The following is a 136,464-nucleotide window of genomic DNA, read 5'->3' on the forward strand; positions in this document are numbered from 1 at the left end:
TAATTTCCAGCACCCAATCATATCGCAGCGGGGCGTGTCCTGTATGACTTCCGCCGGATGTCTACTGTACGCGGTTTTACGATCGGTAACAAAACACGCTCCGCTAAATCATTCTTGTAGCTGTAGCCTCCACACAGGACGTCCATAACTACTTTAAAGGACTACGACCTATCATTTATCAAGTCTTTGTGTCCGGATGAACTCGTCTCGACTTGCGTTGATGCTTCTCCGTCTTTTTATCTTATTTTAGCTTAGCTTATCTTAGCTTAGTTTAGCTCGCTAACAAAGAGAAGCACACGACTCATCGTCAAACAGCGATCAAGAAGTGCGCATTTATTGCGATTGTCGTGTGGAGATGTCTGCAATAACGTCAGCAAAGTACGAGGAGGAACTTTGTGGAACAAAAGAAGAGAATGAGCATCATCTTCAACTGCTGGGCGAAATTTGCAAGCAGCCTCGTGTTGTGCTAGACGTAGCAGGTTTGTAAACTTCTTACTCTCATTTGCTTGTAAAGAACGACTTTGTATCGTTAAAAATATGCACGTCACATGTGTCTGTATTTCAATGTTATTACTAGTGTATGGTAATGATGGTCAGGAGAAGTTGTTTGGGGAAAATGCGTTCAAGGTTTTTGCTTCTTTAGTTTTATCCATTGCCTTCTAGGTCTGTGTATCCATTTGTTCAAGCCAAATGAAATCAGCCCAGAAAATGTGTGCCAAAGATGAACCATTCGGGGGGAATGGTAAATAGGCTATCAATTGTATAGCGCTTCTCTACTCACACTCTCATTTACCTACTGATGACACAGCAACTGGGGGTTCAGTATCAAAACCCCATATCCCCCTCCCCAATATAAAACCAAACAGAATATTTAACATATGCCATTTTCTGGGCTTTATATCTTGTTCAATTCATTCCAGTGATGAAACGGGACTGTTTAGAAAAGCACTTTATTGGACCACACAAGTGCAGGAGCAGATTCACCTCCACTGACGAGAAGTACCCTCTGCCTTGTTAACATTGACAGAGGATGAGAAAAAAATAGTTGGAAGCTGTACCGTTAACACTGTGATCACAAGGACCATCAGATGTAGGTCTCATAAAGGGAGCATTGCTAGTTCAAATTAGGCCCAAAACTGAATACAGGCCCTGTGTATGTCAATAAAATAAATACCCATTAAAACCAGATGCACTCGAGATTATAGAGTGTGGTAATTCTTTGTGCAATTTTCCTTGTGAAAAAAGCTCCCCCATCCACTGGTTGGAGGTTGATTCAGGACTTGCAGGCTGTCAATGCAGCAGTCCTCCAAAGTGCGCCATGTGTGCCTGATCCACATACACTATCAAATAATTTGAGGCCAGATGATGCTATTTTTACTCTGGTGGGCATTAGTAATGCATTCCTCTCTGTCCCGGTGGCAGAGGACAGTCAATTTTGGTTTGTATTAACTTTTGGAGGGAAAAAGTATACTTTTACTTTATTACCGCAGAGATATTGTGAAAGTCCAACCATTTACTCCCAAGTAATGACAGCTAGCATGGCTAAATTTAACCCTCCTGGGGGAAGTCAAATTATAGACTATGTGGATGATGTACTGGTGGCATCAACTGATTTGGACACTTGCAAAAAAGATACTGTTGCGTTGCTGCAACATTTGGTCAACGAGGATCATAAAGTAAGCAAAAATAAATTGCAATTGTCTAAACGGCAAGTAAAGTACTTAGGACATAATTTGAGTATGGGCGGCAGAACTATTTTGGGAGATAGAAAAGTAAAACTGTGCTGAAAGCACCAAAACCTCAAACAAAAAAAAAACAAGTGATGTTGTTTTTGGGACTTATTGCAGAGAATGGATTCCAAATCATGCTGAAATGATTGCTCCTCTATCAAAGATGATGTATGAAAAAGATTTGAAAATGTCATCATTAATTGCTATCCGGGATAATTTAAAGGGCAAATCAACCCAAACATATATATTTTTCAAGAATATGTTCCCAGCAGGCCCACTAGTTGAAACATGGTGTACTGAAGGGTCTGCAATATATGTGGGTGTTTATTATAATTTCCCATATTTCATATTCTGTTCTAGTTTGATTATATTCTGCCTGTAATACGCCTATTTGTATACTAGGTTCTAGTTTGTTCTGCAGAGGTTTGTTTGATTGTGTTTACGTACGTCATGCGACTCTTAGCAGTGTGCAGTATTGGTACGCGCTGAATCAGCAAAAGGATAATTCCGAACTATATAATTGAAACATCGTTTCCAAGCTCTCTGGTTTTGGGGCGGGAAGACGAAAAAAATAATTTCAGAAATTTACTGCAACATGTTTTCTCAAGTTAGATGTTAGGGAGCTTGAACGCTGAAATCTCCGTTTGTTTGGGCAAACAAAGAAGACACTGCATACTGTAGCTGGTGTTTTGCACAGAGAGAGCGAGTCAGAGAGAGAGAGTCAAAGAGAGAGAGAGAAAGAGTCAAAGAGAGAGAGAGTCAAAGAGAGAAAGAGAGTCAAAGAGAGACAGAGACTTCTGTTTACTTTTAATGGTGAGACTTTTATCTGAGCAGTGTATGAATATAACATTATTATCATCGAAATCATGTGTGACTTCATCCCATCCGGGTCCATTTCTGTACATGTTTTGCACCAAGGGCAGTAATAATTTTTTTTTTTTTTTAAATAGTCCAAGTAATACTCCAAAAATGTCCACATAATATGAAAAGTACCAATCGCAAAAGGTTAAACTGGGCCAGCGACCGTTGCCTGGACTTTATGCGCTGCAAAAAAACTAAAGACAAAAACCAATAAAATGAAGACGATATCAATATCGCTTAATTTAGGCAAAATTATATGCCACCATAATTGGGCACTCTGAATTGCCCCAAGGTGTGATTTTGAGTGCAGATACTTGTTTGTCTTTGTGGGTCCTGCGATTGGCTGGCAACCAATTCAGGGTGTCCCCCGCCTACTGCCCGAAGGCGGCTGGGACAGGCTCGTGCGCGCCTGCGACCCTTGTGAGGAGAAGCGGTACAGAAAATGGGTGGACGGATACATGCCACCAGAAAAGTACATTTCTCACAATTTTTTTTTTTTCATCAAGACATACTCCAATGTACGCTTGCAGATTTAATTGTAGTGTTACTGTGTGGACACATGTGAGTTGTGCGCCAAATATCTTGTGAAATATGGTGGAAAAAGGGATTTGTACTTGTGTGGTGAGGGGCGGGCGCTCAAGATTTTTCAATGACTTTTAATTCTTAGCATGAGTTGACCAACCCGCAGGCGATTCTATGCAGCGCCCTGGCCGAAATGATAGTGTGTGCCAAGAGTGGGCCTATCAGAAGTCTTAATAGTTTCATTTTATTCTGCCACTTGTTGAACTTTCAGTCACTCGCTTTGCTGCTGCACCAGTTCATGAAGAAGTCTGCTCTAGGCAGCCTAGCTTAATGCCGAAGGGCCTATCGGAAGGCAATTCCACATTGTTCTGCTATTTGTTCATTTATCAGTCAATCATTGCGGCATCCACATACAAATCACACACCTGTATGTTAGACTGTGACAATTTTCAACCAATTCCGACGTCGAGAAAGTTCCCGTTGGAGAGCTCCGGACGTCACCTCACTCATCCCTGCGTGTGTTTGTTTACGCAGTCATGCTAGCAGGATGGGCGAAGGATTTACAAAGGGGAGCAGTGATAAAATTAGTATTTATCAGTCAACGTTCTGTCCAAGTGAATTCACATCTCGCTTTGATGTTCATTTCTCGACTTTATTACGTTTTAAATACTATTTTGCAGCGCTGGGCATATGTGATGGCCGGACTATTCCGCCTATCTGGATTTTTAATAATATGTGGACCTGAGTGTGCAAAAGCAATATAAGGTATGATACAACTTGAACGAAGCGGTGCCTGGGAACTCAAAGTTGTCATTTATTTTAGGGAAATGGACAATGCACATTATGTTTAAGAAGGACTTTATTTAGTCTTCATATTGACCAGTTTATTTGACTTTTTTCATAGTTATGTTGACTTCTTGAAGTCTTAATATGAAGTATTAGATGTTAAAATAAAATTACCTAAATTCAATGTTTTTCCCCCGGGTTCAATAGTTAAAAAGAAAAGGACAGTGTTCCGTTTTCCCCACGAAAAGGGCTTGACCACGGGGTATTTGGAAATGACTCAGCTCACACTTTTCCACTTTAATTTGCTCTTTATTTCCCTCTTGATGTTCAAAATTAACAGATGGAATGATCCAGTGGAATTGTCAGTTGTGGCTAGTTGTGGGTAATAACCTAAACAATGTTAAATGTGCAGTTTCAGTTTCAAATAACAGCTGCATATGTAATCAAGACAGTAACTTACATATAAATATAGCAAATTAAACATAAATTGTAGCTAAATAACATATCAAACTATATATACATTTTATTTAGATAATATATTAAACTATACATTTTATTTAATTATATATAGGCATTGAGTCGATCATGAAATCCAATAAATTAATACTCTCTCATACAATCTATGCCATGCCAACTACAAATCCCATAATGCTCGTGGTACCAAACGTCACCCGCCATCTGATTTAAACCCACTTTTATAACTTGACCAAACAAACCAACTAACACTGTGTAAAACTAGCACAGCTTCAACTAGTATGTGGATTTAGCGCTTCCATGACGTGGTAAACAATCGCTACGACTTTTGGATGACAGACTCGCAATCAGTAGCGTTACTGATAAACTACGACATGAAATGGACATCGGATATCGCAAACATGGCAGTTAAATCAAACCCCTAAAACTAAAACAAAGGGATATAGAAACGTTTTACCTGTTGGCTGTACACCGGGTGAATGCTTGCGACTTTGCGTTTGGCATTCGCGGCATTAACCGTTTGAATATACGTGGCATGACATTCACGTGACAAGCAGGAGACGTGACATTCTCGTGACCCTCCGGAACATTTAAAGGGGCCGAGCGCTTAGACGTACCATACCTTCATTTTTTTTTTCTAGAAACCACAACAGACAGAAAAGAACCAACAACAATTCAATATATATCAATATCGACCAATATGAAATACTTATATCGTGATTAGTGTTGCCACAGGATACAGTACCATACCCGGATTTTTCAAAGTAAAAAACATCTCAATAGCATTTATTCATTTATTTTTTTTAAATACCGGTATTTAAAAAAAATAAAAAGCACACGTAGCTCACCAACTCTGTCTAAAAGCCAAGTATACATACGCGCATAGCCGTCAGTCTACCGAGGTGTGTGAAATGCCTTAAAGTGGCACGCCTCCTGCATGTGAAGATGGCCTCAAAGCATTGAAGCGCTGGCTGCACCTGCGCTCCTCGTTGAAAAGTATGACACATGAAGCGGAACTTTTTTGCTTACATGGCCGACAGCCAAAACCCGTCTATAAGGCTTGTTTTAAATACCGTGGCTCGAGGTGGGATCTCGTCGAATCTGGCCGAGCACTTCGCTGACTGGCATCCAGAGAGTTATAGCACAGTGACAGATTGCGATCCATTTCCAACACCTCAAAAATAAGTAGAGTGAGAATTATTTTGTTCACAATTTCACGAGGGATTCGACTCGCTGGGAGCCGATTAGAGAAGAGTAGACACGCACACAGACGAGCAACATTATGTTGAGCCATTATCAATTAAATGAACATATTTGCTCGACCGTAACGGTACAAATGTATTGTCAATATCAACAATGGATGACATGAAATGCAGTCAAATAGGTCAAGAATGTGGCATGTAATGTAAAAACATCGTGAATTATTATGTACATACATTGACATGTATACATGATGCTTATGTGAACATATAAATGCAGCCATTGATCTCATTATTTCAAAAGCATTGTTCTTAAAATCAGATTAGGCCAATTCTGTGTGCAAAAAGTATCGAGGTTATCCAACTGCATATCTGGCCATGAAAATGATCATAACCTGATGAATACTGCATTACAGGAGATGTCACACGAATGGCTCTATACACTTCTGTGCACATTTTCTACTAGTGACGTTTAAATCAATAAATGGTCTTTTAACTGGTCTTAAAGTTTGATTTACATGTCTATAAAATATAAATAATGAAGTATAGAAAGAAACTGTAAAATATTTACGATATCTCCCTCTCCCTCGAGTGCAAATATTCAAAAATGTTTAACAATGTTTCTTTGTTATTTTCTTAACAAGCATATCCTGGTATTTGGAATTAATAACAAATTGTAAAAAAAATTGAAGTTCTTTTGTCAGTTATAATATTGCTGTTTTTTTGCAAGTTTTAGGTATTTATCGAGGTACCGTATCGGTATTGCATGCAGGTATAGTATCGAAGTCCAAATTTTGGTACCGTGACAACACTAATCGTGATCTACTCTTCAGCCTTATCGCCCAGCCGTAGCAGAAGGGAACCTCAGCTGGCTGTAGGTGGAAGGCAATAAACGGACCGTTAATTTTTCACAAAATGCCATTTTGACCCGAGCAAGTAGGTGCAAGTGTGCACTACTCATTTGGTTAAGTGTAGTTGTTTGTTGTATCAGTGCCACATACGAGGCCAGTACTGCTTTTGACAGGGTCACCACTCAAAAAGGTGCAATGTCAGTCCGTGTTTAAGTCTTTCCTCAAATAACCAAGGATAGGCTCCCCCCAAAAATGCATCAGTAAGTAATTTAGTAATAAGTAATTTGCCGGTGCCAAACAGTAAGTAGTAATTTTCACTGATCCGAATAAATTTCATTATAAATATGAAGTATAATGCCATGTGCGGTTGTCTTTTGGTGTCTTGCAGACATCAGTAAATATGGTCATCTTCACATTAAAGAAGAAGAGGAGGACGAAGAGATCCCCCAATTTAAAGAGGAAGAGAAGCAGCAGTCCCCTTATGTTAAACAGGAGGATGAGCAAGAGCGCCCCTGCATAAAAGAGGAGGGAGAAGAGCCCCCTTTCATCAAAGACGAGGAGGAACAGGATATCTGCAAGTTACCATCGACTCCTGTATCTTTGAAGAGTAAAGATGAAGGTCAAAGTGAGGTGAGCAGAGGGGCGGAGCCTCCAAGCAGCAGCTCATGTCAACACGTGACAGCAGATGATGATGGGGACCACTGGGGAGGATCACAAGGAGACGGCCTCCGACATCCACTAACAGAAAGTGATGAGTCGTCATCAACTGGTGATGATGATGAAGAATGTGATGGTGGTATGACATGTAACAATGACAACAAATGCTGGAAGTGCTCTAAGTGTGGGAAAACTTACGCATTCAAGAGACGTTTAGCACACATGAGAATACACTCTGAGGAGAAACCTTTTCCCTGCTCAGTTTGTGGAAAAATATTCTCTCAGAAGGGACACTTAATAAGTCACACCAGAACACACACTGGTGAGAAACCTTTTGCTTGTTCACTTTGTGGCCAAAGATTCTCGCTGAAGGGAAGCTTAATAAGTCACACCAGGACCCACACTGGTGAGAAACCTTTTGCCTGTTCAGTTTGTGGCCAAAGATTCTCTCAGAAGGGAAGCTTAATAAGTCACACCAGAACACACACTGGTGAGAAACCTTTTGCATGTTCATATTGTGGACAAAGATTCTCTCGTAAGTCATTATTAAAACTACACGTAAGAACCCACACTGGGGAGAAACCTTTTGTATGCTCAGTTTGTGGCCAAACATTTTCTCAGAAGGGAAGCTTAATAAGTCACACCAGAACACACACTGGTGACAAGCCTTTTGCCTGTTCAGTTTGTGGTCAAAGATTCTCTCAGAAGGGAAGCTTAATAAGTCACACCAGAACCCACATTGGTGAGAAACCTTTTGCATGCTCAGTTTGTAGCCAACGATTCTCTCGGAAGGAACACTTAATAGGTCACACCAGAACCCACACTGGTGAGAAACCTTTTGCCTGTTCAGTTTGTGGCCAAAGATTCTCTCAGAAGGGAAACTTAACTTATCACAGAAGAACTCACACTGGTGAGAAACCTTTTGCCTGTTCAGTTTGTGAACAAAGATTCTCTCTGAAGGGAAGCTTAATAAGTCACACCAGAACACACACTAATGAGAAACCTTTTGCCTGCTCAGTTTGTGACCAAAGGTTCTCTCAGAAGTCAACCTTAAAACAACACTTAAGAACACACAGTGGTGAGAAACCTTTTTCCTGCTCAGTTTGTGGCCAAAGATTCTCTCAGAAGGGACACTTAACTTATCACAGAAGAACCCACAGTAGTGAGAAACCTTTTGCATGTTCAGTTTGTGGCCAACGCTTCTCATGGAAGGTTTCTGTCAAGAGACACAAGTGTGCTGGTGACAACCGCAATAATCAAGAAGTCTTAAATGAAAATGTTAATGTTTAACAGATAAAGCAGGGGTGCTCAATTTGTCGATCGCGATCTACCAGTCGATCGCAAAGGTAGTATTGGTAGATCGCATGACATTTGTAATGGCAGCCATCTGTATTTTGAAATACGATGCCTTTATTTCGAAAATGTCATACTGGAAGTTGCGTCATACAGAATCTCCATCCGCTTTGCGCAGAGACTTAGCGGCATTCACCATGCGTGTTGCTTTACTTCTTCCTCGTTGTTTTGCCAAAGCTGAGTCAATATACTCAATGAATATAACAAGTTTGTTGAAGCATCACATTTTTGACAATAATGATTATCTCTGGGAGAAGACTGTTGTTGGTTGAAAGCAGGCCAAAGTGGTCAGTACTATTTTGCATTGTCTATGGTGATTAGCTTTGACGCTAAGCAAAGCTATCTTTATCATAAATGTAATATGTTGTATGTCTAAACCTTTAGTTCTACAGTGCGTGGGCGTTTTGCTGACGAATAAACATATCTAAAAGGAACTGGAGTCTCGCATCCTATCAATGGGCAGCATACTGTAACATTAAAAAAAAAAAACCTAACTAATAATAAAAAAGTAACTTCTTGATTGATTACATGGACTGCGAAGAAACTTGGACTTTTAATAGGAAGGTGGGAAAGTGTACATATAATTCTGCATTCAATACAAATAATCAAAGTGTGAGTCTTTTTTTTAATCAATGAAATAGTTTGTTGACTTTGGAGGTTTGTTGAAGCTCTTCAGTATAACCTGTGTTCCTTTTATATTGTTTCTATTTTCATATATTTTTGTTCTTCTAAATTGTTTGCGTTCTATAATGATCATTTTTTAGTTTACATGCATTAATTCTTTTTGTCTTTTTTATCTTCTGATTTTTTACGTGATCATTTCTCACTGGACAGTGATTGTGAAATCAGGGTTTGTCCAGTCATCCTGGATTCTAGTTTGCATTATATTAAATGAAATATTCAATGATTAAACCAAACAATCAAATGTCGTCCATTGTTTTATTCCACTTCAAAGGAAATATGAGCATGAACTTTCAAATACATTTTTAACGATGACTCGTATCCTACGTCACATCATTCAATGATTTTTGACCGCGAACGATTTGAGAGGTCCACATTTACACGTCCACCGCCCCACCCTCCTGCTGCTGGGGCAAACCATAACCGGGGGGTGTCAATGGACTATATGCACGGAGCGGTGTGACCTATTTCTGGTCAAAAGGCATCGCCCTTTACGGTCATACCCAACGCCATTGTTTTGAAGCCATTTTACTTGAGAGAATTTCTTTCAATTGTCAACGTTTTGAGGTAGTTTGCAGGATTATTTTTATGTGTATGGTTGCGTGTATTGATGAAGAAGATGTGAGAGGACGGCACATCGAGCTGTCCCTGCTGTGTGCCTACCCAGATAATAGGTTGTACACGGTGTTACTGCGCCTTGTTGAGCAGCGCTATGGAGGTAAATTTGGTGCAAAAGTAACTTGTACTTGTACCAAGGAAATTTGTACTTGTAACAAGGAAATGGTAAAACAATTCTATTCGTAGAGAAAACAATTTGAAGGCGTGCGAAATAATTTTGTATCTGTAAAAAAAAAAAAAAAAATTGTACTTGTAACAAAAGGAAAATTTGTACCTGTAGAAACGACAACTTGTATGTGTGAAAAATAAAATTCTCCTTGGTAAGAAAAACGACTTGTAGTTGTGGAAAAAAAAGTGTACTTGAAGCAAAATTTAATTTGTACTTGTGGGGAAATACTGATTTGTACCTGTATGGATGGCAATTTGTAGTTGAAGAAGTCGCCACTTGGGGTCACGAGTGTTTTTTCTGCTGCTGGACGCACACGTGACTTTTGAACCCAATTTACCACTACCATGTGGAGCAAAACAGATTTGTACTTGTAAGATTCACGATTTGTACTTGTGCACGAGGCACGTGGGTGCTGGGGGGCGGGGCTAGGTGAAATGCGCCATCTCGACCAATCAAGTGCGACGGATTTGAGCGGCTGAAGCTCAACATCATTGGTTAACCTTGGTCGCCCAGCGGGAGCGCGCACGCTGGAGCACCCTAACCACCACTTGGCGACCTTCTGTTTGATGCTTCCGGGTACGTACGTTGTGTCTCTTACCGGTTATTTTGGTTCCATGCAGGGATAGAATTGCATCTACCGCTGTGAAATACCGCGGTTATAGAACAACAATAGTCAACACGTGTACGCAGGTCCTCTGTGTTGGTTAAAACATTTCTTAGCTGACCAACAAACGGCTAACATACGTTCACAGGTGCACTCAGTACACCGTAATTATACGGTGTGTGTGCATTGACTTCATAATAGGCTTGTCACGATACTAGAATTTCAACTTCAATACCGATACCCAGTTCAGTATCGATACTCGATACCATTTCGATACCACACGGAACAAATTAAAGCAAAGGCTTTTTTTTTTTTCTTTTTTTTTTACTGCAAAACTTTTTTATCGCCAAAAACTTTAATTATCATTAATACAATAGTTTTTTTTTAAGAGGTAGTGCAAAAAAATAGTACAACTTCAGTATTTAACTTTGACAACCCTCTGTACGGTTAATGCCTGGAACCAATGACACATTTTAAGTTGTCTGAGCCTGGGGTAGTGCAAAACAGAGGAAGAAGTACTGCAAAGAACAAAACAAACAAAAAAAACAATTATTAATCTGTAAATTGTCTGAACTAGTGCAAAGAACTAACCATACTGTGCAACACCAATGGCACATCATTTTCAAGTTGTTTGAGGTAGTGAAAAAGAATAACACCCACCACTTACAGTCACATAAATTGATAACAAAATCTGTAAGTTATCTGAGTATCTAGACGCACATGTTTATCTATTAAGGCAAACCAACAAGTCACAGATAATAATAATAGTAATAATAAAAAAATAAAATAAATTAAAATACTTTCAGTTATTGGCTATCCAGAACAGTAGCAGGTAGGGTTGGGCATCGTTTGAATTTGGACAAGTCCGGTTCCGATGTTTTGATTTGATTCTGGTTCCTAACGATTCACAATTCCGATTCTTAACCAAGAAAAATAGAAGGATTTATTTTTGGACAAATCACATGAACTTCTCTGTTCTTCAATTTTATGAACTTTTTACTATTTGTTAACTTTACCATGGATTACTCAAGGGGCTGTTTTTAACCAGTATTTATTTTAATACATTTTTTTGCATTAATATCTGGTATTATTTTTTACAAGAGCTTTATTTTTAAGAAGTTCAAGACAATACAAGAATGCAGCTGTTACTGAAAACATGCTACTGAACACTTGGCTAACCTTGTCTTGCTTTAGAAAGAAAATATATATGACAAACACAGCGCTGCATTTTATGGGCAAGCAAGGAAGTCTCTCTAATCTCAGCAGTCTATGTAAACATTTGATGCATATGTATGTACAGTGTTTCTGTATATGCAGCAGCTGCGTATGCTATAAACTAAATATTAGCTGGATATGTGCATTTGAGTTTTGAACTTGTTGGTTCAATGTTGCCATTAAACATACTTAGCCGATACTGACTTTGGGTCATGAGCCGCAACGCGTCATTCTATGGCTCGGCGTCGGCCGAATGAGCCAGCCGGGCCGGCCCGGCCAGAGCAGGATCAGCGACCCCGCGATGGGCGACCGCGGCGACTGCTGGGGAGATCCATGGGAATGGCCAGGCGCACGCTCAGAGAAGCCGACGCCATGGGCCACGCTTGCCAGCCGGTACGAAGTGAGCGGAGGGGCTGACTGAAAGGACCACGGCAGCTCGAGTGGGGGCGAGCTTCCGTGCTATTGCGACACAGCTTCGGCTGCAGGAGCCCGAGGCGCACACTTTTTTTTTTTTTTTTTCAATCGGTTGTACTTTGTTTGTAGCTCATGCGTGCGGATAACTAGGGAGTCGACGAGCAGTCTGCACGCGGCAGAGCAGGGAGGGAGGGGCAGGCTTCAGCAGTGTGTGCAGGAGCAGCCGACCATTAGGAGCAGACGTTGGCAAAGCGCTGTTGGTGTCGAAGTCAGTGGTTTGGTATCGGTAATATCGATGTCACAGCAAGCTAGTATTGTATCCGTTCAAAATGTTTAGTATCGAGTAAGTACCGAAGTATAGATTTTTTTGACAAGTCTACTTTATAGTCTTTATTTGAGTTATGCAGAAGGCTAAACGTGACGCATATAACATATATACTGAAGTAAGATGTAAATTTCCATTGGAATTGTTTAGTAGCGGAAGAATGAAGTAGGGCAAGGGTGTCAAAGTCAAATGGACGGAGGGCCAAATAAGAAATTTTGCGACAAGCCGAGGGCCGGACTGATAGAATGTTCATTGAAATGTTTTAAAATGTCCAGATTGGATCGAGTCCTTCGCACCTGCTGATGATGTCATGCTTTATATATCTGTAATATATTTCTTTGCGTCTATGTTTGTCACCCCCCTGGCTGTTGTTTTTTTATCTTTGGAGTTACTAAATGAAAAATAAAATAAAGAACATTACTGCTACTGTCCACTGATAGTGTAGTGGTACACACGCCTGAGTTGTGTGCGGGCAGCGTGGGATCGATTCCCGCTCAGTGACGGTGTCTATGTGTGCCCTGCGACTGGCTGGCGACCAGTTCGGGGTGTAGTCTGCCTTCGCCCATTGACGGCTGGGATAGACTCCAGCAATTCCCCGCGACCCTGTATAGGATAAGCGGTTTGGAAGATGACATGACATGACATTACTGCTACTTTTGCGAGGCACCTCGTACGTCACTTCTGTTTGCGTTTCTCCTGCCAAACTGGAAACGATTTTCTGGTTGACTCGGGCTGCATGATTGTACTGTACATATATGCTATAACTGTACATAATGTGAAGTAAAACGGAGAGCATCATATGATTGGTATGAATGTCTCCAGCTGACCCTATTTTAGAGTGGCAAGTTATGAATGTGAGTGATCCTGTCAGAAAACACAGGTTCGTATTCCACTTGACATGTCTATTTACTGTGGTCTGCAACAACACAGACAAAGAATAACCTAGCAACATCATCCAATGCATATCCATTTGTTAACAATATGCCTAACCATTACAATTCACTGTATTAAGAAATTAAGCAGCCAAACAATACATACAATACACATTCACACGTTTCATCACTAGAATAGTTAGCATATGAGCCAAAATAACTAACTAGTGTTCATCAACGTGACATCACTCACGAGAACATATCTAGGCTATGTACAGCAGTTACCTGACATGAACTTAAATTATTAAACTCACCTTTTAACATTTACACACAACAACAAACGTGGTGAAACACGGGCAATCTGCAACTGCTGAGTTTGCTGGCATGAACAAACTATGAGCTGTGTCGAAGGAGGAAAGAGAGAAAAAAAAATCACTGTCACTCACTATCAACACTTAGCGCTCGAATAGCATTCAATGCCTGCTCACAGTGTGGGACATCTCAGAACTACGTCGAAACTCAATGAATTTATCAAATGCCAACAATTACTAATAATAAAACAACGTGAGATTTCTAACATGAAGTATTTCTAATAAAGTGTGTTTTACTCCAAATAACTTTTTGCCACAATCCGACTCTGAAAGCCATGAAAAGTTACGTGAAGTCTTCAGTCAGAATGTAGAACAGCCATGGGGTGGCAAACATTGATGCAAAGAAATATGTTACAGAAATAGTGGAACAAATTGGGTTATCTGCGTTGTGGTCGAATTTGTGTCATGCCAAGTTGTTTTGTTTCCGAGGTTAATGAATGCATCGTGTGGCTCGCTGGATGGGAGGGCATGCGAGCGAGATTAGCAGAGGACGAACAGGAAAGCTGTTGTTCTTTTTTGACTGAACGGTTGTCGTACTGTATTGGCGTCGGCTGCGGCGCTTATTAGCCGGTTGGACGAATAAAAACATGATCATTAAACTACGTTTGACGGCGTGTTCTTTGAAGTCGCTACAATATATTTTAAAGCGCGACGTCTTCGGCAGGCGCGAAGGACCCGATCAGATCTGCTACCCACACCGGCTTATTGCAGGCTGCGGGCCGGATCTAATAATAAAGCAATATCCTCCCAGGGGGCGTAGAAAACCTTCTAGCGGGCCGGATGTGGCCCACGGGCCTTGACTTTGACATTTGTGAAGTAGTGAAAAGTGTGCACATCAGAGGTACTTAGACGCATTGCATTTTCATGGAATTGCGTTACAATAACTATGACATTCAAACCTCTTACGTGTATTTCTTTGTAGTTAAACTAGTGACTTTTTTAATGTATCAGCTGCATTTATCTTTTACTGTTGATAATTAAATACAAAAAATGTAAATAGAACAATTTAGAGCAACAATTTACCAAAGGCCGGCAGTCATTCAAACGCAGCAAAGGACAGCAATTTTTATCTTCTTTCAAAACATAATTGCTGTAGGGCTGCAACTGATACTTATTTTAATAATCAATTGTATTTAGTTATCTTATCAATCAAAACAAACATTTTATTTCTATCCTTTCATTCTAAAACACGGCTTTCAAATTTTCTGTGCAGAAAATGCACAACTTCTTAAATTTCAGCGATTCGATTTGTCTTTGGCACATCAAAGCATATTGAAAAATGTTGATCATTCTTATTTAAGTAAAAGCAAATGTTTGCAAATGTCTTATTTTTGAAGAAGCAAAAAAAATAGGTGCTTTCATCAAAGGCTACATAGACCTGAGAATATTTACTGTTGAGGGGGTGAAAATTGAGCTATTTGGAACATTTTAACCCAAGTATGAAAATAATCAATTATCATAAAAGCTTAATTTGATAGCCGATTAGTAGATTCATCTTTGAACCTATACTCGATTTATTTTTTCTTTTATGACTCACGTGGTTTGCAATGATATCTACCTTTCTTCTTTCTAGACAAGGGTATTTTAAAAGCTGAACTAATTAAATTTGGACTTGACGGAATTGAACTTCTCTGACGAGATGTCTAGGCAGTAATCACCTGGCTCCACTACATGCCGTGCTGCATCAACTGGAGGAAGATGATCTGAACCTGTCCAGCAGCGTCCACCTTTTCTGCTGTCAATGTCTTTGTTCCCTGCTTACAAGCTTTCAAATTTTTACAAGTTTTCAAAGACGGCTGGGACGATCATCCAATGAGCACTAAGTGAAATGGTAACGCTAACCAATTGTGGCACATAGGACTGCAGCACAATTTACAGGAGTCTAATGATTGCGTAAGTCCTTTTGAACTTTGGTAAACAAAACATGCAGTTTTTCAGGCAACATAATGAATTATTACGCATCACCTACAGGGTTTTCACATCCCCATTATTAACTGGGAAAGTAGTGGCCTTGTATCCAGTGATTCCGGCTTTTGTGTCCATGTCCCGGAGATTGACTGCCCTTTGAGACCCAAAGAACTGGCTGGACTTCATGCTGCTGTGGACCCAACAATTTACTATTCGAACCCGCTGTGGGCACGCTTCAAATGCGCCAGTGGTACTTACCCAACTGCGTGTGCTTACTTGCATTGCGAGCCCCGGGGTTGGATTTGTCGTATTGTATAATTATTTGGGTCCAATAATTATAGAGAAGAGTCGTAGAAGAAGAAGTCGCAGAAGTCGTTGTCAAGTTACTTATTTGCAGCAATGTGTGCTCAAGCATGTTTGTATTTCCTCATTGTCACATCACGTAACCCGCGTCTCCCACCTGCAACTGGGGCATACCATTACAAGAGGGGGCGGAGGGGCAATACCATAATCCCTATAATAGCAGTTGTCGCTCGAGCAAACGCGGGAGTAGAAAGATGCCTAAAAAGAAGCCTTTCACCAAGTAGGCTGAGATGATTTTTGGCCGCCTCGCGAGCACATCACACGCATGAGGGCCGATTAGTGCGCCGGACTAAAATCAACTTCTGGCCATGCTTAGTCCAGCCATTTTTTTGTCACCCCCCACCCCTCCAAGGACGGATTGTCCAGCTCTGATAATTTCACTTTCCTGGGGTATTAGTTTAGGGGCATACCTGATTCACACTCCTTACCAGTAGGTGGCGGTAATGCACCTGTAAGTTTCTTGCCAACCGCCCAAAAAAAAACATTAGAATAATAATAAGAAGAACAGCGAGCTACCGCATATTGCGCTTGGTCTTACTGGGCACAATGTGTGTTCGAACGGACCACAGCCTCCACACAGGACGTCCATCACTACTTTATCACCTCTGGGTTGCATTTGTCGTATTGTATAATTATTTGGGTCCAATAATGATAGAGAAGAGTCATAGAAGAAGAAGTCGCAGAAGTCGTAGTCAAGTTACTTATTAATTTTCACACACTTACCCTGCTTCCCTTTAAAATAAAAGCATACCAGCAAACCACTATACACTGCAGGTTTGCTATGGCGTATTTCCGGAAGTAGTTAACACCAGAAAAAGTGCATGACCTCCACCTTGATGTGCTAGCGTCTGAATGTACTCGTGGACACAAATTGTTTCGAAACAAGTCGGGGGCGGCACTTCAAAAAGACAGCGACAACAATGCATATCGTGCCTGCTACAACCATAAAGGGATGACTAGACGATGCATTTAATTTTATTGCGAAAACGATCTGGAAGGTGGCGGCTAAGGGGGAACGTGGGTGAGAAGCTTATTTACTTTGAGTGATGGGACTTTGCAGCAGCAGCAGCAACGAGCTGCGTGGCTCATCCGTCTCTGTGTGGGAAACTGTATGTCATCGCAACGTGTGAGACAGAAACGTGCGCTCAAGCGTGTTTGTATTTCCTCATTGTCACATCACGTAACCCGTGCCTCCCACCTACAACTGCATAGCATTAATAGAGGGGGTGGAGGAGCAATACCATAATCCCTATAACAGCAGCTGTCGCTCGCGCAGATGTGGGAGTCGAAAGAAGCCTAAAAAGAAGCCATTTCACCGAGTAGGCTGAGATGATTTTTTGCCGCCTCGCGACCACATCACATGCATGAGGGCCGATTAGTGGGCTGGACTAAAATCAACCTCCGGCCATGATTAGTCCAGCCATTTTTTAAAATTTGTCCAAAATAGCTCTGAAAATGATCAACAATTTAAAACCACAAATCAGCAAATTTACTGGTTGCAAATGAAGGTATATATTATACTTAATTCTGACTTAAATTTCAAGGAAAAAAATGCCACCATCAAATGAGGATTGCGGGCCAAATGAGGATTGCGATGACTGAAAATTATGCAAAACTTGTGTAAACATGTAACCACCTCCAATACTACCTTGATTGTCCATGTGACAGAATATTACATATTACCAACATTCAGTCAAATTTTCAGTCTCCATGCAAAATTGTGGCCTGAAAGTTATTATAATACAATGTATTGTATTAAGTTTATATTCTTTTAGTCATTGCTATACCTGTATTTATTTCAATTCCAGTAAAGAGAAAAAACTGCACAAGAAATGTCAAGCAAAGTCTTTATTTGCTTGTGTGACAAAGTGACAATTGGGTCATTACTTGTGTGGCCAAACAAAAAACTAGCTTACTAAATGTATTCAAACTGTACAAATGTTGAATAAACTGTAACTGAACTATCGATCACAAAATCAGTACTACTTGGTTAAAACTTGCAAAATTAAAACCTCAGTCTATAACAATCCAAAGCCACTATCAGTTGTGGCATTGCAGTTCTTTTTAAGTGGAAAGTCAACCCAAATATATTTTTTTCAATAATATGTTATATGCAAGCCCAACAGTTGAAACAAGGCATTCTGATATATATTGCGTTTGTGGAATAAGAGTTAATCCACTTGTTGACTGAAAATGACATCGAAGTTGCTCAGGGCTCAGGACCAATCTCGGCTGACCTGTTTTCTGAAGCTGAGCCGTGATTGGTCGTTACCTGAGCCCTGAACAGTTGTGATGTCATTTTCAGTCGACAAGAAGTGACAAAATGGCCGCCTCCACAGATGGCTAAAAATGAGTGGCTTTTGCCGCTTAACTCATTTTCCACAAACGTAATATTAATTAGACATGGCATGGTTCAACTAGTGGGCCTGCAGAGAATAGATTTTTGGGAAAAAAAACGTTTGTGTTGACTTCCCCTTTAAATGATCCTAAAATTCTGGATAATTTCTGTAATCTTAAATTCCAGAAGCACGTTGCTGAAGTGGGATGTTCCACTCTCACCACCGTCCACTTTCATATCGGGCATGGGTTATCTCCCATCCCACCCAAAACTTAAGATAAGATAAGATAAGAATGCCTTTATTGATCCCACAGTGGGGAAATTTTCGTTGTTACAGTAGCAAAGATATAGGTCACACAGGGGCGGCGGCATAATGTGGCCATTAATGTATAACATTGACGGCAAACATTTAGAATCAAACCTATGTAGATATACGCAGTAACATGTGTGTATACACATGTGTATACACACCAACCTACATCTACATAAAAAATATGAGGAACACTCATTTCGGCCTGTACATAGTACAGAGGAAAAAATACTCTAAGTGACAGTGCTGCAGTGCTGTAGTGAAATGTAAGGAACAGCATTGGATAAAAATAAAACTAGACTAACAGTAGTGGGGAATGTTGAGTATTGCACGGTATTACAGTAGTGGGGAATATTGGGTATTGCACAATACGAGCTCAGGTGCAGGACTGCACAATTGCACTAATGACCGCCAGTTTGTAGAGACTACACAATGTTCTTGTTAAAGAGTCTGACAGCAGCAGGCAAGAAGGAACGGCGGAATCTCTCCTTTGCACAGCGAGGGTGTAACAGTCTGTCACTGAAGGTGCTATGGAGTGCTGTTAGGGTGCCCTGGAGGGGGTGGTCCGGGTTGCCCAGCATTGATGACAGCTTGGCCAACATCCTCCTGTCCCCCACCGAGTCCACAGAGTCCAGGGAGCAGCCCAGGACAGAGCCGGCCCTCTTGACCAGTTTGTCCAGCCGCTTCTTGTCCCGGGCCGAGACGCCGCCTGCCCAGGTGACCACTCCCTGGAAGATGACCGATGCAACCACCGAGTCATAAAAGTTCCTGAGGAGTGTCCCCTGAACCCCAAAAGACCTCAGTCTCCTGAGTAGGAAGAGTCTGCTCTGACTCTTCCTATAGAGGGCGTCTGTGTTGTCGCACCAGTCCAGTTTATTGTTCAGATGAACACCCAGGTACTTGTAAGTTGAGACTCTCTCAACATCTGTTCCCCGGATATTCACTGGTGCAGGTGAAGAGTGCTGGCGCCTACCGAAATCCACCACCATTTCTTTGGATTTCCCCGCATTGATCAGGAGGCGGTTCTGCTGGCACCAATCCACAAAACCCTGAGTAAGTTCTCTGTACTCCCGATCATCTCCGCCTGTGATGAGGCCGACAATCGCAGAGTCGTCAGAGAACTTCTGCAGGTGACAGGTAGGGGTGTTGTAGTTGAAGTCCGAGGTGTAGAGGGTGAACAGGAAGGGAGCCAAGACAGTTCCCTGTGGGGCCCCCGTGCTGCAGAGGAGCACGTCAGACACACAGTCCTGTGTTCTCACATACTGTGGCCGGTTTGTGAGGTAGTCCTGGATCCATGTGGTGAGGTGGTGCGCCACCCCCGCCCGCTCCAGCTTGTCTCCCAGTAGGGTGGGCTGGATGGTGTTGAAAGCACTGGAGAAATCAAAGAACATGATCCTCACAGTGCTCCCCGCCTTCTCCAGGTGGGAGAGTGAAGTGTGGAGGAGGTAGATGATGGCATCATCCACACTGATGCCAGGCTGGTATGCGAACTGGAGTGGGTCCATTGAGGAGCTCACCAGGGGGCGCAGGTGGACAAGGACCAGTCTCTCCAGGGTCTTCATCAGGTGAGACGTCAGCGCCACCGGTCTGAAGCTGTTGAGCTCCTTCGGGTGGGGGGTCTTTGGCACCGGGACCAGGCAGGATGTTTTCCATAGCTGGGGGACCCTGCCCAGCTTCAGGCTCAGGTTGAACATGTGCTGGACAATTCCACACAGCTGGTCTGCGCAGGATTTGAGGAGCTGGGGGCTGATGCCATCTGGACCCGCTGCCTTGAGGAGTTGTTTAAGATGCTCTTGGGAGACTAAAAGTAAGGGGGAAAAAAAAAAGATGAAAAAAAAGTGCATGCAACACAGTGAGAAGTACTGTAGCCATTTACACTACTCATATTTCCTATAATACACGACAGTACATCTTTATTTATATAGTGCACAATGAACTGTTTGTACTGACAAAATAAAATTGAGGAAACGCAAGACCATTTCTTCAGCGTAGTGGTTATACTGTACTGTAAATTTTCCACTATGCAACTCATAATAATAATAGCAACTGCTCTTATGTAGTTCTTGTACGAATGTCTGCCAATACGGCAGGACTACAGCACTACATTCTCTGTTGGCATTCCCCCCTTAAGATTTTAGAAAGTGACTTTTTTTTCTTTTCAATTTTAGGATAAGTGGTTTGGATAATGAATGGATGGAAGTCTGTTTGCGGCATGGGCCCTAGAATTTTAAACTTGCTCCCCTGAAAATCCAGGTGATGGGCCACTGTGCTCCTATAGTTAAAAAAAAAAGGTTAGGCTGAAGGAAAGAATGGTGTTGACCACTTTGGTTTTCTTTTTACCAAGCTAAATTCAATTTCAATTCCAAACGTTAATTTCACGTAGAGTGCTACATGGCACCTGCGCTATACGACAATTTAGAGCAAGTACTTTGCAGTGCTGCGATTACATCGGGATTACAAATTTGTGCACGTTTAGCCTTCTGCATAACTCAAATAAAGAATATGAAGTCAATGCACACACACACACCGTAATTACTACCGAGTGCAACTGTGAACATTAGCGTTAGCCGTTTGTTGGTCAGCTAAGAAATGTTTTAACCATCACAGGTAGGGTTACCAACTCACGGGAAAATAAATAAGGGACCCCTCATCGGCAGGGACGGCAGTACACGTGGCTTTGTTTGCAGCTTTGTATAAAAAATTAAAAGTCATTTCCGGTATCAATATCAGATAGGTATCGTGATATTTGGTTCAGACTTCTGTATCGGATCGAATCCAAAATCACTGGTATCGCCCATACCTACCTTCAACCTTCATGGCGTGATTTTTTTTCAGCTCTTTTTTGTGGGTGAAACAATTTTTAACTATTCAAACCCGAGTTGAATAAGATGCGTATTTTTGAATGATATGAACACATTAGAAAGTTATTATCCAGAAATTTACTTGAATACAAAGTAACAAAATTAATTTATCAAAATAAATATCTGGCGGCACGGTGGTCGACTGGTTAGCACGTCTGCCTCACAGTTCAGAGGTCGTGGGTTCGATCCCGGCTCCGGCCTCCCTGTGTGGAGTTTGCATGTTCTCCCCGTGCCTGCATGGGTTTTCTCCGGGTACTCTGGTTTCCTCCCGCATTCCAAAAACATGCATGGTAAGTTGATTGGACTCTCTAAATTGCCCTTAGGTGTGATTGTCTTTGTGTGCCCTGCGATTGGCTGGCAACCAATTCAGGTGCGATTGGCTGGGTCTACTACCCGTAGACAGCTGGGATAGGCTCCAGCACGCCCCGCGACCCTTGTGAGGAGAAGCGGTATCGATAATGGATGGATGGAAAATAAATATCTCTCAAACAGAAACCTTTCCTGCTCAACTTAATGCCACATTATGTGGAGCCTATTTTTCCATTTATATTTCCTCTGAGATCCTGCTGCAGTGAGCAGCGGTTTGTAGAGTAAAACGCTGAGCAGGACTATAGTCATAGTTTCGCACATTTATCCACTTCATCTTCATAAAAGAGAAAAAAACATTTAATTGTTTCTACTATATTTGTAATTAAAGTGTATATCGACTTCCTGTACAGTGAAAATTATGCATATCTGAACTTGTAATTCATGTAAGGCTGTGTGTGTGTATTCTTTAGCTATTATTCATCAATGTCAATCAATCAATCAATCAATCAATCAATTCCTGTCTGTTTAATGTCCTAGTTTATTCCACCCCAAAAGTATTGTTTGTTTACACAATGCTGACATTCATTGCACATTCCCATATTAACCTTGATCAGAGGGTTTAAAAAAATTCTTTTACATACCGTATCTAGCTCTGGCGCTACCTGGTGGACAACATATTTTTCTAGGGATCCCCTAGTTTTGTCTCCACCACTGAACGCATGTTTGTTTGAGGTCAGTCAGTCCACCATGGACTATCAAAAAAGTGCGCCGGTGATTTTCTCTCACTTTTTCGACCCATGTATTTTCTGCTTTCGAGTCCTTTGTATTTTTGCAATCATTTCTGCGGAGGAGAAGTGCTTCTGCCGGTCGCATTGCTACTCAAAGGTGTGTCACCGTGTCATTCACGCTGCTTTGTTTGTCTTCCGCTATGAGTTTGGCGACATTACCTCGACCAAGAAGAGAAGGACCATTACCGTAAATTGTCGTATAAAGGCAACTGTTGTTCATTAATTTCATTGACATTTTACGGACTATTTTTGACTCTCGCGATAGTACGGGACAAAGTGCGTCCCTTTACAACTCAATACGGGAGGCATACTTATATTTCTAAATACGGGACGATTCCTTTTTCAAGGGACGGTTGGCAACTCTAACACAGGGGACCAGCGTACACGTGTTGACTATTGTTGTACTATAACCGCAGTATTTCACAGCGGTAGATGCAATTCTATCCCCGCATGGCACCAAAATAACCGGTAAGAGACACTACGCACGTACCCGGAAGCATCAAACAGAAGGTCGCCAAGTGGTGGCTCGGGTGCTCCAGCGTGCGCACTCCCGCTGGGCGACCAAGGTTAACCAATGAAGTTGTTCTTCAGCCGTCCAAATCTGTCGCACTTGATTGGTCGAGATGGCGCATTTCACCTAGCCCGCCCCCCAGCACCCACGTGCCTCGTGTACAAGTACAAATCCTGAATCTTACAAGTACAAATCTGTTTTGCTCCACATTGTAGTGGTAAATTGGGTGCAAAAGTCATGTGTGCATCCAGCAGCAGAAAAAACACTCGTGACCTCAAGTGGTGACTTCTTCAACTACAAATTGCCATCCATACAGGTACAAATCAGTACCACAACCACACGAGGGAGCTGTTTAACTACAGTAGAACTCCCACAGCCTTAGTTTGACAGTGTGCAAGCTTTTAGTGTGTTGTTTTGTATTTTTGTTGTGTTATTGGCCAAGATTATTTCTTTATCACTGCTGTTAATCAGTACAAAAACACATTTGTTTCACGTGTTTTCTTTTTGGATTCATTTGTTTTCAGTATTTTTCCCCATTTTTTCATACTGTAATATCTGTTCTTTGTTTTGTGCATGGGCAACTTCCCTCCCAACCTGGCTCGTCCCCACTCTATGAAGTCACTCACTACTCATAGGCCCAGCCAGCACATGCACAAAACATCCATCCATCCATCCATTATCGATACCGCTTATCCTCACAAGGGTCGCGGGGCATGCTGGAGCCTATCCAGCTGTCTTCAGGCAGTAGGCGGAGGACACCCTGAATTGGTTGCCAGCCAATCGCAGGGCACACAGAGACAAACATCCACACTCACAATCACACCTAGTGGCAATTTAGAGTCCAATCAACTTACCATGCATGTTTTTGGAATGCGGGGGGAAACCGGAGTACCCAGGGAAAACCCACGCAGGGATCGAACCCACGACCTCTGAACTGTGAGGCAGATGTGCTAATCAGTCGAGCACCGTGCCGCCACAATAAATGATATTCCTGTAAAATCAACGGTTAAATATTTAGGCATGCACATTACTAAGGATAGTGGCACTCTGAATAATCTCAATGTTTGGGACAATTTAGACAAAAGTAAATCGCTTTTAAATCTGTGGTCTCAAAGGGACATCTCTATCATTGGTCAATTTTTTATTACAAAAATGGAATGCCTATCCAGTTTCATTTACCCAGCCTATTCTCTGTCACTTTCAAAAAAAGCAATTAAATCAATAAATCAGGCTAACTTTAATTACATTTTGAAGAGAAAAACACATTACATTAGAAAAGGTACATTGTAGTATGAAGAAAGAGTTCTAAAAGCCATTGATATAGATTGTATTAACGGTACTATTAAAGATAATTGGTTAAGATCTTTTTTGAAGAATGAAAACAGCTTGTGGTTTCATGTCCCAAATTATATTTTTGACCAATTAGAAGGTATTAACTTCCTCCTGAGATGTGACTTTGACATAAATAAACTCCCTATCAAATTGACCACCTTCCATCAACAGGTTCTACTTTACTGGAGAATGATTTATAAACACAAATTTAGTACCGACAACAACCCATTATGGAATTGTAGATACATTTTGTTTAGAAAGAAATCATTGTTCTACCAGAACTGGTTAGAGAGAGGAATTTGGTCAGTGATGCACCTCTTGGATAACACTGGAAACATTATACCCTTTGAGTTTTTCCTGTAATAAGTATAACCTGAATGACAAAAGGCAATATAATAATATTATCAAAGCAATTCCTCAATCTGTTGTTGTGATGTCTTATAATTTGTTTCAAAGTAAGGTGAACCCCTCACTACCTTTGCTTTTGGTGGATGGACACAATATCACGGATCCTAATATACCTAATGTCATAATCCGACAATTCATTCTTAAAGCGGAAGTCAACCCAAACATATTTTTTTCAAGAATATGTTCCCAGCAGGCCCACTAGTTGAAACACGTCATTTTGATTAATTTTGCGTTTGTGGAAAAAGTGTTAATCCACTCCTTTTTGGCCAAATGACATCACAACTTCTCACAACGTTGTGAGCAGTTGTGATGTCATTTTCAGTCGACAGAAGACAAAATGGTCGCCCCAGAGATGGCTAAAACCGAGTGCATTTTTCTGCTTAGTTTATATTCCACAAACGCAAAATTAATCAGAATGCAGTGTTTCAACTAGTGGGCCTGATGAGAACATATTCTTGAAAAAAATATGTTTGGGTTGACTTCCGCTTTAAAGAATTGTATCCATTCTTATCAAACCGAATTTCAATTTTTCCATTTTGTTGCAAAAAAGAAATTCAAAGTTTGATATCTAATTTTTTTAAATTCATCATTTCCCCCAAAGAAAAGGAAATTCATTATAAAATTCTCAATAGGGTATACCCATCGTCTGAATTTTTAAGGAATCCCAATTTGGACCACAACGACTGTGTATTCTTTGATGAAGACATCGAAACAACTGAACATCTATTTTATGACTGTAAATTTGTTAATGCCTTCTGGGAAGATTTGTATGACTGGTTGTTCCCTAAACTGCCCAATTTGTCTACTCTGTCAAAAGAAATGTTTTGTATGGTATTTCTGTCAAAGAGTCAACCCATGACCTAATAATTAACACACTTATAATTCTCAGAAAATATTTTATACATAAAAATAGATATATCAAATATCAACCTAAATTTTTTGTTTTTCATAAAGAACTGTGTCATTACTTTTCATCATTGAAATGTATGATAAAGAAAAATGGACCGGAAGTGACCCAAATGACCCGGAAATGCACCGGAAGTGACCCGGAAATGGACCAGAAGTGACCCAAATTGACCCGGAAATGGACCAGAATTGACCCAAATGACCCGGAAATAAACCAGAAGTGGTCCAAATGACCCGGAAATGGTCCGGAAGTGACCCAAATGACCCGGAAATTAACTTATTTTTTTTTATGTCCTCATCATTCCCGGCTATTCTCTATAATTTGAGGTCATTCAACTTCATTCAACTACATTCAGTATCATTTCAACGCATTCCACAGTTTTTCATAGAGGTCATTCAACTTCATTCAGTATCATTCAACATCATTCAGTATCATTCAACTTCATTCCACTTAATTCTACTTCATTTCAATTCATTACTTTTCATTCAATTTCATTCTACTTAATTCTGGATCATTCAACTTAATTCAGTATCATTCAACTTGATTCAGTATCATTCAACTACATTCAACTTCATTCAAATCATTCAACTTAATTCAGTAGAATACAACTTCATTCAACTACATTCAGTATCATTTCAACGCATTCCACAGTTTTTCATAGAGGTCATTCAACTTCATTCAGTATCATTCAACTTCATTCCACTTAATTCTACTTCATTTCAATTCATTACTTTTCATTCAAATTCATTCTACTTAATTCTGTATCATTCAACTTAATTCAGTATCATTCAACTTAATTCAGTATCATTCAACTTCATTCAACTACATTCAACTTCATTCAAATCATTCAACTTAATTCAGTAGCATACAACTACATTCAACTTCATTCCAACGCATTCCGCAGTTTTCATTCAGCTTCCTTCGCCTTCACACGCAATTTCTCCAGAAATTGCATTCTCTAGTTGTGTGAAGGCGAAGGCCTTCACACACATGTTATTCTAAACCCTTTCAACTTTATTATTGTGTGAAGGCAAAGGCCTTCACACATATGTTATTCTACACTATTCAACTTTATTCTTCTTCTTCTATTTTATTCCTTGCACTTTTTTGGCATTCATCTACTTCCACATTTTTCAACCGATTCTCGCCATTCCAACCTCAATATATTCCAAAAATTCACGCCAGCATTGATTCCTTTTTTTCGCCGAGAGAATTTACGGTTTCCCCCAATTTCCCCGTTTTCACCCCAAAAATCCCATTCATTTCCAATGGCACATTCAACATTTCCCATTTCCACCATTCCAATTTCAAATTCACAAGATTCAACTCATTCAATTCACATTGGTAAAGCTTTTCAACACACCCACAATTCCTACTTCCCAAAAATTCAACTTATTCCCCCTTAAAAAAAAACACAAAATTCCACCATTCTTTCCCATTGCCATATTCAACAATTCACATTTACATCATTCCTATTTGAAATTCACAACATTCATCTCATTCAACTCATATTGGTCAAGCTTTTCAACACACCCCGAATTCCTATCTCCCACACATTCAAGTAATTCACCCTTGAAGTAAAAAACCCAGAAAAATCTCATTCAACTCACATTGGTAAAGCTATTCCACACACCCCCAATTCCTATTTCCCCCAAATTCAACTTATTCACTTGTAAAAAAAACACAAAATTCCACCATTCATTACCATTGCCATATTCAACAATTCACATCTACATCATTCCAATTTGAAATTCACAACATTCATCGCATTCAACTCATATTGGTCAAGCTTTTCAACATACCCAAAAATCCTATTTCCCACACATTCAATTCATTCACCCTTAAAAAACCCACACAAATTCAACTATTCACCATTCATTTCCATTGGCAAATTCAAGTTTTCACATTTACACCATTCCAATTTCCACAAATTCAAGTCATTCAACTCATTCAGCCATCTTGGACATTAGCTAGACTGGGGATACTCACCCTGAGTTCTCCCTAGTGCGGCGGCCATCTTGGGAAGGAACATTAGCTAGACTGGGGATACTCACCCCGAGGTCTCCACAGTGCGGCGGCCATCTTGGACAGGGACATGAGCTGGACTGGGGATACTCACCCCGAGGTCTCCACAGTGCGGCGGCCATCTTGGACAGGGACATGAGCTGGACTGGGGATACTCACCCCGAGGTCTTCCCAATGCCATATTCAGAAAATCACATTTTCATCATTCCTATTTGAAATTCACAACATTCATCTCATTCAACTCATATTGGTCAAGCTTTTCAACACACCCCGAATTCCTACTTCCCAAAAATTCAACTTATTTACCTGTAAAAAACACACAAAAATTCAACTATTCCCCATTAATTTCCATTGGCACATTCAACTTTTCACATTTACACCATTTCAATTTCCACAAATTCAAGTCATTCAACGCATTCAGCTCGCATTCAATTTTTCAACACCCCCAAAATTCCTACTTCCCACACTTTCAACTCATTCACCGTTAAAAAACCCACAAAAATTCCACTATTAACCATTCATTTCCCCCCCATGAGCCGTCACCTTATCGTTGTGGAGGGGTTTGCGCGCCCCAATGATCCTGGGAACTAAGTTGTCTGGGGCTTTATGCCCCTGGTAGGGTCACCCATGGCAAACAGGTCCTAGGTGAGGGACCAGACTAAGCACGGCTCAAAATGACCCCTTATGAAGAAAAAAAATGAATGGATCACGTTTTCCCTCGCCCGGACGTGGGTCACCGGAGCCCCCTTCTGGAGCCAGGCCTGGAGGTGGGGCTCGATGGTGAGCATCTGGTGGCCGGGCCTGCACCCATGGCGCCCGGCCGGGCTCAAAAAGGAAAATGACACGTGGGTTCCCCTCCCCATGGGCTCACCACTGGTGGGATGGGCCAAAGGGGTCGGGTGCCGTGTGAGCTGGGCGGCGGCAGAAGACAGGGACCTTGGCGGTCCGATCCCCGGCAAGAAAAACTAGCTCTTGGGACATGGAATGTCACGTCTCTGGCAGGGAAGGAGCCCAAGCTGGTCTGTGAGGCTGAGAGGTTCCAACTAGATATATTCGGGCTCACCTCCACACACAGCTTGGGTTCTGGTACCAGTCCTGAGAGGGGTTGGACACTCTTCCACTCTGGAGTTGCCCAGGGTGAGAGGCGCCGAGCAGGTGTGGGCATACTTATTGCCCCCCGGCTTGACGCCTGTACATCGGGGTTTACCCCGGTGGACGAGAGGGTAGGCTCCCTCCGCCTGAGGGTGGGGGGACGGGTCCTGACTGTTGTTTGTGCTTATGCACCAAACAGCAGTGCAGAGTACCCACCCTTTTTGGAGTCCTTGGAGGGTGTGCTGGAGGGCGCTCCACCTGGGGACTCCATCGTTCTGCTGGGGGACTTCAATGCTCACGTGGGCAATGACAGTGAAAGCTGGACAGGTGTGATTGGGAGGAACGGCCCCCCCGATCTGAACCCGAGTGGTGTTCGGTTACTGGACTTCTGTGCTCATCACGGATTGTCCATAACGAACATCATGTTCAAACATAAGGGTCCATATGTGCACTTGGCACCAGGATACCCTAGGCCGCAGTTCGATGATCGACTTTGTAGTCGTATCGTCTGATTTGCGGCCACATATTTTGGACACTCGGGTGAGGAGAGGGGCGGAGCTGTCAACTGATCACCATCTGGTGGTGAGTTGGCTCCGATGGTGGGGGAAGATACTGGTCCGACCTGGCAGACCCAAATGTATTGTGAGGGTTTGCTGGGAACGTCTGGCAGAATCCCCTGCCAGAAGGAGTTTCAACTCCCACCTCCGGCAGAACGTTTCCCACATCCTGGGGGAGACGGGGGACATCGAGTCCGAGTGGACAATGTTTCCTGCCTCCATTGTTGAGGCGGCCGATCGGAGCTGTGGCCGCAAGGTGGTCGATACCTGTCGTGGCGGCAATCCCTGAAACCGCTGGTGGACACCAGCAGTAAGGGATGCTGTCCAGCTGAAGAAGGAGTCCTATCGGGCCTTTTTGACCTGCGGGACTCCGGAGGCAGCTGACAGGTACCGGCTGGCCAAGCGGGATGCAGCTCTGGCGGTTGCTGAGGCAAAAACACAGGTGTGGGAGGAGTTCGGGGAGGCCATGGAAAATGACTTCCGGAGGCTTCGAGGAAATTCTGGTCCACCATCCGACGTGTCAGGAGACGGAAGCAGTGCACCATTAACACTGTTTATAGTGGAGATGGGGTGCTGCTGACCTCAACTCGGAACGATGTGGGTCGGTGGCGAGAATACTTCGAAGATCTCCTCAATTCTACCGACACGCCTTCCACTGAGGAAGCAGAGCCTGGAGACTCTGAGGTAGGCACTCCTATCTCTGGGGTTGAAGTAACCGAGGTAGTCAAAAAGCTCCTCGGTGGCAAAGCCACGGGGGTGGATGAGATCCGCCCGGAGTTCATAAAGGCTCTGGATGTTGATGGGCTGTCATGGTTGACACGTCTCTACAACAACGCGTGGACATCGGGGACAGTGCCTCTGGATTGGCAGACCGGGGTGGTGGTCCACCTTTTTAAGAAGGGGGACCAGAGGGTCTGCTCCACTTACAGAGGGATCACACTCCTCAGCCTCCCCGGCAAGGTCTATTCAGGGGTGCTGGAGAGGAGGGTCTGTCGGAAGGTCGAATCTTGGATTCAGGAGGAGCAATGTGGTTTTCGTCCCGGCCGTGGAACAGTGGACCAGCTCTACACCCTCAGCAGGGTCCTCGAGGGTGCATGGGAGTTCGCCCAACCAGTCTACATGTGTTTTGTGGACTTGGAGAAGGCGTTCGACCGTGTCCCTCGGGGGTAGTTCTGTGGGGGGTGCTTCGGGAGTACGGGGTACCGAGCCCCCTGATAAGGGCTGTCCGGTCCCTGTACCACCGATGTCAGAGTTTGGTCCGGCAGTAAGTCGGATTCATTTCCAGTGAGGGTTGGACTCCGCCAAGGCTGCCCTTTGTCACCGATTCTGTTCATAACTTTTATGGACAGAATTTCTAGGCGCAGCCGAGGTGTCGAGGGAGTCCGGTTTGGTGGCCTCAGTATTGCATTTCTGCTTTTTGCAGATGATGTGGTGCTGTTGGCTTCTTCAAGCCGCGATCTCCAACTCTCGCTGGAGAGGTTCGCAGCCAAGTGTGAAGCGGTCGGAATGAAAATCAGCACCTCCAAATCTGAGACCATGGTCCTCAGTCAGAAAAGGGTGGCGTGCGCTCTCCAGGTCGGGGATGGGATTCTGCCCCAAGTGTAGGAGTTCAAGTACCTTGGGGTCTTGTTCACGAGTGAGGGTAAGATGGAACGGGAGATCGACAGGCGGATCGGTGCAGCATCTGCTGTTTTGCGGACCCTGTATCAGTCTGTCGTGGTGAAGAAGGAGCTCAGACGAAAGGCGAAGCTCTCAATTTACCGGTCGATCTACGTTCCTACTCTCATCTATGATCATGAGCTGTGGGTCATGACCGAAAGAACAAGATCTCGGATACAAACGGCCGAAATGGGTTTCCTTCGCAGGGTGTCCGGGCTCTCCCTTCGAGATAGGATGAGAAGTTCAGCCATCCGGGAGGGACTCAGAGTCGAGAGACGCTGCTCCAATGCGTTGAGAGGAGTGAGTTGATGTGGCTCGGGCATCTGATTAGGATGCCTCCAGGACGCCTCCCTGCCCAGGTGTTCCGGGCATGTCCCACCGGCAGGAGACCCCGAGGACGACCCAGAACACGCTGGAGAGACTATGTCTCCCGGCTTGCCTGGGAATGCCTTGGGATCCCTCCAGAAGAGCTGGAAGATGTTGTTGGGGAGAGGGAAGTCTGGGCATCCCTGCTGAAGCTGCTGCCTCCGCGACCCGACTTCGGATAAGCGGGAGATAATGGATGGATGGATGGACCATTCATTTCCATTGGAACATTCAACTTTTCACATTTAAACCTTCACAATTTCCAAACATTCAAGTCATTGAACTAATATTCACCTTTTCAACACCCGCAAGATTCCTACTTCCCACACATTCAACTCATTTACACTTAAAAACCCCACAAAAATTCAAATATTCACCATTTATTTTCATTGGAACATTTCACATTTACACCATTCCAATTTCCAAAAATTCAAGTCATTTAACTCATTCAACTCAACACTAGACTGGGGATACTAACCCCGAGGGTGCCGCGGTCATCTTGGGAAGGGACATTAGCTAGACTGGGGATACTCACCCCGAGGTCTCCCCAATGCGGTGGCCATCTTGGGCAGGGACATTAGCTTGACGGGGGATACTCACCCCGAGGTCTCCCCAATGCGGTGGCCATCTTGGGCAGGGACATTAGCTCGACTGGGGATACTCACCCCGAGGTCTTCCCAATGCGGTGGCCATCTTGGGCAGGGACAATAGCTCGACTGGGGATACTCACCCCGAGGTCTCCCCAATGCGGTGGCCATCTTGGGCAGGGACAAGAGCAAGACTGGGGATATTCACCCCGAGGTCTCCCCAGTGTGGCAGCCATCTTGGACAGGGACATTAACAAGACTGGGGATATTCACCCCGAGGTCTCCCCGGTGCGGCGGCCATCTTGGGCAGGGACATTAGCTTGACGGGGGATACTCACCCCGAGGTCTCCCCAATGCGGTGGCCATCTTGGGCAGGGACATTAGCTAGACTGGGGATACTCACCCCGAGGTCTCCACAGTGCGGCGGCCATCTTGGACAGGGACATTAGCTGGACTGGGCATACTCACCCCGAGGTCTCCCCAATGGGGTGGCCATCTTGGGCAGGGACCATAGCAAGACGGGGGATATTCACCCCGAGGTCTCCCCGGTGCGGCGGCCATCTTGGGCAGGGACATTAGCTCGACTGGGGATACTCACCCTGAGGTCTCCCCAATGCGGTGGCCGTCTTGGGCAGGGACATTAGCTAGACTGGGGATACTCACCCAGAGGTCTCCCCAGTCCGTTGGCCATCTTGGTTAGGGACAATGGCTGGACTGGGGATACTCACCCCGAAGTCTGCCCGGTGCGGCGGCCGTCTTGCACAGGGACATTAGCTAGACTGGGGATACTCACCCCAAGGTCTCCCCAGTGCGGCTGCCATCTTGAGCAATGACATTAGCTAGACTGGGGATAGTCACCCTGAGGTTTGCCCGGTGCGGCGGCCATCTTGGGAAGGGACATTAGCTAGACTGGGGATACTCACCCAGAGGTCTCCCCAGTGCGGCGGCCATCTTGGGAAGGGACATTAGCTAGACTGGGGAACCTCACCCCGAAGTCTGCCCGGTAAGGCGGCCGTCTTGGACAGGGACATTAGCTAGACTGGGGATACTCACCCCAAGATCTCCCCAGTGCGGCGGCCATCTTGAGCAATGACATTAGCTAGACTGGGGATAGTCACCCTGAGGTCTGCCCGGTGCGGCGGCCATCTTGGGAAGGGACATTAGCTAGACTGGGTATACTCACCACGAGGTCTCCCCAGTGCGGCGGCCATCTTGGGAAGGGACATTAGCTAGACTGGGGAACCTCACCCCGAGGTCTCCCCAGTGCGGCGGCAATCTTGAGCAATGACATTAGCGAGACTGGGGATACTCACCTCGAGGTCTACACAGTGCGGCGGCACTCTTGGACAGGACATTAGCGAGAATGGGAATACTCACCCTGAGGTCTCACCAGTGCTGCATGCATCTTGGACAGAGACATTAGCTAGAATGGGGATACTCACCCCGAGGTCTACACAATGCGGCGGCCATCTTGGACAGGACATTAGCAAGAATGGGGATACCCACCCAGAGGTCTCACCAGTGCGGCATGCATCTTGGACAGGGACATTAGCTAGAATGGGGATACTCACCCCGAGGTCTCCCAAGTGCGGCGGCCATCTTGGGAACGGACATTAGCTAGACTGGGTATACCCACCCGGAGTTCTCCCCAGTGCGGTGGCCATCTTGGGCAGGGACATTAGCTAGACTGGGGAACCTCAACCCGAGGTCTCCCCAGTGCGGCGGCCATCTTGAGCAATGACATTAGCTAGACTGGGGATACTCACCTCGAGGTCTACACAGTGAGGCGGCCATCTTGGACAGGACATTAGCGAGAATGGGAATACTCACCCTGAGGTCTCACCAGTGCTGCATGCATCTTGGACAGAGACATTAGCTAGAATGGGGATACTCACCCCGAGGTCTCCCCAGTGCGGCGGCCATCTTGGGCAGGGACAATAGCTAGACGGGATACTCACCCCAAGGTCTCCCCAGTGCGACGGCCATCTTGGACGGGAGCATTAGCTAGACTGGTGATACTCACCCCGAGGTCTCCCGAGTGCGGTGGCCATCTTGGTCAGGGACATTAGCTAGACTGGGTATACCCACCCGGAGGTCTGCCCAGTGCGGCGGCCATCTTGGGCAGGGACATTAGCTAGACTGGGGATACTCACCCCGAGGTCTCCCCAGTGCGGTGGCCATCTTGGTTAGGGACGGTAGCTTACTGGGGATAATCACCCCGAGGTCTCCCCAGTGCGGCGGCCATCTTGGGAACGGACATTAGCTAGACTGGGTATACCCACCCGGAGGTCTGCCCAGTGCGGCGGCCATCTTGGGCAGGGACATTAGCTAGACTGGGGATACTCACCACGAGGTCTCCCCAGTGCGTTGGCCATCTTGGGCAGGGACAATAGCTAGACGGGGGATACTCACCCCGAGGTCTCCCCAGTGCGACGGCCATCTTGGACGGTAGCATTAGCTGGACTGGTGATACTCACCCCGAGGTCTCCCGAATGCGGCAGCCATCTTGGTCAGGGACATTAGCTAGACTGGGTATGCCCACCCGGAGGTCTGCCCAGTGCAGCGGCCATCTTGGGCAGGGACATTAGCTAGACTGGGGATACTCACCCCGAGGTCTCCCCAGTGCGGCGGCCATCTTGGGCAGGGACAATAGCTAGACGGGGATACTCACCCCGAGGTCTCCCCAGTGCGACGGCCATCTTGGACGGTAGCATTAGCTGAACTGGTGATACTCACCCCGAGGTCTCCCGAATGCGGCAGCCATCTTCGGCAGGGACATTAGCTATAGTGGGAATACTCATCCCAAGGTCTCCCCAGTGCGGTGGCCATCTCAGTCAGGGATGGTAGCTTACTGGGGATAATCACCCCGAGGTCTCCCCAGTGCGGCGGCCATCTTGGACACGGACATTAGCTAGGGTCGCCCGAGTGCGGCCTCCATCTTGGGCAGGGACATTAGCAAGACTGGGGATACTCACCCCAAGGTCTCCCCAGTGTGGCGACCATCTTGGACAGGGACATTAGCAAGACTGGGGATATTCACCCCGAGGTCTCCCCAGTGTGGCGGCCATCTTGGACAGGGACATTAACAAGACTGGGGATGCTCACCCAGAGGTCTCCCCTGTGTGGCGGCCATCTTGGGCAGGGACATTAGCTAGACTGGGGATACTCACCCCGAAGTCTCCCAGGTGCGGCGGCCATTTTGGACAGGGACATTAGCTAGACTGGGGATACTCACCCAGAGGTCTCCCCCGTGCGGCGGCCATCTTGGGGCGGACCCAAAATCAACAGGAAGTGACCCAAATGACCCTGAAATGAACCGGAAGTGAGCCAAATGACCCAGAAATGGACCAGAAGTGAACCAAATGACAAAACAATGTCAAACATATGTTTGAATAACATATGTTATTCTAGTATCTGATTGTAGTCTTCTGTATTCTTCTGTATTGAAGTACTTTATTGTTCTAGTTTCTTATTAAGTGAAGGCGAAGCCAATTTCTTTTCAGCTTCCTTCACCTTCACAAGCAATTTCTCCAGGAGTTGCGTTCTCTGGTTATATATTCTATTTTATTCCTGGAACTTTTTTGGCGTGCTTTTACTTCCACAGTTTTCACCAGATTCTCGACATTCCAATTTTAATGGATTCCAAAAACTCACGGCCTCTGGGGATCCGTTTGTTTTTCCCCCTAACTTTTATGGTTCCCCCAAAATTCCCCATTTTTCACCCCAAAAACCCCCATTCATTTCCAATGGCAAATTCAACTGGCAAAATCATTCAACTTCATTCAGTATCATTCAACTTCATTCATTACACATCATACACAATTCTTACTTGACCAAAATTCAAATTATTCAACCAGAAAAAAATCAATGACAAAATTCACCATTCATTACCAATGACACATTCAACACTTGACATTTAAACCATCCATCCATTATCTCCCGCTTATCCGAAGTCGGGTCGCGAAGGCAGCAGCTTCAGCAGGGAAGCCCAGACTTCCCTCTCCCCAACAACATCTTCCAGCTCTTCCGGAAGGATCCCAAGAAGCTGGGAGACATAGTCTCTCCAGCGTGTTCTGGGTCGTCTTCGGGCTCTCCTGCCAGTGGGACATGCCCGGAACACCTCACCAGGGAGGCGTCCAGGGGGCATCCTTATCAGATGCCCGAGCCACCTCAACTGGCTCCTCTCAACGCGGAGGAGCAGCGGCTCGACTCTGAGTCCCTTCCGGATGGCCGAACTTCTCACCCTATCTCCAAGGGAGAGCCCGGACACCCTGCGAAGGAAACCCATTTCGGCCGCTTGTATCCGAGATCTTGTTCTTTCGGTCATGACACACAGCTCATGACCATAGGTGAGAGTAGGAACGTAGATCGACTGGTATATTGAGAGCTTCGCTTTTCGGCTGAGCTCCTTCTTCACCATGACAGACCGATACAGGGTCCGCATCACAGCAGACGCTGCACCGATCCGCCTGTCGATCTCCCGTTCCATCTTACCCTCACTCGTGAACAAGACCCCAAGATACTTGAACTCCTCCACTTGGGGCAGAATCCCATCCCCAACCCGGGGAGGGCACGCCACCCTTTTCTGACTGAGGACCATGGTCTCAGATTTGGAGGTGCTGATTTTCATTCCGACCGCTTCACACTCGGCTGCGAACCGCTCCAGCGAGAGTTGGAGACCGCGGCTTGAAAAAGCCAGCAGTACCACATCATCTGCAAAAAGCAGGGATGCAATACTGAGGCCACCAAACCGGAACCCCTCGACACCTCGGCTGCGCCTAGAAATTCTGTCCATAAAAGTTATGAACAGAATCGGTGACTAAGGGCAGCCTTGGCGGAGTCCAACCCTCACTGGAAATGAATCCGACTTACTGCCGGCAATGCGGATCAAACTCTGACATCGGTGGTACAGGGACCGGACAGCCCTTATCAGGGGGCTCGGTACCCCGTACTCCCGAAGCACCCCCCACAGAACTTTGCCGGGGAGACTGAGGAGTGTGATCCCTCTGTAATTGGAGCAGACCCTCTGGTCCCCCTTCTTAAAAAGGTGGACCACCACCCCGGTCTGACAATCCAGAGGCACTGTCCCCGATGTCCACTTGATGTTGTAGAGACGTGTCAACCATGACAGCCCCTCAACATTCAGAGCCTTTATGAACTCCGGGCGGATCTCATCCACCCCCGGGGCTTTTCCACCAAGGAGCTTTTTGACTACTTCGGTTACTTCAATCCCAGAGATAGGAGAGCCCACCTCAGAGTCTCCAGGCTCTGCTTCCTCAGTGGAAGGCGTGTCGGTAGAATTGAGGAGATCTTCGAAGTATTCTCGCCACCGACCCACAACGTCCCGAGTTGAGGTCAGCAGCACCCCATCTCCACTATAAACAGTGTTAATGGTGCACTGCTTCCCTCTCCTGAGACGTCGGATGGTGGACCACAATTTCCTCGAAGCCGTCCGGAAGTCAATTTCCATGGCCTCCGCGAACTCCTCCCACACCTGAGTTTTTGCCTCAGCAACCGCCAGAGCTGCATTCCGCTTGGCCAGCCGATATCTGTCAGCTGCCTCCGGGGTCCCGCAGGCCAAAAAGGCCCGATAGGACTTCTTCAGCTGGACAGCATCCCTTACCGCTGGTGTCCACCAGCGGGTTCAGGGATTGCCGCCACGACAGGCACCGACCACCTTGCGGCCATAGCTCCGATCGGCCGCCTCAACAATGGAGGCACGAAACATTGTCCACTCGGACTCGATGTCCCCCGCCTCCCCCGGGACGTGGGAAAAGTACTGCCGGAGGTGGGAGTTGAAACTCCTTCTGACAGGGGATTCTGCCAGACTTTCCCTGCAAACCCTCACAATACATTTGGGTCTGCCAGGTCGGACCGGCATCTTCCCCCACCATCGGGGGGAATTTGGTGCCAAGTGCACATATGGACACCCTTATGTTTGAACATGGTGTTCGTTATGGACAATCCGTGATAGGCACAGAAGTCCAGTAACCGAACACACTCGGGTTCAGATCGGGGGGGGCGTTCCTCCCAATCACACCTCTCCAGGTCTCACTGTCATTGCCCACGTGAGCATTGAAGTCCCCCAGCAGAACGATGGAGTCCCCAGGTGGAGCGCCCTCCAGCACACCCTCCAAGGACTCCAAAAAATGTGGGTACTCTGCACTGCTGTTTGGTGCATAAGCACAAACAACAGTCAGGACCCATCCCCCCACCCTCAGGCGGAGGGAGGCTACCCTCTCGTCCACCGGGGTAAACCCCAATGTACAGGTGCCAAGCCGGGGGGCAATTAGTATGCCCACACCTGCTCGGCGCCTCTCACCCTGGGCAACTCCAGAGTGGAAGAGTGTCCAACCCCTCTCAAGAGGACTGGTACCAGAACCCAAGCTGTGTGTGGAGGTGAGCCCGACTATATCTAGTCGGAACCTCTCAGCCTCACACACCAGCTCGGGCTCCTTCCCTGCCAGAGAGGTGACATTCCATGTCCCAAGAGCTAGTTTTTGTTGCCGGGGTCCCTGTCTTTTGCCGCCGCCCAGCTCACACGGCACCCGACCCCTTTGGCCCCTCCCACCAGTGGTGAGCCCATGGGAAGCATTTAAACCATTCCAATTTAAAATTCACAACATTCAGCTCATTCAACTCACATTCCACACGACCCACAATTCCTACTTCCAAAAAATTCAAATTATTCTACCTTTAAACAACATTGGTGACTGCATGGCTCAGTGGTAGATTGGTCGTTTCCCAATCAAGGGGTTGTGGGTTCAATCCCCGGCATTCCACCCTTGTTTAATTTTTTTTTCCTGACTTCCTTCTTCCCAATTATTCAAATTATTTAACCTTTAACATTACAAACATTAAAAAATTCACCACTCATTCCCAAGGGCTCATTCAACACTTCATATTTAAACCATTCAGTTTTCAAATTCTCAAAATTCAGCTAATTCAACTCACATTGGTTAAGCCTTTCAACACACCTGCAATTCCTACTTCCCCAAAATAGAAATTATTCATCCTTAAAAGCAGCATTAAATTCGCCACCTGCAATTCCTACTTCATTCCACTTTATTCAACTTAATTCCACTTTATTCAGTATCATTCAACTTTATTCAAGTCTCATTCCCCGTTATTCAGGATCATTCCGCTTTATTCAACCTCATTCAGTGTCATTCAACTTTCAACATTTAACAAGCCACAACAACTCACCACACCTGAATCCTCAGGTGGCCCTAATTCAGCACCATTCCCAAAGACATTGGGATTACATTTCATTGTTAACTGACATTCGACATCACCCACAATTCCATCCATCCATCCATTATCGATACCGCTTATCCTCACAAGGGTCGCGGGGCGTGCTGGAGCCTATCCCAGCTGTCTTCGGGCAGTAGGCGGGGGACACCCTGAATTGGTTGCCAGCCAATCGCAGGGCACACAAAGACAAACATCCGCACTCACAATCACACCTAGGGGCAATTTAGAGAGTCCAATCAACTTACCATGCATGTTTTTGGAATGTGGGAGGAAACCGGAGTACCCGGAGAAAACCCACGCAGGCACTGGGAGAACATGCAAACTCCACACAGGGAGGCCGGAGCCGGGATCGAACCCACGACCTCTGAACTGTGAGGCGGATGTGCTAACCAGTCGCCCACCGTGCCACCCACATTCAAATTATTCAACCTTAAAAAAAACATTTAAAAATTCACCATTCAGTCCCACGGCGGCCGACTGGTTTGCACGTCTGCCTCACAGTTCAGAGGTCGTGGGTTAGATCCCAGCTCCGGCCTCCCCGTGTGGAGTTTGCATGTTCTCCCCGTGCCTGCGTGGGTTTTCTCCGGGTACTCCGGTTTCCTCCCACATTCCAAAAACATGCATGGTAAGTTGATTGGACATGCTAAATTGCCCCTAGGTGTGATTGTGAGTGCGGATGTTTGTCTCCGTGTGCCCTGCAATTGGCTGGCAACCGATTCAGGGTGTCCCCCGCCCACTGCCCGAAGACTGCTGGGAGTTTTGTTGTTATTGACCAAAATTATTTCTTTATTACTGCTGTATCACGAGTTTGCTTTTTGGATTAATTTTGTTTTCAGTATTTTTTCCCCCCATTTTTCCATGCTATGGTCAGATTTGAGTTATTTCTGTGACCATGTGGGCTTTCCTTACAATAATAGAGGGTGTAAATGTATATGTAATTCTGCATCAAGTTATTTGATTTATTTTATTCATCATTATATTCTTATCATAGTTTATTAAGTGACACATTGTTAGATTTGTTTTGCATTTATTCTTGTGTGCATATTCACACATTGTTTTGGAGCGCTTGCTTTCTTTCTTTTTTCTTTTTTTCCAGAAAGTTTACATACAAACCAATAAGGCACATATTGATCTATAGATTCAAACAGTAGAAACGGCATACAAGAAAATAAAGTAATTCTGAAAATAAATAAATAAAAATAAAACAAAACAAAAAATAAATAAATTGTGAGGGTCTCAATCAAGAAGAGCAAAAAAAGGTCCATCAAGGAAAAAAGGCTCTGGCATTTTTGTTTGAGATGTCATAGAAGAATTTTTTGGAAAAGCACAAGATCATTCTTCCAACTGTTGATGTGAGGCTTTGCTTTGAGAAATTTACACCTACTGTATGTATGAAATGTTTCGCAAGAGAAAGCAAATTGCTCACCAAAAAGTCCAAGTCTTTCTCCTTTAACTGAACTCCCATTTTAATGGACATCCAGTTTGAAGGGAGCAACACAATTTGTTTGGATGCTAACCAGTTCTGAAAGGCTAACAAAAATTCTGACACAAGTTTGCTTTCAAAGAAAATATGATCCACCATTTCCACGTCATTTTCCCAAAATCCGCACACGTCAATGTCCCAATTAAATCTTGTACGTCAGAAATGCTTAGATGGGTAAATGTCATTTTCTAATTATTTTAGCTTCAACAGGACTGAAATCACGTTGAACATATTTTCTTGTTAACAAGAAAGGAACGTATCTTTCGGTTAAAACACTCCTAATAAACTTATTACAGAAATTGTTACTGTCTAAGTTGAATCCTTCCACACAGAGTGAACCATTTTCTGGAACATTGGAATACACCACCCATTGTTGAGTCATTTTTTTGCAGGGGTCTGGAATGGCTTTGATTCTTTTATTGAATTATCTAAGTGAGCACTGAAAGTTATATTTAGCACAGAATTGAATTCTCTAAGTGAGCACTGAAAGTTATATTTAGCACAGAAGTCTTTGGTACTTCAAAAATTACCCTGATCATTCATTAAATGTGAAACCCACCAAATTCCTTTGTCCATCCAGCTCCCTAAACACAATGACTTACGATTGGTCAAAATATATCTGTTGTTCCATAGGGGTGTATTGTGTGGAATAAAATTGTTTGTATCACAAGTTCCAGAAAAGGAGAACTTGCTGGCGATAGACTGAAAGTTTCACAGGCAATTTACATACATCATAATCACAGCGCAACAGAAAGTTAATTCCACCTATTTTCTGAAAAATTGCATTGGCAATGGTAAACCGCAAATCAATGCATTGATCCATTTCAATTTTATAGCACACCATTCATGACTGAGGAATCAATAGTATTTAGACCACCCTCTTCAACAATCTTAACCACCATCAGCCATCAGCTCTGATATACTGACATTTGTTTTTCCAGATAAATTTGAAGTTTATGCTATTTATGAGTTTAGTCATTCTGTCTGAAATTTCAAGTGAAAAAGCAGGATAGATAGTTCTTGAGAGACTTTCCATTTTAGAGAGTAGCACCCTACCAAATATAGAAATAATCCTCTGTAGCCTAGAGTTCAGAATAATGGAATTACATGTATCTACATTTTTGAAAAAGTTTTCTTTTTCCCCTAATTCTTTATCTTTGGCAATAACAAATAAATACCTACGGTTTCAAGAATTTTTGGGACTTAAGAAGATGGCCTGTATGCAAATATGTCCGACCACAACTACACTTCTGCTGGCAACAAGGATTGTGGAAACAGTGACATTGAAAACATTGAGGTAGATCGTAACACTTCCAAAAGGAGCAAAATAAATCGGAGTCACACACCCATTAAAAGTCCCAACGCTGAAAAAGCGAGGAAGAAACGGATGACATTAAAACAAAGGAGAAGGATAGCTGCAAAGGGGAGGAGAATATGAGTGTTACCATTCTCAATGCTATTCACGCTCTGACGGTAAAAGTGGATGGGCAGACTGAACTTTTGAAAAGCTTGGATAAACGTATTGAAGCAAACGCAACGGCTGCAAGAGAAAACAAGCAAGAAATTACCATGCTACAGAAGAAAGTTGAGGAGCTTCAAAAACAAAACAGCGATTTGAAAAGTGCATGTGAAGAGCAAGCTCGATACAAGAGGAGATGGAATTTGAGTCTGACTAGTTTACCTGAAAAGGACGGAGAAAATATTTGTGAAGTTGTCATCGGAATACTTACCCGAGTTCTACTAATAAACGTGGATCGACTGCGTGATACTATGGATATCGTCCATCGTCTGGGAAAGAAAAACGCCCCGGCTTTATCGAACACATCACGAGCAATCGTCATTCAGTTTGGGATACCTACATCCGCGATGAAGTCTGGAGAGCATCTAGGGAGGCGAGGTGTGCAGGGAGATGCACATTCGTTTCAAAGAGGATTTTTCCAAGGAGGACCGGGAAGTTTGCATTAAGCTGTGGCCACAGGTTCAAGAAGCCATGAAGCAGTAGAAACAAGCCTTTTTGAAAGAAGGCTATGCTCTGATCGACAATCAACGATTGTCCATCCTTTTAAGGTTTGCTTTCATCCAGTCTTGGTATTATGACTTTTGTTCTTTTTGTCAAGTTCAGAAAATTGAGGGTCGTTGCTGAGAAAAACACACAAAAAAAGAAAGATGTTGAGGACATATGTGACACTCATTCTTGCACATCATTTTCTTTGTGCATACTCAGAATCTGGTGAATGTTATCTTTTATTTTGTTAAATGCTAGGGGATTAAAAGACAATGTGAAACGAAAGGCAATTTTCCTTTTTTGTAAGGAGCAAAAGAGCAATTTTATTTTTTTACAAGAAACTCATTCTGTGGACACTGACATTGATTTCTGGAAACAACAGTGGGGGGACACTATATTCTTCAGTCATGGCACGTCACATGGCTGGAGTTATGATCCTATTCAACAGATTTTGTGGGAATGCAATTAACAATAAAGGCATTCTTATCTTATTCTTATCTTAATGGTGGTGATTGATGTTGATAGTGTTAACTATATTTTACTATGTGTCTATGGTTACAACCAAAGGCCTCAAAACAAACAATATTATCAATCTTTAAGTAGGCTATTGGAAAACTGGAAAGTAAATAGGATAGTAAATGGATAGGTTTCCTTCAAGAGGACAATGCCACAATTTTGAGAACATTTTGGTTGATTTTGTATCCAAGGGGAGCTTAATTGATTTTTGGAGAATGAAAAATATTCTTACCAGAAAGTATACGTGGTATAGATCTGCCAATAATGGACAGTGTTCAAGGTTCGGTTATTGGTTAATCTCTACAAACCTGATTAATGTTTATAAATGTGAAATTTCAGTTTCTCCTTTGAATGACCATTGCTCAGTATTAATATCCTTTCGGTTAGGTGGAATTCAGCATGTTTCTAACTCTATATGGAAGTTTAACAACAATCTTCTTGAGGATGAAGAGTTCTGCAATGAAACAAAGAAAATGGTAAAGGAAACTAATGATTTGAAAATGTCACCTTTGATGAAATGGGAGTGGTTTAAATTCAAAATTAGAGAAACTGCTATTAGTATAGGCAAAACCATTTCTAGAGTGAAGAAACAAAAATGGCAAGATATTATTAAAGGAATAAATAATTTGTGTCTACAAACAGAATTAACAAGGGAGGAACAATATGAACGATATGATCTGCAAAACCAATTAGATGATTTACATGTGGAAAAAGCTATAGGGGCATTTATTCGCTCGAGAGCTCGATGGTTGGAAGACAGTGAAAAAAATACATCCTATTTCTTTAGTCTAGAAAAACAAAGGCAAACAAAAAAGAAAATTTATAAACTGATGATTCATAATACTATCCTTAATCAAAAGCAAGTTAATGAGCATCCATCCATCCATTATCGATACCGCTTATCCTCACAAGGGTCACGGGGCGTGCTGGAGCCTATCCCAGCTGTCTTCGGGCAGTAGGCGGGGGACACCCTGAATTGGTTGCCAGCCAATCGCAGGGCACACAGAGACAAACATCCGCACTCACAATCACACCTAGGGGAAATTTAGAGAGTCCAATCAAGATACCATGCATGTTTTTTGGAATGTGGGAGGAAACCGGAGAAAACCCACGCAGGCACGGGGAGAACATGCAAAATTTTCAAGGGAGAATTGTCAGTCGTTTTCTGGGACAATTCAGGTAGGAAGAAAAGAAAGTGACGATCATTTCATGCAACATATGGAGGATGACCTCAGAATAGAAGAATTGGATGAAGCCATTAAACGGATGTCGAAAGGGAGATCTCCAGGGCTCAATGGAATAACTGTGGAGTTTGATCTTTTCTTTTAGAGTGATATCAGAGTGATGCTTTATAATGCTCTTGCAGAATGTATTTCAACAGGACACCTGTCTACTACTATGAAACAGGGAATTATCACATTAATTCCAAAACCGAACGAAGACAGACTTTTACTTCAAAACTGGAGGCAGATAACTTTCTTATGTAATGTTTTTATTCTCTTTATCCTTTTTTATTCATTGTCGCCATTCTAGCCACAGGCGCTCATTCGCGCACAGCGGAGAGGGGAGGTGTTTAGCTTGGTAGTGTACGACGACAGCATTTGGACATCGCAATCAAGTGGCCGACACTGCACAAATGCAAACAATACTGCTGTCTTGATAAAGTTCAACAGCTGTAAAAAACAAAAGAAAGAAAGTAAAAACCTACCAGGTATACAAAGCTCACTCACGGTTCTCCAAACCTGGTCTCTTTTTTTTTTTTTTGTCCCGACCGTTTTAGGGTCATTCTACTGAATTGGTTCAAATTCAGAGTCAGAAAATGTGTGAAATTTGTATTTTAGTTCAGAAAAACCTTTATTGTATTCATGTTGCACCATATCTAAGGGGCACAAATATAGTAAAAGTACAGTCAATTTTCAAAGAGTATTTTCTAGCTTTTCCCTAATATCTTGCCTGTCCCTAAAATGTGTCACTACCAAAACACACAATTACAGAGGAATAAAAATAATTCCACTAGCCGATACATATTTTTTTCCATTCCCCCTCTACAGAGTATTTTTATAAATTAATATATATGGTTTTGACATCAAACCCAATCAAAACAAATTTTTAACAGAATTTGATATGACCTTTTCTGAAATAAATCAAAATTTATATGCTATTTTTCATTGTAAAATATAGAAAGTTGATCATATTGACTTCAAAAGTCATCATTAATTAAAACAAACATACCCTTAAACAATCATTATCAAAAATTGTTGATTGATAATTCAATACTTTTTATTTTTGTTAAAACATCAGTTTTTTAGGGTAGTGACTGCAACATTTCAGTAGTGACCATATTGTTGCTGTTGTTGCAGTAATACTTTGTGTGAGGGTAGCATTGTATTCACTTAACTAGTTTTGCTATATTTTAACTTTTAACATGTATTACAATTATTCATTCATTCATTATCCATACCGCTTATCCTCACAAGGGTCGCGGGCGTGCTGGAGCCTATCCCAGCTGTCTTTGGGCAGTAGGCGGGGGACACCCTGAATTGGTTGCCAGCCAATCGCAGGGCACACAGAGACAAACATCCGCACTCACAATCACACCTAGGGGCAATTTAGACAGTCCAATCAACCTACCATGCATGTTTTTTGGAATGTGGGAGGAAACTGGAGTACCCGGAGGAAACCCACGCAGGCACGGGGAGAACATGCAAACTCCACACAGGGTGGCCGGAGCCGGGATCGAACCCACGACCTCTGAACTGTGAGGCAGACGTGCTAACCAGTCGACCACCGTGCCGCCGTATTATAATTAATGAAATATTATTTTTTCCATTCACTAATGCTTTGTGCTGTACTCGGTGTCGCAGGGGGTTGGAGTTGATCACAGCTGACTTAGGGCAAAAGCAGGGTACATGCTGGACCGGTCACCTGTCCATCACAGGGCTCTTCATCATTGAAAAACTGTGGTTTCACCTTCCAAATGAAAATTTAATTGGAATGACAAACATTTTTGTAACATACATTTCCCTGTACGTATGTTCCCTCTCTCTCTGTTTTTTGAGAGACATCCAGTGGTCTTGTCTTTTCCTCCACGCTCTTCTGACTTTCCTGTGCTCTCTGCTTGATAATTCATTGGTAGATTTCAGCTTTCCTTCTTCCTTCCATTTCTTATTTCTTTCTCTTTTCTTTATTAAATATTCTTCAGATTTCACTGGTTCAATCCAACCCTTTGCCTGTAGTCTGTCGCTGCTAGGCTTTTTGGCATTTTGGTGTTTTACCCTTCAAATTAAGATAAAATATGAAATAGGATATTGTTAAAATCAGAGAGCTCTATGTATGGCATATGTATCTATGTATTATTTTATTTAAAACTTATTTTATTCAAAAATAAACTTCATATTGTCACTACCGAAACCATTATGTCACAACCGAAACCTTTCTGTATGTTTCGGTAGTGACTGTTTCGGTTAGATTTTTCCCTTCAAATTAAGATAAAATATGGAATCGAATATAGGTAAAATCAGAAAGATCTATGTATCACATATGTATCTATGTATTATATTACTTAAAACTTACTTTATTAAAAAATTAACATCATATTGTCACTACCGAAACCATTATGTCACAACCGAAATCTATTTGTATGTTTCGGTAGTGACCGGTTCGGGTTTATTTTTCCCTTCAAATTTTGATAAAATATGGAATACAATATTGTTGAAATCAGAAAGATGTATGTATGACATATGTATCTATGTATTATATTTTTTTAAACGTACTTTATTTAAAAATAAACATCATATTGTCACTACCGAAACTTACCGTTTTTAAGTAAGATTTTAGAAAAACTGGTTTTCATCCAGTTGAATCATTTTTTAAATACAAATAATATTTTGGAGAAATATCAATCTGGTTTTAGGATGAACCACAGTACGGAGACTGCTCTTTTAAGGATCTTAAATGATATTAGGTGCACTGCAGACGTGAGAAAACTCACAGTCTTGGTGCTACTGGATCTAAGCGCTGCTTTTGATACAGTAGATCACCAAATTTTATTGAATAGACTTAAAAATCTAGTGGGCATCTCTGGTACTGTTTTTGACTGGTTTTATTCCTATCTCACAGACCGATATTTCTTTGTAAGTATGGATACTTGTTCCTCTAAAACTCATGAAATTAAATGTGGGGTTCCTCAAGGTTCGATTTTAGGCCCCCTACTTTTTAATCTTTATATGCTTCCCCTCGGGGATGTCATCAGGGGACACGGCATCAGCTTTCACAGCTATGCTGATGACACGCAGCTGTATATTGCCGTGTCTCCTGATGACACAGGACCCATTGATACCCTTTTAAGTTGCATTTTAGATATCAAGTCATGGATGGCTGATAATTTCCTACAGCTCAATCAGGACAAGACTGAGGTTTTAGTTATCGGTCCCGAAGGTCAGAGAGAGAAGCTTTTACCAAAACTACACATTTTTAATCCTTCACACTGTGTGAAGAACCTTGGCGTCATTTTTGACTCTGAGCTCAGTTTTATTCCTCATATTAAAAATGTAACCAAGATTGTTTTTTATCACCTTAAGAATATCGCCAGAGTCCGCCCGTTTCTCTCTCAGGCTAACACGGAAGTGCTGATGCATGCCTTTATTTCCTGTCGTTTAGATTACTGTAATGCCCTGCTCTCTGGCCTCCCGAAAAAGAGCATTTCACCACTGCAACTACTGCAGAATTCAGCCGCTCGGGTGCTGACGAGAACCAGAGGGCGGGAGCACATTACGCCAGTTTTGAAATTGCTGCATTGGCTCCCTGTGTGTTTCAGGATCGATTTTAAAGTACTTTTATTAGTTTATAAATGTGTTAATGGTCTTGGGCCATCTTATTTATCTGATTTGCTTTTATCATACCAGCCCTCGCGGATCCTGAGGTCCTCTGGCGCCGGCCTTTTATTTATTCCAAGGGTGAGGACCAAAATGCATGGCGAGGCTGCATTCAGCCATTTTGGTCCTCACCTTTGGAATAGCCTGCCAGAGGATGTCAGGTCTGCAGAGACTGTTGATATTTTTAAGAGGAAGCTCAAGACACACCTTTTTAGTTTGGCTTTCAACAACTTTTAAATAATTTATCTTTTCTTTTGATTGAAGATAATTCTATGTTTTGCTTTGAATGTTTTAAAGCACTTTGAGTTGCATTTTTATGTATGAAAAGTGCTATATAAATAAAATGTGATTGATTGATTGATTATGTCACTACCGAAACATTTCGGTAATGACTGTTTCGGTTTGATTTTTCCCTTCAAATTAAGATAAAATATGGAATCGAATATAGTTAAAATCAGAAAGATCCATGTATCACATATGTATCTATGTATTATATGTCCCAATCCTACCTTTAACCAGGGTGGGAAGCGGGGGGTTCCAATCTGCCTGCTGCTGCTGCAGGCTGCGTCTCTCTCCCTCCTCAGACATGACTTTAGCGTCGCTAAATGTCCGAAATATAACCAGTCGGGGTTCGTGTGCGCATCCATGCTCTTCAGCTTGTGAAAGTGGGGGAGCAATTGCCACAGTATTTTTTATTTAGTGGAAGTGATCATGATGAGATCACGTTTTATGTCAGTAAATCCAAACTATCGTGCAGGACACTTTTATACTTTCACAGTTTGAAATGGACAAGAGTAGTAATGTGCATTTGCATTTTGGTGGCGATCGGTCACTGTTTTAGACAGCAGAACTGACAGAGCGATCAATATCACCACACATGCCTTCCTCGCGTGACGTAGACCGCTGAGACCGAAAATATAACATAAGCCACGCCCCCTTTTGGGGCGTGGAAATTTGTCGCAAACCTAATCACCAAAAAATACCTTAAATCACTACAGAGTCTTTTGAGGTGGGCATTTTAGTACTAATGTCGTTTTTACATGCAAACCTATTATATAAGTGCCAATGTTAAGCTCACCCAAGTGCCCTTTAATATCTATATCAGACCTCAATGATGCCCGTTTTGCAATCCTATCCACTTTCTCATTCCCCTCAACACCAACATGTGCTGGGACCCAAAGTAACACAACTATCAACCCCATCTATACCTATACAATATTTGTTGTATTCCCAGTACCAGATCTGGTCGGCAGTCCAAGTGACCAACCTATAAACTCTTCACCACTGAACTAGAATCTGAGCATAAAAGTGTACATAACGGCCTGTTCTCCTCCACCCATTGTACTGCCATCAATACAGCTACCACCTCCTCCATAAAAACTGAAACCTCACTGCTAATCCTTTTACCCAATTCTATTCGGAATTCCGGTATATACACCGCCACTCCTACTCTATCTTGTTTGTCCTTAGAAGCATCAGTACCGGTATATATTTTAAGATAATTAGCATAACTGGATATATAATTATCTATTCTACCTGCATCACAATACCCCTCCCCATTTTCTACTCTCCTATTTAACAAAGTTAAGTCCACCCCTAGCTCAGGAAGTATCCATGGTGGAACCACTGAATGTGGAGCTACCGGACTTATAACATATCGCTCTAAGCCTATATCCTTAGCTTCCTGATTCACAATCCACCCAAAGCATCTCAATGCCTTCTTTCCTTTCTCCCAACAAGGTTCCAACACCTTTTTGACAGGGTGAACCTGGGATCGTCCCTTCAAGACGGCCCAATACCCGAATGACGACAGCTCCCTACGAATTTCCAATGGCATACACCCCAATTCCACTTATAGTGCTGCCCTGGAAGTTGTTGGAAATGCACCCGTACAGATCCTCAATGCCTGGTTTTGGACTATGTCCAATTTAAAAACTGTTCTAGCTGCCAACTCTCAGTCTAATCTACAGTAGACCAAATTAATCCACAATATTCACGCCTTAAATTCCTCTTTCTGCTCCCCAATCTCTGCCGACTAGACATCTCATCACATTATTAACATTTTTACATTTATCAATCACCTTCTAGATATGTATAGCCCACGTTAATTTTTCATTTTTCAAAATACTTATATTGTTTTACTCTCTCTATAATTTCCCCATATTCCACCAAATTTCCCCTTTGGTAGCTAGCTGTATAGTGGTCGAGGCAGCCTTTACGTCACTTCCGCTTATGTCGTGACCACTGCCTCATCGATGCCTCAATCGAGGCACTGTCAACACAATAGCATGTTGATGCATACCTTTATAAAAATAACAAGCATATTTGCAAGAGCATCTTAACAATAAATAACAGACAATAGACAAATGTGCTTAAAATGACTCATTTTGATTTGCATTAAACGCTTTAAATTCCTTATTAAACCGAATTTAGAATGCTCAATAATCACGCTTTGAACAATTTAGGCCGCTAAGTGACATCTATTTACGCTTCCGTCGGGATTCAAAATGGGTCAGCCAAAAGAAAACACTCCTCTCGTGAGACACTTGTTTATCGCGATGGTGGTGTGCCCGCGGTTGGGCTGGTCATGTGGATTTGGGGGAGTTTATTCAAATTTCAAACATTTAGGCGAAAAATATTGTACTAACAGTATACGTTGTGTATCGATCCCTCTGTGTTTATGGTAAACTAATACAGCTTTTTCCAAACTGACAAACTTATCATTTCAAAATATACATCAATAATATCAATCAAATATGCCAACCCACAAAAGTGGACTCACCACCTCTTTCAGGACCCCTGACCTACAGTTTGGGAACCCGAGCTCAAATGAACTAAAAAGGCTAGTATCAATTATTGCTGTTATTGATAATAACTTAATCTGAGTTTGTATTCTGCACCATACTGAAAAGCAATTCTAGTATTCATTGTCATGATTAAATTTAATTTAATAAAAAAATAAATGTTATTGTGCATAGAAATTTCAACCACATTATTAACATAAATGTATTGGTAAGAAAAAAACATAACTAAATCCAGTATTCAAAAAAATGAAATAACTATATATGGTACATAAATAATGAATATGATTTTTTTTTGCAAATCTAACCGCACTATTATATAGTTATAAAACACTATAGATAAAATGTGAAACAGCAAAATAATAACTACTAAATCCTATGCACATAACATACTTATTAGTTAATGTTAATAGGAAAGTTTATCACAATAATATGTTGGAAATTGTCATCGTAAAAAATTAGGTGGAAAAAAATCCAGATATCATCTGGGTTGTCACACTAATAATAGAAAATATGTCATTTAAAAAAGATGACTAAAAAAATACAAAAATTAAATTACAAAAACGTAAATAAAATATACAACATTAAACAAGAAGCTATAAAAAAATTTTTTTTAGCTTTTTATTGCTTTTAAAAAAGATTTATTGACTCTCAAGGGAAAAAAAGACTGACATTAAAGGGGAAAAAAAGAAAATACCTGTTAAAATGTATTCAATTTAACATTTGTAGCTGAGTAGATTAAGGAATGTAGCCCACTTGTGTTGAATTCAAAGTACTGTACTTACTTGTCACAAGCAGCTTTCTGCCTCCTCCGAATACCACAGTGTTTTCGTTTGCGCTCATGGTCGTACAAAAACTGGCGAAACCGAAGAACGCTCCTCAATGTTCTTGCTGGGCCGCTTCATGACATTTCCTTTTAATCCCCAAAATTGACTAATGTTAAATTTCACCTCTGTGTCTCTTCATTGGTGGTGGTGGTGAAAGTCCAGGCCAGTCAAGTGGTCACTGTGATGAAAACTTCCCTCAGTCGAGCATAGTGAAGACCAACCTTGGAAAAGCGGACAGTTAGAAACAACAACACATTGAAGCATAAGAATTTCAATTTAAATCACCACCTGCATTAGATCTGGATGACTGAAGAAACACTTCAGAAAACAATTGTCAGTAAACATAGTTGGTCACTACATCTAAAAATCCAAAATAAAACCCGCAAAATGAAAGCTTGATATCAATAACAGCATCTCTGGCCCGAGCTCATCTGAGATGGACTGATGCAAAGTACAAAGTGTGCTGTGGTCTGACGAGTCCACATTTCAAATTGTTTGGGGAAATCATAGACATTGTGTGCTTTCCGTCAAAGAGGAAAAAGACTATTTGGAATCTTATCAATGCAAAGTTCAAAAGGCAGCATCTGCAATGATATGAGGGGGTGTTGAGGTACACCTTGGACTTGTCCCCAACCAACCATGGACTATATAGACATGCAACCAATCACACGATTTAGAGATTGCAGTTTTTGTAATGCAGCACTGGGACATCATGCAATCTCAATACAGGACAACAAGAGCCTACTTCCACTCAGTCAAAATAGTCTACAATTGCTTGTTACCAGCTCAAGACCAACCAACCCATAATGAGCGTTCCCTTCCCCTGCAAAGGTAATAATTCAACATGTGGAGAAGATGCAGAGCACATCGACTCGACACAAAGCAGAAGTAAAAAGTTTGTGTCACTGCACAAATCACTGTGATACCGCTTCACTAGCAGAGCTGTCCTATGTGGAACAATAATACTCAGCAGAGTCTCCTGCCTCTGCCTGTTTAATGATTAACTGATAATCTACAGGGGAGGACGCTTTAGCGCCGAAACGAGTTGAGGAGATCCTGCTCCAAAGCTTGATGAGTTGTATGAATTGTAACAATATAGAATAAACTGAGGAGAGCCTCCAGTTATCTGTTTATAAAACCTGACGCGTTAGCTATCATCCCTCTGAATGTTGCAGTTGAGAACAACCTCCTGTCCTATAGGAACTGTCAGGGCCGCCGGCGCCTGGGTCAGAACCTTGGTGGCATCGGAATCTGTCAACGGACAAAAATCAACTGTTAGCCGACTTCAACATGTAGAGGAGAAATGCCAGAGAGGGTCTCACAAGCCAGCGCGCCGATGAGAAGGAAGAGGATCCCCAGCATGGTTTCGGTGAGGGAACGTCGGTGGAGCGGCACTGGAAGGGGCATGCAGCATTTAAATGAGCCTGAGAGGAAGTACAAGAAGGGGCTAGGAAAGGGCGGGGGAGCGTCACATGCCACTGATCCTTTATCACACGTCGTCATTTCATCGCATCCACCCATTGTCTTTCACTTATTGGCATAAGCAGGGAAGCTCAAGCGTCTCTCTCCCCAACAAATTCGTCCATCTCCCGGCAGGATCCTGCACTTCTGCAGCGTGGGCTGTACTTGGTCTCCCATGGGTCTTCCTCCTCAAAAGAGAGGCATCCAGGAGGCATCCTTACCAGATACCCAAGCCACTCTTTTCAATGTGCTTCCTGGTCAAGTAAGTATCCCATTGGATTTCTGTGATATTCATTGCAAAATCTTAAAAGAAGAATCTTATTGATTTCAGGATAGAGTAAAAATGTGCCATCTCAAAGCAAAAATCGGACTGATTTTTAGTTATATCCTTTGGAAATTGTCCATGTCAAAGCAAGAATCACATTGACTGTCAAGTGCATCCTTGCTAAATTTTCCACCTCAAAGCATGTCACTGGTTTTTAATGATGTCCGTCGCAAATTGCCCAGCTCAAAGCAAGGATTCGACTGATTCTTTAGACTCTGCAGAACCGAGCCCCTTAAGCTGAGGAACATGTTCCTTGTCAGGTCAACAGTTTGTTTTGACAAATCTTATTATTTGCCACACAAATTTTTAGCATTCCAATGTCAAATTGTCAAAGCAAGATTCTCACTGAATTTCAGGGACGTCTGATGCAAAAATGTGTCACGTAGCTTCCTTTGCCAATTTTAAAGCAAGAATCCTGGGAACAGTCCCATTTTTTAAGGTTTTATGTGTACTATATATTTATTTATTATACATATTTCTGTTGAATGTCTTTACGCACACCCAAATGTTCTCCTGTGAGTTACTTGTGTATTATTATTATTAAGTTGCAAGAATTTACTGCCACTGCAAAAAATGGCCCGGACTGATTTTTAGTTATATCTAGTGTTGTTCCGATACCACTTTTTGGGCCCCGATACCGATTCAGCTACCTGGCTGTGCAGTATCGGCCGATGCCGATACTGGCCGATGCCGATACTGCACCAATGCATTGCCATTTGAAAAATCAAAATATAAGCACTATTTTTCTTGTAATTCCAAATAATTGCATACTCACTTGAATGTAAAATTATTCGTATTTAAATCATCACCTGTGAAGTATCTATTGTAATAGGGCTGCTCGATTATGAAAAAAATATTAATCACGACTATTTTGATAATAATTGAAATCACAATTATTCAAACGATTAGTTTTTGCTAGAGAACAAGAACAGGTGTAAACATGTAACACATATTAAGACAAAATTATTTGAAACACTACAATAATTTAAGTTCATATTTATTAAATTATTTTAAAACATTTAAAAAGTGCAAAATAATAGATTAAAGTATGGTTTCTTTGTATAAACAAACAGAGCATTGGAGTTAACTTGCTATGCACTTATAAATTGCCAAAGTAGTGAACTGCTTGGAGTAAAATGCCAATTTTGACAGAATAACAGATATGCTATTCATCCATACATTTAGACCTTTGTCTGGAGCCTTTTTTGCTTTGTTTTTAAAGTAATATTTAAGTAATTTGCTTCTGATAAATTATAAATTGAATATGCTGATTGGGTCAAACTAATTCAAATGTTGACTGTTACATACTAATAATCTATACAATACTTCTAAGTTACAATAGGCCATATATAAACTGTATTACAATATAATGACCAATAATATGTTTGCAAATTGCATTTGAAGCAATTTGAAACAAAAATAAACACAACAATTTTGACTTCATATTGTAGACTACACAAGAAATGTAACTTAAGTCACAATAATAATGTTTAGCATGGTTTCTATTTTTGTGCTAGTAAAAGTAGTGTACATTTGCGTAAGATATGTTATTTAAAATAAATCCCTCGTGCCGATTAGGAAGTGGAGTCTGTGCCCTAAACATTTGGAGGGCTTGTCCGGGCAATAGATTCTGTTATCTTTTTGTGTATCTCTTATGTTGATGGGTGAGGGTTGCTGCGTACAGTATTTCAACGCTTTGATGTATCATAACATCATCGTAAACCAAACGATGGTTGAATAGATTCGTCGCGTTGCCGGTGGGTGCAAAGACAACTTGCACTTAATACGTCTTTGCTCACCGTGTTTCACAGCGAACCCAAAATGTAAGCAAATAAGCGATTTTGACTTGCCTTGCTTGTTTACAAGTCGTTCCTGTGGTGGTTCGTGTGCCATTTTTAGGTCTGTTACTCTGTTAAAACGTTGAGTAGGAGCGTGTGCAATGTGATTTGCCGGGTGCGAGGTACGGGCTGGATGGCTGGCTAGCTCGCTAGCTAGCTAGCTTGGAGAGGGTGGCGCGGCGGAGTAACTCGTGAGCGCATGCCTCGAAACAACTCAAAATCCATCCATCTATATCCATACTGCTTCTCCTCACAAGGGTCGCGGGGCGTGCTGGGGCCAATCCCAGCTGTCTTCGGGCAGTAGGCGGGGGACACCCTGAATTGGTTGCCAGCCAATCGCAGGGCACACAGAGACAAACAACCACACTCAGAATCACACCTAGGGGCAATTTAGAGAGTCCATTCAACTTACCATGCATGTTTTTGGAATGTGGGAGGAAACCGGAGTACCCGTAGAAAACCCACGCTGGCACGGGGAGAACATGCAAACTCCACACAGGGAGGCCGGGGCCGGGATCGAACCCACGACCTCTGAACTGTGAGGCGGACGTGTTAACCAGTCGACCACCGTGCCACCCACAACTCAAAATTAGTGTTAATAATAGTTTTTTTACGATTATGCCAATTTTGTAATCGTGGAGTGTAATGATTGAAAATGTATTTGAATTTCGATTAATTACACAGCCCTATGTTATAACATATACACACACAGAATATATGTGTTTAATAAACAGCCTATTTCCATAGCTCTTCGTGCACCATGCATGTGTATTTGGATAAGGCTCTTCTGTTTCCCTCCGGTGTGCGGCTCTCAAATATGCGCGCTGCATTCAAAGAATGATACCAGTATCAATAACCAGCATCGGCGCTTCATTTGTTCGTACTCGCCGATGCTGTACCAGCATTTTAACGCGGTATCGGGACACTTGCAGATACCAGTATCGTATCGGAAGAACACTAGTTATATCCATTGGAAATTGTCCATGTCAAAGCAAGAATCACATTGACTTTCAAGCGCATCCTTGCTCAATTTTCCACCTCAAAGCATCTCACTGGTTTTCAATGCAAATTGCCCAGCTCAAAGCAAGGATCCGACTGATTCTTTAGACTTTGTAGAACAGAGCCATTAAGCTGAGGAACATGTTCCTTGTCAGGTCAACAGTTTGTTTTGACAAATCGTATTATTTGCCACACAAAATTTTAGCATTCCAATGTCAAATTGTCAAAGCAAGATTCTCACTGAATTTCAGGGTCGTCTGATGCAAAAATGCGTCACGTTGCTTCCTTTGCCCATTTTAAAGCAAGAATCCTGGGAACAGTGCCATTTTTTAAGGTTATGTATTTATTGTACATATTTCTGTTAAATGTCTTTATGCACACCCGAATGTTCTCCTGTGAGTTACTTTGCAAGAATTTACTGCCACTGCAAAAAATGGCCCGGGGCTTCCAGACTGGCTGGCAGGCAGATTGAGCTCGGTGTGATTTAAGAGAAGTGAAACTTGACCTCTTCATATGCATGGAGCCAGCGAGCAGGAGAAAAAGGCCTGCAGGTGCATCCGACGACGACAGCGAGTCCACACTTCATTAGCCGATCGCAAAGACTCTGTTTCACTTGCGTCCCTCCGCCTCATCTCACCTGCTGCGTGTTACTGAAAATCAGTGAAACCTTATTCTTTTTTTCCACATCTCAACATAATGCTCATAATGTAACATAATGACCATAATAATTATCACATAATGTGACCACTGTATAAGGCAAACTTTACTCACTTGTTTAATGCATATTTTGGCGGTTCTAGACCATTTTATCTGGGGTGCCAAAGGAGTGGTCGGAGGTTGGGGGGCGGAAGTTAGACTTAGACAGAAGTTAGTAGTTAGAGAGAAGTTAGACACATACACACATTTCATGCTCAGATTTTATTTTCTACATTTCCAGGCAAGTTTTATGCATGTCATGTGTGTAGCATAGCTCAATGTTGAACACTAAGATAGTCCACATAGCCTTTATGCAACATAGTTTAAAAAAAGGGCCAGTTAAGAATATCTGCCTTGATTTGTTGCTTAGAATAAGTGTTTTGAGCTCATTCTAAGTAGGCAGTAGGTTAAAACATGCCCACGATCAGCGGCTGGTCAAAGCCAGTTTGGAGGGGCACGGCTTATTCAGCCGTTGAGTGGACCTCTTTTGTGGTTTTCGTTGATTCCTTCACAAAGCAGGAAGGGGAAGCTGCCAGTTCCTTACAACTTTTCTTCTCTTTATTCCATCACTCTGCAAGATCGCACACGCCTATTCGCCATCACTAAAGTTTGCTGTAAAATCATTGGCCACCCTGTTAGAGCTTTACCTGCCATTTGCGAACAACAAACCATCCGCCTTGCTCACAGGATTCTGCACAACCCCTCACATTCACTCCACTCCGTGTTTGAGTGGCTCCCACCAGGTCGCAGGTTGCGATGCCCACGCTGCAGAACACAAAGGAGGAGGGCGACCTTTGTCCCCAGAGCAGTCCTGCTCCTGAACAATGACCCTGCCTTGTCCCAATCGGCACGGATGGACTGAACGCACACAGCACTTAGCATCAAGCGCAGAGCACTTTTTATTTGGCAGTAGATGGATATATATATTTTTCATTTATTATTGTAAGTGATGTATGTTTTTTATTATTTTGTGTTGTCCTACAATGCTGCTTGTTACGCCTTCTAAATTGCCCCTCTGGGACAAATAAAGTGTTTTGATTGATTGATTGATTGATTGATTGATTGATTGGGCCACGACTCAGTCTGTCTGAAGATCTGACCGGCGTGAGTTATCAAGAAGGACAGCAGCGTCAAAAGAATCCAGAGAGGTTCAAGTGGAACGATGTGCTTGGTCCTGCTTTGGCCTCGGCAACACTCACGTGGGGTGAAATGGGGGGAGCCTTGTCTGCCAGGTAACATGAAATCATGCAGCATTGCATTTCTTTCTGGCTTCTGCATAAATATTGACACATTTGGATCCTGGAAACCACCAGTGAAACTGCAGAAGATCGTGTGCCCCCCTGTGACCTCTGCCATCTGCGCCCATGTAATGGCAAATACGTTCTTTCCAAACAGCCGGCAATCACGTTCCTTCTGGCCAAATATTGTGTGTGCGAAAAGAACACTGAACTGTTTTTTTTAAGTCTGGCTGTTAATTGAATGCCAAGGGGGAAGTACTGTGCGTAACTTGAAATGTTTCCATTGGTTTCCATGGTCGAAAAATGAACTTTTCCATGAGTTCATTTTCTGTATATTTTTCATCACTTTCAAATGATTTCTGCCACCACAGCAGGATTTTCTGTACAGAACAATACCAACAATTTTGTCAACGTCTGTCGATAGATGGACATTTTTGTCACGACGGTGTGACAACATCATTGAAAGACCAAAATGTCATATTGGAGGGAAACGTGTGAAAAATGAAATTCTCCGACGCGTAGCTGTGGAAATTTATTTTGTAGTTGAAGCAAAATTGAACGTCTGCTTGGATAACTAAAAGTTAAATGCAAGTCAAAGTGAGTGAAACACTGTAGAACTTTTCAAACATTTCGTACTAACTTTAGGATCAAAGAACAAGCGTCAAAGATGAAGACAATGCCGATGACCATCTTAGGAGTCAGGAAGTTAGTTATACAACGAGCTGTTGCCGTCCCTGCAGATTAGTGATGGGAATTCCGGCTCTTTTTAGAAAACCAGCTCTTTCGGCTCCCAAACGGCTCTTCAGATTTTTTTGTTGCTTTAATTGATATATTACCAATAATAATGTAATATTATGCACAAAATGAATTAATAATTCATTTTAAAAGATTATACTAATATATTATAATAGCCTTTACTTTTTCACTCTACTGTGAACTTTTAACTAATTTAAACTTTTAAATTTTTTATATTAAGCAACTTTAAAGTCAAGCAACACAGAATCCCTGAAAAACACACAACACAAAGAAATGTAAATAAAAAATATTTACTTTTCAGTGCAACAACAAATAAACAATGAAATACAAAAATAAAAGTTTAGCTTTTTTATACGTAACAGATTTAAAGTGAAACACAGGACCCCTGAAAAACACACGAAACACAATTCACCTTTAACAAATTTAGACTGAAAAAACACAGAACCATTGAAAAACACCCAAAAAATATAAATTAAAATGTGTAAAACAAAAAGAAAAAGATCAGCAGTCTCTACAGTAGTAGAGCCATCAATATAATTAAAATGAGACCAAATTTGGCTCCTTTTCCTGCTTTGACTCATTTCTTTTTAACTTCTTTTTGTCCTCCGTGTTGCACTCTCTCTCCTCTCTTGACCCGTTCGTGTGCACACTGGTCTGTGTACCAGGCTGCCGCCCCTCCCTCCTCTACTCAGCGCACTAATCAGCGCAGATTGACCAATCACGTGCGCCCTCAAGGGAAAAAAAACGTCTCAAAGGGAGCCGGCTCCTGATTGGTGGGGAACCGGCTCCCGTCGTTCACTCAAAGAGCCATTACGTTCGCGAACGACACAAGCCTACTGCAGATTGGGAGCCGCCAATGTCGTGCCGTGGCCAGGTACTGCACCAGGTTTGTTCCGGGCTGAAAAAGAAAACGTTGATACAACAGGTAGGCCTGTCAGAATGATGTTTTCATTATTCTTTCTATGTTGAGCATTTTTTCTTAAATAAGAAAGCAGGTATAGCAAATCTATAAATTACATGTTGTAAGGCATCATAAATATATGTCAGTAATTGTAACTTTGAGTTGCCCTGTGAGCTTGCACATCCAACAGTATACCGGTAACTAAATGCATTTAAAACTCAAGTTTAAACATTTCTTACTTTTGATGACTTCACTTTAAAAAAATTCCGCTTCTTCTCAAAGCATGTTCATCAGAATGGACATTGCTTATCTTTGAGCAGACAAAGCTTGTCTGTTGACTTATGGTGAACTGAAATGGCTGCTTGGAAAGCTAGAAAGCATCATCAAGATTTTGCACTCATCTTGATTAGCTTTAGCCCCTCCCCCCCAGTGAGAATTCAACTCACGACTTCTGGTTACTAGGCCAGAACTTTGACCACTGAGCTACAAGGCCTTGCATAGCAGCACACTGTTAGCGTCGCATTCAAAGATGGGAAGTACATTCATACCAGTAAAATATTATTGATTTGTGACACTTTCTAATGACTATGAGGACAACTTCATAGATTCAGCCTGAGCCATAAATTGTGTTTGCATGTCAAACATTTAGCAAACTAGCAGGCCTCAGTGAGAATTGAACACATGACCCCTGGTTTACTAGACCAGTGCTCTAACCGCTCAGCTATGAGGCCTTGTGCTGCTTTCTCACTGTAAAACTGCATACGGACAAATTCAGAAGCCATCGTGCAAAACCAGTTGAATTAATCTGTATATGTATGAATCCAAGCACATTCCTTTCGTACATGTCAATCAATGCGGAAATGTTGATGTACCAGACTCCTGACTGTCCACGCCCTCATATAAATATGCAAATTAGCAGAGGTGGGCCTTCCGTCAGACTGAGACCGGTCTGTCAGCTGATGACTGACGAGGCACTTCCGAAAAATGACGGACTGTGAACAGAGACTTCGAAGAGTGTGTCCAGTAATTGGTGCAGCCGCAAAGCAAAGTGTGCTTCAGTGACGTCAGCGATGAGGCTTGAACTATCCTGAAGCACCACACCACATGACTGATTCAGGAAGTGCTGAGCTGCTTTGGTGTAGACCGCGTGTCATTTGAACCATAAAAGGTGCGGCAGAACGCGATAGAGTCCCCTGCACATCTTGTGGCGTTTGGCTGGCTGTACTTGCAAGTATTTGGAACTCAAAGATGGAACCATCGAAAAAAAAAGAGAAAGTATTCCCGGGTTTGGGAGTTCTTTGACCTCGTTACTCCCAATAAGGTTTGTCTCATAAGAATCAATCATATCAATAAGACTTTACTCATATCACAATGGAGAAATTCACTATTACATAGCTCGTATGGACACACAGGTCAAGTCAAGTCAAATTTATTTGTATAGCCTTAATCACAAGAAGGGTGGCACGGTGGTTGACTGGTTAGCACGTCCGCCTCACAGTTCAGAGGTCGTGGGTTCGATCCCGGCTCTGGCCACCCTGTGTGGAGTTTGCATGTTCTCCCCGTGCCTGCGTGGGTTTCCTCCGGGTACTCCGGTTTCCTCCCACATTCCAAAAACATGCATGGTAAGTTGATTGGACTGTCTAAATTGCCCCTAGGTGTGATTTTGAGTGCAAATGTTTGTCTCTGTGTGCCCTGCGATTGGCTGGCAACCAATTCAGGGTGTCCCCCGCCCACTGCCCAAAGACAGCTGGGATAGGCTCCAGCACGCCTGCGACCCTTGTGAGGATAAGCGGTATGGATAATGAATGAATGAATGAATAATCACAAAAAAGTCTCAAAGGCCTTCACATGCTGACAAGATATTAACGACATCCCCTGCTCTTAACACACAAGAGGTGCAAAATACACATCGAAGAAGAAACATTTGTGTGCGGGTGTGTTGCCAAAGGTGAAGTGTCTCTTGTGTTCAAGAGAGCGAGGGCGTAATGGGAACATCTCGGCAATGCTGAGCCACCGTAGAGCCTGAAGGATCTGAATCTATATGAATGCCTTTATATTAGCCAACAGGTTAACCAAAAACCAAATTGGGAATTACACATCGCATAATCAGTTCAAAGTCTCAGAGTCAGCGTGCCCTGATCTGAGCACGGGACCAGCTGGTGAAGATCAGGCCCATAGGCAGGGGCAGCCAGGGAGGAGACCAACCCACTAGAAACATCCAGAGCCACCGTGCACAGGCGTGTGCAGGAAATGGGCTACAAGTGCCGCATTCCCCAGGTCTAGCCACTTTTGAACCAGAAACAGCGGCAGAAGCGCCTGACATGGGCTACAGAAAAGCAGCACTGGACTGTTGCTCAGTGGTCCAAAGTACTTTTTTCATGATTGTGGTTTTGAGTAATGAATCAGGCTGGGAGTTTTTAAAAGCGTCAGGAATCGTTTGCAGGTGTTTAGAGTTAATTAGTTGATTCAGATGATTAGGTTAATAGCGCGTTTAGAGTACCTTTTCATGATATGCACATTTTTTGAGATGTTTTTTTGGTTTTGCTTTACCTTTTTGCCAAAATCATCAATATTAAAACAATAAAAGGCTTGAACTACTTCAGTCGGTGTGCAATGAATTTAAAATATATAAAAGTTTAATTAGTCACTGATAGTGTAGTGGTACACACGCCTGAGTTGTGTGCGGGCAGCGTGGGATCAATTCCCGCTCAGTGACAGTGTCTATGTGTGCCCTGTGACTGGCTGGTGACCAGTTCGGGGTGTAGTCTGCCTTCGCCCATTGACGGCTGGGATAGGCTCCAGCAACTCCCCGCGACCCTATATAGGATAAGCGGTTTGGAAGATGACATGACATAAAAGTTTAATTTTCATCATTACATTATGGAAAATAATGAACTTTATCACATTATGCAAATTTTTTGAGAAGGACCTGTAAATAGTGAAATATATTTAAAAAAAACATTTAAAAAAGAATGGATACATATCTATATAATGGCATATGTTAATAAATGTTGAAGTAATGGACAAAATTTTGAAATAAATAAAGTGGAAATTGAAAATAGTGAAGTATTTCTATAAATATCCATGTAATTATAGATACTGAATAAATATTTAAATGAATAAACAGTGGTATTTTTAAAACATGTTGAAACAATGTTGAAGAGTATTGAGGTATATAAACATTTTAATTAGTGTTTTCTCTAGGCAAATGAAATAATTGCATTAATATTGAATAAATTAATATTGAAAGAGGTAAATAAACATTGAAATAAAATGAAGATAGAATAAATGAGTGGCAAACTAAATAAAGGATGATAATAGAATAAATACTGAAACAAACAATGACATATATACAAAAATATTTAAATAAAAAAACTCCATTTTTTAAATATATGTTTGAATAAACAATGAACTATTTGAATAGATATTGAATAATTAAATAAATATATTAATGATACTTAAACCGGACATTTGAAGTGAAGTATTTGAATAAATATTGTTATGATTGTAAATATTGAAATGAATAAACAGTGAGAAAAACGTTTAAAAACATACTGAAACAATATTGAAATAAATACTGACATGTAAGTAAATATTTAAAAAAGCTAATTGAAATAATTGCCTGAATGTTAAAATGAATACATTTTTGCAAGAGGTAAATAAATATTGAAATAAAAATACTTATATAGTGAAATGAAAAAAATACTTTAATAAATTATTTCTTGATTAAAATTTGGCTAAGCTCAACATGACATTTTGCTCAGGTTGAGTTCTTTCTTACACATTCTTAATCAGGCATCTTTGTTCAAAATTGTTTTGTTGAGTTTATTGAACAGATCAAACGATCAAAAAGAAAAAAAAATAGCTCTTGCGAAACAAGAGATCAGATTTCAAGCAGCATCACTGACTTTGAGTCGAAACACGAGGAGGAAGTGGAATAATTTTCAGAGGCATTTTATCACTTGTCCTAAAGTAAGGAAACATTTTCTTGTTGTCAGACAAATGTATCCAAGCGCAAGGATTTGTTTTCCACAATTGAGTGTTTGTAAGAGAGTCAGAGCCTGAAATTGATTTTTCGATCATGTCCACTTCAACTTGGATTCTCTGCGACTTCACTGGCTGATTCTGGAGTAGTGATACGAAAGCCATTCGTCCGAAGAAACCACGAAAGAACCCCTTACACTGCATACACTCAAGTCGTCTGGCAAACAAGGATCCACCCACGCCACCCCCACTTTCCAGGTAATGTTCCCCAGGCCAAAGCAGAACCAAGCACTTCCAGCAATCCCGGACGACAACACGGCAGGAATGAAACTCTTCCAGAAGATCCACACCAAGAAATGGGGACAAAAAGTCAAGGTTGAAATTGTGACACGCATGTCCAAATAAAGACATTGAGAATGAAATGGACAGAGGATGGAAAAAACATTTAAATTGATGAAAGTTGGACTAAAAATACTTTGAAATAATGACAAATGAAAAAAGATTGATCAACATAGAAAAATCCTTCATAATTTGGTAAATACTGAAATATTGAAATAGATACTGCAATGATTCAACAAATGTGGCCGGTGGAAGGACTGGACCGAGCACAAAATCATTTTCATGTGGGCTTTATTCCCGATGGAACATAAAAAAAAATCACTGCATTAATATAATAACAACTGAGATTTGCAAATTGGTAATAAAATGTCAAGCTGCTTCCTGTCAGAAGGCAACAAAGGTGGTCAGACCTCAGTTGAAAGTGGCAGTGACCTCGCGTGACCTTACACTAAGGCTCCAACCAGCCATCGGCACACATACAAGCACACGACTCATGTCTGCATGAACGCTGACTTGTCACTGAGGAGGCGGGGCCTTCACTTGCTGTTGCAGTGACATCAGACGTGCACATTGTAAATCTGACATTTCTGTGAGGAGAACGAGAGTGACCCCCTGAGTCGCAGCAGTGCACTGTGGTTTGTCGAAATGTCATCTTTGCCTTGTCTGCAACTTCTTAGGAATGCTGACTGAGAAGCAGTGATGGGACAACTGGCCATAATGCTGCACTTGACTTCCCATTTTATGCACGACCTTAGAAAGCAATCTGAAAAGGAAAGGGAAGAGAAGAACAGAGTAAGAGACAGGGAAGAAAAAAACAGATCATAGTCCAGTTGGCAACAGGGTTAATATAGATTGGGATTTTTCATTTTAGTTTAGTTTTCATTTCGTTTTGACTTTTTATTTCTAATTCAGTTAGTTTTAATTAGTTTTTCAGAATAGATTTGTTCGTTTTAATTAGTTTTAGTTTTGGGTAAAATGCTTAGTTTTAGTTTAGTTTTTATTAGTTTTATTTTTTAGAATTTGATGTATTTGTCAGGTGCGGCTTTTTTTTTTTTTTTACAGTAACAAGTGTTATTTATTAAAATGTATTAACTTACTAACAATGTATGAATAACCATCAACAAATAAAACATAACAGTCCACTTAAACTAGAACGCCCAGAAAGCGGTCATTTGACTGCTTATGCTTTACATTTGACGATGTCACCCCGCCATATCACCTGCTATTTTGGCAGGGAATGGCCAATTTACAAATTAAAGTCATCTACTTGTAGCCAGCAGAGTTGTTCGTCAAATATCAAGCAGATTTGTCTTTCAGTCGTTGTTGCAAATAAAAGTGAAAAAAAAACCTGGCCATTCTAGTGTTGAACTTAAGTGCAATAAGGCCAAGAAAAGTGCAGTGCATAAATGCTGCTTCTAAAGTGAAGATGCAGATGAAACAAGCAACATAAAACAAAAACCTGGCAGGAGAGTGCAGACTTGTAACATGAGAATATGTCATGTCATGTCATCTTCCAAACCGCTTATCCTATATAGGGTCGCGGGGAGTTGCTGGAGCCTATCCCAGCCATCAATGGGTGAAGGCAGACTACACCCTGAACTGGTCGCCAGCCAGTCGCAGGGCACACATAGACACTGTCACTGAGCGGGAATCGATCCCACGCTGCCCGCACACAACTCAGGCGTGTGTACCACTACACTATCAGCGGACATACATGAGAATATATCTCAACAAATTTAACTCCTTCCATATTGAAAGTGTGTGCGTGGGTGTGAGTTAGTGAGTGAGTGAGTGAGTGAGTGAGTGAGTGAGTGAGTGAGTGAGTGAGTGAGTGAGTGAGTGAGTGAGTGGGTGAGTGAGTGAGTGAGTGGGAGAGTGAGAGAGGAGAGAGAGAGAGAGAGAGAGACAGAGACAGAGACAGAGAGAGACAGAGAGCGAGAGAGAGTTTTTTCCCCTCGAGCAATATGCCGCACATGAGACCCGTCTCCGTGACAATGCATTTGCTTTTGTCCGAGACACAATCATAATCAAAATAATCCCAAATGGGGCTCTGTCGTTTTTTCCCAACTTTTACCATTATAATGTTGTTTTAGTTTTGTTTTATACCCATCCATCCATCCATTATCGATACCGCTTATCCTCACAAGGGAGCCTATCCCAGGTGTCTTCGGGCAGTACACGGGGGACACCCTGAATTGGTTGCCAGCCAATCGCAGGGCACACAGAGGCAAACATCCGCACTCACAATCACACCTAGGGGCAATTTAGAGAGTCCAATCAACTTACCATGCATGTTTTTGGAATGTGGGAGGAAACCGGAGTACCCGGAGAAAACCCACGCAGGCGCAGGAGAAATGCAAACTCTAACACAGGGAGGCCGGAGCCGGGATCGAACCCACGACCTCTGAACTGTGAGACGGACATGCTAACCAGTCGCCCACTGTGCTGCCCTTGTTTTATACCCATCAGACCTAATTGTAAACGCGTTAACGTCACTTCAGACATGCCATACTGTACAACTGTCGTAAAACCGGCAGCGCCGTGTTTTACATTTGAAATGATCACAAAAGCTTACAAAGACGAAAACGAATGGTATTTTCGCTACGATTATCGTTTGTTTTAGTTAGTCTTGTGAGCAGACAATGTCATTTTAGTTAGTTATCGTTTTTCAAAAAACATTTTCGTTTTTATTTCATTTCGTAAACCAAAATGTTTTTTTAATTTTAGTTTTCGTTATTTCGTTCATTTTTGTTTACGATAATAACCTTGGTTGGCAAGCAATTTGACAAACGTGGGCAATGCCGCATCCAACGTGTGGGAACGAAAGAAGGAGATGCTCTCCTACAGTCCCGTCAACAGCAACATTCACACACACACACACACCCCCCCCCCCCCACCCCCCCCACACACACACACCTCAAGCAACTTACTTGAAGAACCACAGAGTTTCCTGGTCTCAATGGCGAACTGGATTTGATCCCTATTCTTTAAGGTCTCTTTTATAAAAGGATATTGTGAATATTAATTGTCAATTGTGATTTCTTTTTAGTAGTTGTTTTTGGAGTGTTGCCGATTGGATGTTTTGCACCAGCTGACTGCATGTGTCCAGCCCACAGAGACCCTGTGAACCTACTTGTATACAAAAGCAGTACCATGCCAGTCCACTCGAGCTTGCACTGACGAAGGCCGAACAAGGCTGAAACGCGGAGGCATTTTTTTACTTTTAATCAGGTTTCGAAACAAACAGCCAGCAACCTGCCAAGTGCCGGTTAAAATTCATTTGCTGGGTCTTGATAAAAACTTAACCAGCCAAATGTGTCGGTCAGATATACTTGGCCATTGAGTCTCCAGATTTGATTCTCCTGTAATCATTGGCATTTGAAATTGCCCAAAAGGGATGCTGCACCAAGGCTGCCAGCCAAGCACAAGAATGTCGTGCTGCATCTGGTTTGTTCCGGGCTGAAGAAGAAAACAAAAGAAAAAGTTAATACACAGATAGGCCTGTCAGAAAGACGGTCATAATTCTTTCTATATTGAACATTTTTCATAAATAATAATAAAAAGACAAATCACTGATAGTGTAGTGGTACACACGCCTGAGATGTGTGCGGGCAGCGTGGGATCGATTCCCGCTCAGGGACGGTGTCTGTGTGTGCCCTGTGACTGGCTGGCGACCAGTTCGGGGTGTAGTCTGCCTTCGCCCGTTGACGGCTGGGATAGGCTCCAGCACCTCCGCGCGACCCTGTAAGCGGTTTGGAAGATGACACATAATAAAAAGACGACGAAAGTACAAAAACCTTAAAAACGATCAACAATCTTACCGTCAAATCACTTTGAACTGAGATATTTGAATAGAAACCTCCAAAGACTGCTCCACATTTTGCTACAAGTACATTTCCCGCTTTATTCACAATATCAGTTTGCTTATGTTAATATTCAATTATTTGAATATTTATTTAGTGATTCTCTTATTTCAGTGTTTATTGACTTGAATAATTATTGTTTAGTCATTTCAGTATCTATTAAAATATTTTCATATTCATTTAACTATTCCACCCTTTATTTCAGTATTTATTTTGCTATTGATTTGAAGTTAAATATTAAACAATTTCCACATTTATTCACATATTTCAACATGTATCTGTGGCTAATGGCAAGTGGCAAGCTTGCAAACCTTCTCTGCACTCTACACAGCAGGAGTGAAAGTCTTCCAGAAGCTCCAGACCAAGAAATGGGCAAAAAGGTCAAACTTGAAATCATTGCATGCTTGTCGAAAGAAAGACATTGCAAATGAAATGGATATTTAAATACCTACTGAAACAAATATCAAAATATCTCAAGGGGAGGGATTTTCAGTTCCCAATTTTCGATTCGATTCACTATTTTAAAAATCGCTACCACGCTTGTCTCTGTGCACTAGTGTGGTGCTGCAGCTGTCCACAAACGCAATACGCAATCATTTATGGCGTAAGCGCATAATTTGATCTACACATTCAAAGTTTGGTATGAATTTGGAATGGAAAAAAAACATTAAAGGCATCATTTTTTAGCATTCTAAATTAGTATATTCTAATGGCCTAGGTTTGTTTTGTCTTTTGTTAGGTGCTGCTGTATAGGGCTTGTGAGTATTGAGATATCCGAGTTCGAGTCATCTAGATCCCCCCGTGAGCCGTCACCTTATCGTGGTGGAGGGGTTTGCGCGCCCCAATGATCCTAGGAGCTACGTTGTCTGGGGCTTTATGCCCCTGGTAGGGTCACCCATGGCAAACAGGTCCTAGGTGAGGGACCAGACTAAGCACGGCTCAAAATGACCCCTTATGATGAGAAAAATTAATGGACCACGTTTTCCCTCGCCCGGACGCGGGTCACCGGGGCCCCCTTCTGGAGCCAGGCCTGGAGGTGGGGCTCGACGGCGAGCGCCTGGTGGCCGGGCCTGCACCCATGGGGCCCGGCCGGGCTCAGCCCGAAAAGGATACGTGGGTCCCCCTTCCCATGGGCTCACCACTGGTGGGAGGGGCCAAAGGGGTCGGGTGCCGTGTGAGCTGGGCGGCGGCGGAAGACGGGGACCTTGGCGGTCCGATCCCCGGCAGCAAAAACTAGCTCTTGAGACATGGAATGTCACCTCTCTGGCAGGGAAGGAGCCTGAGCTGGTGTGTGAGGCTGAGAGGTTCCGATTAGATATAGTCGGACTCACCTCCACGCACAGCTTGGGTTCTGGTCCCAGTCCTCTCGAGAGGGGTTGGACGCTCTTCCACTCTGGAGTTGCCCAGGGTGAGAGGCGCCGAGCAGGTGTGGGCATACTTATTGCCCCCCGGCTTGGCGCCTGTACATTGGGGTTTACCCCGGTGGACGAGAGGGTAGCCTCCCTCCGCCTGAGGGTGGGGGGACGGGTCCTGACTGTTGTTTGTGCTTATGCACCAAACGGCAGCGCAGAGTACCCACCCTTTTTGGAGTCCTTGGAGGGTGTGCTGGAGGGCGCTCCACCTGGGGACTCCATCGTTCTGCTGGGGGACTTCAATGCTCACGTGGGCAATGACAGTGAGACCTGGAGAGGTGTGATTGGGAGGAACGGCCCCCCCGATCTGAACCCGAGCGGTGTTCGGTTACTGGACTTCTGTGCTCATCACGGATTGTCCATAACGAACACCATGTTCAAGCATAAGGGTGTCCATATGTGCACTTGGCACCAGGATACCCTAGGCCGCAGTTCGATGATCGACTTTGTAGTCGTATCATCGGACTTGCGGCCGCATGTTTTGGACACTCGGGTGAAGAGAGGGGCGGAGCTGTCAACTGATCACCATCTGGTGGTGAGTTGGCTCCGATGGTGGGGGAAGATGCCGGTCCGACCTGGCAGACCCAAACGTATTGTGAGGGTTTGCTGGGAACGTCTGGCAGAATCCCCTGTCAGAAGGAGTTTCAACTCCCACCTCCGGCAGAACTTTTCCCACGTCCCGGGGGAGGCGGGGGACATCGAGTCCGAGTGGACCATGTTTCGTGCCTCCATTGTTGAGGCGGCCGATCGGAGCTGCGGCCGCAAGGTGGTCGGTGCCTGTCGTGGCGGCAATCCCCGAACCCGCTGGTGGACACCAGCGGTAAGGGATGCTGTCCAGCTGAAGAAGGAGTCCTATCGGGCCATTTTGGCCTGCGGGACCCCGGAGGCAGCTGACGGGTACCGGCAGGCCAAGTGGAATGCGGCTCTGGCGGTTGCTGAGGCAAAAACCCGGGTGTGGGAGGAGTTCGGGGAGGCCATGGAAAATGACTTCCGGACGGCTTCGAGGAAATTCTGGTCCACCATCCGGCGTCTCAGGAGGGGGAAGCAGTGCACCATTAACACTGTTTATAGTGGAGATGGGGTGCTGCTGACCTCAACTCGGGACGTTGTGGGTCGGTGGGGAGAGTACTTCGAAGACCTCCTCAATTCCACCGACACGCCTTCCACTGAGGAAGCAGAGCCTGGAGACTCTGAGGTGGGCTCTCCTATCTCTGGGGTTGAAGTCACCGAGGTAGTCAAAAAGCTCCTCGGTGGCAGAGCCCCGGGGGTGGATGAGATCCGCCCGGAGTTCATAAAGGCTCTGGATGTTGAGGGGCTGTCATGGTTGACACGTCTCTTCAACATCGCGTGGACATCGGGGACAGTGCCTCTGGATTGGCAGACCGGGGTGGTGGTCCCCCTTTTTAAGAAGGGGGACCGGAGGGTGTGCTCCAATTACAGAGGGATCACACTCCTCAGCCTCCCCGGCAAGGTCTATTCAGGGGTGCTGGAGAGGAGGGTCCGTCGGAAGGTCGAATCCCGGATTCAGGAGGAGCAATGTGGTTTTTGTCCTGGCCGTGGAACAGTGGACCAGCTCTACACCCTCAGCAGGGTCCTCGAGGGTGCATGGGAGTTTGCCCAACCGGTCTACATGTGTTTTGTGGACTTGGAGAAGGCGTTCGACCGTGTCCCTCGGGGAGTTCTGTGGGGGGTGCTTCGGGAGTACGGGGTACCGAGCCCCCTGATAAGGGCTGTCCGGTCCCTGTACCACCGATGCCAGAGTTTGGTCCGAATTGCCGGCAGTAAGTCGGATTCGTTTCCTGTGGGCGTTGGACTCCGCCAAGGCTGCCCTTTGTCACCGATTCTGTTCATAACCTTTATGGACAGAATTTCTAGGCGCAGCCGAGGTGTCGAGGGGGTCCGGTTTGGTGGCCTCAGTATTGCATCTCTGCTTTTTGCAGATGATGTAGTACTGTTGGCTTCTTCAAGCCGCGATCTCCAACTCTCGCTGGAGCGGTTCGCAGCCGAGTGTGAAACGGTCGGAATGAAGATCAGCACCTCCAAATCTGAGACCATGGTCCTCAGTCGGAAAAGGGTGGCGTGCCCTCTCCAGGTCGGGGATGAGATTCTGCCCCAAGTGGAGGAGTTCAAGTATCTTGGGGTCTTGTTCACGAGTGAGGGTAAGATGGAACGGGAGATCGACAGGCGGATCGGTGCAGCGTCTGCTGTGATGCGGACCCTGTATCGGTCTGTCGTGGTGAAGAAGGAGCTTAGCCGAAAGGCGAAGCTCTCAATTTACCGGTCGATCTACGTTCCTACTCTCACCTATGGTCATGAGCTGTGGGTCATGACCGAAAGAACAAGATCTCGGATACAAGCGGCCGAAATGGGTTTCCTTCGCAGGGTGTCTGGGCTCTCCCTTAGAGATAGGGTGAGAAGTTCGGCCATCCGGGAGGGACTCAGAGTCGAGCCGCTGCTCCTCCGCGTCGAGAGGAGCCAGTTGAGGTGGCTCGGGCATCTGATTAGGATGCCTCCTGGACGCCTCCCTGGTGAGGTGTTCCGGGCATGTCCCACCGGCAGGAGACCCCGAGGACGACCCAGAACACGCTGGAGAGACTATGTCTCCCGGCTTGCCTGGGAACGCCTTGGGATCCTTCCGGAAGAGCTGGAGGATGTTGCTGGGGAGAGGGAAGTCTGGGCTTCCCTGCTGAAGCTGCTGCCTCCGCGACCCGACTTCGGATAAGCGGGAGATAATGGATGGATGGATGGAGTCATCTAGATAAGATAAGATAAGATAAGAATGCCTTTATTGATCCCACAGTGGGGAAATTTTCATTGTTACAGTAGCAAAGATATAGGTCATACAGGGGCGGCGGCATAATGTGTCCATTAATGTATAACATTGTAATTGATTATAATCGATTACTCGATTAATCAGTTTGAATCCATTTTTAATCGATTTTCAATTCATCATTACATCCCTATTTAAGGGTGAAAGAAACATTTCAATAATTAATAAAATATATATAAATTAATGAATTTGAATGGAAAAGAAATTCAATTAATGGCAAATGAAGATTGAAAAAAATACAGTACATATAAATTGTGAATAGTAATTTCATTAATATTGAAATTAATGAAGAAGTAATAAAGATTGAAATAAACAGTGAAAAACTGAATAAATCTGTAAAAAATAATGACATATTCCATTAAGTGAATGTTAAAATAAACAAACAGATACATAGATAATCAAAATAAAAAAAAATATTGAACATTTGAAATATTATTATAATAACATATAATTGAATGAATTCTGAGATAAACTAACAGTGAGATTTGGAAAATGTATCAAAACAATATTAAAAAGATTATTAACATATAATTTAATAAGTGTTTATATAGGAAAATTGAAATAATTAAGTGAATAACAAAATAAATAAATATTGAAAGAGGTAAATAAATGTTGAAATGAAATGCTGATTGAAAAAAAAGTGAAATACTCAAATAAAGGGTGACATCATTTAATAAGTATCGAACTAAATGAGTACATGTTGCAACAAATACTGGAAACTTGAAAAGAAAAAGAATTGCGAAATGTTTTTAAAAATTGTATTGAAAAAAAAAAAAAACCTAAACAAAAAAATACTAAACTAAATTAATACCTAGATATTTGAATAAATGTTGAAATGAACTGTGAAATTATTTTATACATATTGAAAAGAATAATGAAACATTTGAACCCTTGAAGTAAACACTGAAAGAAGTTGAAAATGCGTCAAATTTTTTTTGAAATGTTTGAATGAATATTGAAATAGTTGAATATGAAAATGTAAATAACTATCACAATAAATATTGAAGTCAGCAAGTGGAAAATTATTAATTCAATACTGAAATATTTAGATATTGAAATGACTAGACAAATAATAAATATTGAAATAAATAAACACTGAAATAACAGAATACTTATAAAAAGAAATAGTGAAATAAATATTCAAATAAAGGATTAAAAAAACATCAATTGAATATTCATGTCATGTCATCTTCCAAACCGCTTATCCTATACATGTCATGTCATCTTCCAAACCGCTTATCCTATATAGGGTCGCGGGGAGTTGCTGGAGCCTATCCCAGCCGTCAATGGGCGAAGGCAGACTACACCCCGAACTGGTCGCCAGCCAGTCGCAGAGCACACAATTGAATATTGTGATATTTAAATTAATATGTTAAGTGTTGAAACATATAAATTATTTTTTAGATAATAGAATAAATCTTGAAATAAACAGTGAACTATCCCCCTCAAAATATGAAATATGCCCCAAAGCTTTGGAGCACCGCAGCCTCAAAGCTCCCCAGCAAGTCCGTCATTCATGCAGCAGCCACGGTTGCCGACGGAGAGTCATTTTGAAATGTTTCAACAATTCTATTACAAACAGCAAAATGCATCATGGCGTGGTTCAATTTGCAGGTAAATTGTGACATCTATCGGTGACTTGATGAAAGTGCTCCATACACGCTTCACCGCCTGGGCCTAATTTCCAGCAGCCAATCATATTGCAGCAGGGCGTGTCCTGTATGACTTCCGCCGGACGTCTACTGTACACGGTTTTTCGATCGGTAACAAAACACGCTCCGCCAAATCATTCTTTCCGATTTAGTGCTGAAGTTACCCACTGCAACCTTCACACAGGACGTCCATAACTACTTTAAAGGACTACGACCTATCATTTATCACGTCTTTGTGTCCGGATGAACTCGTCTCGGCGCGGGTTGATGCTTCTCCGCCTTGTTATCTTATTTTAGCTTAGCTCGCTAACAAAGAGAAGGACACGGCTCATCGTCAAACAGCGATCAAGAAGTGCGCATTTGTTGCGATTGTCGTGTGGAGATGTGTGCAATGACGACAACAAAGTACGAGGAGGAACTTTGTGGCATAAAAGAAGAGAACGAGCAACATCTTCAACTGCTGGGCGAAGTTTGCAAGCAGCCTCGTGTTGTGCTAGACGGAGCAGGTTTGTACACTTCTTACTCTCATTTGCTCGGTAAATGACGACTTTCTATCGTTAAAAATATGCACGTGACGTCACATGTGTTTGTATTTCAATGTTTTACTCGTGTATGGTAATGATGGTTGGGTGAAGTTGTTTGGGGAAAATGCGTGGAAGGTTTTTGGCTCTTTAGTTTTATTCATTGCCTTTTAGGTCTGTTTATCATTTGTTCAAGCCAAATGAAATCGGCCCAGAAAATGTGTGGCAAAGATTAACCATTCGGGGGGAATGGTAAATGGGCTATCAATTGTATAGCGCTTCTCTACTCACACTTCATATACCTACTGATGACGCAGCATCAGGAGCAACTGGGGGTTCAGTATCTAAACCCCATAACCCCTCTCCAGTATAAAGTCAAACAGAATATTTAATCTTTGCCATTTTCTGGGCTTTATATCTTGCTCAATCAATTTCAGTGATGAAACGGGACTGAAAAGCACTTTTTTGGACCACACAGGTGCAGGAGGAGATTCACCTCCACTGACGAAAAGTACCCTCTGCCTTGTTAACATTGACAGAGGATGAGGAAAATTGCTGGAAGCTGTACCGTTTACACTGTGGTCACAAGGACCATCAGATATAGGTCTCATAAAGGGAGCATTGCCGGTTCAAATTAGGCCCAAAACTGAATACAGGCCCTGTGTGCGTCAATACTCATTAAAACCAGACGCACTCGAGGGAATAAGACCGCTGTTAAATGATTTACTAAAAGCAGGAGTGATTATACAGTGTGGTAATTCTCTGTGCAATTTTCCTTGTGAAAAAAGCTCCCCCATCCACTGGTTGTAGGTTGATTCAGGACTTGCAGGCTGTCAATGCAGCAGTCCTCCAACGTGCGCCATGTGTGCCTGATCCACATACACTATTAAATAATTTGAGGCCAGGTGATGCTATTTTTCCTCTGGTGGGCATTAGTAATGCATCCTTCTCTGTCCCGGTGGCAGAGGACAGTCAATTCTGGTTTGCCTTCACTTTTGGAGGGAAAAATTATACTTTTACCTGATTACCTCAGGGATATTGTGAAAGTCCAACCATTTACTCCCAAGTAATGACAGCTAGCATGGCTAAATTTAATCTTCCGGGGGGAAGTCAAATTCTAGACTATGTGGATGATGTACTGGTGGCATCAACTGATTTGGACACTTGCTAAAAAGATACTGTTGCGTTGCTGCAACATTTTGGCCAACGAGGATCATAAAGTAAGCAAAAATAAGAGAGAGGGAGAGGGAGAGAGAAAACCTTAAACTCATCAAAACGATTGTAGAATGATTAAATAAGTCTTTTATTTATCCCCGACCATGTAGAATGTTTCCAAGTCTCCAAAGTATTTATGTATTCGGTCGTAATTATGTCTTCCTCTCCTCTCTGCTGAGTGTGCTCCTCCTTGCGTGTGGCCGCATGATGCAATACCCCAGCCAGAGGCAGGCAACTTCCTGTTTGTGGTTAGTTCTTATTCAACCATCGTCTGTAAGTAACTTAGACAATTATGTGTACCGGTAATGACCATGCAACATTTATATAGGAGCTGAATTGTGGCTGATTGTACTGTGTTGTTGACTGAACATACTAATCTCTATCGCTACTGCTAATCGCAGTTGCTAATTGTTAGCATGTCTGCCTGTTTGTGGCTTATTCTTGTTCAACCATCGTCTGAAACTAACGTAGACAATTGTGTGTAATGACATTTATATACAAGCTGAATTGTGGATGATTGTAGGTTGTTGACTCAACATAATAATCGCTATCGCTAATCGCAAAATTGACTAGTTCTGTTTTTGGTTTATCCAGCTGCATATCTGGCCATGAAAATGATCATAACCTGATGAATACTGCATTACAGTAGATGTCACACGAATGGCTCTATACACCTCTGTGCACATTTCCTACTAGTGACGTTTGAATCAATGAATACATATTTGATGGTTAGTAGGTGAGGGCAGCCCTGCCTATAAGGGCTTCAAAATATGGCTTTGATGTTCATGTATTATTTAGAAGGCGTTTGTGTCTTGATGGTTCGGAAAATGGATGATTGCGTGACGTATTATATGAAGCTTTCATATTAACTTTTGCTTTTGCAAAAAGGTGTAATGTCAGACCGTGTGCAAATCTTTCCACAAATAACCAAGGATTGGCTTCCCACAGAAATGCATCAGGAAGTCAAAATGACGAACAGTACGTATTAATCTTAACTTATCGGGCTCTCCAACTATAATACCATGTGCGTTTGTCTTTTTGTGTCTTGCAGACATCAGTGAATATGTTCATCCTCACATTAAAGAGGAAGATGACGAAGAGATCCCCCACTTTAAAGAGGAAGAGCAGCAGCGGTCCCCTTATGTTAAACAGGAGGATGAGCGAGAGCGCCCCTGCATAAAAGAGGAGGGAGAAGAGCCCCCCTACATCAAAGACAAGGAGGAACAGGATATCTGCAAGATACCATCGACTCCTGTATCTTTGAAGAGTAAAGATGAAGGTCAAACTGAGGTGAGCAGAGGGGCGGAGCCTCCAAGCAGCAGCTCATGTTTGCACATGACAACAGACGGTGATGGGGACCACTGGGGAGGATCACAAGGAGATGGCCTCCGACCTCCAGTATTTGATAGTGATGAGACGTCATCAGGTGGTGGTGGTGATGATGATGATGGTGATGAAGAATGTGAAGGTGATATGACATGTAACAATGGTTCTGAGTGTGGGAAAACTTGTACTTTCTTGAGACGTTTAGAACACATGAGAATACACTCTGAAGAGAAACCTTTTTCCTGCTCAATTTGTTGCAAAGTGTTCTCTCAGAAGGGAAACTTAAGACGTCACACAAGTACACACACTGGTGAGAAACCGTTTGCCTGTTCAATTTGTGGCCAAAAATTCTCTCGGAAGTCAACCTTAAAACAACACAGAAGAACCCACACTGGTGAGAAACCTTTTGCCTGCTCAGTTTGTGGCCAAACATTTTCTCAGAAGAGGAGCTTAGTACGTCACACCAGAACACACACTGGTGACAAACCTTTTTCCTGCTCAGTTTGTGGCCAAACATTTTCTCAGAAGGGAAGCTTAGTACGTCACACCAGAACACACACTGGTGAGCAACCTTTTGGCTGTTCAGTTTGTGGCCAAAGATTCTCTCGTAAGTCATTATTAAAACAACACATAAGAACACACACTGGTGAGAAACCTTTTGCCTGCTCAGTTTGTGGCCAGACGTTCTCTCAGAAGAGAAGCTTAATAATTCACACCAGAACACACACTGGGGAGAAACCTTTTGCCTGTTCAGTTTGTGGCCAAAGATTCTCTCAGAAGTCAAACTTAAAACGACACATAAGAACACACACTGGTGAGAAACCTTTTGCCTGTTCAGTTTGTGGCCAAAGTTTCTCTCAGAAGGGAATCTTAATACGTCACACCAGAACCCACATTGGTGAGAAACTTTTTGCCTGTTCAGTTTGTGGCTAACGCTTCTCATGGAAGGTTTCTGTCAAGAGACACACGTGTGCTGGTGACAACCGCAGTAATCAAGAAGTCTTAAATGAAAATGTAAATGTCTAACACCTAAAGCAGGGGTGCTCAATACGTCGATCGCGATATACCCGTCGATCACAAAGGTAGTATTGGTAGATCGCATGACATTTGTAATGGCAGCAATCTGTATTTTGAAATGCGATGCCTTAATTTTGAAAATGTCATACCGGAAGTTGCGTCATACAGAATCGCCGACCGCTTTATGCAGAGACTTACCGGCATTCACCATGCGTGTTGCTTACTTTTTCCTCGTTGTTTTGCCAAAGCCGAGTGAATATACTAAATGAATATAACAAGTTTGTTGAAGCATCACATTTTTGACAGTAATGATTATCTCTGGGAGAAGACTGTTGTTGGTTGAAAGCAGGCCAAAGTGGTCAGTACTATTTTGCATTGTCTATGGTGATTAGATTTGACGCTAAGCAAAGCTATCTTTGTCATAAATGTAATATGTTGTATGTCTAAACCTTTAGTTCTACAGTGTGTTGGCGTTTTGCTTATGTTATATTTTGCAAGATGTTATTCCATAGTTTTTATTCCTTACGACTGCATAAATATACTTTATTTGTATAAATTTCCAAACTTTTCCTGAACTGTAGTTACCTTTAATTTTTATAAAGTTATTTTTATATACAAAACTGTTTGTAAAAGGTATTTCATTCTCATTTTGTTCACAAAACTAGGCTGGTTTTTTTTTTGATTGTATTTCATTGTCTTTTTGACAAGTTCCTCTTCCAACAGTTTATTTTATACCTATGTAGCTTTTATTGAATGTACATGCTTTTATCACTTCAGATATCCACTCCAAGAAATTCATCAAAAGCACGTTTATTCATTTGCAGATAGGATGAAGCACTCATCGCTGCAGCATCTGCAAGGATTGTAGTCAGAAGTGAACCTAGAGTGACCAGATCCAAACTCACCATGTGGGACAGGGAGTCTGCTTGTGGCGGACAATGTGGGACGTATCTGACGCTCGTGACGGACACCAAAAATGCATATGACACAGCTTGTCAACTGTTCAGTAACATATAATATAATAAACTAACAAAATAACAATTATAGATCTACAAATAAAAACACAGAACACAGAATTGCAGTTGAAATGATCTGCATTTCCAAAAATACAACACAAACTGATAGTAAAAAGGCAAATCTCTGAGACATTAATTATCAATAGGAGCTCACAATAAAGGCTGAAATTAGTGAGTCGCACGCAGACAGTCACACCCATCGGAACACCATACCGCCACACAACAAACACACTGCCCCCATAATCAAATGTATCTGATTGCAGATACATGTACGTTCCGTACCGGGGCGTAGGGCGTGTTCCTTACCGGGGGGGCGTTCCTTACCGGGCGTATGGATCGTTCTGTACCGCGTTCTGCAGTCAGACCACTCGTTTTATCGGCCACTTCTTGTTGCAGACAATTTTTTGTGCGTTATCAGAGAAGTTGTTCAATTTGCAGGAAAAATTACTACATCTGTCGGTGACTTCATGACAGTCCTCCACACACGCTTCGCCGCCTCCCCCCAATTTCCAGCAGCCAATCATATCGCAGCTGGGCGTGTCCTGCCAGACCTCCTGCTGGCTGCCGCTCATCGACTCCCTTACATGGTTTTCCATTGCCTTAACAAAACACACTCCGCAAAATCATTCTTTCGGAGTTAGTGCTGAACATACAGCAGCCTTCACAAAGGAAGTCCATCACCACTTTAAAGGACTGCAACATCCTTTATTAAGTCCTTGCGTCCTGATTCACTCGTCTCGGCGCGCGTAGATGCTTCTCGGCCTAGATACCTTAGCTTAGCTCGCTAGCCGTGAACCAAGAGAACCACGCGACACATCATCAAGCAGAGATAGAGTGCGAATTTGTTGGGATTATCGTGTGAAAATGTGAGCAAGAACGACACCAAAGTACAAAAAGGAACTTTGTGAAGTAAAAGAAGAGAGCGAGCAACATATTCAACTGCTGGGGGAAGTATGCAAGCAGCCTCGTGTTGTGCTTCACAGAGCAGGTTTGTACACTTTTTTCTGCGTTTGAGGTTTATGCCTCTAGTTTCATTTCATGTATTTATTTGGCGGTGATTATTTTGCTTTGACCGATGTTAAGGTTCAACTGGCTCCCAGTTCCAGCTGTGACCATTTGGGCAATGTCAGTCTGGTAATTTTGTGTTTCCTGTCTGCAGATTCGTCACATGGTACATCAAAATTGTTCAACTACATAATTCTAAAATAATCGTGTGAAACAAAACGTCTCGTTTACGACTTCCCATGGACTGTAAGAAATTGTAACATAGTAAATAACATATACACAAAGTTAGAGAGCTGTATTTGAACCATGTGATGCAAAGCACTGTTGGTGCCACACTCTAACCACTTAATCACGAGCTGGTACACTTTTAGTCGTGCTAAATTTGGACATGGAGATCTAAACAAGTTCCCCGAAAGACGGCTCAAGTTATTCTGGTGCCGAATATATACGCCCATGTCAACTTCACATGGTCGGGATTGTGTTGTTTTCACCTTAATTAAAGTTAACACCTGACACCAAGCCCCCCAATATTCAGACATAAATGTTTTATAAAGAATAAAAATGCATGAAAACATGTAACAAGTACATGTTACAAATATATTATTGCACAATAAATTAGAGTTGTGCATAATGTAAAAAACAAAGAATAGAGTAAGGAATAAAAATGATGGTCGTTTACCTTTTAATTGCTGTCCTCATCGCTTTTTGCTCTCTTTGTTTCATGTTCTCTCTCCGAACTGATTTAATAACATGGCGAATGTTGATACATTACGGTCATTCTTTGGCGAGATCAACCTATCTATAACCTATAACTATCATACTTTTCTATTATCTCTTGCTTTGTTTGTATGGACAAAAAAAACGATTTTCTCCTTTTTTTCTTTTCCTCGTTTCTAATTCAAGTAAAACTATCGGAAGACCTCATGGCCCAAGGGGCGAATGACGAGGACGCTGCATCTATCTATCTATCTATTTACCTGTCTATCCACACACACAGAGACATACGGAAGGGGTCCCTCTTAGCCAATGGGATGCCAGGAAGATGCTAGGCTAGCCAATGGCAGAGCAGCTATGAGTATGTTGCGTTCAGGAAACTCCGGAGCTGCGATTAGCAGCCCATACTGCGAGTACTCATTTGCTCATCACTGCCAGAAAGCCCAATTGGAAGTTCCTGTCTTGCACTCTGCTCTCCCGAATCATCTCTCGCTCCAGTCTGGCCTAGCCTCTTTCTTCCATTCGTTCTAAGGCATCCATGAAGAGGTTCTCTGTCCCTCTTCCACCTATCTTTAGGCATATAAATGCACAATGAGCAACAGTAAATAATTAGCAACAACTGCTAAATAATACCGGTGCACAATTTTGCAAAGTGTAATTTTAATGGTTATTTACCGGGACGGGCAAGAATTGGCAGGAGACACTGAACGAGAAATGCTGTTTCTACTCGTGAATGGAGAGTTCTCACTGTTCTCCTCATGTGAAACTGTCACAACATGTCCATCCAATGAGTAACAATGAATGATTGATTGATCCTGCTGTAAAGTAAAACACATGCAGACAAAAGGTTATCGTTCACTCTTAGACAATATAGCCAGTAATCCATGCCATGCGTTGTATTTCATTTTAGAAATTATGTTAACCTTTTACATTAATTATACAATAACATTAACATGTAATCTGCAATTTTTTCATCTATTCAATTTTTAGTTATGTTTTGTTTCCCTATACTGTGTGTAACCTGTTTATATGACTACTTCTGTGATGAGACAAAGCGGGTAAACCCAAATGTGGACAGACCCTTACCTGTATACAGTAAGTATTCCCGCCTACGGAAATTCCCTCACCCGGAAAAACGTATGCATTAAATTTTCTACTCCCATATTACATTGACGATCGATTCCTTACACCGGAAGTTCCAGAGCCCGGAACCCATAGCGAAGCCCACAGTAGCGCAAACTCAAGCTGTTCCTGCTCGATACTACGGAAAAACTTTGACCGCTCCGCCATCATCGGATCAAACGGAAATTCCCACACTCTGAAAAAAACCCCATGTATTAAATTTCCTACTACTATATTACATTAACGGTCAAGTCCTTGCAACGGACGTTCCGGTGCTGTATCCGGAACCCAGAACCTCTAGCGAAGCCCGCAGTGGCGCAAACTCAAGCAGTCCCCGCTCTATACTACGGAAAAACTTTGACCGCTCTGCCATCATCGGATCCAAAACGGCGACATGTAAGTTACTTCTTTGGCATGCATTATACTGAAATTGCGAAAGATTTAAAATGTATTCATTCACATTTTCGTCTGTAGCTCATGGCGTCCAAACGAAGAAGAACGGTAATGACCGTGAAAGAGAGAGTGAAATGCATCCGATTAAGCGAAGCTGGACACAAAGTAAAAAACATCCAGGAGACACTTGGAGTCGGAAAACTCAAATTTACGAGACTTTGAAAAACAAGCAATCAATTCTGGCTCAGTATGATTCCAGCAGTTTGCCTGCTCAGAGGAAATTATTTGCGGCTCGACAGACGAAGTACAGTGGCACAAGAATCACCAGTCATCAGTGATAATCAACGGGACAGTTGACAAAACTGTATGATACGCACACAAACATTTTAATGCAGCAAAGAATGAAGCCAACACAACAACTCAAAATAGACTAATTTTTTCCTAAATCTGAGAAAAATCAACATTAATATACAGTACAGTTTACTGTAGTTAAGTACAGTATTTTTTTCAATGGTATTTGCACCATGTTTGTTATACTGTACTGTATTGTAGTTCATATACTTGTACTTTATAGTGCAGATTTTGTTTGATAAAATGTTTTGGGAAAATAATTATTTTGCATTATATTGCTTGTGCTGTTAACTTGTTACACATGTATTTTGTTAACATACTTGAACGTTCATACAGGACATGTGCCGTAGTTGTTTCCCACATAAGGAAATTCCGTTATAAGGAAAGATTGGACAATGCAAATATGATTCCTTACTAGAGAATACATATATATATATATATATATATATATATATATATATATATATATATATATATATATATAGGCTGTGTGTGTGTGTATATATATTTAAAAAATATGTCACAAAAAGGGGAAGCGCTACAATAGGCAACGACCTAAATAAGTATTTATGGGATTATTTTTTATTTCCCTTCATCTTTTGCCGCTGAATTGTCGCACATGGCTTCCAGTATGCGGTTTGCTGAGTCCTTTACCTTTACACGCGGTGTATATGGGTGGCCAAGGGTGGCGTTGAGTCACTTTGTTAACTTTTCTATCGTTCCCACTGTGGCTATTGTGGCCCTTGAGTTTTTTTGTAGTCTTGATTTAGATTCTTCATCTTTGCATGGACTCGTTTTGTAGTGTGGTTAGTATGCACCTCAGACAGTTTAATCTGATGAACTTTATCATTCCTTGTGGTCGATTCAAAGTTTCGTTGGATGTTCTCGTAAATGTTTAGCAGGGACTGTACCTCATCATCCATGCACCGATCCAATTTTTTCCCTCCTTCAATTCTTGCAGTATATTAGGAATGACGAGAGTGACTGAAACCTGCTACACACACACTAACCGTGAGTCGCTTCATGGCGTTTGAAGTTGTTTGCGACCAAAAAAACACACCCCCAAGTTCAACGCACCAATCAGCGTTCATCAGCACAGCACACTCGTCTGAGAAGGCCATGAGCTACCAGCTCTACCAGCGCTACCCTCGGTAGTGTGACGGCTCGTTGGCTTGTGAGAAGCGCAGCGGCGCCACTGATGGCGTGGCATCTTTGCGTCATGGTTGTTCGAGTACTGCTGTCATATAGGTCTCTCTTTTTTAATTGTATTATTTTACTTGAACGTTTTTTTTAATATTCTCAATTTCTTGCAGTCGATAGAGCATGGCAAATGAGATGCTGTGTTTCTTGTGCTTATTGACAACTTGGATGCAAAATTCGCCCCCTAATGAGACTTATTCACTAACAGTTCCAACCTTTGCAAACTCGTTGAAGAATGAAAATACGAATGTTGCCGAAGTGATGTTGCCCAAGTCAATTAGTCCACATGTGCTGTTCCGTCTGATTATGAACAGTGTTGGGGGTACCCCTTTTGGGGGTTACAAAAGTAACGCGGTACAGTAATATATTATATTAAGGTAATAACGAAGTAATGTATAGGCTGATATTTGTGCCACTAGAAACTGAATCTGAATATTGTTGGGTTGAATGTGAATTGCTTAACTTGAATATTTGAATTGAAAACTGAAATATTGAATTTAAAACTGAAGTATTGAATTGAAAACTGAATTTGAATGCTCAAAAACTGAATGCTCAATTTGGATTTTTTGAAAAAATCAGATTTTTATTTTATTTTTTTCTGTATAAGCGTTCATATTACATTATAAATGCGACCTCGGTCTTGTCTGCTGTATGAACACAGAAGAAGAGACGACGCGGAAGGAAATGTGGTCCAGCGTGTTGGGGCATTTATACTGTGAAGCGATTAGGTAGGGGTTATAAATAAATACAGAACTTGAGGAAAATCACGAGGCGACTCTTCATATCTTAATTCAATGAGACATCACTAACGATGACGTCACGTCATAACCGTGCGGAAATGAATCAATCTAAGCCGTGGCTGAATTACTACGATCGCCATAAATGTCCACTTTATGCTTCATGTTTGAAGTGGGATTAAATTAAAGTAAAATATAAAGTCAATAGACTAGTCACTGATAGTGTATTGGTACACACGCCTGAGTTGTGTGCGGGCAGCGTGGGATCGATTCCCGCTCAGTGACGGTGTCTGTGTGTGCCCTGCGACTGGCTGGCGACCAGTTCGGGGTGTAGTCTGCCTTCGCCCGTTGACGGCTGGGATAGGCTCCAGCACCAACCCCGCGACCCTGTATAGGATAAGCGGTTTGGAAGATGATGATGATGATGATAAAGTCAATAGTGTTACTCAAAACAACTGGAGATTTGATCTCCTGCTGCCAGCTGTTTCCACCTGCCTGCGCGGAGCGCATTTTGGGCTCTGAATGACCTCAATGTTGGATACTCTCTTATTTGGATACTCTATTTGCTAATCTTTTCTTTGCTACCCTTCATAATTCTCTTTTACCTTCTTTTCCCTCTGTGGAGTTCTACACCCATCTCTCACCGGAACTGTGAGGACGCAATCCATATTATTTGTGTACGAAGAGCATCAGGCCTGCAACGTGCGGTGGACTGTGGTACTAGTACCTTGAGTGAGTGTGGGCCCACATCTTTGTTATTTGATATATTTGTGCTTGTTACCATACTTAGGGTTGACTAATTGTTGTATTGGACATTTCATAATTCAGTGGATTAGGTGCTTTGAGCATTTAGTCATTTATGTAAATTTCACAAGAAATTCCAGGCTTTGAGCCGATAGACTACATTGTTTTCTTCCTTTTCCCGTATTGTGATATTTTACGTGTTATTTTTTACCTTTGTATTTTCATTAAATTCCTATGTCATAGGAAGCCCAATTTAACTAATCCACAGTATTGCGACCAAATACCAAAGAAGAAATACATAAAGTATGAAAGGAAGATATTACTACTTCCACAGTTAATGGAGGCACCGCCAACAGTAATTAAACGCAACATTTAAAAGTTAATCAATTCAGGTAACAGCGCCACCTAGTTAAAGCAGAACCCAGGCCCCGCCCGAAATGGGAGGGTGCTACATAATGGAGGCACTGCTGGGATCCTAAATAATCAACATTGGAACTGTAAAATAAAATATCAAATATAAACCTATACAAGTTAAATGAAAGTCAAATAACATGTATGTAAACAAGCTAAAGAATTGGTGTAAAGGAGAGGCAGTAGATGAGAGACATGCTCTAATGACCATAATGCCAGCAAACAGAGATACATAAAATAGAAAATGCGCTACAAAATATAAAGTGCCTGGGTGCGGGCGTGTTAGAGGTAGGATCATATGTGACACATCGAATGACCACATGGTGCTCTGTGAGTGTCGAGGAACAGTGACGGACTCTGCAGTTCCTACTGAAGTACCCCCAGCCGAGAAACAAACCGCATGGCCAATCTACATTGTTACTGAAGAGCCAAGTCCCAATGACGTGTTCAACACAAAGCTGCATGCTGTGCTTCAAGCCGAGGGCAAGTCATTAAGGGATGTGAAGGCTCTATTCTCTGAGTCAGAGGCAGCCTCCTCTGTTGAATCTATTCTGCGGGCTGTCAGAGACATTCTCGACAAAACCGGAAGACCCGCTGCAGAGAGTGGAGGGTATCGACGTCTGCGCATATTCTCTGGTACTGTGCCCACCACAGCTGGGGAAGAACAGTTTGACCACTGGATGGAACAGGCATACCTAATGGTGGAGGAAAGTGACTGTGCTCCTAAGGAGAAAAGGCGCAGAATAATGGAAAGCTTAAAGGGCAAGTAGTAGTAGGCTAGTAGTGAAGGCTGTGCGTTTATACAATACCGACATCACTCCAGAAAAATGTTTGGAAGATCTTGAAAGTGCATTTGGACCGGCAGAATCTGGGGATGATATGTACTTCACATTCCGACTTCAGCGCCAGCAACCTGGGGAGAAACTGTCTGATTTCTTGAGGAGAATGGAGCGCTGTTTGTCTAAAGTGGTGCAGCGTGGAGGCATTCCAGCCAGTAGCATGGATAAGGCCCAAATTGAACAGCTACTTAAAGGAGCAGTAGATGCTGACTTTATGTTGATACAGTTACGACTGAGGGAAAGGAAGGATAACCCTCCAACCTTCCTTCAATTGCTTCGAGAAATCCGCACAGAAGCAGAGTATGAAGCCTCCAGAGTTTAACTGAACCAGTCACCGTTTATGCAACACCATAGTCAGAGAGCAAGCACTACAAAATACAGGCTCTTGGAGCTGAAATTAAAGAAATAAAATCAATGTTTTCTACACTCGCGACAAAACCTCACCTAGTCCTAGAAGGAAGCGTTGATTTGCCAGCTGCCTTGGGGCCAGACACAGGAGCTAGCCTGGACCCTGAAGTAATTGCCTTCAGAAAACAAGTGAGACAGTTAACACAGAAAATTAACTCAAAAAGGTTCACTGCAGTTGCCATCCCATCCACAGTTGACTGTGGGAAGCACCAGTCTTGCACCCTGTACACCCAACTCCTCAAAAAGACAACCGCCTGACTCAACTGACTACATCTGTTACAAGTGTGGAGAGAATGGACACATTGCAGGAAAATGCACAAATGTGGAAAATCCAAGCAAAGTGATACAGAAGCTTATTGGAGCACTTAAAAGGGCCAGAAGTAATGACTCAAAGCCTGCTGCTTCTGAAGCTGAAGAGATTGTCAATCTCACAGTCAGAAAGAGTTCAGTGGATTTTCACAAACCAATAGACCTACCAGAAGATTTAATAGGTCCCCCATCCATAGAACCATTAAAAGTCAATGGCCACCTGTGCAAAGCACTGTTGGACAGTGGCTCACGCGTCAGTATAATCTTCGAGTCCTGGTACAAGCATCACTTGCCAGATGTCCAAATCAACCCTGTGAGCAGATTGGACATTTGGGGCTTAAGTGACTGTAGTTATCCTTACCATGGCTATGTAGTGGTTGATGTGGAATTTCCAAAGAAAGTGGCAGGAGCTCCAACTACCATGTCAGTGTTGGCCTTGATTTGCCCTGATCCAGCAGGTCCAGACAAGACACCTGTAATTATTGGGACCAACGCAAAAGCCAGCCTACCCAAACGCCTCGCTCAGCTATGTGAGGACACACAAGGGACACATATGGCTAAGACAATGGCCATCCAGAACACACCCACAAATCCCTCATTGCCTCAAGAAGAATGCAATGATGAAGTAGCATGTGTTAAGTGGCAGGGCTCTGTTCCCTTGAAAATACCTGCTGGACGCACCTGTCAAGCTATTTGTAAAATTGAAGCTGATAAGCCATTACCTGATGCAATCCTGATGGTAGAATCCTCCCCTACGAGTCCTCTCCCTGCAGGTGTTCTATTACAGCCCATAGTCATTCTGAGCCATGCAGTTGATGTAAATCATTCACTTTGAAATTATTTACATCAACTGCATGGCTCTTCCTGAATGAATCCCTCAGAGATACATCAATACCTGTGGGGTCCATTGTTGGCTGTCTGTGTCTAACGGATGAAGTCACTGCAATGTCTGAGGACCAGATCCAACATAAGGCCTCTGAAGAGTTTGACACTAATCTACTCAATTTTGGAGACTCACCTGTGCCTGAAAAGTGGAAAGTAAGATTGCGTCAGAAACTTTCTGAGCAGGCAGAAGTGTTCTCCTTACATGAACTAGATGTGGGGCTAGCAAAAGATGTAGAGCACACCATTCGCCTGTCAGATACACGACCATTTCGTGAGCGTTTCAGGCGTATTGCTCCTGCTAATATTGATAATGTGAGGCGTCATATTCAGAAGTTGTTGGCGGCAGGCATTATCAAAGAATCCAGAAGTCCATAATCTTCCCCTATTGTAGTGGTCAGGAAGAAGAATGAAACAATACGAATGTGCATAGACTATAGCACACTCAATAGTCGCACCATTCCTGATCAATACACCACTCCCCGGATTGACGAGGCTCTGGACTGCCTATCTGGCAGTTAGTGGTTCTCTGTGTTAGACTTGAGGAGTGGCTATTACCAAATAGGAATGAAGGAGCAGGACAAAGAAAAAACAGCTTTCATCTGTCCTGTGGGATTTTATGAATTTGAAAGAATGCCTCAAGGCATAACTAGAGCACCAGTGACTTTCCAAAGATTAATGGAAAAAGCAGTTGGAGACATGAACCTCCTCCAAGTACTTGTTTATCTCGATGACTTGATTATCTTTGGAAGGACGTTTGAGGAACATGAGGCAAAGCTTCTCAAAGTTCTAGACCGAATCAAAGAAGTTGGACTCAAGATTTTGCTTGACAAATGCCTATTTTGTCAAACCAAAGTCAAATATGTGGGTCATATTGTGTCAGCTGATGGTGTCGCTACATATCCCAGTAAAATCGAGGCCGTTGCCAACTGGCCCAGACCCACTGATCTGAAGACCTTGAGATCTTTCTTGGGCTTTTGTGGATATTATGGAAGATTTATTCACAACTACTCAGCCATTGTCCGTCCCCTGACAGAGCTGACTAAGGGATATGCCCCCACGCAACGGGGAAGAAGGGAACAAATGAAATCTACCTGAATGAACGTGAACCATTTAGAGAGAGGTGGGATCAAGCATGCACGGATGCATTCGAAAACATCAAACACTGCCTCACCAACGCTCCTGTTCTGGCCTTCGCTGACCCCAGCAAACCATACGTGCTACATGTGGATGCCAATCTTGCAGGACTTGGTGCAGTATTATATCAAGAGCACCCTGATGGGCTAAGGCCAGTAGCATTTGCCAGCCGAAAACTTAACCCTTCAGAAAAGAATTACCCCATTCATCAGTTAGAATTTTTGTCACTGAAATGGGGTATAGTGGAGAAATTCCATGATTATCTTTATGGAGCATGTTTCACCGTCCGCACTGACAACAATCCGCTACTTTACGTCTGCCAAGATAAACCCCCGTGGACATCGTTGGCTGTCGGACTTGTCAGTTTACAATTTTGATATCATGTACCAACCTGGCAAGAACAACATCGATGCTGATCTGCTTTGAGAATGGAGCCAAGAGAAGAGGATGCAGAATGGAAAAGCATATCTGCGACCGGTGTCAAAACCATCTGCCAGCAAATTGCTGTCCAGGGGTCTCCACAAGCATCCCCAAGATATGCAGAACAACTTGGCGCTTCCCCCGAGCGTATATCTGACATTTACGCCTTCTCGACAAGAGTGGAAACACGCTTGGCCAAATGACTACCCAAGAATCAATCTTGGCTCAGGCCCATGATCCAGCTGTAGGACCGACCATCCATGCACTGAAAAAATGAAAGTGGTCAGAGGATGTGGAGTCTAATCCTGAGGTTTCAGCTATGAAAAGACAAATGGGAAATTTGGTCATGAAGAATGGCCTACTACACCATTAAGCCAAAGTCAGTCTGGAGAGCAGAGTCATCAGCTTGTGCTACCAGCTGAATTCAGACCCTTGGTGTTACAGTCGCTTCACGATAACCATGGTCACTTGGGAGCAGAAAGAACGACCGGCTTGCTGAGAAGCCGATTCTACTGGCCAAAGATGGCTTTCAGTGTTGAACAGTATGTCAAAAACTATGGAGAGTGCCTTCTGAGGAAAGCCCCTGCCTGCAAGGCTGCTCCCTTGCATCAAATAGTCAGCAATGGGCCCATGGACCTCGTATGCATAGTCTTTCTTTCAATGGAGCCAGATTCGAAAGGCATTAGCAATGTGTTGGTTGTAACATTTCACGAGATACGCACAAGCCTTTCCTACCAAGAATCAAAAAGCCCTTACAGTCGCCAAGGTCTTAGTCGAGAAGTACTTTGTACATTATGGCTTGCCCACCAGAATCCATTCTGACCAAGGACAAAACTTTGAGTCTCGATTGATAAAACAACTACTGAACAAAATGGGCATAAGAAAGTCCCGAACAACCCCCTATCATCCTCAGGGTGATCCACAGCCGGAACGCTTTAATCGGACTCTATTGTCCATGTTTGGCACATTGAACCAGGAAAAGAAAAAACAGTGAAGCCAACATGTGGTACACCTAGTGCATGCGTACAACAGCACCATAAGCGATGCGACAGGGTACCCTCCCTACTTCCTCATATTCGGAAGGGAAGCCCGACTCCCTGTTGACATCTGCTTTGGAACCCAACCGGACAATAAGGGAGAGCGTCAACACTCATCCTATGTCACTAAACTAAAGCAAGAGCTGCAGAATGCTCATCAGTTGGCTGAAGAAGCTTCAAACAAGTCACACCTACGCAATAAAAAGGCATATGACCAGAGAGTAAGGTGTCAAAATTTAGAGCCCGGTGACCGAGTGTTGCTCAAGAATCTAGCTTTTAGTGAGAAACACAAGTTACAGAATCGCTGGTCTAACAGTCCTTATGTGGTCACAGATAAAATGCCAAACCTCCCGGTCTACAAGTTGAGGCCTGAAAATCGGAAAGGCAAATTGAAAACACTGCACCGAGATCATCTATTGCCTATAGAAGAGCTGGTACAGATGCCAGTGTTGGATGATGATAATGATGAACCAGCTCGATTCAGAGGAGGAGCACACGTTCAAAGTAAGAGCACACCTTCTGATCACTCAGCAAAACAATGTGAATCCTCCTCTGAGTTTTCTGAGTTGGAGTGTGAGTGGGCCCAGCACAAACCATACTGTGCTTACCTGGAAGAGGTCTGGTCGCGACGAGAAAAAACCCTTTCACCAAGTCACAGCCGAAGTGAAATCCAGCATGGAACAAGTGACAGTTTGTCAGAGGTCGAGCATCCCCCAATAAGAGAAACCCGGTCAGAGAGTGAATCAGAGCTTGAACCTGTATCTAGTGACGAGGATTGTAGAAGGCAGTCTAGAGGTCGAAGAACAGAAGTTCCATTAAAGAAAACTAGACCAAAAAGACTGTGTAAACCAGTGATGAGGCTAACTTACGTCAAGCCCGGTAGAACTGTGGAAGAACCCCTTATTATTTTTCATGGGGGCGTGGTCATTCAAATTAGGAAGTGTTAGAGCAGTGCGCTTGTTTGCGTGCCAACCTCTAAGTTTAAGTTGAGCCCAGTTAATTGAGTCTGTTGAGGACATCAGACGTTTTGAAGGGAGAGGGTGTAGCCCAGTGGATACTGAGCCAAAGTATTCAGAAAAGCTGATACATAAATAACAAAAATATTGGTTATTAGAAATAAATACTTTGATTTGCGTGATGTTCTGTGAATAAATTACTGATCAATTTGGGATGGTTCACTGTAGGTGCAGCGTTGTTCAAATTGCGGGTTTGACGCTCATGTGAGTTTATATTTGTTCAGTTATTTTCATTTTCTACAGTGATGTTCACTTTGAGGAAACGTTTACAGCCTAACTTTATACACACTGTCATTCATCGTAATCCTGTATTATCATTGGGTAATGTCAAATTTAGCCAATGTTAATAACCTTGAGATCGAGGGGCTGTTCCAACTACCTACTCGCATGAGAAGTGAGTGTTTGAGAACATGCTGGAGTGAAGCTGTTTCATCAGCTTTTTGTACATACATTGGGATAAACTACCCATTTTCACTGGATGTTTGTACTCACTGGATGCCTAAGAGGTAATTAAACTTGTTTGGTTTTGTTAAAAAATAAACTATTATTGTCCGTTTGGTTTATATTAGCATTTTAGTTAATCGTGATTAGCGATTAGCCTAGCTACAACTGTGTTGTTAGTTGGATTTAGCTCCTAACGATAAGGAGTTGGGATACAACTTCCCACTAGTTCTAAACAAAATAGTTTATGGACTTGTAGCTCAGTACTGTCCTGTTAATTCAGGAGCAGTCATGGTCGTTTGTGAGCAGTCAGGGACACTGCTGGATGTCAGGAGAGCCTGTTTCCTGCTACTGGCTACTGGAGGGTGGAGGACGGCCTTGTGTTTTTCTTGTAGGATCATAAAAAAAGGTGACTCCAGGAATTTAAACGTTCTGGATTCTAAACAAGAAGTGAGAAGATGCTTCCTTCCAAGGCCGCGCCAGTGGTCTGCCCAAGGTAATTAAGCAACTTTCTTTAGGGGGGTAAAAAACAGACTCCGGGATTTTAACGTAAAATCAGTCAATGTGTTTTTACGGGGGTTATCTTACTAAACATCAGTAGGTCATAAAAAAAGCAGACACCCGAGGTTTTTTTAAACATAAAATGTGACGTTGGTTTAGGTTCATGAGGGATATGTCCGAGCGTGTTTAGGCATGTACAGGCAGGGGTCAGAGAGAGTGTGTTGGAGGGGGTAATCTGGCTAGACTTTTAATCTGATACTTGTACAAAGTCAAGAATAGTTGTACTAGAATTAGGTACAAAGTCTTGAATAATTGTATGTATAGTTTGTGTGAGCGATCTATAAAATAATTAAAAGAGATACCTGTGATTCTGCTGCAGACGGTGTGATTTATGGAATACTCTGGGTCTATAGCGCTGGAGAAAAAAAAAATTGTGAAAAGTGTGTTTGTATGGACTTTAAAAAACATTAGAAAAACTAAAATGTTGGATTGGTCTGTGGAAAAATTAAAATGTTAGATTGGTTAACATGATTACGGTTGTAGACAGAGAGAGAGAGAGAGATAGGGGCGTGGTTATCGATTGCAGGAAAGTTTGATCAGTCCTCCCTCATTCCTGAAAAGTTACCGTACGTTGTACATCAGAGATATGGTTAAAGGTAATTATTGTTTTTATGTAATGACATTCTACAAGATATTGTTATATCTAAATTTTTTAATATTTCCTACAGACATATATGGAAGCATGGAGGCGTATAAACGCCGTGAGTTATTTTTAGAACGCTCTAACATATTCTGTTAATTGTTTATTCAGCCTCTAATACAGTTGTTGTTTTATCTAAAAACAGCGCCACTGACTGATGATTACAGTTACGAATATTTTACACAGACAGACTACAGTGGTATATTATTTTCTACACTATATTCTTAAGTACTATAATCTTATTAAACATTTTTATCTTTTTCATCACGTAGATTTCGAAGAGGCGACGAATCGTGAGATTAACAGGAGCGGGTTACCGACATACGATCCTATCGCACATTCTAATGACGATGAGTCTACACCCAGGCTGTCGCATATTGATGACGGTTCCATTAGCACGCTGATCAACGCACCGCTCTTATGTAACCCTGACGGGACTCCGAAACTAAGAGTGCGATACGCCCCAGAGGAATGATGGCGTGTCTCTAACATCAACTGCTGCAGCGCACGTTAACCAACATTCGCCAGCGCGTAACGACGAAATGTTTGGATCAGACCCAGATGACATATCTGACCACACTCTGATCCTCGTCGGCGAACAAATACGAGCGACGTCATACAAGCAACGGTGAGAACATTTCTATTCAAATCAATACCCCGCTAATGCTAACGTCACATATAGCTATCTAGCTAGCATACACGTGCTCACTTGTGTAAGGTTGTTTTTGTTCTAAATTATTCCTATGAAGTGAATGGACTGGGTAACATTCACACTATACACTATCACTGACACTGTCAAAAGAAGAAGAATAGTAATACCCACCGTTATTTCACCCATGCAGCCGCTCAAGCCAGCTTGACCAGAGGCCTCACACAGAACACGGGAACCCGGAAACGGCGCTGCGGAAGTTACGTCATTCACCCGAGACATGGAAAAACCAGGCAAAGACGACACCAGGGAGCCACCTACAGGCGAGGCGGCATCAGGTGCCACACACACCCGACAACCTGTCCTCTGTATAGACAGATGTTATGTTTACGCAGTTGTATGCATATGATGCGTTTACTATTGAAAATGGCTGGGTTTCAATAAGTTAGCATTTTACACACACACACACATGCCCACACCCCCCCACGCACACACAGCCACGCACACACACGATTTTTTATCATTTTTGTACATATTTTACACCTTAATTGTTGTAATGGAAGACTACGAGACTCGAAATACACCACTGCCGATAGATATGGAAATAACCAAAAATCAATCACCCGATAGATCAGAATCCCACCGAGTAGCGACGCCATTAAAAAACATGATTCAAGCTATAAACGAGGGCTGTTTTAATTATGGTCACTAATCGCAAAAAATACCATCCCCTCTAAAAAAACATTATTCGTGAAATAAATGAAGGGGATATTCCTCCTTCTAGCGATGCAGACGAAACACGGCATGCTCATAACACACATGTACAGAGCACTAATACGACGATGCAAATGGATGGACACCCCCACCATTCACGGGATGGGGGTGTTCATAACACGTACATACAGAGCGCTAATACGGCGATGCAAATGAATGTTCAACCCCATCATTCGCGATACGAACGCACGAGGTGTTTCCAACATCAGACCACAGACAGCATTATTCGTTAGACAATACCGAACAGGGGGATGGGGTTTTAATAACGAGGCGACCTCATTTCAACAATATCGAATTTAAGAGACGTCTAAACACACCAATGGGGGTAGCTAACCCCGATTTCGCAACATTCTACACGCACATAGAAAATAACAAACACACTAGCTGATGAAGTAAGCAGAGTAGCGCAACGTGGCGATAGGGTTCAAGCCGAAATAGTGGGTGAAGGTGGGAGGGTTCATCGACAAATCGATATCATTCGACGCATCAGATACATCACAGAGGCGGAGGGCGATATGCTTGAGCTCATGGCACAATCTAATACTGAGATTATGCTTGACTCAGACCTTGAATTGGTTGTACAAGTTGTGCATCCTATGCGCGGTGGTGTCGGCGCCCGTCGTCGTTTAATAAAACAAATTTGGAAAACCAATCTAGCGCAAAATAGTTGTGTTTTACCATGATGACGACTGTCGTCCTCTTTCTTTTTTTGAGACAAACTACCCCCGAGCTAGCAAAGACAGATTGTTCATATGGTTGTTAGGCGGTCATTATTTTGGTATAAAATCGATCGAAAGGTTCACGGGTCACACCTATTTCTGCAGACATTGCTACAAAGGTCATGTAAATAGACATACGCATTCGTGTAAAGGGCATTGCAGCATCTGTCTCAATCCGATGTGTAAACAACAGCATGCAGAACGCGTCCGTTGCGAGCGTTGTAACAAAACGTGTCATAATACTGAGCGCTTTAATAGACATAAATAACCCAGACAAAATGACAGATCGTCATTCGCCGTCAGTAACTGTGACACTTACAGAAAATGTGTAAAATGCCATCTGCAATGTCATGTGGTGCGCCTCGTCAGGGTGATGTAATGGTGTGAATCTGTTGGTTAAAGCCCTAGTACCATCAAGAGTGAAACACCTAATGTGCAATTTCATATTTTGAACACTAGATGTCGACATTAATCGATTGACTACGATAAACTTGCCAGCTCGGACAACCCTATATAAAGTCGAAAAAGTTTAAAAATATAGATTCTAGTAAGAATGAACATACCAAAGTCAATGCTCACATAATTGGTCCTCAATAACCTAAGCACAGATGTGCTACAAGTTTATAGAAGCAGTATATGTTGCTTGCTTAGAAACTGCTTTGTGTATTAAATAGCCCATGTGCATTGTCTCTCAAAGAATGTTACATGCGACGTAAAAGGGAACAAGAATCATCCTGGAGAGAATGTGACAATAAGAATTGTATTTATTTGTTATCCATTATATTGCTTGCTTGGATATACAATGTTAAGTGCTCAGATTATTTTATCATGAATGTCTTAGAATAAGTGGTCTGAATGGTTACAAGGTTGATCCATTTGTCACAAACATGTTATTCACTTTCGAGCACCTGTTTTGTCACAAACATGCTATTCACTTTCGAGCACCTGTTTTGTCACAAACATGTTATTCACTTGGAAGACAATGTACTTGTTGATCCCTAGATAATGAAGGGTTTGCTAAAGTTAGTCTATAATTAAGTGAGCCAAAAAGAGCCTTGTTTACAAAGAATGATCAAACCGACGCAGACTTTCGGGAAGATGGTGGAAAAACACTGGCTGATTACCTCATCAAACCACTGAGAAAAACAACTGACACATGCGTGGTTAGCTGAAGGGACAACGCCTAAACCATGTTTTTCTCAGTAGAAAAGTTTTAAGACATGCGCAGTTAATGTAATAACCTCCCAAAAACCAGGGACTATAAAAAGGGAAGCCATCAAGGCTCCACGCCCTTTTTCTTTCCTTCTGCCGCGGTTACAAGAAGATGCTTCGACAAGGAGATAATTTTGCATTTTTCTCGGGACACTGTTCTAACTCCCAAGCAAGAAGCATTATTTCTCTTCCTTTTTGGACATATCCAAATCACTGCTTCAATAAGGTAACTGAATAGAATTCACTTTATATCGCGCGCTTAAGAAATCGGCCAGTCGAGCATTTGAGGCGCTTACTTACCAATAGTTCCTTGTTTTAATCAGGTTTGGGGCGATTAAGATTTGATCACTCTTGAGAGCTCACTTAAATTAAGACTACTATTTAATCATTTTTATTCCCTTTGCCTATTATCACTATTATTTCTTGTTTTATTATTTTATCCAATGATACACTTGCCTTCAACATTAATTTTTGATTTTATATTTTATCCTATACTATTAATGGAGTCATTATTATTACTTTTATGACTGAATTAAACTCATATCATGTAATAAATCTTACAATCACCCAATTTTCTTGCTTATTGACTATATCCTGCCTTTAATGAATTGATGCTTGATAATGAATTATTGGTTGTTTACTTACATTATTAAATTGAATTTTATGAATTTATTTTAACACTATCAATATCATTCTATTGATTAATACAATTACATCAAGTAACTTTTGCTGAACAAACGGCTAAGACCTTAATGATAAAAGGTCTCGTTATCATCCTATGAAATTAATTAAATAGCTTACTCCGGCTAGAACAAATCCATACGGTTTTAACAAAGACTGTTAAACTTCCTAGGTCAATAACAAGTGCGACGATTCAAAATGAGTAGGAAGCCGCTGTAAAAGTATAGTGGTCATATTAGTCATTCTTAACTCTGTTACTCATTAAGAATGGTTAAATAACTGAGGATTGGATTGACTATACAAATCTAAAGGCGGTTAGCAACCTAGGCGAATTCCTCTCTGTACCGGCTAGGAAACTTTCACGTCCCCTCGCACAGTCGCGTTCGAGCGAGCGAGGGTAATGGGGAAAAGTAATACCCATTGAATGGCGTAGCCGGTTAGGATTTTCCCGATAATCCTGCGGGTAAGTGGAATCTGACAGCAATATTATGTAAAGCCGGGTGGAGATGGAGCTAAACATAAATGCTACAAAGCTAAATGTACGCAATGCGACCAAACCTTCCCTGAAGTGCAGGATCCGCATATGTGTTACATAGAGCCCATAAAAGCAGAGCCGCCATGCAAACAGATAATCTACTAAGATTTCGAAACATAAGTAGGCGGCGATGGTAAGCATAAACCGTAACTGATCCGCGCAAAATCTAAGAAAGAGGCTAAATACTGGATCGGCACTGACTGTGTAGAAGGATTTATCAACTAATACAGAAACCCCCGATTTCAAAAGGCTACCTTTATAGCGCATAATGCTAGAGGATTTGATTCCTACATTCTGTTAAACAAAATGATAGATATGGGTGTTAAAGTGGGCATTTTAATGCAGGGTAGCAAAGTCCTGTGTCTCACAGACCTTGATCAAAGGATGAGGTATATCGACTCACTGTCATTCCTAAGGGGATGTCTAAGGGGTATTTTCCTCGCAAATATAGCTCGCCGGAACATCTAAACTACGTAGGCCCGTACCCTGATCCTCAATACTATAATGTTGAACGCATGGCACCGTCTCAACGCACAGAGTTTTACGATTGGTACGCTAAAGCTAGTGAGACAGTCTTTGATTTTGCAGAGAATACGATAATGTATTGCAGAAACGTCGACCTCTTAATGCAGGGTTGTGAGAAATTTAGAGAGGAATTCATCGACGTGACAGGTACAGATCCATTCAACTCTATCACCATAGCATCGGCGTGTATGAATGTTTTCCGCAGTAGATTTTTAACGCCTAAAACATTAGGCATAACCCCGGCTGATAACTACAGGGGTCGAAACAATGCGTTTTCGCACGACTCTATCCAGTATCTATTATGGCTGATGCATAGCCGTAATATACATATCCAACATGCTCTGAACACTGGCGAAGTCAAAATCGGAAGGTACAGTGCGGACGGTTTCTCAACTGTGTGTTATGTATTGCATTACACGGCAGAACCCGATGAGAAAGTATTGTAACGTCGATGTCACCTCTCTGTATCCCTTTATCAACAGCACATGCGCCTATCCTGTGGGGCATCCGACCGTCATTCATCATGATTTTGCAGATCCACGCACATATTTCGGGTTCACCAAAGCCGTCATTAACCCGCCAAGAGGGCTCTATTTCTCATATTTACGAGGTATGGCATTACGACACTGCCGACGATAATATTTTTAAAGAATACAAGAACACATTTCTCAAAGGGAAACAAGAGGCGTCAGGTTACCCCACGCACGTCACCAATCAGGAGGGCCGCGAACGATACATCGATGACTACCTGACTCACCAAGGTATTAGATTCGACCCCTCCAAAATTTAACTAAATCGCGGTAAGTGACACATGTCTAAATTAGCGATGAACGGGCTCTGGGGGAAGCTAGCGCAACGCGATAATATGAATCAAACCAAAATCATAACTGACACGAATGAATTTTTCATGATGCTTTTTTTGGGGTTGTACGATATCAAATTTTTCCATTTCCTCGATGAAAAAAGATCGTTGATACAGTACAGCTACAACGATAACACAGAACCCCCTCCGTCCAAAACATCAAACATTCCCGCCGCGTGTTTCACAACCGCTTGCGTGCGTCTAAAAATGTACGACTTTCTAGAGTTGCTCCAAGAGCGCGTCCTGTATACAGATACCGATAGCATCGTGTGCACGGTGAAAGAGGGTGAGCCCATTTTACCGCTCGGTGACTATCTAGGTGATCTGACCGATGAACTGGATGGTGACTGTATCCAAGAATTTGTCTCAGCAGGTCCCAAAAGCTACGCGTACGTGACAAGGATCGGAGGGAAAATGGTGATGAAAGTCAAGGGCATCATGCAATCCCTCCCGAGTGCTCAGCACATCAATTAAACAGCGTTAAGAAGATGGTTGGGGATTATGTCAGCACAATGGATGGCCGATCAACCGTGATCAAGACCCCTCAACACAACATTGTTCGTGATAGAAGAGGGTTCCATTTGAAAAACGTGTCATTCGGAATTCCAAGAATGCGGAAGAGGAGACGCGTTCATTGGCTGACATTACGGATACCATAAATCCTCGTTACTGTAAAAAAGCTGATTATATTTTTAGGAAATTATCAAACGACGAGACTGCTTGTACCCCTCGTAACGAGTTTATATTTGAGGGTAAAACCATCAAAGGATCGCATATGACCGATTTACTCAAACATCTTGTTGTTACAGGTAAAAAGGTATCGGGGTACGAGCCCACAGGCTGGGGCGAATTTTTGCACGCGCTTTCGCTGTTAAACATACCAGAGACGACCGTCTCAAATCAGGATGCTCGTGAACGATTAAAACGTATGAAAAGCGACGGAGGACCGGACGTCGGTGCTGTTGTAAAAAGATCACGAACACGACAGAAGAAGCGGATTGTCTTACCGTTGAAATGGATGATGTATTAATTTGTTGGAATGTTTTTTTTACGAATGTGTTGGAATGTAAAAAAACACATACAACTCTATAACTTTATTATTATTTTTTATTATTGGATAAAAACATTTTGGAAAAACATCATAAATGTTTCAGACAATGACATTTTTTAAAATGATGAAAAGATCGTGTGGCGTTGTTTTTCCACATATCCGGTTACCATTGCATCGTTGCTGATGACGTCATCGGTGTAACACTAATACTTCCGGGTACGTCGACCCACACCCCCTTCTACTTAAATGATAGACACAATGTTGACCGCACGCGTCCGACAACACATGCTGTAATTGGCGATTATGATAAATTATATGGGTAGAATGCTTTTCGAGGAATGATTTAATACTCGTAGGGTAATAAACGGAGTCGGGGAGGTAATCCAAAAGGGTAAAAAAAAAGACAACATAAAAAAGAAGACCCGCTCCCGCCCTCCCTCCCCACAAACCCAATGATATATATCTGCCAGTACATCAGCACTCGCACCTACACACACACACACACACACGCACACACCCCCACGCACACACACACACACACACACACACACACACACACACACACGCCACACATACACACAAAGCACACATCCTGATAAACTTTGTTAAAAAAGACATGACAAGGCATAGAGGAACCATATGAGGAAAGGGTACCCAAGGGGGCTCGTTCACGCTGAGGGGAATGACAGCCCACGGGCCACAGGGAGTGCCGCCACCACAGAGACCCCCGGCCCAGGTTAGCCGGGGAGACCCCACACCTAGTGTAGAGGCCCCCGGCCACCTGGACCTAAGAAGCCCCTGCGATGACGCCCCCCGCGGGAAGGGCAGCCAGTCCCCCCAAAGCGGAGGCCCCCCATGAGGAAACACTGGAGCTAAAAGCTAACAACAAGAGAAAGCAACAAAACTAAAACACAAAACAATAATATAATCTAAGAACCAAAATCAGTATGATAAAATATGATTTAAAAAATTGGTCCCCAATAAAAAGAAAAAGATAAATGAATAATATTAATATTATTAGATAGATTAAATAGATTAAGATTAATATAACGCCGTGTATAAATTATGGAATTCACACGTCGCATTTCCGGTGTTAGATATTCAATGTTGTGATATTCAATGTTGTGATGAGCAAAATTAAACTTATTTAAGTCCCGTCTCCCCATAAAAGTGTGATGGTTAACCAAAGCCAAATTACTATTTGTTTAGGAGCCTGTCCGAGAAAAAGATTATCGTGATTACAGATCCTCGAGTTTTGCGGAAAAGAAAATGTTTTGACGTTCACACGGGTGAGTGGGTATAACGCATTTCCCTTTTGAAGTGCCGCGGTGTGACCCAAAGCCATCGCGGGGGATACGGTTACTTTTTTCACATAAAGTGATGCTCCTAATATTTTTAGACAGGCGTCGCTGTCCTGTGTGCTCATCAGGCAGAAAACGTCGCTGGCTCTGGTTAATTTCAGCCTTAGATCCACATTATCTAAAAGGTAACGCTCACAAAAGAAAATATCGGCGTGCAAAGGTCCAATCACCTCAAAGTCACGTGACCCCTTGATTTGACGGGTTCTTTGTAACATGCCAGCGTTCTCGTTGGGTCCCTCAAAAACTATGGAATCCATTTGCCCCCCTGTATCTTTAGTAAACAGATGCGCTGAATTGCGAATGCAGCGTGTCGCTGGTGTGGTTTAACAAAGTCTCGATCATAGTATGGGTAGGTTGAGCTGGACTGCGAAATCAGTTTATCTCCAAGCGCCACATCCACCTGACTGAGTATGGTATCCAACGGGTAGTTTATTATTCCCACACGTTCGGCCGGTGGGATGTTTGAACCATCTCTACGAACGATTTTTAAACGTAAATGTAACAACGTATCCGTGAGATCTATGTGTTTAGAGGAAGAACCCAGAAGAAAGAATTCAATTCAAACACCAATGGCGTTTGGCCGCTATCCACTATAGCCACCAGGGGGAGTATTTCCATGTATTGACTATGATCAATGGATAGTTGGGTCATGGATGGGGAAAACAGGTCTAATTCACTTACTGCGCATTCTTGCGATTTATGATGTATGATAGCCATTTTTAAGAGAATATATCCACGATGCTTCTCCTGCCTCGTCTAGCGAGTAATGATTTCTTTTTGACGGCGCATGGCCTTTTTTTAATAGCCCGTAGACGTACGCCGGCAGGTCTTTTTGTCCTCCTTCGACTTATGACAACAAGACCCGATCCGCGCTGGTCGTCGCCTTTCCGTTGGATCTTTTCAATCACACGACCGGCAACATCCCCCGCGACACCTTTTACTGCTGTCTGAAGGTGTGGTTTGGCCATGGTGAACCCCTTTTTTTAACAAAGGCGCTACAAAACGAAATAATTTGGCAAAAATAGATCCTAAACCACGTCTGTGTACTGTACAGGGCTGCCGTGAAAACGGAGGTTCTTACCACCATAAGAACCCGCCGGCTTGGGATTCATAATAATTCACAAAGCGTTGAGGGTCTTGGTGCGTTGTGTTCAAAACCATGTTTTTATCTCGGTCTGAAATGTAAGATGACAATAACCTTACCGTATTTAAAATCAACAGGTTTGTTCTGGTCGCTTCTGATGTGGATTCCAATATCCTGTATATGTCTTTTATTCACAGGTAGATAACATGTATGCTTAAATGATTTATTTATAATGTCACCGTATCTCCCCTCAATCTGTATCATGTGCAACAGAGGAGCGTACGCGTCACCAACCACTTGGTGCTGAATCACGTCGGTGTAAATGAAGAAATGGTAATTACCCGCTTTTTTATCTATAGGGTGGGGTGCCAGTATTAATCTCTGCTTAATAGTGAACCACTGACCGGAGTTCATACCGAGAATATACGCTAGAGGGGGCTTGAACATGACTTTATGATTATCGGGTCCGGACCAGTGAAATTTATGCGCGCGTATGTCATATTGAGGGGTAAGCTCTTGACCCATTTTCGCCTGTAAAAGAGTTTGTATATCGCGACCCGATCTTTCCGGATCGTCAATAACGCTGGGTTTCACATGTAGTTGTCGTAGTAAAAGATGACACTTTTACTTAACTTTAGGACCCCTTACTTTACTTTACTTTACTTTACTTACGTCTTTTCTGTGCTCGTCGGTGTTTGTGCTTCCGGGTCTGCGTGGGCCGGTATTCTGTAATAAAATGCAGTTCGATCCGCGGGTATGTAACGTTTGCGGGTAGGTTATCTCGGTTAATCCTACTTCCCAATTACCCTCTAGATTAATGTGTTGTGCCAACGCTACTCTGAATTCGGCTATCGTATTATCATTGTAAATATTGGCGCTAGCATTTGAAGCTAATGTGACGTAGAAGTCACGCCCACTCTGCATACTAAATATGTCACCCGGTCATGCGCAGTCCCCTTTATGTCCCTAATGTCAGATGTCTGTACCCAGCTGTCAAATTTGCTAGGCCAGCCTTTCCAGTGCACAAGGGATTGATTTACACCGTGTATCTTACGTTTTTGTTACGTTTTTTTATAATCTTCTCAACATGGTATGCTCATGTTCGTGTTATGATTACTTTCTGTAACTCGTGTTCGTAAAATGTACCTTCGACTGCTTCCTTGTCATAATCTACCAACCTTTAGACGGGTGGCTGACGTGGGATGCATTCAGATATCGTAAAAATCTCGTCAGTAAAACTCTGCTCATATTTTTTATCAAATGCAGCGCATGATTTCGAAATGCGCACAGCATCACCTTTTTTAAAAAGCATTTTTCTTCTCCTTTGGTGTATGTTTATTTTGCCGTATAGGTTATGAAAGAAGCTCTGTTTATTTTCAGACGTGACCTGGTTCGGTGTCAATTTGATACTGTTGTGATAAGTATTGTTGTAACTTTTGAGCAAGTCCGGTAACACATCGATGTAACGACGCGTGTTCCTTCCGGTGAAAAATCTCCACATCCACGTTTTCAATGTCCGGTTAAATCTTTCAACAGTTTGAGCCTTAAGGTCGCTGTATGTGGTAAAATGATCTATGTTATGTTTTTTCATCAGTTTATGAAAATGGTTGTTGAAAAATTCTTTCCCTTTGTCCGTTTGCAATCTCAATGGCGCTCCGCTCTCTGCTAAAAGAGATTCGAACGCTTTTGTGACTTGAATTCCGGTCTTATTTTTTAAGACACAGGCATATGCCCATTTTGAAAACACGCCGATGACCGTGAGTAGATATTTATATTCATCGTTGAATTCAGATAAAGCCTGCATATCACATAAATCAGCCTGAAATTGTCTCATAGGACCCCTTACAAATACTATATTTCTAAGAAAATTAATTCTGGCTGGTTTGTGCAACGTGTACGCGTCTTCACCCGCTAAATATTCTTTAACTTTAACAGGGTTTAATTTTTTACCTGTGACCTGCTCGAATACCCTTACGCAGGCGGTTAACACCTCCGTAACTACCTGGATGATTGACATCATGATATATTTTGGACATGCATCTCTTTGTCGCCATGGTTGGATACCATATGATAGATCATGATGCGCACGTCTGTTAATGACTGATTCGAACTCATGTAATGTCTTTTTTTTTATTGATTATAAGGATGTAGAAAAAATACGTTCAGAATAAAATGATCACATGGTTGTATACAAATACATTCAGACGGCATGTAGAAAAATACATTAAGGATAAAATGATCACATGGTTGTAGAAAAATACATTCAGACGGTATGTAGAAAAATATATTCAGAATAAAATGATCACATGGTTGTATAAAAATACATTCATGATAAAATGCTGTTTAGAAAAACAAATCCTAACTATGAAATGATATACCACATGTTAGGTTTAAGGTCTAAATCACGATACTTACCCTAATTATCTGACTCCAAATTATTTACCATATATTTATTATTTGAACCGACATTAACCTTAGCTTTACCTTACCTAACAATTATGCGTGCTCGTTCCATAAGACAGAAGACCAGAAAGCCAATCATTAGAATCACCCGAGATTTTATTCCTAACAGCAAAAGCTAATACAGTATCATTTATTTTACAACGTCAAAACATAACTCCCCTGGGCCACAGGAGGACGCTCCGGGTTAGCGCATGCAAGAGTCTGTACCATTGTACCAGTGGAAATATTTGCGAACCAGACTTCCCACTCTCAATGCCCCCATTGAGGGCCTGCCCGAAACTTCCGGTATGGCGGAGATGTGAGTGGCAGCATAATTCACCAGTGGGTCCGAGTCGCCTCCCTTAGTATTTAACTTGTAAAGTCAATAGAATCCTGTCAGAAACTTGTATGAAGGGGGGAGTGACGGGGAGGAAGAAAGGAAATGCACAGGCAAACCGCGAAGAGGACGTTTTGTCGTCATGCAAGAACGAAGACTGCGCGGGGGTGCTAGAAAGTTCATCTACCCCACTAGCTTGGAGGCTATGAGAGTTAGCATTATGCCGAAATACAGGAGGTGCATGCCGACATGAGGAAGATCAACGAAGCTACGGGGCAAATTCAGAAACATCTTTCAGACTTCGGATCGGAGATAACGCAGACACTCCGTGTTGTTAACATTGACTTGAAAGGAATGAACAACAAGGTTGAAGAAACCAGGCGGCGAGTGTCAGAGATGGAGGAATTTTCCATTGAATTGGCAAAGGAAGTGTTGGGGCCTAAACTTGAACTGGAAGAGGACATTCAAGCACAGCTTGCAGATTTGGAGACCCGTCCAAGGAGGAGTAATCCTTGATATATTGAAAGAAGCTGAGAGAGACAACGTCATGGACTTTGTTCAACAATTTAGAAAAAAATATATATTCAGGAGAGATTTTGGCAGCGAGTGAACAGAACTTGAGTCGGAGCCTCCCAATTGTTACACCCGGTGAGTTTTGGTTGCAATGATGACAGACTGTTTTCCTCTCTCAGGAGTAAATTTGGCCCATAAGCAGAGGCTCGGTCTGCTCCCTCCACCTTGTGTGTTGTGGGATGTGGCAAAAGTGTTCCTTATAAGGTGTGCATAATTATTAGGCCGCTTCTTTTCCTCAGGCAAAAAGAGATTAAAGTCTTGCATAGCAGCACACTGTGAGCACGGTATTTAAAGATGGGAAATATTATTGATTTGTGACACTTCCGAATGACTGTGAGGACAACTGCATAGATTCAGCCTGAGCCATTCATTATAATATAATATAGTATAATGTTTGCATGTCAGTCATTTACTAATCTAGCAGGCCTCAGTGAGAATTGAACACACAACCCCTGGTTTACAAGACCAGTGCTCTAACCACTGAGCTATGAGGCTTTAGGGTTAAAAGGACAGTGGGGCCAGGAGAGCCACGTTTTCACTAACAAGTTCATTTTATATATTTTTTGATCAGGAAAATGAAAAAAGTTGTCATTTTATCAATAAATTTGGGAGAAATTAGAAAATAAGTGACTTTATGAATAACGCCCCTTGTTAATGAGCAGAATGGTCACGCCCCCTAGCGTTCTGTCCTTGTTCGGTCGGAGTCACGTGAGGGACCAATTCCAAACTCTCCATTGGAAATTATTGTACTTTCATTGCTTATATCGTCCTAAAACGGCGATCAATTGGCACTGTTCGATGAGGGCTTTTGTCACTCTCAAGCTGCTTCACTCGGGCGGAAGGGGGCTGCAAGCAAAAAGCAGAGACAGCGCACGCGACTGCTTGCGAGGCGACATGAAGACAGGCTCATGTTCACCTCCCCACGATGGGCGAACAGTAAGGAGCTAATATTGTTGTGCTAACGCCTTTTGTTTTAAGAAGTATTCAGCGATGCTCACGGGGAAGACATTAGTAGTCTAACGGACACTGTTACAAACTACATACATTTCTGCATGGAGAACACCATACCCACCAGGACAGTAAGGTGTTTCTCCAACAACAAACCCTGGATCACACCAGACATAAAAGCTCTCCTGAAGGAGAAGAGGAGGGCTTTTGCGTCAGGCAACATAGAGGAGCGGAAGACTGTGCAGCGCCAGCTGAGGAGGAGGATCAGAGAGGGGAAAAGGTCCTACAGGAAGAGGATGGAGGAGCAGCTGCTGCAGAATAACGCCAGGGGAGTCTGGAGGGGCCTGAAGACCATCTCAGGCCACGGACAACCCAAGACCCGGACTGGGGGGGACCTGCAGTGGGCAAATGAGCTGAACCTCTTTTTCAATAGGTTCGATCAGATGCCTGCCTCCACTCAGTCTCTCCTGCTGCAGCCTCCACCTACTCCTCCTGCTGGGCGTGTCACCCCTTCCCCTCTTTTCTCCACGGTCTCCAGCTCCCAGGTACACCAGATAGCCACCACTCCCTCCTGCCCAGCCTTGGCCTTCACAACATCTCAGGTGAGGAACCAGCTGAAGAAGATGAAGGCGAGGAAGGCAGCGGGTCCAGATGGCATCAGCCCCCAGCTCCTCAAATCCTGCGCAGACCAGCTGTGTGGAATTGTCCAGCACATGTTCAACCTGAGCCTGAAGCTGGGCAGGGTCCCCCAGCTATGGAAAACATCCTGCCTGGTCCCGGTGCCAAAGACCCCCCACCCGAAGGAGCTCAACAGCTTCAGACCAGTGGCGCTGACGTCTCACCTAATGAAGACCCTGGAGAGACTGGTCCTTGTCCACTTGCGCCCCCTGGTGAGCTCCTCAATGGACCCACTCCAGTTCGCATATCAGCCTGGCATCAGTGTGGATGATGCTATCATCTACCTCCTCCACACTTCACTCTCCCACCTGGAGAAGGCGGGGAGCACTGTGAGGATCATGTTCTTTGATTTCTCCAGTGCTTTCAACACCATCCAGCCCACCCTACTGGGAGACAAGCTGGAGCGGGCGGGGTTGGCCCACCACCTCACCACATGGATCCAGGACTACCTCACAAACCGTCCACAAACCATCCACAGTATGTGAGGACACAGGACTGTGTGTCTGACGTGCTCCTCTGTAGCACGGGGGCCCCACAGGGAACTGTCTTGGCTCCCTTCCTGTTCACCCTCTACACCTCGGACTTCAACTACAACACCCCTACCTGTCACCTGCAGAAGTTCTCTGACGACTCTGCAATTGTCGGCCTCATCACAGGCGGAGATGATCGGGAGTACAGAGAACTTAATCAGGGTTTTGTGGACTGGTGCCAGCAGAACCGCCTCCTGATCAATGCGGGGAAAGCCAAAGAAATGGTGGTGGATTTCGGTAGGTGCCAGCACTCTTCGCCTGCACCAGTGAATATCCGGGGAACAGATGTTGAGAGAGTCTCAACTTACAAGTACCTGGGTGTTCATCTGAACAATAAACTGGACTGGTGCGACAACACAGACGCCCTCTATAGGAAGAGTCAGAGCAGACTCTTCCTACTCAGGAGACTGAGGTCTTTTGGGGTTCAGGGGACACTCCTCAGGAACTTTTATGACTCGGTGGTTGCATCGGTCATCTTCCAGGGAGTGGTCACCTGGGCAGGCGGCGTCTCGGCCCGGGACAAGAAGCGGCTGGACAAACTGGTCAGGAGGGCCGGCTCTGTCCTAGGCTGCTCCCTGGACTCTGTGGACTCGGTGGGGGACAGGAGGATGTTGGCCAAGCTGTCATCAATGCTGGACAACCCAGACCACCCCCTCCAGGGCACCCTAACAGCACTCCACAGCTCCCTCAGTGACAGACTGTTAGCTACACCCTCGCTGTGCAAAGGAGAGATTCCGCCGTTCCTTCTTGCCTGCTGCTGTCAGACTCTTTAACAAGAACATTGTGTAGTCTCTACAAACTGGCGGACATTAGTGCAATTGTGCAGTCCTGCACCTGAGCTCATATCGTGCAATACCCAATATTCCCCACTACTGTAATACCGTGCAATACTCAACATTCCCCACTACTGTTAGTCTAGTTTTATTTTTATCCAATGCTGTCCGTTACATTTCACTACAGCACTGCAGCACTGTCACTTACTTAGAGTATTTTTTCCTCTCAATCAATCAATCAATCACATTTTATTTATATAGCACTTTTCATACATAAAAATGCAACTCAAAGTGCTTTAAAACATTCAAAGCAAAACATAGAATTATCTTCAATCAAAAGAAAAGATAAATTATTTAAAAGTTGTTGAAAGCCAAACTAAAAAGGTGTGTCTTGAGCTTCCTCTTAAAAATATCAACAGTCTCTGCAGACCTGACATCCTCTGGCAGGCTATTCCAAAGGTGAGGACCAAAATGGCTGAATGCAGCCTCGCCATGCATTTTGGTCCTCACCCTTGGAATAAATAAAAGGCCGGCGCCAGAGGACCTCAGGATCCGCGAGGGCTGGTATGATAAAAGCAAATCAGATAAATAAGATGGCCCAAGACCATTAACACATTTATAAACTAATAAAAGTACTTTAAAATCGATCCTGAAACACACAGGGAGCCAATGCAGCAATTTCAAAACTGGCGTAATGTGCTCCCGCCCTCTGGTTCTCGTCAGCACCCGAGCGGCTGAATTCTGCAGTAGTTGCAGTGGTGAAATGCTCTTTTTCGGGAGGCCAGAGAGCAGGGCATTACAGTAATCTAAACGACAGGAAATAAAGGCATGCATCAGCACTTCCGTGTTAGCCTGAGAGAGAAACGGGCGGACTCTGGCGATATTCTTAAGGTGATAAAAACCAATCTTGGTTACATTTTTAATATGAGGAATAAAACTGAGCTCAGAGTCAAAAATGACGCCAAGGTTCTTCACACAGTGTGAGGGATTAAAAATGTGTAGTTTTGGTAAAAGCTTCTCTCTCTGACCTTCGGGACCGATAACTAAAACCTCAGTCTTGTCCTCATTGAGCTGTAGGAAATTATCTGCCATCCATGACTTGATATCTAAAATGCAATTTAAAAGGGTATCAATGGGTCCTGTGTCATCAGGAGACACGGCAATATACAGCTGCGTGTCATCAGCATAGCTGTGAAAGCTGATGCCGTGTCCCCTGATGACATCCCCGAGGGGAAGCATATAAAGATTAAAAAGTAAGGGGCCTAAAATCGAACCTTGAGGAACCCCACATTTAATTTCATGAGTTTTAGAGGAACAAGTATCCATACTTACAAAGAAATATCGGTCTGTGAGATAGGAATAAAACCAGTCAAAAACAGTACCAGAGATGCCCACTAGATTTTTAAGTCTATTTAATAAAATTTGGTGATCTACTGTATCAAAAGCAGCGCTTAGATCCAGTAGCACCAAGACTGTGAGTTTTCTCACGTCTGCAGTGCACCTAATATCATTTAAGATCCTTAAAAGAGCAGTCTCCGTACTGTGGTTCATCCTAAAACCAGATTGATACTTCTCCAAAATATTATTTGTATTTAAAAAATGATTCAACTGGATGAAAACCAGTTTTTCTAAAATCTTACTTAAAAACGGTAAGTTGGATACGGGTCTGTAGTTATTAAAAACGCTCGGGTCAGAACCGCTCTTCTTCAGAAGGGGCTTCACCACCGCCGTTTTAAAGGCAGCGGGGAAGACGCCTGTCTGAAGAGAGCAATTGACTATATTTAAAATTTGTTCTTCAAAAAATCCATAAAATGTCTTAAAAAGAAATGTGGGAATTGGATCCAAAAGGCAGGTTGTTGGGTTTACCTGGGAGAAAACTCGAACAAGTGTCCTTGCATCAACCAGGGCAAAACTTTCCAGTGTTTCCTCATGTAAATATGATTGTCCGGGTTTATTAAAACTTGTGTTTTGACGGGCTAAAAGACTGGATCTTATGTCATCGATTTTACTTCTGAAGTGGTCTGCAAAGTCCTCACAGAGAGCATCTGTTGGTCTCTGTGGGGACTTATTAAAATCAGAACTAGTTAAAAGTTCAAAGGTGGAGAAGAGAACCCTGGGGTTGTTTTTATTGACTGTAATGAGGTTTGAGAAATAGGAAGATCTTGCCAGTTTTACTGTTTTATTGTAAGATTTCAGTTGTTCGCATAAAATTTCATAGTGTACTGTAAGTTTACTTTTTCTCCACCTCCTCTCTGCACTCCTGCATTTTCTCTTTGATATTTTGATAGCATTGTTTCTCCACGGGGGTACAGTCTTTGTTTTTGTTGTTTTAATTAAAAGTGGAGCTACTGAATCTAATGATGATTTAAGATGTAGGTTAAAATTGTCAACAATAAGATCACAGGGTGCAGGTAAAATGTCAGCAGGAGTGTTTTTTAAGATCTCGATAAAATTTGCTGCCACCTCAGAAGATAGGTAGCGTTTCTTCACTGTTCTGACCGGGACTGCTAGATGGTTAAAACTGGCGATGTTAAAATAGACACAGTAGTGGTCTGACACTGCCAAGTCAACAACAGAGGACACACCAGCAGACAAGCCATAGGTTATAACCAAATCCAGGGTGTGTCCTCTGTTGTGAGTTGGCTGCAAGACGTGCTGTTTAAAATCCAAGCAGTTTAAAAGGTTTGAAAAATCTCTGGATAGTGGGTCCGAGATGTTGTCCATGTGTATATTAAAATCGCCAGTTATTAATATCCTGTTATAACTGGAATATAAAATGGATAAGAATTCTGAAAATTCTGTAATAAAAGAAGTGGAATGATGGGGAGGTCTATAGACGGTAATGCAGAGAATAGGGGGACTGCTAAAAACAAAGGCATGGTGTTCAAACGATAAATAGCTGCTAAAAATGATCTCCTTTGATAAAAGAGTATTAATAAAAATTGATGCAGTCCCGCCTCCTCTTTTGCCATCCCTTGTAGAAAATAAAAAGTTAAAATTCGGTGGGCAAGCCTCGTTGAGAGCAACTGGAGCATCTGTACCAAGCCATGTCTCAGACAAAAGTATACCATGTAAATTATTGTCTAAAATCAGGTCGTTTATGATAAAAGTTTTGTTTAAAAGGGAGCGCACGTTCAGCACGGCCAGATTAATTATTGTGCTGGACGTGCGCTCATGGTGGTACGAATGAGCAGTATTAACATATACTAGATTACCACTGTTAAAACCACGTTGTTTGTGTGTGCAAGGGAAGCGTCTGCCGGTGATGGTTTCAATGGGAAAATTGTCCGATAGTGGTAATGATAATGAGGGCCTGCAGGGGGAGCTAGTGAGGGTGGTGGTACTGTGAGCAGCTGGTATTGGCCTGTAAGTGATGGTAGTGACATTGTCATTGCAGCGTTTATGAGTAGAAGAAGAAATATGATTGGTAAACAAGAGTCAGCTGGGAGTGGAATTGGTTACTACATGGTGGATGTTAGCGGCTAAAATCTTGCTACCAAGAGAGTTCGGATGAACACCATCCGGCTGGTAAAAAGACGGGCGATTCCAGAATAGGTTAAAGTTGTCAATAAAAGCAAAGTCAAGGTGGCCACAAGTGCGTAGGAGCCACGTGTTCAAGCTTAAAAGGCGGCTGAAGCGCTCGGCTCCGCGAGACAATGCCGGCAAAATGCCACTCACCCAGACCGAGAGACCGCAGGTTCTTAACAAGGCAAAGAGGGCGTGAAAGTCTCTCTTCGTCTGCTCAGACTGTCGGCGTATTGTCTCGTTTGTCCCAACGTGAACGATGAGCCGGGTAATGGATGATGGCAGAGAGTCAAGAACACCCGGCAGGATGTTAACTATGTCCATGACTTTCGCTCCGGGAAAACAGCGGGTGACGCAGCCGGGATAGTGAGTACGTCTAATGGTGCTGTCGCCAATTATAACGGTGGTCGGTGGGTGACGTGAGGAGGGAACGCCAAGGGACTCACCACCGGCGGAAGATTCACGACCCCACTGTCCAGGATGGCTCCGCCGAGGCCGAGTGAAGACGGTGGATGACACCGATGAGTGTCGCCGATGATGCTGGTGATGACGACCACCCTTGTACCGGGACACCGCGTCCCGGAGCAGCCCGACGCGTGAGTGGACGGCCGTGTCACCGGCGGACCCGCCCAACATGGGGTTCCCGGCCGAGGTCGTCGCCGTGGGTGGCGGGGAATCCGAGGGAGCCCCTGGGAGCACAGCCCCAGCGTCGGACGCAGCAGTCGGTGTCTCCGACTGCTGTGGTGCAGTGATGGGAACAGGAGACTCACTCGCCAGGGCGGCGAACCGATTCCCCAGGACCAGTTGGGGGCGGTGGGGTTGCTCCCCGGCCCTCCGGCCGCGGGACACCACCTTGACCCAGGTGTCACTCTGCAACGGTGTCGAGCAGGATGGCCCCGGGCAGGCAATTGGATCCCACTTTGCCGTGTCCGAGAGGCCAGCCGCCTCAGCCGTCATTGTCGCCGACAGGATTTCACGAGCGCGCCTTCTCATGACCACCGCGGAGAGTTCGGGGAAACGGGTCGCGAAGCAAGAGATGACCGATTCCTTCTCATGGAGCTCCTCTGAGAGACGACGAATATCCCTTCTTAGGTCAGAGATTGTCTTATTTGCCTTCTCCAGCAGGCCATTGTGTTCGTCGCTGTCGTCTGAAGGCATTTTAATACACTAGCTCCAAGCTAGCCCCAAGCTAGCCCATTTCCATCTCACGCTAGCTGTATGCTAGTCCGCGAGATCAAGCGACCCAGAGATTAACAAAAATTTAAATAAATAAAAAATAAGATAAAAATAGTCTCCAAAAATTAAAAAGAGTAAAAACGCAACGCGCAGGTGAGGTAGATTCGAAGGCGAAAGTGCAGAAGTGCAATCGATACCATCCACGTCCAAACTCTGACGTGGCAGGAGAAACGCAAACGGAAGTGACGTACTATGCACAGGCCGAAATGAGTGTTCCTCATATTTTTCATGTAGATGTAGGTTGGTGTGTATATACATGTGTATATACACATGTTACTGCGTATATTTACATAGGTTTGATCCTAAATGTTTGCCGTCAATGTTATACATTAATGGCCACATTATGCCGCCGTCCTTGTGTGACCTATATCTTTGCTGCTGTAACAATGAAAATTTCCCCACTATGGGATCAATAAAGGCATTCTTATCTTATCTTATCTTTAACGGCCTGAAGCTAGTTGTTGCTAGATTTCCGCTGTCCCAATCCTACCTTTAACCGGGGAGGGAAGCGGGGGGCTCCAATCTGCCTGCTGGTGCTGCAAGCCGCGTCTCTCTCCCTCTTGAGACACGAGTTTAGCGTCGCTAAATATCCGAAATATAACCAGTCAGGGTTCGTGTGCGCATTCATGCTCTTGTCCGCTTTAGCTTGTGAAAGTGTAGGAGCAATTGCCACGGTGTTTTTGGAGGTGATCATGATGAGATCACATACAGACATCATTTTTCAATAAATCCAAACTATTGTGCAGAACAGTTTTATACTTTCACGGGTTGAAGTGGACAAGAGTAGTAATGTGCATTTGCATTTTGGTGGCGATCGGTCACCGTTTTAGACAACAGAACTGACAAAGCGAGCAATATTACCAAGCATGCCTTCCGCGCGTGACGTAGACCGCTGAGACCGAAAACATAACATAAGCCACGCCCCTTTTTGAGGCGTGGAAATTTGCCGTAAACCTAATCACAAAAAAAGACCTTAAATCACTACAGAGTCTTTTGAATAAACAATTGTTTCAGTTAAAGTACAATGTGCACTAGCGTGGTCATTAGGATGTGTCAAAATTCAACAGCCATTTTTGTGCTGAGGAAATGTTGCCATTACGATCTTTAATTCCCATGCTAATACTCTGCTATTAAGCAAGGTCACATAGCTTAGCAGTTAAAGCACCGTTTAACGTGCTACGACCTCATAGATTGAAGTTCTGGTTTTGTGAAGCAGGAATCCTGATTTTGATTCTCGCACTTTTCTTGGTTAGCACAACAGAGATAAATTTGTAAACTGTAATTAGTTGTTTGGCTTTAATGAAAATGTAATCTATGACTGCTCATTTACAAAAGCAGTTCTCTTGCTAACTACGAGGCTTTAGCACATTATCCGAAAATAGCACATAATGCAAGTGAAACTATTAACCAGGCCCCAGTGAGAATTGAACACACGACCCCTGGTTTACAAGACCAGAGCTCTAACCACTGAGCTATGAGGCCTTGCAGTGCTTTCTCATTGGAAAACGGCATAGGACAAATCCAGAAACTGTCGGGCAAAACCAGTTGGATTAATCTCTGTATACATGAATCCGAGCACATTCCTTTTGTACATGTCAATCAATGCGGAAATGTTATCATACCAGACTCCTCACTCTCCACGCCCCATTTAAATGTGCAAATGAGCAGAGGTGGGCCTTCCGTCGAATTCAAACTCCGATGGCACCGATTTACAGTACTTCCAACCAGTTTCTTCTCACTCGTTTTCCGTTGCGTACGATAAAAAAACACAAGCAAACAGCATAATGTTCACAAATGTTGTTACAGGCAAGGACAACTGACAGGCAAGGACAACTGACATCCGATTTAATTTACATTTTAGATATAAACACTTTTGAAAAAAATGCCACCATCACTAAGACACAATGGTTCTTCTGTCAATCCTCGTTAGTATCACTCGGATTTGTTAATTGTATTTAATATACCGCCGTAACTAATTGAATTCAATTGTGGACGTATCCGATGTTATGGTTACTGTTCTTTCACATCAGAGGTAGAATGATTCATGTATAAATACAATTATAATAAAGTGACAAAGTACTTAATTTGTAATTTGATGACATTTATTATAGGAGTAATAAGTCGTACAAAAATCATAAATTAATGTTGTTCACGCGATACATTCATTAATGATGACAATTGTCTATTGACAATCTTGAAATTTAATAACTGATTGATATAAATCAAAATGTTTGATAAAGGTATAAGAAAATTTAAATTATAATTCATAAAGGGTAACAGGTTTAACATGATTCTTCTCTTATTGTGTAAAAGGAGAAAATCATCCTTAAATCTCATGATAGTATCGTCAACCATTTGACTAATTAAAAAAAAATACAACTTATCAAACATGTCAGAAATTTAAATCGAAAATTAGGTCAGTTGTATAAATGTAATAAAAGCAGTAAATACATCATTTAACTTAGGGTGAATTCAAGAGTGATCACTTCTTAAATTACACGATGCCTAATTAGCGACATGATAAATTTGGCTTTTTGAAAAAGTTGGATGACTGACAGGCTTTTATTCTCAACAGAATGTCTATTTTCATGTTACCTTGCCTTCAGTGGAATTTTAGCAGTGTCCAAAAGAAATCAAAATATTCCTTTCTGTCTCACGTCTTACACTGAGCTCAAAAAAGGTACAAATTTCCATTACAAAAGAGGTTCCCGCTGCATCGCATGACGGAAAAAGGAAAAAAAAAAAAGAGAGCGCTTCCTCCTGAGGACTTGGCTTTATATAGATTTCTAAACTGTTCTAGAACCTTCTCTCCAGTCGGGTGACCAGGAGCGGGCCAATCGTAAAAGCTTAGATATCGTTTGATGTTCGTGTGCTAATTTAGATGACCTTTTGTGGTTAAACAACATGTGATGTTTTTCTGTTAAAGGTTGTTTTTTTTCTACTGTCGGAATTTACCGTTCGCACTTTCCACAAGCACATCTGGCAGATCAAAGGCCTGTAAAAATTATTGTTTACGAGAATATGCCATTAACCTGAATTAACCCCGTACATACATTTCTGAAGAATAGCTTCGAAGCGAACATTGTTAATAAAACAAAAAAAACTGTTGCGATTGGAACACACGACTCGCTTACAGCGCTAGTCTAAAACCACAGAGAGCATCCTGTGTCTTCGAATAACAAACAGGTGCAAAGCACAAACATAATAAAAAATAAAAATGTGAAATAACTACTCACATTGTTGCCATAATTCTCACATGCAACAATGGTGTTGTGTGCCTACCTTAACACTCCATTAGGTTGGGCACTCTGAATTGAATCAGGACATAAAGCGTTGTCTTTCCCTTGATTTATTACATAACACGTTTTCTAACAGTCACCGCTCAACAATATTCCACTTCCTTTCTTTCTCTCCCGCCCCTATGTCATCACGTCACGACGCAACCATCAATACACGACACCACCTGTTCAGCATACCCCATTACGTTTTTTCCGGAAATTTTGATCAATCCACTGTAAATCTTATGGATGTAACGATTTACTCCAGCCCAGACACTCCAGTGTCAAATAGGGCTGTCGCAAACTATTATTTTGCTAGTCGACTATTCACCAACAGGAGTTGCAATTAGTTGACTCATTGGATCATATGTAAATTGTGGCATAATCGCACCAGCAAACTGCTGCTCTTATATGACTATCAGTAGCTTACAGCTAGAACTCTTTTAAGGTATCGTACAAAAGAATAAAGACAAGATGATAGGACATTCAACTTGTACTAAACTGTGCAGGTTGTACCAGCATTCCTGACTTGTTATTAGTGGAGTACCAGTAATTGAAATTCAACTGTGGCCGTAAATATTTTATTGCTGAATGTTTAGTGCATTTTAAAATGGAACCAAAAAACAATACACAATGCTGAGTTGCACTAATACTATGAAACTACCTATAAATACTAAAGGGAAAATACCGGATTTATATTTCTTTTATTTATTTTTTTTACATCGATGCATATTTTATGCAGTTTAAATTGATTTTCGATTAATTGTTACATTCCTAGAAAATGTATCAAACAATGTGTAAATTCTTCATTTCAACTGATTGTAACTGATGTACATAAATACAATTTCACACACAAAAAGTATTGCCTGTTCATAGCGTCCAATGATATTGAATAATAAATGTTATGCCTACCTACAAATAATATACTCAGTGAAATAATTGATGTCTATTATACTCTGATGTGTTGCATAATCAAGCAATTTAGTACTCATGATTTTGTCAAGTATGTTAATTTCTATGTTGTTATTTTCTCGTGGCTCTGTTTCAATCTCCACGTCGTCATTGACATCGTCCCCCAAATCAGGTAGTCCATCTGAGGGCATGTGTTCTTTGTCGATCTAGATTGTCATCAGTGTTCGCCTCCATCGCCAACTCTGCTGTTTTTTCAGCCCACTCCATCTGGATCTCAGACGTCACCAGTCACTTGCAGTTACACTTCAAGTCAGCATGCAGGGTCAGAGTTGCGACCGTCACCAAAGAGATCATCCTGGACATGACCGTCTACATTTCTGAAAATATAATTACATACAAATATTTATCAGGCAAAGTATACTGTTTGAGATGATGGTAACTTCAATATGTAATCAAAATAAATTATTCAACCAAATGATAACATCGATAAATGTGTCTCTGAATTAAAAATGTATATTGTTAGCTGTATGTTGAAAAGAAAATGAATTAGTGTTACCCTCGTCTTTTTGATCGAATCAATACTGCTACTGTTCTTCAGGCATGACATGACCCACACTATAAAAGAAAAAAAATTACATTGAAACTAATATTTTCAATTAAAATGTGCACAACTTTGTTGCCTGTGCATATAAAACCTTCAAAATAGATATACTGACAGTCAAGATTTTAGCAGTATAGCATTGTAAACTCGTGAAAGTGGACCTCTCAAATCGTGAGCCGTCAAAAATCAGTGAATGATGTGATGTAGGATGGAGTCATCATTCAAAATGTATTTGAAAGTTCATGCTCATATTTCCTTTGAAGTGGAATAAAACAATGGACGATATTTGCTTGTTTGGATGGTAAATCATTGAATATTTAATTTAATGTTATGTGCTCTCATTACGTTATTTTAAAGAATGCTGTGTTCAATTATATACTCAAACATCAATATGTTTATATTTGTTTTATGTTTGATGTCATATGTTCAGTTTACTGCAATATTATGAATATTTAGTCACTGTCGTAAAATTAAGTGCGGACACTTTACGTTGGTTGTATCTCCGTTACGGTTGTGTGTGTGTGTCAAGAAGAGCAGGTGGATGATGAAGAAATAAAAGAGATGGTAGCATACTGCAACGACTAAAGTGTTGTGTTGGTGCGTTGACAAAACAAATAAATATGGATATCGATGCTGCAAGTGCAACAGGTTATGGGCCCAGACGCGACACAGGAGGAGGAAGATGGCAGCGGTTAGTTTTCGACGGGAACAAAAACAACTACGAACTTTGGGAGGTAAAGTTCCTTGGCCATTTAAGAATACTGGGATTGAAACACACTATACTATTTACCGCCGCACCAGATCCAGAAAAAAATGCAGAATGCTACGCGGAGCTAATTCAGTTCCTCAACGACACAAGCCTGTCATTGGTAATGAGGGAAGTGGCAGATGATGGCAAAAAGGCGTTGGAAATCCTACGCAGCCATTACGCGGGTCAGGATAAGCACAGAATTATTGCCCTGTATACGGAATTAACTTTCTTAAAGAAAGAGCATGAAGAAACTATAACTGACTATGTCATCCGTGCTGAAAAGGCAGTAACATCACTGAGAAATGCAAAGGAGATAATAAGTGATGGACTGATAATAGCTATGATTCTGAAGGGCCTTCCAGAAGCATACAAGCCTTTCAGCATCCACACAACACAAAGCAGCGATGACTTAACGTTTACCCAGTTTAAAAGCAGACTACGAAGCTATGAGGAGACAGAAAACTTTGATACTAATCCAAAAACGGACAATGTGATTAAAGTGGATGTATCGTCGGTGACCTGCTATGGATGTGGAATCCGAGGACATCTTGTAAGAGATTGCCGCCAAAAAGGGGGAACAAAGTGGTGCAACTACCACAGAAGTGCTGCACACAGTGATGAGACATGCAGGAGAAAAAACAAGTCGAAAGATGATGCAAAACAAACAGCACAAAGACTACAGGATCACGAGGAGGAAAAGACATTTGTGTTCAAGGTCAGTCAGAAATATCTCCCATACAACGTTAAAAGAAACAGATTATTGGTGGATTGTGGAGCATTATCACACATTGTAAATGAGGAACAGAAATTCACAACATTTGATGAGACTTTCAACCCAGCAAAACATTATATGGAACTAGCAGATGGAACCAGGGAAAACAATGTGGTATTGAAACGAGGAGATGCCAAGGTGTTCCTCCATGACACGAAAGGAAGATGTGTTAGTGTCCCGTTGAAGAAAGCATTATACATACCAACGTACCCACAAAGCATAATTTCAGTGAAAGCAGCTACGACTGATGGAGCCAAAGTGACATTCAAGGAGGGACAAAATGAACTTGTAACCAAAGATCAGTCTTCGGCATCGAGGAATATGAAAGACTATACTAAATGAGAACGGTAAATTACAACAAACAATTGATAAGTCATTCAATGACATGAGGTCCAAGGATAATGTGAATCTAACTTGTGATGTCAAAACATGGCATGAGATTTTGGGACATTGCAATATCGATGATGTGTTAAAATTGCAGAGTGTGGTAAAGGGTATGACGGTTACCGGTAACACTAGAATAGACTGCAATGTTTGCACAGAGGGAAAATTCATCAACAGCAGAAATAGGAAATCGGATGCAAAAGCTTGTGCACCTCTTGAGCTGGTTCACACTGACTTGGCAGGTCCTACTTGGCACGGTGGTCGACTGGTTAGCACATCCGCCTCACAGTTAAGAGGTCGTGGGTTCGATCCCGCCTCCGGCCTCCTTGTGTGGAGTTTGGATGTTCTCCCCGTGCCTATGTGGGTTTTCTCCGGGTACTCTCCGGTTTCCTCGCACATTCCAAAAACATGCATGGTAAGTTGATTGGACTCTCTAAATTGCCCCTAGGTGTGATTGTAAGTGCGGATGTTTGTCTCTGTGTGCCCTGCGATTGGCTGGCAAATAATTCAGGGTGACCCCCGCCTACTGCCTGAAGACAGCTGGGATAGGCTCCAGCACGCCCCGCGACCCTTATGAGGATAAGCGGTATCGATAATGGATGGATGGAATTTCAGTCGTACTCCACAGTTTCTTTCCCGTGTAAAACAAACTGTTTTTGTTTTCTCCACAGAAAATTTAAAACCCCATTTGTATGACCATTCTTCCACTCCCTTATTAGATTCTTGCAATTTTCAAATTACAAACGCCAAATTTTCTCTTCTCCAAATCGCCCCATCGTCTGCAAACAACGACATACCCACTTCAATCCCCAAAACACATAATTTATCATTATCGAAAATGATGGAGGACTAATGATACTACCCTGAGGAGTTCCATTATCAATACCACATACACTCGAGTATTTCTCTCCAACTCGAACTTCAATCTTTCTACCTAGTAAAAATTCCATAATCCATCCTCTGAACCCCAATCTTCTCAATTTAATCAATAAACCTTCACTCCACATCATTTCATAAGCGTTCTCTATATCAAAAAATACAGCCACTACGCTCTCACCATTCACTTGTGCCTTTCGTATTTCATGCTCCAAGCATACCACTGGATCTAAACTACTCCTACCCCTTCTAAAACCACTTTGATACTCACTTAGATGACGGTTCTTTTCACAAAAGTGCATTAGCCTATCAATAATCATCCTTTCCATAACTTTGCACAAAGTAGATGTTAAAGCTATTGGCCTATAATTCCCTGGTTTTGTCGTATCCAGGTTTCCTGATAGGAATTATCACCGCCTCTTTCCACCTCTCCGGCACGTGTCCCTCCATCCACACTCTATTATAAAAACCGACCAAAATATCCTTGGACACATCACTTAACCGCTTTATCATCTGATAACAAATTTCATCCTTACCTGGCGCAGTCATTTTGACTTCTGACAATGCCCTACTCAGCTGTGCTGTTGTGAAAGGCATATTAAGAAAGTCATTAGGCTCTTCCACCTCCAGCAGAAACTCTTTATATTCCGTTCTCGTTGCCCCCCTTCCCTTTTTTCCTTCTTCACTAATATTATTATAACCATGAACTTTTAACAAAATGTTCTACAAACATCTCCGCTTTTTCATCGTTTCTTATCGCCAATATTTCTCCATCCTCTAATACCGGATAACCATAACTTCCTTTACACCATTCATCCGTCGTATCACAGTCCACATTTTATCCACAGTAGTCTCCCTTCCCACTGAGTTGCAAAAAGATTTCCAATACTGCCTCTTAGCTTCCATTACTGTTCTTCTCACCACTGCTTGTCTATGTTTATACTCCAACAAGTTTTGTAAACTACGATTCCTCTTCAATTCTCTAAAAGCTTTATTCCTAAACTTGATCACACTCTTGCAGTCTTTTGTCCACCAAGGAACTGTCTTAGTCCTTCATCCACTTCCCGACTTCCGGATAGACACCTTCGCAGCCTCGAGAATGCTCCTACAACACCCCATGATTCAAATGCTCAACATCGTCATTCATATCGATCTTCAGCAAACCTTTCTCACACCCATCTCGTTTTTTCTCCCAATCCGCACTATTAAACCTCCACTTATCAACTCCATTCTCACTTTTGTCCAGACCCACGAACACTTCAACACATACCAGGAAGTGGTCACTGCCTATCGTAGTTCTGGTCAGTACGTCCCACTTACACAAACCAGCCAACGCATCCGAAACCACTGTGACATCAATTGCAGACACCGACCCAGTCCTCACATTTATCCTCGTCCCTCTCCTATCATTCATACAAATCAAGTTTTTCATGTCCAATATCTCTTCCACTACACCCCCATTATCATCATTAAAACTGTCCCACAAAGTACTGTGTGCATTAAAATCACCACACCAAACCAACTTACCTTTCATACACGTGATCATTTCCCCGAAAGAATGAACTGTAAGCTTTTTACACTGATTATAATAATTTATTATTGTAATAGCACCTTCTTTTGTCAACACCTCAATAACTATATATTCCAACTCTATTCCTTTCCCCAAGATCCTATATTGCACCCCGTGTTTCATAAGTGTTGCACACCCACCCCCTCTTCCTCCCTCCCTATCCTTCCTAACACTTTCATATCCATACAACACATAATCTAAAGTAGGTTTAAGCCAAGTTTCTTGTACGCAAACAACATCAGGCATCCTTGCTAGACCTTTAATAAATCCTTTAAACTCCTGTCCATTTGAAATCAAACTTCTTGCATTCCATTGTAATATTAACACGACGTGTATGTCCCTTGCCCTGAAACTCCTGTCCTTTTATCTACTTCTAGCCCTTTATTTATCTGTTCCCATGAGATATTTTTTAACCCCCAAAAACTTCTCTGCAGCCCTCACAATGATTTTATTCTTTTCCGTTTTTTGTTTGACCTGCTCCACACAGTTTACGACACAAGCCATAAAAAGAATGAACTTTTCTGTTAACAATATGTTATGCGCTTCCTCATAATTTTCTCAGGTAACGCCTCCCCCTGAGAAACCAACAAGACTGACAAACTGTCGGCTCACCTTTTACCGTTCGCAACAACCTCTTTGCGTCCCTCACCTCTATTCCACGTATACTTTTCTTTAATTTCCCCAAGTCCTCTTCCACCGGAATCCCTGCAATTACCCCTCGTACCTCACCTCGCTCCCCCAATACCTTCCTTTCGCTTATTGTCTTCTTCCCAATATTCACCAAGTTCAGGACGTTGTTTTTCTGCACCTCATCTTTACAACCTATCAACAAACTACCATCGTTCAGTACCTTCGCCGTTTCCACTTCTGCGACTTTCCTTTGTATTTCTTTACTCAACGCCACTGGGCTAAAATTAATATCCTCGTCGTCCTTCCTAAACTTCAGTATTACCTTAACTTGCTCCTTACCCATCCGTATTCTCACCACTTCCCTATCCTCATCCGAACTATTCCCTTCCAGGCTTCTTTTCGCCTTCTGACAGCCTCTATTCCCCTCGTGCCTATTCTGTACCCGTCCAAACTCTCTCCTTCCACTACCCAACACCCCTTTATCAAATTGCATACCATCCTCATCCTCATCTACTCCCCTCGGCATTCTGGTTCAGTCACAAACCAGTTTATGCCTTCACGCCCAGCAAACTTCTCAATGACTGTCAAATAATCAAACAGCTTGTGTCAAATGTGAACGGTGAGGGGACCAAAAGCATATTGATGCATACCTTTAAAAAAAAAAAAACCAAGTATATATGCAAGAGCATCCTGACAATAAGTAACAGACAATAGACAAATGTGCTTAAAATGACTCGTTTTGATTTGCATTGACTTTCATGACAAGATGGTAACAATATTACAAAATATCAGATGTAAAAGAAAACCACACTGGTCATTAAACGCTTTAAATTTCTTATTAAACCGAATTTTGAATGTTCAATAATCAACCTTTGAATAATTTAGGCCGCTAAGTGACATTTATTTACGCTTCCATCAGGATTCGAAACAGGTCAGCCAAAAGAAAGCACTCCTCTCGTGAGACACTTATTTACCGCGATGGTTAGATGAGGTGTGCCCACTATCCGCGGTTGGACTGGTCATGTGGGTTTGGGGGAGTTTATTCAAATTTCAAACATTTAGGCGAGTCATGTTTTTTCATCGCTCCCTGCACATCGAGCACAAGGGAAGAAGGGTAAACTTACATTTCCTTTCAAGCACTTTCTCCTCTTTTTCTTCCATCCTTGGTGATTTGGTGTCCAAAGTAATTTACTTCTGTGGCAGAAATTGTACTCTTTTCAGGATTCAGCTTGACTCCGCGCTCTCTAGAGCGTTGCAGCATGGCACGGAGGTTGGCACCATGTTCCTCTTTTGTCTTGCCATAGATGAGGATATCATCAACTATTGTCGTAACACCTTGCAAACCTTCGTAAGTCTCGTCAACTTTGCGCTGAAACTCATCTTGAGCAGAGATTAATCCAAAAGGTAAGCAAAGGAATCTGTATCGTCCAAATACAGTGTTGAAAGTGGTCAGCCTTGAGGACTCATTTGAGAGCTTGATGGCCCAATACCCTGACCTGGCATCCATTACACTGAAGAAACATGCTCCGGCCAACTTGGTTGTCGTCTCCTCGAGGGTTGGTAATGGTAGTGTGGGCGTTTGATGACTTTGTTCAAATCCCGTGGATCAAGACAGACTCTCAGTTTTCCTGTGCGTGTATTTTCTGCTGCCACCATCGAGTTAACCCATTCAGTTGGTTCGGTGACTTTTGCGATGATTTCTTGTTTTTCCATGCTTGTCAGTTCCTCTTTGAGGCGATCACGGAGAGCCAAGGGAATTCAACTAGGTGGATGAACCACAGGTACTGCATTTGGGTCAATGTGAATCGTGCACTCTCCAGGGAACAGTCCTATTCCCGTGAATACATCAGCAAACTCGCCATAATTGACATCTCAGCTGAGCTGTGGAGAGACATTATGAGTTTAATGAGTCCAAAATCCGGACGTGCTTTTAGTCCTAAAACAGGAGGAGCCAGTGTGTCAACGATATGGACATTTAATGTCATTTGAATGTCTTTGTACTGGCATTTCATGTTGCACCTTGCTCTGACAGATAACTTTTCACCCCCATATCCATAGAGGGGACGTGTTGTTGGTGTTAATGTGTCATATATCCCCAGACATTTGAAGACATTAGTGGGAATGACATTAGTTGAGGCTCCAGTGTCGAGCTTAAAAGTGACAGTAGTTTTATTTGGTCCAACCAACACATCTGCAAATGCCTGTTCGGTCTTCTCTTTGTTGTCGTTTTCTTGTGTACCTGCATCAATAAAGAAATCTTTATCATCTGTGTTGCTGTGTGTGTCAACTTCACTGACGATGTGCACTCCTTTATTTTGCTTGGATGCCCATTTTTCGGGCGGAGGGGTGGGGGTGGCAAATTTTAAAAAATGGCTGGACTAAGTATGGCCAGAAGTTGATTTTAGTCCGGCCCACTATTCGGCCCTCATGCGTGTGACATGCTTGCGAGGCGGCCAAAAATCATCTCAGCCTACTCGGTGAAAGGCTTCTTTTTCGGCTTCTTTCTACTCCCGCGTCGGCGTGAGCGACAAACTTTTGGCAGGTGTGATGTCACACACGAAGCCCCACCTTAACCCTGCCCCTTTTGTGACGCCATATTCTGTTTAAATCCCGCCCCTTTGATGACATCATTTTGTAGTCCAGGAGTAGAGCCCCTCCCCTAGCCACACCCCTTTGATGACATCATTTTTTTAGTCCATAAGTACCGCCCCTAACCGTGCACTTTGATGACGTCCTGAAGTACGGTCCCACCCCTAAGCACGCCCAATACCTCATCTAACCACACCCCTTTGTAGTCCGGAAACGCAATCTTACCCCTAACCCCACCCTGATACCTCACATCCGGTCGGCCATTTTACGTTGCCATGCATCGTTTCCGGTCGGCCATTTTACATTGGCATGCCAAGGCATGTTTTGAACAGTGATGTCAACCCCGGACATGTACAGACATGTTTTTAGGCTGCCGCCATCTTTTCCGGCCTTTACGGCATGACCAAATATGGGCATTATGCTTCCGCCTTGTTCAAGACATGTTCAGACATGTTTTGAACGGTGATGTCACCCCCGGACATGTACAGACATGTTTGAACGGCCGCCATCTTTTCCGGCATGCTCAAATATGGGCATGGACGAGATCATACTTCCACCTCGTTCAAGGCATGTCCAAACATGTTTAGGCAGCCGCCGTCTTATCCGGTATACCCAAATATGGGCATGGATGAGATCATACTTCCGCCTCAGCGGAGTCCACGAAGAACATGCCCGGGCATGTTTTGAACGGTGATGTCACCCTGGGCATGAACAGACATGTTTCTAGGCAGCCGTAATCTTTTCCGGTATGACCAAATATGGGTATGGATGAGATCATACTTGCGCCTCGTTCAAAGTAACAGAGGGACATGTACAGACATGTTTAGGCAGCCGCCGTCTTTTCCGGTATGCCCAAATATGGCCATGGATGAGATCATATTTCTGCCTCATTCAAGGCATGTACAGACATGTTTTTAGGCAGCCGCCATCTTTTCCGGTATGACCAAATATGGGTATGGATGAGATCATACTTGCGCCTCGTTCAAAGTAACAGAGGGACATGTACAGACATATTTAGGCAGCCGCCGTCTTTTCCGGTATGCCCAAATATGGGCATGGATGAGATCATATTTCCGCCTCATTCAAGGCATGTACAGACATGTTTTTAGGCAGCCGCCATCTTTTCCGGTAATGACCAAATATGGGTATGGATGACCAAATATGGGTATGGATGAGATCACACTTCCGCCTCATTCAAAGTAACAGAGGGACATGTACAGACATGTCCTGGCTGCCGCCATCTTTTCCGGCATGCTCAAATATGGGTATGGATGAGATCATAATTCCGCCTCGGTCAAGGCATGTACAGACATGTTTAGGCAGCCGAAGTCTTTTCCGGTATGCCCAAATATGGGCATGGATGAGATCATACTTCCGCCTCATTCAAGACATGTACAGACATGTTTTTAGACCCTCGACCCATTTGCAAAGCCCTACACCACACTAAAACAGAAATTAAAACAGATCTTCCTGAAGGCATCATGATTGAGGGGACGTGTATTTCTATTCATAAAGGCTGTGGATCAAACGCTCATCAAAAATCAAGGATTTATTTGGAAAGAAGACAACAACCACCCACTGAATCATTGGAGTAATACCACGTCATCTTCACATTTGACTATGAAACACCTGAACTACACCTGTACAACATTGTGAATGATTCTTTGGGTTTTTTTTTTTAATGATTGAGAGTAGCAACCCTTATTTTTCTAATACACTTTGTTAGGGCATCTTCCATACAATTAAGACAACATAATTGTGTAAAGTCTAAGTGGAAAATACCACGTCATCTACACATATACCTATGAAACACCTGAACTACACTTGTACATCATTGTACATGCCTGGTTATGTTTTTTAATGACTGAGAAGAGCAACCCTTGTTGTTCTAATACAGCTTATTAGAGCATCTTTCATACAATTATCAGGTTAGTTTACAATTAAGGAACACAGGTTGGAAAGTCTAAGCGCAGGTCTCTTCACATACCACGACACAAACGCCCCCCCCCCCCCCCCACTCCACCCCTCCTTTTCTGCATGTAAGAAAGACTCCCTAAAATACAGACGGACAACGTTCTCTTAGGTGACGTTCTCCAGGTTGGTAATTATGAAGTTAACCTTGAAAAAATGTGGGGGGTGTAGATTTTATCTCGTCAGGATGGGTGAGAAAACCCAATATTCCAAATAACCCATGACCTTTCAAATCGTAAATTAAGTCAAATGCAGAGAGGTATGAACGATATGAACGGAGTGGCACGAGAAGAAGAATCTCAGTGGAGCACCATCTCAAAGAAACTCAGAGACAAACAGACCATAAAAAATGGACAGTAAGTACATACTTTTAAATACTTCTCCTAGTTTCATGACTAACATGAGTTTATGTCATCTAAATGTGATCTTGTTTTACATTTAACTGAACGCGCATGAATAACACTTACATGTTGTCATTAGCTATTGTTTTAGGATTTTAGCTACCCATGCATTCTTGAATAACACTAGTTTATGTTACTATCTATTTGTTTTAGGATTTTAGCCATCCATGCATTCCTGAATAACAATCTGTGAAATCATTATACCTGTTTCAAATGTAACTATGTCTTTGTGCATATTCATAAAAAAGGCCAAATAGAACATTAAGTTATGCCATCTATATACCTCTATATGTTTTATATACAAGACAAAACACCAGTCCACGGACCCGCCTGGGAATAAACTCATCCTACTTGGAAACCAATTCTCTGGGAAACCTGACTGAAGATGTCGTGAACATTAATGATGTTTATGGAAAACCCGGCAACTCAATACAAGTAGACTGTCGAATGGTGGAGAAGGTGTTACTGTTTGACCCAAGGGACAGGGTTGATGAGAACAACATCTGACAAGCGAATCAAGGTAAGCATTTATTCCAAACATCATCAGTGTTGAAGTCTTTGGCTTGTCACTTCTCGTTGTAATCGTAATCCTCCAACAACTTTCTAGCCTTGTCAGAGATGTTGACGCCGGTAGGGGGCCATGTACTCCCTCGGAGCTTGTCAAAAATCTAATTTTCATGCGATAACTCTCTCTGAGAATTATCTGGGCCGTGTCTTTAACTTGTTGATACTCGGTGGGCACTTGATACAGGTAACCTTGTCACATCATAAAAGTGTGTGTCGTAATAATAATCTTCCACCTCCACAGTCTGACGACTCTGACTAGGGTGATCAATTTTACGCCCGTTACATTGTTCTTTCGTATATTTCACTAACACATCCTACAACAAGTGAATGATTCCTTCTCGGGCTCCTCCTCCTCCTCCTTTTCTGACTCCTCATCCTTTTCTGACTCAAGCTCCTCCTCCTCTTCCTCCTCTTCCTCTGCGTCTGTTTCATCCTCCTCTTCCTTCATTTCATCATCAGCCTTCTCCTCCCCCTTTTGTTCCCCTTCCTTAGTCAATGTCTCTTTTGGTAAAGTCTTGATAGCTCCGGTCAAGGACGTTTGAGGGATGGCCATTGGGGGTATGTTCTCCTTCTCAGCCTCCTCGAACACCGACAGCTTCTGCTGAGGGCACTCCGTTGTAAAAACGTGGTCAGCGGTCACTGTTGGTTCCACCGTGAGGTTTACGTCAGCCACATTCACTGCCATTTCTTCACAATCATTATTGTCTTGGTTGCCGATTATCTGTGTCAGAGATTTGCAGGTGGTGGGTGTTTGTCTCGACCTTTTAACCCCAGGACTACTCTCCATTGGCTAACTCCTTTGGGGTCCCAATGGTGCCCATACCGTTTCTATGCGTCTGGATGTCTGTCGGGTTACTGGCATTGTGGATGTTGTTTTTTTTTCTCGAGCCACAGGTTGTTATGGGTTGGGTTGGAGATCTGCTGTCTAATACCTACCGAAAGGGGTTGTGGATGACACGCCTCCTCGCCATAGGCGTGGTTTTCTCGTTAGAGAGAGAGAGAGAGAGAGCATGTGAGAGATGGACGGGGCGTGGCTAATTGAAGGACATTGATGTACCCACCGTATGAATTCGTATGCGGCTCGAGGTGGAAAAGTTCAGAAATAACTCAATATGATGGAACTGTGGCCCCTTTCACTGAAACAATATATTGTGTAGGTTTTACTTCCTGCTCTGATAAATTAGATGAACTCTCATAACGAGCTTTAAAATATCAGGATTCTCAACAAACATTTGTGCTGGTAAAAGTATGCATTTGTCTGCTTAAAATTGTGATAGTCATAAAAAGCATGTAAAACCTGAGAGTCACAGTTCTACACTCTCAAACTCTAAATAAAAAATACTTGTTTTAATACATCAATGCATGTTAAACATATAAAATCATTGAGATCAGCTTTCAACTTTTATGATTTGAGTTCAAATAACAACATTGATAATGACATTCACTTCATTCCAAACTTTTAACTTTTATGGGTTGACTTCAAATAAGGGCGGCACGTTGGTCGACTGGTTAGCACGTCCGCCTCACAGTTCAGAGGTCGTGGGTTCGATCCCGGCTCCGGCCTCCCTGTGTGGAGTTTGCATGTTCTCCGCGTGCCTGCGTGGGTTTTCTCCGGGTACTCCGGTTTCCTCCCACATTCCAAAAATGCATGGTAAGTTGATTGGATACTCTAAATTGCCCCTAGGTGTGATTATGAGTGCGGATGTTTGTCTCTGTGTGCCCTGCGATTGGCTGGCAACCAGTTCAGGGTGTCCCCCGCCTACTGCCCAAAGACAGCTGGGATAGGCTTCAGCACGCCCTGCGACCCTTGTGAGGATAAGCGGTACAGATAATGGATGGATGGATGGACTTCAAATAACGTTGATCATGACATTCACTTCATTTAGTCTGCATACTCACATTGTATTGTATCTTAGCTTAAAAACAACATTTGTTGACATGACTTCATAAACTTAGCTTGATAACCTTCATTTTTCTCAACATGTGGTTTCCTTGTTAAGGGCCCTGTCATGCCCTGTGTTGTGGCCTCTTCATCTGTTCTCTCAGTATACAGTAGTTGAGCATGGGCGGGGTCTCTCCGCCTCAGCACCTGCAATCAGCCCGACCACCTGTCTCCAATCATCAGTGGTAGTATTTAGGCTTGGCTCCAAACAAGTCAAGGTGCCGGAGTATTGCTTTGTGTGCTGTTTTGCTGCTTGCCATTCTCACATTGACTCGATTGTAAACCAGGTCGTCGTCCAGTAGAATTTGAGGTTTGTGGGGTTAAGTTCTACTGTGATTTTGGGTGTCTGTTTTTTTTCTAGATAGCTCTCCTCGACTTTTGTTAGAGAACTAGCCTCATTTGTTTTTGCTTTCGCGTTAACGTTCCGTGATTGTAGCTTATCTTTACTGTTATTTTCGTGTTCTGGAATAAAGCCTGTGTCACTGCTCTCAAACCCTCCTGTCTGCGAAGTGATACATTCCTGGCTGTTAGGCCAACCATAACAGGCCCAGCTCTTACCCAATAATTGAGTGAGACAGGGCGTGATTTAAAAACAAACCAACAAACAAAACTTTCAAATCTATGTGCGTGTAAGAACTGTATACATTTGACAGTTACTCTCATGTTAAACACATGCTCGGTTCAAATGAACTGAAAGATACTCTTCCTAACATTACAGATCATCTTTTACCGCCTCACAACAATGTATACCTTACAATTTCAACCAATCTTAAATATCTCAACAAATTGACAAAGTCAATTTAGACTTGGTATTCATCCTCAAGCAGCTGGTTGTAGGCAGATTTGTGTGAGGATGGTTCGCTCAGGGTGTCTCTGATTTTGCATTTAACTTTACTCCTTGTCGTTTTCTCATCCCTCCTGCTAAGGTGGATGTGAGGTGGTCATAAAAAAAAAGATAAGCCAGCTTGAACACTCCAGTATGTGGAGGTCTACTCACGTACTGATTCACTGGTGAGGAACTTGTATTTCATGATGTCTGTACATGAATATACAAATACGTTTTAGGCTGAAACAAGTAATATTATATTGTATAGGTTTTACTTCCTACTTTGATTAATGTGTTTACGTCAATCTCTCACCATGATTTTTAAAATACAAAGATTCTAAACAAACATTTATGCAAGTTAAAGTATCCATTAAAGTAACAGGTCGATGTTTAAACACTGGAGATGTAAGAAAACATGGTCAACAGTAGCAGATGATCAAATACACATTATAATTAGTCTACACATTAATTGTATTATTAATAAATATAGGTATTCATCAGGTAAATGTGGATGACTTTAAAGGTTGAGACTGACTCATTTGAAAAAAACGTTATGTGATTAAATATATGTATTAGAACAACAAGGGTTGCTCTTCTCAGTCATTAAAAAGCATAACCAAGCATGTACAATGATGTATAAGTGTAGTTCAGGTATTTCATAGGTATATGTGTAGATGACGTGGTATTTTGCACTTAGACTTCACAATTGTGTTGCCTTAATTGTATGGAAGATGCCCAAACAAGCTGTATTAGAACAATAAGGGTTGCTATTCTCAATCATTAAAAAAACAAAACAAAGAATCATTCACAATGTTGTACAGGTGTAGTTCAGGAGTTTCATAGTCAAATGTGAAGATGATGTGGTATTACTCCAATGATTCAGTGGGTGGTTGTTGTCTTCTTTCCAAATAAATCCTTGATTTTTGATGAGCGTTTGATCCACAGCCTTTATGAATAGAAATACACGTCCCCTCAATCATGATGCCTTCAGGCAGATCTGTTTTAATTTCTGTTTTAGTGTGGTGTAGGGCTTTGCAAATGAGGGGAGGGTCTAAAAACATGTCTGTACATGTCTTGGACGAGGCGGAAGCAGTATGTCCATACTTGGGCATACCGGAAAAGATGGCGGCCGTTCAAAACAAGTCTGTACATGCCTTGAATGAGGCGCAAATATGATCTCATCCATGCCCATATTTGGGCATACCGGCAAAGTCGGCGGCTGCCTAAACATGTCTGTACATGCCTTGACCGAGGCGCGAGTATGATCTCATCCATACCCATATTTGGACATGCCGGAAAAGATGGCGGCAGCCAGGACATAGCTGTACATGTCCCTCTGTTACTTTGAACGAGGCGGAAGTATGATCTCATCCATACCTATATTTGGTCATTACCGGAAAAGATGGCGGCCTGCCTAAAAACATGTCTGTACATGCTTTGAATGAGGCGAAAGTATGATCTCATCCATGCCCATATTTGGGCATACTGGAAAAGATGGCGGCTGCCTAAACATGTCTGTACATGTCCCTCTGTTACTTTGAACGAGGCGGAAGTATGATTTCATCCATACCCATATTTGGTCATACCGGAAAAGATGGCAGCTGCCTAAAAACATGTCTGTACATGCCCAGGGTGACATCACTGTTAAAAACATGCCCGGGCATGTTCTTCGTGAACTCTGCTGAAGTGGAAGTATGATCTCATCCATGCCCATATTTGGGCATACTGGAAAAGACAGCGGCTGCCTAAACATGTCTGTACATGCCTTGAACGAGGCAGAAGTATGATCTCATCCATGCCCATATTTGGTCATGCCGGAAAAGATGGCGGCCGTTCAAACATGTCTGTACATGCCCGGGGTGACATTACCGTTCAAAACATGTCTGAACATGTCTTGAACGAGGTGGAAGCATAATGCCCATATTTGGTCATGCTGTAAAGACCAGAAAGGATGGCGGCAGCCTAAAAACATGTCTGTACATCACTGTTCAAAACATGCCCGGGCATGGCAACGTAAGAGGAGCAGCTTTGCAGCAGGGATATTGAGCTGCTAGCTGTTGGCATGAGGCCATTCTACATCCCGCGAGAGTTTAGTCACGTGATCGCGGTGACCGTCTACGTCCCACCAGCTGCCAGCAGCGACACAGCCTGTGATGTCTTGACTGCAGCAGTGAGCAGGCTACAAACACAGCACCCAAATGCCCTGGTACTCATCTCCAGTGACTTCAATCATGCCTCCCCTTCCTCCTCTCTGCCTTCATTCACACAGTATGTCACCTGCCACACCAGAGACAATAAAACACTGGACCTTTTCTATGCCAACACCAAGGAGGCATACACCTCCCCCCGCTGGGCAAAGCTGATCACAACCTGGTGGCTCTCCAGTCTGTGTACAAACCTCTGCTCCGCAGGCAGCCAGCTGTGACCCGCACGGTTCAGAGATGGTCTGGAGAGGCCGAGGAGGCCTTAAAGGACTGCTTCAGCACAACTGTGTGGGAAGTATTCAGCGATGCTCACGGGGAAGACATTAGTAGTCTAACGGACACAAGGTGTTTCTCCAACAACAAACCCTGGATCACACCAGACATAAAAGCTCTCCTGAAGGAGAAGAGGAGGGCTTTTGTGTCAGGCAACATAGAGGAGCGGAGGACTGTGCAGCGCCAGCTGAGGAGGAGGATCAGAGAGGGGAAAAGGTCCTACAGGAAGAGGATGGAGGAGCAGCTGCTGCAGAATAACGCCAGGGGAGTCTGGAGGGGCCTGAAGACCATCTCAGGCCACGGACAACCCAAGACCTGGACTGGGGGGGACCTGCAGTGGGCAAATGAGCTGAATCTCTTTTTCAATAGGTTCGATCAGATGCCTGCCTCCACTCAGTCTCTCCTGCTGCAGCCTCCACCTACTCCTCCTGCTGGGCGTGTCACCCCTCCCCTCTTTTCTCCACAGTCTCCAGCTCCCAGCCACACCAGATAGCCACCACTCCCTCCTGTCCAGCCTTGGCCTTCACAACATCTCAGGTGAGGAACCAGCTGAAGAAGATGAAGGCGAGGAAGGCAGCGGGTCCAGATGGCATCAGCCCCCAGCTCCTCAAATCCTGCGCAGACCAGCTGTGTGGAATTGTCCAGCACATGTTCAACCTGAGCCTGAAGCTGGGCAGGGTCCCCCAGCTATGGAAAACATCCTGCCTGGTCCCGGTGCCAAAGATCCCCCACCCGAAGGAGCTCAACAGCTTCAGACCAGTGGCGCTGACGTCTCACCTGATGAAGACCCTGGAGAGACTGGTCCTTGTCCACCTGCGCCCCCTGGTGAGCTCCTCAATGGACCCACTCCAGTTCGCATATCAGCCTGGCATCAGTGTGGATGATGCCATCATCTACCTCCTCCACACTTCACTCTCCCACCTGGAGAAGGCGGGGAGCACTGTGAGGATCATGTTCTCACAACCGGCCACAGTATGTGAGGACACAGGACTGTGTGTCTGACGTGCTCCTCTGCAGCACGGGGGCCCCACAGGGAACTGTCTTGGCTCCCTTCCTGTTCACCCTCTACACCTCGGACTTCAACTACAACACCCCTACCTGTCACCTGCAGAGGTTCTCTGACGACTCTGCGATTGTCGGCCTCATCACAGGCGGAGATGATCGGGAGTACAGAGAACTTAACCAGGGTTTTGTGGACTGGTGCCAGCAGAACCGCCTCCTGATCAATGCGGGGAAATCCAAAGAAATGGTGGTGGATTTCGGTAGGCGCCAGCACTCTTCACCTGCACCAGTGAATATCCGGGGAACAGATGTTGAGAGAGTCTCAACTTACAAGTACCTGGGTGTTCATCTGAACAATAAACTGGACTGGTGCGACAGCACAGACGCCCTCTATAGGAAGAGTCAGAGCAGACTCTTCCTACTCAGGAGACTGAGGTCTTTTGGGGTTCAGGGGACACTCCTCAGGAACTTTTATGACTCGGTGGTTGCATCGGTCATCTTCCAGGGAGTGGTCACCTGGGCAGGCGGCGTCTCGGCCCGGGACAAGAAGCGGCTGGACAAACTGGTCAGGAGGGCCGGCTCTGTCCTGGGCTGCTCCCTGGACTCTGTGGACTCGGTGGGGGACAGGAGGATGTTGGCCAAGCTGTCATCAATGCTGGGCAACCCAGACCACCCCCTCCAGGGCACCCTAACAGCACTCCACGGCACCTTCAGTGACAGACTGTTACACCCTCGCTGTGCAAAGGAGAGATTCCGCCGTTCCTTCTTGCCTGCTGCTGTCAGACTCTTTAACAAGAACATTGTGTAGTCTCTACAAACTGGCGGACATTAGTGCAATTGTGCAGTCCTGCACCTGAGCTCATATCGTGCAATACCCAACA

General features: G+C 42.9%; 2 protein-coding genes, 1 long non-coding RNA gene and 3 other non-coding genes across 7 annotated transcripts; 3 read left to right on the plus strand and 3 right to left on the minus strand.

Annotated features, from left to right (window-relative positions):
- The first annotated feature begins 67 nt into the window (after positions 1-67).
- On the plus strand, positions 68-9,362 carry LOC147126958 (uncharacterized). Its single transcript, XM_086022115.1, has 2 exons — positions 68-479; positions 6,812-9,362. Exons 1-2 carry the CDS (start codon positions 356-358, stop codon positions 8,368-8,370), a joined length of 1,683 nt encoding a protein of 560 aa, XP_085878241.1. The 5' UTR covers positions 68-355; the 3' UTR covers positions 8,371-9,362.
- A 51,293-nt stretch (positions 9,363-60,655) lies between these two features.
- Positions 60,656-60,728, minus strand: trnat-agu (transfer RNA threonine (anticodon AGU)). Its single transcript has one exon. It is a non-coding gene; the product is annotated as a tRNA-Thr (tRNA).
- A 13,422-nt stretch (positions 60,729-74,150) lies between these two features.
- On the plus strand, positions 74,151-78,736 carry LOC147126960 (uncharacterized). The gene is made up of 2 exons (XM_086022148.1): positions 74,151-74,583; positions 76,865-78,736. Exons 1-2 carry the CDS (start codon positions 74,460-74,462, stop codon positions 78,070-78,072), a joined length of 1,332 nt encoding a protein of 443 aa, XP_085878274.1. The 5' UTR covers positions 74,151-74,459; the 3' UTR covers positions 78,073-78,736.
- Positions 78,737-83,375: 4,639 nt separating this feature from the next.
- On the plus strand, positions 83,376-97,487 carry LOC147126961 (uncharacterized). 2 transcript variants are annotated; one of them, XR_015084695.1, is made up of 4 exons: positions 83,376-85,426; positions 92,622-92,834; positions 93,812-94,167; positions 94,382-97,487. It is a non-coding gene; the product is annotated as an uncharacterized LOC147126961 (long non-coding RNA). The 2 variants fall into 2 exon arrangements; XR_015084696.1 differs by having other exon boundaries at positions 92,734-92,834.
- A 9,279-nt stretch (positions 97,488-106,766) lies between these two features.
- trnat-ugu (transfer RNA threonine (anticodon UGU)) lies at positions 106,767-106,839 on the minus strand. Its single transcript has one exon. It is a non-coding gene; the product is annotated as a tRNA-Thr (tRNA).
- Positions 106,840-115,443: 8,604 nt separating this feature from the next.
- On the minus strand, positions 115,444-115,516 carry trnat-ugu (transfer RNA threonine (anticodon UGU)). The gene has a single exon. It is a non-coding gene; the product is annotated as a tRNA-Thr (tRNA).
- Between the last annotated feature and the right edge of the window lie 20,948 nt (positions 115,517-136,464).

Source organism: Filicampus tigris, chromosome 22, assembly GCF_054856515.1.
Source record: "Filicampus tigris isolate MCC_2025a chromosome 22, RoL_Ftig_1.0, whole genome shotgun sequence".
In the NCBI taxonomy this organism is placed as follows: domain Eukaryota; kingdom Metazoa; phylum Chordata; class Actinopteri; order Syngnathiformes; family Syngnathidae; genus Filicampus; species Filicampus tigris.

Excerpts from the sequence above, each read along its gene's own strand:
- LOC147126958 (XM_086022115.1), top strand. The coding sequence starts at position 356 with ATGTCTGCAATAACGTCAGCAAAGTACGAGGAGGAACTTTGTGGAACA. Across the intron at positions 480-6,811 it reads TGTTGTGCTAGACGTAGCAG|ACATCAGTAAATATGGTCAT; the intron begins GTTTGTAAACTT and ends GGTGTCTTGCAG.
- LOC147126960 (XM_086022148.1), top strand. The coding sequence starts at position 74,460 with ATGTGTGCAATGACGACAACAAAGTACGAGGAGGAACTTTGTGGCATA. Across the intron at positions 74,584-76,864 it reads TGTTGTGCTAGACGGAGCAG|ACATCAGTGAATATGTTCAT; the intron begins GTTTGTACACTT and ends TGTGTCTTGCAG.